The sequence below is a fragment of the Vicia villosa genome, linkage group LG4 (genome assembly GCF_029867415.1).
Source record: "Vicia villosa cultivar HV-30 ecotype Madison, WI linkage group LG4, Vvil1.0, whole genome shotgun sequence".
In the NCBI taxonomy this organism is placed as follows: Eukaryota; Viridiplantae; Streptophyta; class Magnoliopsida; order Fabales; family Fabaceae; genus Vicia; species Vicia villosa.
Window position 1 is genome coordinate 138,615,818 of NC_081183.1, and position 144,179 is coordinate 138,759,996.

At 33.8% G+C, this 144,179-nt stretch overlaps 8 protein-coding genes and 2 long non-coding RNA genes across 11 annotated transcripts; 5 read left to right on the top strand and 5 right to left on the bottom strand.

The window, feature by feature from the left end:
* Positions 1-23,406: 23,406 nt before the first annotated feature.
* LOC131595308 (polygalacturonase At1g48100-like) lies at positions 23,407-26,622 on the top strand. Its single transcript, XM_058867629.1, has 6 exons — positions 23,407-24,162; positions 24,386-24,553; positions 24,713-24,757; positions 24,838-25,045; positions 25,155-25,236; positions 25,886-26,622. The coding sequence occupies exons 1-6, from the start codon at positions 23,779-23,781 to the stop codon at positions 26,391-26,393; spliced, it is 1,395 nt and encodes a 464-aa protein (XP_058723612.1). The 5' UTR covers positions 23,407-23,778; the 3' UTR covers positions 26,394-26,622.
* A 977-nt stretch (positions 26,623-27,599) lies between these two features.
* LOC131597954 (uncharacterized) lies at positions 27,600-28,913 on the bottom strand. Its single transcript, XM_058870611.1, has 2 exons — positions 28,766-28,913; positions 27,600-28,534 (listed from the first exon to the last, which is right to left on the bottom strand). The coding sequence occupies exons 1-2, from the start codon at positions 28,911-28,913 to the stop codon at positions 27,600-27,602; spliced, it is 1,083 nt and encodes a 360-aa protein (XP_058726594.1).
* Positions 28,914-29,776: 863 nt separating this feature from the next.
* On the top strand, positions 29,777-33,368 carry LOC131595309 (uncharacterized). The gene is made up of 5 exons (XM_058867630.1): positions 29,777-29,876; positions 30,018-30,088; positions 30,194-30,238; positions 32,602-32,699; positions 32,930-33,368. The coding sequence occupies exons 2-5, from the start codon at positions 30,035-30,037 to the stop codon at positions 33,018-33,020; spliced, it is 288 nt and encodes a 95-aa protein (XP_058723613.1). The 5' UTR covers positions 29,777-29,876; positions 30,018-30,034; the 3' UTR covers positions 33,021-33,368.
* On the bottom strand, positions 33,366-39,140 carry LOC131595307 (probable boron transporter 2). The gene is made up of 11 exons (XM_058867628.1): positions 38,979-39,140; positions 38,769-38,851; positions 38,495-38,687; positions 38,193-38,331; positions 37,915-38,080; positions 37,476-37,816; positions 37,232-37,327; positions 34,763-34,900; positions 34,237-34,556; positions 33,878-34,149; positions 33,366-33,625 (listed from the first exon to the last, which is right to left on the bottom strand). The coding sequence occupies exons 1-11, from the start codon at positions 39,080-39,082 to the stop codon at positions 33,465-33,467; spliced, it is 2,013 nt and encodes a 670-aa protein (XP_058723611.1). The 5' UTR covers positions 39,083-39,140; the 3' UTR covers positions 33,366-33,464.
* A 27,653-nt stretch (positions 39,141-66,793) lies between these two features.
* Positions 66,794-67,279, top strand: LOC131599775 (uncharacterized). The gene is made up of 2 exons (XR_009282908.1): positions 66,794-67,054; positions 67,142-67,279. It is a non-coding gene; the product is annotated as an uncharacterized LOC131599775 (long non-coding RNA).
* A 3,487-nt stretch (positions 67,280-70,766) lies between these two features.
* On the bottom strand, positions 70,767-72,244 carry LOC131599776 (uncharacterized). The gene is made up of 3 exons (XR_009282909.1): positions 72,117-72,244; positions 71,191-71,320; positions 70,767-70,911 (listed from the first exon to the last, which is right to left on the bottom strand). It is a non-coding gene; the product is annotated as an uncharacterized LOC131599776 (long non-coding RNA).
* A 10,211-nt stretch (positions 72,245-82,455) lies between these two features.
* LOC131599777 (uncharacterized) lies at positions 82,456-84,680 on the bottom strand. The gene is made up of 6 exons (XM_058872039.1): positions 84,424-84,680; positions 83,901-84,282; positions 83,581-83,777; positions 83,350-83,491; positions 82,993-83,152; positions 82,456-82,873 (listed from the first exon to the last, which is right to left on the bottom strand). Exons 1-6 carry the CDS (start codon positions 84,495-84,497, stop codon positions 82,833-82,835), a joined length of 996 nt encoding a protein of 331 aa, XP_058728022.1. The 5' UTR covers positions 84,498-84,680; the 3' UTR covers positions 82,456-82,832.
* Positions 84,681-85,682: 1,002 nt separating this feature from the next.
* LOC131597955 (uncharacterized) lies at positions 85,683-86,048 on the bottom strand. Its single transcript, XM_058870612.1, has one exon. The coding sequence runs from the start codon at positions 86,046-86,048 to the stop codon at positions 85,683-85,685; it is 366 nt and encodes a 121-aa protein (XP_058726595.1).
* Positions 86,049-96,705: 10,657 nt separating this feature from the next.
* LOC131595310 (DEAD-box ATP-dependent RNA helicase 14-like) lies at positions 96,706-104,265 on the top strand. Of its 2 annotated transcripts, none has more exons than XM_058867632.1 (8): positions 96,706-96,959; positions 97,171-98,397; positions 99,208-99,429; positions 99,782-99,850; positions 100,387-100,656; positions 100,758-101,108; positions 102,289-102,566; positions 102,743-104,265. In XM_058867632.1, exons 2-8 carry the CDS (start codon positions 97,195-97,197, stop codon positions 103,788-103,790), a joined length of 3,441 nt encoding a protein of 1,146 aa, XP_058723615.1. In that variant the 5' UTR covers positions 96,706-96,959; positions 97,171-97,194; the 3' UTR covers positions 103,791-104,265. The 2 variants fall into 2 exon arrangements, with proteins under 2 accessions (XP_058723615.1, XP_058723614.1); XM_058867631.1 differs by having other exon boundaries at positions 96,706-96,955; positions 97,161-98,397.
* Positions 104,266-109,140: 4,875 nt separating this feature from the next.
* LOC131595311 (YTH domain-containing protein ECT4-like) lies at positions 109,141-114,053 on the top strand. The gene is made up of 7 exons (XM_058867633.1): positions 109,141-109,470; positions 109,572-109,713; positions 109,799-109,872; positions 109,957-110,403; positions 111,025-111,567; positions 111,679-111,891; positions 113,059-114,053. The coding sequence occupies exons 1-7, from the start codon at positions 109,423-109,425 to the stop codon at positions 113,617-113,619; spliced, it is 2,028 nt and encodes a 675-aa protein (XP_058723616.1). The 5' UTR covers positions 109,141-109,422; the 3' UTR covers positions 113,620-114,053.
* Positions 114,054-144,179: the final 30,126 nt, after the last annotated feature.

Below are 144,179 nucleotides of genomic sequence, written 5' to 3' on the forward strand. Positions count from 1 at the left end.
AGCGGTGAAAGAAGATAATCGTCAAAAGCGTTCAAGGACTTCGATTGTGCAAATGCAACCGGTGAAAGAAGAGAATAGTCAAAGGCGTTCAAGGACTCCAAGGGAACAAAAGAGTCCAATCTCAAGGGCTTCAAATGTGCAAATGCCACTGATAAAACAAGAGAAGAATCAATTGATTATCTTGGATTAATAGACTGACTATATCATATTTTTATTTTGAGATTTGCTACTAAATGCTTGTTTTTGAGACTTTTATGAGGTATTCTTCAGATAGTTTTTTTTACTTAAAAAAATTACTATATGCCTTCCGATTGCTTAGTGTGTTTGGAAACATACTACATGTTATATGCATGCAGCTTATCAATATATATAATATAGCTATGTTGGTTAGAATGGTCTATACTGCACAATAATCGTCGAAACCAATCCAAGAAGCCACTTCTTTCCAAACAATAAGAATGGTCTGTTATGTGTTATCATTTTGTAGGAAATGAGAAATTCTTCTCAAGATAGAGAACGATATTTAAATAACTAATTGATTATACCTTTTAATGCTACTATGGTCTGATTGTAGTAAATACTGTATATGAACTTTTAATTTATATATATGTATGTGATAGTTTATAACTTTGTTTACAATTAACCATTCTCTATATATGATTTTCAAATATATTATTGCTTAACGATATGTGATATGGATCAAAATATCATACTATGTTTCTATGTGAATGTTGTGTTTTAATTTAAACATCATATTATTATTAAGGGTTAAATACGTTTTTAGTCCCTATAAATATGTGACCCTGCATTTTTAGTCCCTATAAAATTTTCCTTCAATAAATGGTCCTTCTAAAATTTTTATGCATGCAATTTCAGTCCCTGCAATTTTCTAAAACTTTAAAAACTGTTTAATTACCCTTTAATTTTTAAATTTTTGAATAATTTTTTTATATATGTTTAGAATACTGTAAAATATTTATTTACCAAATTTTAGAATTTTTTAAAACGATAAAAATTAAATTTGAATTTTTCAAATTTTAAAAAATAATAATAAAAGTAATGAAAATCTCAACTTAGAAATTAAATTTTGAGTTTCTTTTTTTTTCCAAGAACTTTTTAAAACATTATGAACATGTCTGCAAGATAATCATTCTAAAATACACATTGGTTTGACAGTAGGGATTGAAACTAAGTGCATAATAATTTTATAAGGACCATTCATTGAAGGAAAATTTTATAGGGACTAAAAATGCAGGGTCGCATATTTATAGGGACTAAAAACGTATTTAACCCTATTAATAAATATGAAAAGAATGGGGCTGGTAGAGTGTCTATGTTAAAATACAATCTTAGGGGGAGTTTATTTGGGAGATTTTTAAATTGTTTCTGGGATCTAAGGTGGGAAAGAAAATGGGAATCTAAGGTGGGAATAAAAATTAGCTAGGTGTTCTGTTTTAAAAAAAATGGATGATTTAACTCAACGGAGGAATCACAAATGAAGAGACTTGAATAACTCTTGATCTTGAACGTTGACTCTGATCTCTGTTACAGCAGCTCGAGGTGGACTTGCATGGTTAGCACTCCAACTCTCAAGTTAGCTCAAGATTTGAGATGAGAATAATGAAATTGAAGATCTAAGGTTGTGTACCTTCTCATAACATGTGAAATGATTTTATATTTTTGGATAGAGTAAAGTTAACTTGAGATGGATTGGATCTTGGTCAATTGGTCTTTAGACCAGTCCAGAACAGTTTCCCCAAGACTTTGTCGGACACTGAAGGAGCCAAGGGAAGTCTTAAGTATCATTGATCGGCCTCCATATCGTAGTTCAAGGTGAGATAAAATTAAATTGCTTATGATTAGTTTTGAAGAAGTAACGTGGGAACATGTTCACTAAAAGTTGTTCTATCATTGAAACGTTTTGTCACTCATTTCTTATACGTGTGATGACGTGACCAGCTATGGTGCGACAAGTTTACATAGTGCTTCAGTGCACTTTAGTGGGCGTCTATCCATGAGTGGGAACCTAGCCATTGATCTTGCAGCTACCTTTGCATATACATATGCCTGAGTTGAATATTTTGGGAGTTTTCACAACCTTTTAGAATTCAAGCTTTCTGATACTTTTTCAGAGAAACATATTCTTTCATTTTTCTTTAGAATACCTCTAGAAGCAGTTTAGACTTTCGTTTAAAGCTTTCGTCTTTTTCCTTCTCGTTGTTCCATCAACCTCCTACCACCAAGTACCTTTTTAACTCGAGCTTTTCCTTCAACATTTCCTGCTTTTTAGTTAGGATGATTGATAGCACTTTCTATTTTAAGAGCGATTCTGAGGTTGAAACTTGTTTTACTTCTGCTATAGGGACATCCTTTGATTCTCATCTTCCTCCTTTTCATAATGACCATCGCTTAGAACCAAAACTTATCATCTTAGCTGATGGTTCAGATTCGAAAAGGATATATAGGAATTCTATGGAGGAGGAACCTTTTTCTTCTAGGTTATTAAATGCGCTTATATTATATGATGGCGGAAGAATAACTCACGTCGAGGTCTCTATGCCTCTCCTATCTTGTCAAAGGAGGAGGTACGAGCCTATTTGCAAACGAGGGAACATGCTAGATATTTCATTCAGGCTCTCCTTCAGACGGAAGGTTGTGAGCCCGGTGATGCAGAGGTGTTAGAAAACTTTAGTCTTCGACGTAGGGCAGTTGCGTCAGAATATGACTGGATAGATGCAAGAATAGTGAGCACTTCTCTAATCTTGAGTACTGAAGTCGTCCTCGGTGATGCTAACATTGTGGTTGGTCCTTCTCGTGCCAGGAGGAAATAGGGTATGTGGTTCTTTTGATGATTGCACGGTCTCGTTTATGAGTGTTTGTTTATAAAAACAGGACTTTAGCTGCCTTTTAATGAATTTGAAGTAGTTATCTTGAAAATTGTGAAGATTTCTCTTTTCCAGCTTCATTTGGGGTCATGGGCTAATGTGAGGGTGTTCTACATTTATGTGGAGTACAAATCCTAGGAGCCCTCTCTTAGCTTATTTTTCAACCTTTTCCATGTAAGTGCACATCAACTTCACTTGGTTGTCCCTTGGTTTGGCTCATTTATTATGGACAAGGACAAATTTTAGAGATGTTTTGTATTAATGAAGCCCCTCACCCCTACAACTCACTTTATTTTATGTTATATTCCTATTGAATCCCCTCGATACTATCAAGTTTCATATCCCAAGTGCTGGTCTAAGATCCACTTTAATCGGAATTTTGGCTCCTATTATATTTAATCGGTCTCTCTTTTCTTCATATGAGGTGACAATGAAGGAGGAAATGAAATCCTAGTTTCTAGGACTTGGTTACATGGAAGGGTTTGACCCTGATGAGGTGCCCCTACTGAAGTCAGAAAAATACGGGTTGATACTCATGTTATCTATAGTGCAGTTAATCTTGAGGAGAGGAGAAAAGTATTTGGTGAGAGCATGGTCTCAATGATTTTCTTACATGCGTGATTGCTTTTTGCATATAGCATGGACAAAGTGAGCAAGTTGGATATGTTCTTCCGCCTTGCAGATGCCCAAGTTATCTGAGCTGCAATGAATACTGGCTATTTAGAATCTTCCCCTCTCCTTTGGTGACTATTGCTCTGTTCTGACACCTTCTCCTACCCGTCCAAAGAAGTTTCGGCTTCTGTGCTCAAGGTGGATCGGTTTGTGGATGTTACAACTGTTTTGACGATGGAGGAACCAACTTCGCCTCTAGCTTTAACCAAGAGGGCTCGGGAGGAGGAACATTAGTTTCCTCGGACTGAGTGTCCTCCAAATACGGACCCGGTTTGCTGAGAGCAATTTTCTAGGGATATGACTCAATATTTAAAGATACCGTACATTTTCTCCTCCCGACTTCCACGCACTCCTTAGGAAGCTACTATTATTGTCTTAGCGTCGGATTTATCAATCGTCCAAATTCTTCTTGAGGGGGATAAGCTCTAAATGGCTTCTGAGCTTGCTCATAGCATATTCAAAGTTGCTTCTATTTTTTCTCTTGTTTCTGATGGACGGGGTGATGACTTGGCCCTGATAGTTCTTTCAAGGAAAGGGATACTTGGAAGAGGTAGCTCAAAGCTATGCAACTGAAGTGCACCAATCTTCAGAAGGAGTTTCTTGCATTGAAGGAGGAAGTTAACACTACTAACTCTTTGCAAAAGGCACTTAAATTTCATGGATTCCCTTCTGCCGTGACGACCCTCGTGACTGAACTTGAGGATTCTCACTAGAATGCAGAGAAGCGATGCAAGGATGCTTCTGATTCCACAAAAAAAAGGCTCGTTAGGTGTAAATGTACCTAAATGATGCATAGGATTTGAAAGCTCTTTAGGACAAGGTAGCTGATCTAAGGAGGGCGCTACATGATGCTATCCAATGGACTATGCAGGACGTACTTGAGGTCCGTGAGAGAGTGATGGCACACATGAGGAAGTTCTACCTTGATGCTGTAATTTTTGCTGAGGTGGTGGATCCTTTAAAGTCTGCTCCCGAGATTACTCAAGGAAATGGTCCCAGTGCCTTAAATTTAAATGCATCAGTTGGAGTTTCTTTTTTCTTTGTATTGTTTATTTAATTTAATGTTTCTTATGCTTTGTGCATTGGGTGTAGTGATATTTAATATATAATGGAATATTGTACCATAATGATTCAGTGTTGTTGGATTTAGAGCTTCGTGTCGGCCTTTGCTTTATCATTATCGTTGTTTACTAATTGCCGCAACTCTGAGGTTTTGCATTTTTTATTCAGCAAAGTCATTACTCACTCTAAAAGTTGAGGTCGCACATCCAGCGTTACTTAGCTACGGCGAGCAATATGTTTCCAGCGTGAAAACTTTAATTATTCGCTTCATGGAGGAATTAATACATTAGCTTTTAATGAGTTGGTAGATGTGCCTCTGGAATTTTACTGTTTTTTGTAATTTGGTGCATTGAATAACGTTAACTACCATTTTTTGCTACTATGCTTGTTCATTTTTTTAGCATTCATCATAGTAAGATGTTGGTTTGTATATTACATTTATTGATTTTCTTGTGTTTCAGGGGTGAGGCATGGGATCAGCGAGATCATTGTAATATGGCCATACTATGTACTATTTTCTACTTCACATAGGACCATTCCTCGACCAAGGGTGTGATCCACGTCCATGCCTCGAAGCTTAACTCGGATCGAGGTGGACATCTCTAGGTTCCACCACCTACACCACCTAGGGGTGTGCCAACTACGCAGAGATGTGTGTTTCATCATTGATTTTCGGTTCCAAATTATCTAGCAGAAAAAATAAATGCATAAAAAATAAATAAAGATATATATATATATATATATACATATTCAAATTAATCGTGAATCAAATTCCTCACAAATAAGAGATAAAATTACTAAGTAGATAAACCTTCAATGGCAACCCTGGATCAGTCAGGAGGTGTCTGGAGTCTCCTGGTGGGTGTCTTTCACTAAGGTTCTGGGCCAACTACATTTTGCGCATCTAAGCGTCTTCTTTATTGTCGAGCTCCAAGGTATCTTGTTCGATATTTGCTCTTGTGTGTAGCTGAGGGACCGATGTTTCTGTGATAAGGCTTGAGTCTAGTTGAATTGTTCAGTCCGTTGTTCCGATGAGTATCTCTGGGATCCCCTAGGTTAAGATTCTCTAAATTCTTTCATATTCCAGAGCGGGTACCTATCTCAAGTAGATATGGGGTTTCGTCTCTAGTGGGTCCAGGTTGAGGAGTTTTCGGTGCACCAAGTGAAAATCATGTGGTGCTCACACAATGCACCCACTGAATTGGGTGGGCTTCTGACGTTAACTATGAACTTGTGGTATTCAGGCGCCATTAAATATGAACTTGTGGCATCTTTTAATATCATCCCAGCAACGGAAGGAATTGCCAACAATAGGGAGGCCGGGTGATCGACTTGTGAGTTCTTAGGCGAACCTTCACAAAACTGCCTCTAAATCCCAGCATAACCTTAGATTTGGATTCGAGGCTCCATTTCTCGTCATTTTTATAAAGTTCTCAAGAACGTGGAAACATGGATTTTGAGGGATTGGAGCAAAGTTGGTGACAGATTGAATCGAATGCCATGAATCTCCGTCTTTATTCTTGAGCGTTCTTTGATCCTAAGATTTGAAAAAGGTTGTGACTAGTGAAACTGGAAGACGGATGTGGGTCAATTGAAGGTTACTTCAATAACCTAAGGAGATTATAAACTAGTAAATCGTCTAAATCTGATACTGTGATGATCCAAATCTATAATTTCTTTTCTTTTTAAAGGTGTTCGTGAGACAAATAGATTCTCATGGAAATCGTAGGAATCAGAAGTTGTTTTCCATAGACGACGCCACTGTTCCATTTGGGAACAAAAAATGGATGATCTAGGTCAACAAATGAACCGAAAATGAAGAGAGTTGGATAAATGTTTATCTTGAATGGTGGCTCTTATCTCTATTACGGCGGCGCAGAATGGATCTGCATGGTTAGCACTCTAACGCCTAAGTCAGTTCAAGATTCAAGATGAGAATAGTAAAATTGGAGATAAGAGATTGTGTATCATCACATAGCATGTGAACTATTTTAATATTTTGGGTCAAGTAGAGTGTGCTTGAGATGGATTAGGCTTTGGTCAATTGAGTCTTTGGCCGATCCAGAACACTATGTTTTCTACAAGAGAATAAATTATTATTCCTATAAAAGAACTATTTTGGGAAATATTTATTCCGACGTAGTCAGGAATTCTATTTGCTCCATATATATGTGGGAACATTTTATTTCATCAGTTGTTATGCTTAAATGTCGCATCCCTCCACTACTTAATGAATATTTTCAATTATTATTGTGAGAGGTTTAATTTTATTTTGATAAAATACATGATTTTTTTGCTATATGTGATACATTTGGCATATCAAAATAAAAATAATATTAATTATAGAATATTCTTAGGAGTTTAACATGATAACCAAGCATATTTTTTAGTAATGTCTGGGAATAAAATTCCAACTATTATATTCCTTGGAAAGGAATTTCAAATCTAGAAAACAAACAGACCCTTAGTGTGTTAGTTTTAATAAATAAATAATCACATGTCATGTGAACTCGATTTTATCTATGAAATGAGTTCTCATGTAATAGATAAACATATGCCTTGACAGAAAATATGGAGGTAAGTAAATGGGTTTAGCCTCTACAAACAAATATATGGTGAAGTTGCACCTTTCAATGTAAAAGTATTGAATGTTGCAATTTACCAAGATATTAATTTTGTAAGCTCATTTCCATTCAATGAATATTTGCTGAAGCATAGGTAAAATTCTTGTAAAAATGATTTCACATTAATGAGCATACATTTGTTCTACAAGTATTATTATTTTGAACAAGAGAATATTGTTGAATATTGTTGAGTTATGGAAATATGGTAAGCAGTTTCTTAATACCAATCATTGATAAGTCCTTTGTTTTACTTTTCTGAATGAACAATAACAAAGATCATTCAGTTAAGTCCATTGAATTTAGAAGAGTAAAGACTATGATTTTGACACTTTAAAAGGGAAATGATTTGGTGGAAGGGGTGCATGAGATCTGAGAATAGCGACAAGTCACTTTACCAACCCTTTTCTAGAGCATTTAGTTGATAGACCACTTTTGGATGGAACCTACTTACGATCCATCTCGTTTAAATATAGTGATACTATTTCTTCCCCCATTTTCTTCATACTGAGATCAATTTGGTAGATATTTAGGGTAATAGTAATAAAAGTTCACGCCTAGATGAGTTCAGTTTATCTCTTTAAAATTTTGGAACTTTCTTTTGAATGATGTTGGATATATGTTTGATCAATTCTTAGTCTAGCTTCATACCCTAGTCGATTTTCCTTTATTAAATGGATAATCTTGGTTGGTGAAGTAATCATGGTTAATTAGTTCGTGAGTCTATCTAAGAAAACCTTTAAAGGATGCCTAATTTTTAAGTTCAGTTTTGAAAAGGCAGATGATTTTGATAATTGCAACTTCTTGGATTCATGCTTAGTTGGTTTTATTTTAATGATATGTAATGTGATTGGATGCACTATTATGTATTCTTATAAAACCCTTATGTATTTGTAATGGTTTTCCCAACAAAGAGATTAATGCTTAAATGAGGCTTAAACAAAGGGACCATATAACAACCCTACTAGAAAAATAACATTTATTTTTGAAACAAAACTAACACTAAAAGCCAAAATATCGACACTAACAAATACATAATATCGGCTTAGCATCGCTAAAACTCTTAAAGCTAAATTGTAGTGTTTCCTTGGCTAAATTAGCCTCAACAAGAAAACCAATATTTTAGCGTTGAATAAAAGGCAATGGTACAAGGAAAAAATTGACGCTAATGTATTGTTAGCGTCGACCTAGTGTTGGAGTAGAGGCTGATGTCTCAAGCTTATAAGCTAACAATAGCATTCAGTCGACGCTAGACTGCGCCAACCTTCAGAAATGCTAGAGGTACCTAATACAAGATAGAAAAGTCGGAGCAATTGTTGCATATAGTCTCGGCTAATAGAGACACAAAAGTGTTAATGCGTTTTATGTTAGCTTCAGAATTTGTCGCCGCTAAAATTCCTGTCGCGTCGGTCTTCTGAGACGCTAGATTGCTAGGTATTTATGTAGTGTTAGTATTTAGAGTCGCTAGCTTGTTATGGGTGTTTATGAAGCGTCGATCTTGAGAGACAATAACATGTTATAGGTATTTCAGTAGCGTCAGATTAAGGCGACATTGGGAGTCTTATACTTATAAATGTATCGACGCCTCTGGCCGACACTAACTGTAATATGTTTTTAATAAGCTCTTTTATACGTATGTGAACCTATTTAGAAATCTACTTTTAAAAGACTCTTAATGTCACATTATTTGTCTCAGATGTGCCTGAGTTAGGAATAATAGATGATTTACTTTCCATCAAAGAGAACTCAAAAGTCTAAAGGGTATTATACTTACATCTTATGTTCAACCAGAGTGTATGAACAAAAGTTGTGACAAATAGCAATCACACATCAAAAATGAGGAGGACAAAATATGACTAGGACGAGGTTCAAAATATAACTTAAATAGTCAAATACAAATATATATATATATATATATATATATATATATATATATATATATATATATATATATATATATAACCTAAATAGAGTAAGTCATCAATATAACAATTCCAAAGATTTCTTTCACGTTCATACAAAAAAACAACCAAAGCAAAAATAAGTTAACATGCTACAAAAAGAAATCATTTGTCTTTTTGATTGTGAAGTCTGGCCAGTTTGTTAGTGACAACAATGTCTAATTGCATTACATGCTCAAAATGTCCTTCCTTTTTCTTGTAGACACATTGTGTGCAATTTCAGCATAATAGGTATTCAGGTAATTTAATGTAAACAAACAAAGTCAAAATGAGACAATTAAGAAGAAAAAAAGATATTGATAATCAAAATGAACCAAGATTAATTGGTAATTTGTTATGCATCATCAATATTTCTAAATCCTAGACATTATGGATAATAAACTTCTTAAAACCATTTAGCAAATAGTGAGAGTCTTCTTGTTTGAAGTGTAACCAATGTTGGACATCGATGTAACGCCTTTGAACTTTCTCCTAATATAGGAATCAACATCGTTAGGTTTGCACCAGCTTTGCTACACAAGACAATAGAAACAAGATCAAAATATAAAGACCATTGGAATCAATTTGCACATAGGAGTTATTTTGAATTACACTAGAACTAATGTTTTAACTTTACTACACATAACATTGAAGAATAAACACAATCTGGTTATAGTTACCCATACATTTTTTAGTAAAATGATATGGATAGCCATTGGTATAAGTTGTTGCATAAAGACATGACAATCATGATATTTTAAGCCAACTAATTTGACATATTTTATTGACACAAGTTTCTTCATCATGAAATACCTATTTCGTATAAATTTGAATAATTCCATCACAACTTGAATGATTGAATATTTCTTTCTTTGAATATTTTTATGTATTTCGGCATATTTTACAAGGACAAGAAAAAATATCATTATCTTCATAAAGGTTTATTTCGGCGAACTAAAAAAATTGAATCACTCCATTCTAAAACTCCTTACTTAATATATCGGCTTTCATCCAATTACGATCCATAATCATGTTTCTTTTGAAAATAAAACAAAACTGTACACAAACAACAACAATGAACATTCTATCTCAACGAAACAACAATAATACTAAATCTTTAATCTTAACACAACAACTATAAATACTACAAAAACAACAACATTATACCCTATGTCTCAACAACAACATTACTGGTACAATCATTGAGAAAATTTTACGTACCAAAAACGTGATGAGATAGTCAAATAAATGTTTTGGTTTGAGTTTCGAGTTTTCTTATTCGAGCTTTCTAATTCCTCCCATGTTTAATTTTTTTGACTTGGAAGATGGAGTTTTGTTTAGGTTTAATGGAGAAGATGAAGAATGGTATTTTGTTCGTTATGTGGAGAAAGGTGCTTTATTTGCTAGGACACAAAAAATTCATGATAAATGTAAAAGTGAATGAGAATTAAAATTCTGATGTTGGAATAAAATATAGTTTGGAGTTTATATCTCGGATGGCAGTAAACACCAAGGTTAAATGTGGGTTTTACTTTAATTAAATAAAATAATGGACAACATTTGCTCTCGATTGGCAACAAAATTGATGGAATGGATGATTTATATTATAATTAAAAAATTAAATAAAATAAGTGACATTTTGGTTCTAAATAAAACACGAAATTGTAGGAGCTGGAAATCGAAGCTTGAACCCGGAGCGACATTTCCTGTCGGTTGAACCAAAAAACTGAGGGAATATATTTAAATTCAAAAATAAAATTAAAAGGTCGTCCGCCAAGACTTGACTTCGGGTTTTAATAGGCCAATGTAAAATTTTTGTTATGAAATATATTATTTATAGTGGTGTGTATTCAAACCCTAGACTTTAACCTCTTATGTTCTAAAAATCTCAAACAATAAATTCAACTCCTTTGGTAAAACTAAACACCACCTAAACCACCTATAAAATTCTAAATCAAATGATTGTGGAAAAATCACATGTAACAAAGAGTTGGTCAAAAGACTTCGTATTACCCTGACACAGAGCACAAGTAGTTCTTCACGTATTTATAATAACCTGACCTAAATAAATTTACTTTATAATAGATTATATCCTGAAACAAAAGCTAAGAAAAAACAAATGTTTTAGTTAGAGGTATTCAAATCCAAACCAATCCAATTAAAAATCGCAAACCTCGATCGAAAAAACTGAAAACCGCAAAATACTGAATATTATAGGATGTGTTTGGATGTCATTTTATAAAAACGCTTGGTTCGAATTGGATTTCGGATGGATTTTTCAAAATCGAACCGAACCACCTGAATATGATATGTTGGTTTTTTTTGTAAGCAAGTTTTATTATTGATAGAAGAACTAAAGTTCTCAAACAAGATTACAAAAAGAAGAAGACCTCGAGAAAAAAATTACCCTCCAATTGAAGTCTAACTTAAGTAAAACAAAGAGTTTTTGCTAAACTCAAAAAAGTTACAATTGGGATGAGTAATTTTCCTTATAAAAGACCACCTCCAAATCAACGCATGTTGTATATGTTGTGTTAATTTAGTATTCGATGATACTTATTTTTTAATATTATGTATTAGTTTAGTTTAATTTTATTATTTCGTTTGTTTCAATCATAATCGACCATTCTCATTTTATAATATTAATTTTTTTAATATATTATATCAAATCTATTATTTAGCATCATTTTTATAATTTTAATAAAAAATATATAACTTGTAATTTGGATATCCATCAAAACAAACCGTGTGAAATTAGATCGGATTGGATTGATTTTAATCAATTATCTAAAATTGAAACGAACCACAGATAAATTTTATCTTTAGATAATAGAGTAATGATATTCTTACACTCATATTATACACCAATACTTACATCAAACACTGTTCACTGTATTTATACGGTGAACCATGTTTTTTAAAATAAAATAATTATTTTTATTTTTTATTTTTAAAATTACGGACGACACAGTTCATGTACGGACGTGCATTAACCAACTTCATTACTGCATTAACCAAGTTTTTACACTATATTAACCAAGTTTGATGACTGCTAAAAATTATTTTTAATACCTGGATGTTGCATTAACCAACTTCATTACTGCATTAACCAAGTTTTTACTCTGCATTAACCAAATTTGATTATTACAGTGAAGTACTGTTCATGGGTGTAAGAATAACATTACTCAAATTTGGTTAATGCAGTGTAAAAACTTGGTTATTGCAGTATTGAAGTTGGTTAATGCAACATCCAGGTATTAAAAATAATTTTTAGCAGTCACCAAATTTAGTTAATGCAGTGTAAAAACTTGGTTAATGCTGCAATAAAGTTGGTTAATGCAACATTCAGATATTAAAAATAATTTTTAACAGTCATCAAATTTGGTTAATGCAGTGTAACAACTTGGTTAGTGCAATAATGAAGTTGGTTAATGTACGTTCGTATATGAACAATGTCGTCCATAATTTTAAAAATAAATAATATTTTTTATAAATATTATTATTCTATTTTAAAAAATATTATTCACCGTATAAATACAGTAAACAGTGTTTAGTGTAAGTATTGGTGTATAATATAGGTGTAAGAATAACATTATTCTACTCTAGATAATGCGAGTTTTTACCTTGGTTCAAAATGAACAGACAAACAACTCTAGTTTTAGTAGGCATCCAACTATATATATGCTACAATAGTCTTACGGGACCTCTCTATGGATTTGATGTTTTTGCCTTTTCGTCAAAGTGATTAATGAATTTGTCTTTAAATCAAACAATATTTTTTCATCACTTAATTCATATTGTAACTAGTTTATTTGAAAACCAGAGTAGCTAAATATATCTTTTGAAATTAAAAATTAAAAATAAAATATGGAGAAAATTAAAAAAATAGTATAATATTAAATTAATAGTTGTGTATATAATTGAAGGAAGGGAATAAAATTGAACACAATTATCTCTATATATCTTAAATAATCCTAAAGTTGCGTTGATAGATATGAATTGACTTGAAAAATATTTAAAATAAAATATTAATTATAAAATTAAAAAAATTCTAAATTCTAAATTCAAACACTATCATAAAATATCATTACAACCTAATAAAAAATTTGCTTGTGAGAAATATTACGACGTGATCATATAAAACTATAAACTATTTGTGATAAATCAAAAAAAGCCTAACAATGTAAAAACAATTTTAGAAGCATTTATTTGTTAGAATCCAAAAAAAGAAACAACAAAATCCATAATTAACAATGTTATTATAGTATTAATCGTTCAAACTTTTTATTAGTGAATTCTATTCGCCCGTGACTCACAGAATAAAAACACCATCCCGTGAAATACTCTCATGAACACGTGTCTCCTCTTCTCCTTCTCATGAAAAATGACCACAAAAATAAAAAGAAAACTTTCTTACTTCTTGAAATTTCTGCAGAATCTGCTTAAAGCTGCATGTGAAAATATGGCATTGGAATTGAAACTGTGATAGTAATAATACCTAATCCCTTATCAATCATATAGGTCATAACAACACACACGTTACACGTAACATGACAATGAACCACTAACATGGCGAGTGAAGCGCGTGTGTGTAACTATGAGCCACGTGTTATAGGTTATTGTCACAAACACTGAACACAAAAAAAAGCACTCACGAATCTCTCTAGTCACAATTTTTACTCTGTTGAAATTGTGAATTGGTTTTGTTGTTTATCGAGCTTCTTTCTGTTTTCTCACCTGTGATTGTGAATGTACACATGTGACATGTTAAGACAAATATATGAGTGAGTGCATGGTCATGCTCATCAAATATTTTCACATTGTCACTATTCTATACTCCCTCCGTCTCATAATAAATGTCCTATTTGAGCAATGCGCGGTTTTTAAGAAAATGATTGGATGTGTTGGTTTTAGTAAAAAAGTTAATGTCATTTACTAGAATACCCCTATTAATAGTAGTTGAATAACGTGAAAGTTAATAAATAGGGGTATAATAGTGGAAAAATAATAATGATTGATGCATTGGAATTGTAAATGGACAATTAATTTGAGACAAGAAAAAAGTGCAAATGGGACACTTATTATGAGACGGAGGGAGTATAAGTCCCGTTTGTCATATACACATGTTTTGATAATGCAAGTCATTCTTTTAATTTAGACAATAATTGTCTAGACATAATTCACAAATGCTATCATGTTTGGTCAATTGCATTGGCTTGTTACAGAAATTTCTCGAGCTTAGAGAAATTGGTGAGGTCATAATTATTTTTAAATTGTACTAGATGATATAGTAAATACCACATGAAATCAAATACATAATGGTAAATTATTTGTTTTTTTTTTTTTTTACAAAATGGTAAATTATTTGTTGGGATCCAAGTGAATGTGTTCAGCTAATACTGATCGGCTACATAGAGTTGACAGTTTCTTGGAATCCAAGCCATCCTCTTTTTAATTTCCATACAAATAAGACTTTTTTGATGATAATATTCTTAAAATGAAAATAAAGTCCTGAAATATATATATATATATATATATATATATATATATATATATATATATATATATATATATATATATATATATATATATATATAATTAAAATCGTTCAGTTTTAATATATCGTATATGAATTAAATAATATATTTTAATTAATTAATAATAAAATAGTATTTTAATAGTAAATATTATTTAAAAAATAATATAAAAAATATTTATTAAAAAAATGTTGATATAAATAATATTAAAGTAATAAGAAAATGAATTTTAAAAAGAAAAAACAATAAAATAAGACTTTCTCCCATTAAGTTGATTATTACATTTTTGTCCATTGAGTTTGCATAAGTTTTTCGCCCATGGAATTGTTTAATGATCTTTTATAAATAGTAGAGTGAAAGTTTTTTTTTAATAGGCGACATAATTCAATAAACGAGTATTAGGGATACTCGAACTCGAATACAAAGGGACGCACCATAGAGACAATCAAGGGGAGAGTGGAAGGTATTATAATCATCATTCATTATATTCATTGCACATTATTTGTAATAGAAATGATATGTTTACACCCTAATTTGACATCTACAACGTATCTATATACAGTATGATATACTTTTTTAATTATTTTATTATTTTCTGTGCATCGAAAGTCAGACAATACTTAAGTTAACGTATACAACAACAGTGTATATAGGATACGGTGTCATCATTTAGTGTAAATATAGGGTTTTCTATTTGTAATCATGTCTTGTCGGATTGTTGTGTTTTATGATAAACATATGAGCATTTTCCTTTATCTACATTAGAATTTCCTAATACTATTTGTAGCCTTCAACACAAGTTTTTGACAGTTAGGTGATCGAACTAGAAAGGTAAGAAAATTATAATTTCGTTGTTCATACATAACATTGATAGATTATAGTCTGGAGTCTACCACTCATTAAACATTTTGATAAGTCATGCCAATATATATGGGATTCGACTTGTTTGACTACACTGTATAGGTTCATGTGCAAAGTCGTTTTAGTAGGAGTACATAGTATGATAGAATGCATATTTGATCAAATTGTATAGTCGTTGTATACTGTGGAGCAGGTCCTTGGTTCGAGGAGCGCAAGGGTGAACCTGCAATGTTAGCACTCCAACGCGGAAGTCAGTAAAAGAATGAAGAGTAAATGTGAGTAATAATTCAGAGAGTAACTCACATTTCACGTGAAATGTTTTATATATGAGGGACAATTATAGACGTCTCATGCTTCCAAACATGGAACGCGAGAGGTAGTACGATGATATCTAACAGTAAGCAGCAATCCATGGTGTGGGTCTAATGTAAATCTCTAAGTAAGGTTGCATTGTACCTTCAACACCTTAGTGAAATAATTTGGAATGATGACTAGGTCTCCCCATTTTTTACATGTATTGACACAAAACTGTATGTTTACTTCAAGTTTAGGGGTTTTCATGTATGATATTAATTTCTCCTATCAATCATGCAATACTTACACATCCATATGCATTAGGGTAAATTTAAATTTATTAATGCAGTGTATTACATGCATATTAATTTTTAACATATAAATTAAATGAATTTCATTTTCTTTTTACGCTAGATGAGATTGCTAAAGAATGGAGGTCATATCTTCATTATGTGTCATGTGACTTTGAAGATAACTTGATTTGGAGGGCAATAATATCTTTGATTTATTTCTTTATTACTCAAATGCATCGAATAGATAGGATCAAACTTCAATTTGGCTACAAACAACAAATGTCTGATCCACCTAGATGCCTACGAGAACATCATGAGATGACCATGATCAAGTCATGACAACACAGTTAAGCCAGGTTGAACAAAAAGTAGCAACATGAGTGGAAGAGAAGAGACCATTGGATATTGAAAGTCATATTATGATATGGTGAGGTAAAGCCAAACCTATAATACATGACTTGGTTTAACTCAATTTCATTTACTTACATCGTTCTCACACAATTTCTAAATGACTATGTCAACGTGGTTCTACTTCCATTCAGCAATATATCACACCCTTTCCTCAACAAGAGGCACAAGCATACCCAACTTAATTTCCATCCAAACTTAACTACCTCCAACAACCTATATCCAAACACATACTTCCAACCAAACGAAACTCAATAATATTATAACCAACAAAGTCTACAACCATCAACATACACCAATAACAAACACCCTTACCACTACACCCAAACTACACAACAACAAGATTTCTATATCATCTCGTGTCAACAAACTATTCCTTACATCCCAATCCATAAAACAAACTACGTATACCACACACTGCAACAACAAACCTCATTTCATCCACCTGTTCAATACACTTTGATCCCTCAACCAAACACCAATAACTTAAACTCCCGAACAATACAACTTAACTCTTAATTCTCCTAATACCCTACAATATCCACACGTAACAAATGATATATCCCTTCAATTGACCCACTTACCCAAGCATTGACACAACCAACAGAAACCCAATGCCAATAGAGAAAATAATTGACACAACCAACACAAACCCAAATATTACTACTTTTTTAATAGAGAAAATAATTTACAAATTTTTTAAAAGTATTTTTTATTAAAAAAGTATTATTTTATTGATTAAGTATTATAATTTAGTATCTAAAAATAGTATATTACCGATTGGGTGAAGGCCCCAAAGGAAATAGTGTCTCATTCGCCCATTTATTTAAGAAATATATTTTATTAAAAAAAAATATAACTTTTTGGGACTTTGTTTTAATTTTAGGAATATTGGCATAAAAATTTCAAGAAATATTGATTATAATGAGTTCCACACTTAAAATGATTTCCCTTGCTTATTGGTGAGAGGTGTTTAGATTTTAGTTTTCAATTTTATTACCATTTCTTCCCAATTGAATTTCATATTGTATAAATTGAGCCCCTTCATTGAACTCAATCATATTGAATAAATGAACATCGTTCTCCCTCAATGTTTCTAGTAATCCTTCTTGTTTAATTAGTTTAACATGGTATCATCTGCCATTAAGATCCTAATTTTTGTGCTTTTACTCTCTGATATTTACTTTGTTGAGTCACAATGTCGCGTCCTCAACCTACTGATCCAATCTTGGATCAATCTACATTGTATTTTATCCACCCTAGTAATTGACCTACTTCTATATCAGTTTTTCCATATTTAATTGATTTAAATGATAATTTTAATGTTTTTAATTCTAAGTATGAGATATTTTAATGGATCATTTACCTCAAATTAGCAACATATTTTTCATGGTCATTCAACATGAGAGAGTAAGCCAATTCCATAATTCTATTGATGAATTCCAATTTCTGATGAGTATTGTTGACTATTAACAATTTGTATCTAGATTCAACTCTACTCCTGCTAAGCATAATGCTCGTGTTTTTATACCTTTTGTGGTAAAAAAAATTCATATTGTGGATAATTGTTTCAAGAATCATGGTGTTCCTCCTTACTACAAAAAAATTTCCAACTTTTGTCAGCAATACTATTTTTGATGAGAGAAATACCATATCTACCTCTACTATTGTTGATGTGAAGATTGGTTCCTTACCCATGACTCGAGATCAATATGAAGTTTTGCAGGAGTGCTTTTTCAAATCACTTTGGTTTAACCTCTACTATTGATCATCCATCAGTAGGTAAACATATGTGGATATATCAAATGGTTTTATTCTTATAATATGAACATTTCTATCGATGTTAAATTGCCAAATGGTCAATTCCTGGTTATTAAACATTCCACTGTGAATTTTTCAACTAGATTTAGTGTGTAAAATGTTCTATTCATATTTAAATTTTCTTTGAAACTCTTATCAGTCTCAAAATTGTGTGAATTTTCTAATTTTAATATCAATTTATGTGGCTCGCAATGTTTTATTCAAGACAAAACTTCACTAAGAATGATTAGTTCTGCTGAAAGAATATTAGGCTAGTAAAACTAAACTAGATAAGGGCGTGTATAACTCTAATACATATGTCTCAGCCATTACAATTTTGCCTAATAAAGCTCTTTTTCACTTTAGAATAGATTACTTATCTTATAGTAGAATGTCAATATTACATTTAATATTTTCCTTTATTCCAATTGATAATAAAGATGTTTGTGATGTATGTCAATATGCTAGACAAAGAAAACTACCTTATACTATTATCACTTATTGGGTTTTACACTCTTATGATATCATACATTTTGACCTTTGGAATCCTCTTGCTATTAAATATCTACATGATCATTCATATTTCTTAATTGTTGTATATGATTGTAGTATGTATACTTGGATTGCACTTATGAAAAATAAATCAGAAGCTAGGAAACATGTTTTGAATTTTAAAAAACTTATTGAAACTCAACATGGATCCAAAATCAAAGTCATTAGCTGAGATAAAAGTCATGAATTTAATATTCCTGAATTTTATGTCATTAATGGAATGATACATCGAACAAGTTGTATGGAATATCAACAACAAAATGGTAGAGTAGAGAGGAAGCATCAACACCTTTCAAAGATAGATATGGCATTTCTTTTCCAATCAAAACTTCTTCAAGGTTTTGATCATATTCTATTTTACATGTTACATTCATAATAAATACATTTTTTACTCATGTTCTTCAAAATCAATCCCCTAACTTACTTTTGCATAGTTAAATACCTAACAAGCATACACTTTAATTTTTTGATTTCTTAGCTTATGCTTCCACATTTCATGTTCACATAACAAAATTTGTACCTAGAGGTATAAAGTTTTTTATTGGGTTGCAAGAATAGTATGAAGGAAGTTATTCTATATGATGTCAATAGTCAATAAGTTTTTGTATCTAGAAATATTACACTCATGAACATATATTTATCTATTAAACTAAAGAAACCATGCCCACTTGGGAATATCATACCAATCTTAACATCAATCCTCAACGACCATTACCGACAGTTGTACTGTAATCCATCATTTTAATTCAACCACATGTTCCTAATACCACACATAATGATAACCATCTTGTTTTAAAGAATGATGTCCAACATCCACCATGTGATCAAACCATGGACCAAAATTTATCTACTAATGACAATATAACAAAAAAATAAACCTACTAAAATAAGGCACGCGCCAAGTTATCTCCCTGATTATATGTGCAATTATTCATCAATTTCAATAGACAATTTATCTTATGGTACTTCCTATTTTCTTTATCCTATTTCTTATTTTGATTCTCTTTCTAATTGGTTCAAATATCATCGTGTCTTCACTACATCTATCACAGACAACATAGAGCCTAAGAATCATAAGGAATCATGTATAGTTTTTGAATTGGATGCACTTAAAAAAAGATCACTGGCTCACTGGCTCAAAGATATAGTTTTTGAATTGGATGCACTTAAAAAAAATGGAACCTCGACCATCGTAAATCTACCTCCTCATGTGAAACCTATTAGCAGAAAAAGCATTTACAAGGTTAAACATAAGGTTGATGGACTTATAAAGAGATATAAGGCTAGGTTGGTAGCCAAAGGATACTATCAAATGGAAGGATTGATGGATTTCTGTAAAATATTCTCACCTGTGGAAAAACTCACAAGGGTCAGAACCATGCTTGTAACTGTTGCAATTCATAATCGATTCTTGCACCAACAAGATGACAACGACGTCTTCTTGCATGGAAAGTTGCATGAAGATTTATATATGACCATCTTTAAAGGTGTTCCTTATGCCATGCCTAACCAAGTTTGCAAATTCGTGACGAATTAAAGCAAGCTAGGAGAAAATGGTGTGAGAAATTGAATTCATTACTTGCTCAACAAGGTTACACTAAATCCACCTAAGATTATACTTTATTCACTTTCAAAACCATTGAAACCGTTAAAAATATTCTCTTATATGTAGATGATATTATAGTAGTTGGAAGTTACTTGCATGAGTTTGATAGAATTAAAGCCATACTTGATACAAGTTTCAACATACAAAGTTTAGGATTGCTCAAGTACTTCCTAGGTTTATAATTGGGAAATTCAAAGGAGAAATTTCTCTATCCTGAAGAAAGTATTACTTGGATCTATTACAAGAATCTAGTCTTCTCTCCAAACCAGCTGCAACCCACATGATCCTTCTATCAAACTTCACGTTAATGGTGAAAAACCTTTTGATGACATTTGATCTTACAGGAGATTAATTGATAGATTATTATAATTGAACATAACTAGGCCATATATTACTTTTGATATACAACAACTAAGTCAATTTCTCCATAATTTTACCATAATTCATTATCAAGTTGTCTGTAGAGGTCTAGTAGAGGTCTCATGTTCCAAAGGAATTCAAAATAATCATTATCCATTCAAATACATATTAGATTGGTTGTATTGATTCTAGAAAATCAACTTATGACTATTGCTTATTTCTAGGTTCTTCCTTATTTTTTGGTGTGTGCAAAGAAATAACAAAAAATTTCTCGATCTTCATCTGAAGGTGAATATTGGGCTTTATCATAAGCTACACGTGAATACTTTGGTTGACGTTTCTAATGAAGGGTCCTTTGATCACGTGTTCCAAACCTCATGTCCTATATTGTGACTTTCAAGAAAATCTCAAAGTATAGACAAAGAGTCTATAAAGATGTATATAGAATGTCACCCCTCATCTTACAAGTCAATTTTATAGGGATGAGTTAGACTTAACTCTAATTATAATAGTGACAGCTAAAGCATAATGCGCATTTTGCTTCCAATCTAGTTTGTCATGAGAAAACGATACATCTATAAACATCTATAAACAGTCAACCATCCTTCACGTGACAAGGTTCAACTAGGCTTTCTACGCTTAGGGGTGGCAAAACGGGCCGTGACTCGCCGGGCCAACCCGCGCACCCGCCAAAAAATGGCGGTTGGGTTGGGATTTTGGGTCCGCCGCTCGCCAAAGCCCGCCCCGCCAAAACCTGCCGCCAGTCATAGCCCGTTCCGCCAAAGTCCGCCGCCCGCCAAAGCCCACAGTTCCTCCAAAACTCACTCTTTTTTAGTTAATTCTAGTAATTCCAATTCTTGATGGTTTATTTTACACATTCATTTGTAAATATATGTAATATTTTTTAAAGTAAAATTTGTTAAAAAATCACTTTTATAAAAAAAAAAATTTTAAAAAGTTAAAAATTTAATTAAAAGGTAAAAAAAAACCTATTAATCTATTAAAAAAATGAAAACAATATATAAATAAATATAGGCGGGCAAGCCCGCCGCCCGCCAACTCGCTATCTTGGCGGGGCGGACATGATTTTTATGCCCATTTCACTTGGTGGGCATGCCCGTCCCGCTTGTTTTTTGGTGGGCTTTAGACAGGGCGGGGCGGGACGGGCGGCTTGTTTTGCTACCCCTAACTACGCTACTTTCCATCTCATCACAAGAGCAAATCGTAAAGTTCTTGACATAGGTTATACTTACTCCTAAGTTCAATAACTTTGTTTCCAACTTTGACATGATAAATATTTACCATGCTCAGGTTAAGGAGGACTGTTAAGATTTAAAATCTAATCAATCCTTAGTTAAGTTTAGTTAATTAATGGTTAGATGAATAACTAAACTAATAATAGTTAGTTGTTAGTTATAACTACTTTTTCATTAATAACATAAAAACAGAGGACACCATAAACAATGAATACAATATGATTGCATAAAATTCTTATAACCAATATGTTATAGTAAAATTCCAATAACTACAACAAAGGCATATCAATTAATTTATGAAATTGTCATTTTCTTCAATAAATATATTTCCATACCATGTCGGTTCTAGTCTCTATGTGAAGAATGAAGATCACTTTCCACGTTCTATCTCTTCATTTTCTTTAGCCTTTGTTTTTTGGTTTGAAAATAATAGAGAATTTGATTCCACCCGTGAATGCCTTAATTCTCATGTCGGGTACCAATATAAAGCCCCCTTCAATACATTCAGGGCCACATTCAGCTAAACAACAACATAGAGTCACGATATCTTTTTCTTTTACATCAAAACCACATTCCCCCATTTCTACACTTCTCTATATGTATTGTCCTATCAAACCTTTCAAAAAGGGTTAATACTAATACAATACAAAACGTCTACATTTCAATCTCAATTATTTATTCAAATTCAAATATTTTTAATGTAAGTCACACTCTTTAATCCTCACATGTCACATACTTGAAAAATTGTTGTGATTCATTGTGTAAGTTCAATTGTTTTTTATGTTTTTTTCTTTCTATGGCATAGATAGATTTGTGATGCTTAAGATTCTTATGATGTGTAGCTTTCTTCTTTTTTTACTATCTGTTGGTACTTTGTTCTTTACAGTTCTGATTCTAACTTATATATAGCCATAAATTCACATGCAATATCTTGTATATTGGTTAGTATTTTGATTTTTTTTTTTTAGAGATGCATGTGTTTGTTTCACCTCTTTCAAGGTAATAACTCATAAATGAAAGATGTCTTGTGACTACTATATGACAAAATATGATGACAAAAAAACTCATTTTCAATTTTTAGAATTATTATTAGATATTGATATTACGAATATAGAGAAAGATTGACTTGTTGATAAAACGTTGGTTCATATATCGAGAGGTTGTGAGTTGTGTTTTTTGAATCTTGAGATTTATCCTAATTCTAATGAGTCTCATCTATCCTAATGATTCAGATTCTAGTGAGTCTCGTATTGACTTTAATTTTAACATACACATTGTCATGTTATTAAGAAAATTGACCTAAAAAAGTGTCTAAAAACTTTCAATATTTCTTTGAAACACCTAGACTTTTGATCAACCAGAAATCAACACGTGTCAAACATATGCTTGTGAACTTTTTCCTTAGCCATCATATAATTATTATTTTTCGGTATAAATATTACTAACATTTTGCTTCAGAAATCTCTTACTAGACCAATTTGCTTTCAACATTCTGAAAATCACATCAAAATTCAAATTAATCTCCTTCATTTATCTTTGCAATATTAAAACTCTGATTTTAACCATTTTGAATTTTATTTTCACAGATATATAAATCATCTCTATGATTTAACATTGGTACAAAATTCATCATGAGTCATGTTCATTGGTTTTTTATCCTATGGATAACATTGATTCTTTTCATCCATAATGTGGAAGGAAGATACCATCATCACAAGAAACCAAAGAAAATTTCCCCTGCTCCAAGTGACCCTTCACCTCCTTCTCCTAGTGTTCCCTCTGATCCATATCCATTACCAAATGACCCTGGAGAATCTCCTTCAGACTGTATTTTCGATGTACGGTCGTTCGGAGCGGTCGGAGACGGTGAAGCCGACGACACGGCTGCATTTAGAGCAGCATGGAAAGCAGCTTGTGCAGTTGAATCAGGAGTTCTTTTCGCTCCCGAAAACTACTGTTTTAAAATCACTTCTACTATCTTTACAGGTCCATGCAAACCCGGACTAGTTTTCCAAGTAAGAATTCTTCCTAAATTTCCTTAGAAGTATAGCTACAATTGTGGTTGTGAATGCTTAAGAATCCTTCACATTGCGGCCGCAATTGCGGTTACAGACTGTCTCTAGTTTCGTAATTGCAATTTCGACCTAATACGCCTTATTTTCGGTAGTTTTATCGCAATATAAAATTACTACGAATTTTTCAATACATAATTAACCAACAAGTTTAAAATATATACAGATTGATGGAACTTTGATGGCACCAGATGGACCAGAATGTTGGCCTGAGGCAGATAGTAAAAATCAATGGCTTGTATTTTATAGACTTGATCAAATGACTCTAAACGGAACCGGAATAATCGAAGGCAACGGAGAAAAATGGTGGAATCTTCCTTGCAAACCTCACCGGGTAATACTAAGTACTAACAAACATTGACGCAATTATTTTTGTATTTTCAAATTCAGACTTAAATCAACAGCTTACACTCATTTAACTCATCTGGACACGAGCTCCTTAAAGTTACATTTTATTAAGTAAATTATAGTAATAATTTTTTTGACATTTCAGGCTCCTAGTGGAAAAACTATTTCAGGACCATGTGATAGCCCTACAGTAAGTAAACTAATCAGAATTTATCCTCAAAAATTAATAACATTAGAAGTCTCATTGATTATGTCTCTTTTTGTGTATAGATGATAAGGTTTTTCATGAGCTCAAATTTGGTGTTAAGTGGGCTGAAAATACAAAACAGTCCTCAATTCCATGTGAAATTTGATGGTTGTGAAGGTGTATTAATTGATCAATTGTCCATTTCTGCACCAAAACTTAGTCCCAATACTGATGGAATTCACTTGGGAAACACAAAGGAAGTTGGAATTTATAATTCCATGATAAGCAATGGTAAAAAAAAATTAACATTGTTTAACTTTCGCAATATAGAAATTTTATTATATTGTTTTTATTTTTTTTATTTATTTATTAATTTAGAAAATGTTACATTTTTTAATAGGTGATGATTGCATTTCAATTGGTCCTGGTTGTTCAAATGTGAATGTAGATGGTGTAACTTGTGCTCCTACCCACGGAATTAGGTATGTCACATAGTTTCTGTTATTTTAGTTAAAATGGTTTTTAACTAACAATTAATTATGGTTAATAAAAAACAAATTTAGTTGATGGTTTTTTCATATATTATGTACCTATTTTTGTGTGGTCCAAGAACCATTTCAAAAGCCAAAAACAAATGAAAAGTGACTTTAACTTATAGCGTGAGTGTAATAACTCTTGTGTCTCATAAGATAACATTTTATATTCAAGAAAAATAAATAAATAATGAAAAAATTGTTTTTGAAATTTAAACCTTTCTAAGTTCAAATGATCACAGGATTTATTTTCTTCTTTTAGATTTTTTAATGTGACTTCATTACCTTTATGGTTAGAAGTTTCAAACTTCCGATCATAAATATGACACTAGTCAGATTAGTCAGAGCCGTCGCAAATTTTTAGAGGATCTGTGTAGGTTAATCGTAGTTTTAATCAAAACAAATCAAATAGATGTTCTATCAAATAAGATTTAATCATGATAATGTTTTTTGACACCCTATTTAATCACAATTTAAGTGTAAAGACGGTCCTGACAATAGTAATCCGGATCATTTCAACGGTATTGTATGATGTATTGTTGTAATGCGGCCGCTTGTAACAGACTAACAACCGTGTTCATTTTTGCGATTTCAACAGCATTGGAAGCCTTGGAGTACACAATTCGCACGCATGTGTTTCAAACCTAACCGTTCGAAATTCAATCATAAAAGAATCGGACAATGGACTAAGAATCAAAACATGGCAAGGAGGTACAGGATCAGTAACAGGTTTAACATTTGACAACATACAAATGGAGAATGTGAGAAACTGCATCAACATAGACCAATTCTACTGCTTATCGAAAGAGTGTATGAATCAAACATCGGCGATTTACGTAAACAACATATCCTACAGAAAAATAAAGGGAACTTATGATGTTAGAACACCTCCTATTCACTTTGCTTGTAGTGACACTGTTGCTTGCACAAACATAACTCTCTCTGAGATTGAACTTTTGCCTTATGAAGGTGAATTGGTTGATGACCCTTTTTGTTGGAATGCTTATGGAAGACAAGAGACCTTGACTATTCCTCCACTTGATTGTTTGAGGGAAGGTGAGCCTGAAACCGTTGTCGAGCGGTCTGATTATGAATGCAGTAGTTAAGATGTTATGGAGGATATATCATATCATAGATTCATATGTATCTATATATAGTACATGTATAGAGACATTTGGTTTATTGTGTTTGTGGTTTTGTATTGTGTATGTAACTTAGGATTTCTCACTGTTTGAGGTATGAGATATAGAATTTAAGTCTAGTTTTAGGGACTTATATTGTAATAGGCTTCAGAATCAGTTGATTATGAAATAGGAAATATGGTTTCAGGTTCAATGGTAGTGGATGAATTGAAATCAGTGTGTGTAGGTTGTGCAGAAGCAGAATGATAATCCTATGCTTAAAAATAAAACATATTGGTAGTTGATTTATGAAAAGTTACATGTTTAGAGAGAAAGGTTTCTTTACAATTCAAGTCAAATAAAACATATTGTAATCTTTTGTACCCATTTGAAAGCTTAAAAATATGTGTTTCCTAGATGGAAGAATTTGGGTTGAGGTTACCTCAGCTCTATAAAATCGACTTTTAACTTAGAGAATTGTCTCTACATATTGTTATATATTGTCTGATGTAAAACTTTTTAAACACTCTTTCAGATGCAATATTAGATGTGTGATATAAATTGCGGATGATTTGATAGTGAAAATTTGATCGTAGATGATCAAACGAATCTTAAACGAGGCTTTAATATCATCTTAAAATTTGGATTGAACATAACTCAACTTTTAAAATTGATTTATAAGGTGAGGATTGTCCCACTTATATATATATATATATATATATATATATATATATATATATATATATATATATATATATATATATATATATATATGTTCAGACCATATAAAAATGATTTTATTTACACGGCTCAAAAGATTTAAATTTATATTTATTTAAATAAGTTAATTATAGTATTGTAAATTACAATTTTGAAAAATATTGAAATGTTTTTCTACAAGGTGTAACGAGTTCTTAATTTTGGAGTTTTGCTTTTGCTTAAACATTTAAGCGTTGTCATTGTAGTTTATTTTGTTCTTCTTCTGCCTTGATAGTAGTTTATTTTGTTTGTCCGTCTTAATTGTGGAATCTTTTGAATCTTAAAACATTATTATAATTTATATGTCACTCCAACTTAACCGTATATATTTTTCTTTTTATTTATCATTAATTCGTATTGTTGTTAAAAAAATATTTACTTTTTTTTATAAGCAAAATGAATTAATAATGAGTACAAGGGGTACTCAACCCATTACACACTTGCAGTCGAAAAACAATCAAAGGGAGCATGAATCCAATTGTACCAAAGTGGACAATTGCTCTTCACTTTCCCCATAGACAGCCAAGACCAAGAAGCAAACTTAATGTAGTATAGAATATCATCTAAAACACAAGGAATTCCTCTAAAAATAGCATTATTCCTGGCTATCCACATAGACCATACAGAAGCCATCCAAAACATTGCTAGAATCTGCTTCTGCTTCTTCTTTTTTAAGCTTCTATGCTGAAATTTGCAGAATTTTTCAAAATGATCTCCACCCACCAAGCCATCCAAGTCATTCATTCCTAACCACAATGTTACATTCCTCCACACATTCCTTGACATAATGCAGAAAAACAACAGATGATCTCGATTTTCATCAGCAGAGTTACACACTATGCATACCTTGTCGGCTTCATTACGAATAATGTTTCTCTTTGCCAATTGATCTTTCGTGGCAAGCCTGTTAAGCATTGTGCGCCATCCAAAAATTTTGATTTTTGAAGGAATGTTGGACTGCCACATAACTTTCAGCACCGAAATAGATTGCACGTCCATAATATCTTCCTCGTCTCGGTTTCGAAGAGAATTGTAGCAGCTTTTTACAGAAAAAACACCATTATGATTTGGCCACCAAACAAAGGCATCCGCAGAATCAATCGATGGTGTGTGGTCTGTTAAAAGTTCTATCAAATCGAAAGCTTCCTCCATCGCCGTTGGACTGTCTAGAAGATCCTCAGAAGTAGAGTGGAAATCCCATTCCCAAGTCTGATCCGACCAGCTTCCCATGTCTTCAACCTTACCAAAAGGCAGCCTTGAAGCACCAAAAATCGAAGGAAAGATATCTTTTAAAGAGGAGCCTCCTATCCACCTATTGAACCAAAACAGTATAGAATCTCCTTTGCCAAGACTACAATTTACGTTACCTGCAAAACAATCAGAAAGGTTAGTTTTCACATTGCTAATACTTAGCAAATCTTTCCACCAAGTTGACGCTTTTCTATTCATCTTAGTTTCAAACCCCAGCATAACAGATTGGGTGACGTCTCCATATCTCGCGCACAGGATGTCTTTCCACATCGAACCTTCCTAAAAAATGATACGCCACTTCCATTTGCATAACAGAGCTTTGTTAAAAGTTCCAATGTGCTTTATACCCAGCCCCCCCTCCTCCTTCGGCCTGCATATATTATCCCAGCTCACCCAGTTAATACATTTCTTATCTTCTTTTCCACTCCACAGAAACCTGCTTTGTATACGAATGATCTCCTTTACGACTTTTACCGGAGCTTTATAGAAAGACATGGTGTAGATTGGAATGCTAGACAAAACAGAATTAATCAGTAAAGCTCTTCCTCCAGCTGAGAGAAAACGTGCGTTCCAAGTGGTCAGTTTCTGTTTTAGACTTTGGATAACCGGATTCCATGAATCGCATCTCCTCGGATTCGAACCAACCAATATACCCAAGAATTTGAAGGGTAAAACGTCCCTGCAACAACAAAGAAATTGAGACGCTCTAATCATAAAATCCTCCTCTAAGTTTACTCCATAGATTTTGCTCTTAAAAAAATTCACTTTCAATCCCGAAATAAGCTCGAAACCCCTGAAAATAGTCTTGATGCTTCTAATGTTATTCCATTTTCCGCTCCCCACAATGACCGTGTCATCCGCGAACTGCAGAATTTTGATTTCAGTGTTTGCATTTATTTTGTAACCTTCAAGAACTCCCACTTCAGCTGCTTTCCTCACTAAGCATGAAAGGATTTCCGCTACTAATGTAAACAGAAAAGGTGACAAGGGGTCGCCCTGTCTCAACCCTCTCTCTGCCCAAAAGTCTTGTGTCGGGCAGCCATTCACTAAAATAGATAAGGAACTTTTGAAAATGCAGGCTTCCATCCACGCGCACCATGAAGCTTGAAAACCGAATTTTAGGAACAAACTTCTCAAGAAATCCCAATTTACACAATCATATGCCTGTTGGAAATCAGCCTTGAAAATAAAACATTCATTCTTCTCCTTTTTAGCATGATCAATAATTTCGTTAACCGCTAGTTTCAATGTAGTTTTAAAAAATTAAAAGTGAAATTTGAGATATTTAAAAGATGAGAAACATATTTAATTATATTATTTATATATATATATTTTATTTAAACTTCATAATAATAAAAAAAAATTAGGAGCTGCATAACGCACGCCACTTTCTTGTCTTCTTTTCTGGTTCTAGTGGTCTCTCTGCGGCGGACTCAGAAAAATTGATATCACAATCAGGTGATTGCCCATGATCCCAACCCATAAATCCTATAATGGGGTTCATCTATCTTCTCTATTTGACCATTTTTCATTTTTGCCTAGGAAGTGTTCGATGAATTGTCTCTGTGAAGTTTCTTATTTTCAGTTTTTGTTTTGCAGGGTAAATAGTTTCAGAAATGCCGACTCTTCAAACTTCACTGCCTCCTGAACTCGCTAACAATGCCATTAGGGTAATATAAAACTTCTTTCTGATCAATTCAATGGAAGAATTTTACTTGATTTAAGTTTGAAAATATATATATTTTTTAAAATATTTTTGTATGTTTTGTTTTTAGCTTTACCGTGAATGTCTACGAAGAGCTAAATATATTGGTCACCGGGTAAGTGATTCTTTCTTCTGTCACTCAGTTAGCTTCATGGTGTTTGTTGCTGCCGCCATAGTTTAAACACAGATGAGATATTTGTTATCTCTGTCACCCACCAAAAATATACAATATATGTTAATAACTTTGCAATGAATAGATTTCTTGTTTTCCATAGTGAGTTTGTTTGCCAATGAGTTTTTGTTTACAATTGGTGTAAGTTCTAAAGACATGTAGTTGAAATCCAGATTATTATAATTAGATGTTGAGATTTAGCTAGCATGGTGGACTTACTCGGTTAGAATTTCCGCCTTCATTGCGGTCCACCCCTAGTCGCATAAATTGCGGCATTTGACTCGTCTTAATTGCAGCCTCCAACACCCTATGATGCATAGGCACGTGTATGGTACCCGTGCGGGTACTGATAGTTGTACGGGATATGGAATTTAAAAAATAAAATAAAAGTACGAGTACAATGATAAAAAATACTAAGAGTTTTCTATAAAATGTATGAGTAGAGAACTAAATTGTTAGGTTCACAACAAAACATCACTATAAAAGTTTAAAAAATAAAAAAGTAATGTTAAGATACAATAACGAAGAAATTAAAATACATAAATATACTATGTTGATATTTGAGAAAACCACTAATTTCAAAATTCAATAATGAGAAAATAGTACCACGAGTACTTTACGTGTACCCGGTACCGGTACTTTACCATTTTAGAAGTACCCATGCTTCAGAGTCAACACCTTCATTGTGTTGGGTTTGAAGGGGTGAATTTAGTCCCATATGCTTAAGGATATGGCTTGTGTTGTGTTTTGAGGAGCGTGAGGGTGTGTGTTAGAATTTACGCCTTCAATGCGGTCCACCCCTAATTGCCTAAATTGCGGCATTTGCCTCGCCTTCATTGCAGCCTCCAACACCTTCATTGTGTTGGGTTTGAAGGGGTGAATTTCGCTTAGAGATATGACTTTTTGTGTTTATAAGTGGGGCTAATCCCCATCTTTCAAATCAGTTTTGTAAGGTTGTGTTAGGCTCAATCACACATTCTAAGATACTTTGATCCTTTGGCTACACAACATCATTTACTTGCTGATTGTTTGGTTTAAAGAGGGGATGCAAGGGTAGGAATTTCAATGGAGGGGGAGGAGAGGGAAGTAAAAGGATAAAGCATTAACACTGTTTCCTACGTTATGTGCATGCTGTTCTCCTATCACAGTTCGTGACCACCATTCTAAAAGAAGTTAAGTTCATGGGTTTCACTGTCAAGCCATGACTTCTTGCTGGAGATATTGTCAATAAGTGGATTCATTAAGTTGTCGGTGGTGGGATCTGACTAACGTTTATTGAGGGGTCTCTATTTGGGGACATTGTTGGCGATGTCATTCATCAATTTGTGTACGAGGATCTAAGAGTATGGAAGATTGGAATGATTTCTTTCTAGCATTCTTATTTACGCCATTATTGATGTTGATTCTGTCTGTTTGGTGCGGCTACTGCTGGTGTTGATATCGGGGGAGTTGGTTATGAGATCGGTGGTTATAGTAACTAGCAATTCATTGAAAAGAAATGAGGGAGGCAATTGTTATACCACCATTTGTGACAATGATCCTTTGACACCCGTTTATTACCTCAAGGTTCTCATAGAATATGGATCTATTTTAAATTCTTCTCATTTTGTTCGGTAGGATTTTCATGTGGTTTTCAAATGAGACTGCCAATAGCAGCTAGCTTGTAGAAGGCTTCTGTGACTTGGAAGTTGGAAGAGTGGAATATGAACAACCCAAGCGCTGAAAAAGTTTTTGTTAAAAGTAGGAATGCACAAAGGACGTGAGTGAACGGAAAACACCATGCACCCTTCCTTGTCAGTGCCGCAGAAAAAACCTTTTGGAAGAACATGTGTTGTAGAACTTTTTGAATTAATATTAGGATACACATGTAAAACGGTGATATGAAAATAGTAGGAACAGAAGGAAGGAAACTCTGTCTAAGTTTAGTTAAACAATTGTCCCTTTCTATGCTTATTACACTCTTCATGTATGATCATGGTGCACATTTTAACTCATTTACTCTCCCTGGAGAGGGCGTCCGGAATTCGGGAACGGGGAGTTCTAGCTTCTCTTCTCTCCAAATTCTTAATCAATCATGTATGATCATGGTGCACAACTTAATTTATTTGGGGGGTGGGGTAAAATTTTGAGAGGGAGATTCTACCACGTGTCTTCTCCAATTTCTAAATCTATGACTTCCTTTAAAGTCATTTTCTTCCTTGTTCCACTCCAACAAAATATCTAGTTAAATAACTGTCCTTTTCTATGCTTGTTACACTCTTCATGTGTGATAAAACTAAGATCTGTGCGCTTTCTTTCTGTTTCAGCAAAATAACACACCGCTCCTTGTTGAAATGGTGAGACAACAGTTTAAGAAAAACATGCATGAGACAGATCCCGATAAGATTCAAAAGTTCAAGGATGAGTAAGTTTGTGTTCTAATATATATTGCATTTACATCGTGTATGTTTTCTAGATTCCTAGTCTGTTCCCATTTCTTCTTTGGTTCTCTTTTCCCTTCAATAGATGCAATACAAATGCATTTCCGATGTTTCCATGCAAAATAACAGGAAATTTGTATTTAGTTACTTATGATTCGGTTGGTTACTACAAGCAGAAAATGATATTTTTCTTTTCCTTTCCATTGTTTTGCAGTGCTGCAAGGGGACTTATAAATCACATACTGTACGAGTCAGAGAAAATTACAGGTCGTAAATTCAGCAAGAGTCCTCCTAAAGAAGCTTAATTCGTTTAATCCTAGATAATTCAGTTTGTTCATCAGTGCTGGGTTTGGCAGATCAATCATATAGAATTTACCTTCCTAGGTTCTTATGATGGTTATATTTAACTGTTGAAATAAACAAGATTTTCAAAATTGCTCAATTGTTTTCTCTATCTGCCACTCTATTTCAAATCAATTGCTCAAAGTTTGTTGAAACTATTTTATAGTTTCTGCCTAATGATTCAGTGTCTCATTTACTCAACATTTGGAAAATAATCGTTCCTAAACCATGCCTTATTATGGTTGGTTCTTTTGACGTTTGTACAAGTGTAGCGCTAGTAAACCTGGCAATAGCAGTGATCAATTTTATTGTTTTTGATTTGTCTTTTTGTTTACATTGAGAAGCTTAATATATTGAAGCATAAATGCGATTAAAGACGTCATGGTTGAGGTTGAGGGCTGTATACTTTATCTGGGAACTATAGACTTTGAAATAAGCTCTTTGGACGGTGTTACAATGGAACTCATCACATTTGGACTGCAAGTTCGTTTAACCTCTCCACGGCTTCTAGTGATAATCCCATCGAGAAGCCCTCCATCTGCAAAGGAACCCGTCCTGTTCAATTCTCCTTCCTGCACAAACCAACAAACAAGAATAACTTAAGATTTGGATTGGCCTCAAGCCGGCTTTGCTAGAAACAAGAGAAAAACAGGTTTAGTTCACATATCGTTCCTAAAATAGCTAGTTTGAGTTATTGATATCAGTGTCATTACTCTTTCATGCAATTTCATGACATGTTTATATATAGTTTGAACACCTTCCTCCATTTCTTTTCGGCCAAGAAACCCTTAATATGTAGACAAATAAGGTGATGTTTGACGACTTACAGCAGATAGGTCGAATGGTAATGCTGGAACTTCATATTCTGCAGCATCTAAATCTTGAAGGTGTGCCCCTTCGAAGAACTTGGGCAGTATGTACTGTCTTACAGGAACGAGAAGCATTATCATCAATGGGAACAGAACACCGGCAATTGGAATCCAAGTGATACCAAAACAAACAAGCAAATATACAGCCTGGAAGAATGTAAATGCTGCAATTATCTTGAAAGGTACAGTTTCCGCATAAGTTGCATGGCATTCCTCCATAGCCCTAAAAAACCGAAAGTTAGTGAGTTACTCAACAATTTTTTTGAAATAACGGAAAAATGGAGACACGAAATGTTGTGAAAGCGAATACTTGTGTCTTTTGCTCGACGCTGTGAAAATGAATAAAATTCGTTCCCAAAACTGGTTGCCAGGTAAGTTTTCAATGGCCATGAAAGCGAAATATCCCCACAGTACAGAAGTTGGAATCATTTTCAGGACAGGCATAGCTGCTACACATCCTCCTACCATTAAAGATTGAAGCAAGTTGCTTACTCGTTGTTCTTTAACCTCAATAGGCAATAATTCATCAATTTCTTTCTCAACGTCAAATGTTGACTCATCGACCGCACTATTTATACTTCTCATACTCGATGCCAGTTGAATAGTTGATTCTTTCAACTGTTTTAGTCCCTGTCAAAACAAACTCAGGCAAGGTTGGATGATATATTACATGACAAATTTATTTTTTGCGTCTTTCCTAGATTTGCGACTGTTAAAAACATAAAGCAGAACTTAGAAATCATGTTCCGAGAAACTGTTGTCAGCTACAACTAGGTTTATGTATTACTAGTGAAGGGGGGAGAAGAGGGGTGATAAAAAGACTACATCATACATACCATTGAGGAAGGTTCCTGGTGAGTTAGGGGAGTTTGCATCTGCCAATAAGCACTCTGCATACTTCCATATACTTGTCCTAAGTTTTCTTGCTTTCTCATACAACTTCGAGCTGTTGCAACAAGTTTGGTTTTAAGTAACTGCAAATCACCAAAAATATAAGAGTGGATCGTTTCACTATACAGGTAATCATTATATATTACATTTCCACTTTCTGTTTTGAAGTTCTAGGCTTACCAAAGTTTGAGGTAATGGAAATGCATTAGCAACATTTATCAGTCTAAGTTATAGAACAAGATGACAACAACGATCCCCAAGCTTTGTCCCATTAAGTAGGATTGGCTCCATAATATCCTTTCAAAACAATGTTTCAATTTGATAATTTCACTTTTTTTTTTAATAGTTTTTCTTATAGTTTTATTTATGTCTTTCTCTATTTTTAGTTGTTTGACTTCTTTCTATTTGATTTACTGTCTTTCTCTACATGTCCAAACAACTCTAAACGTATTTTTCATCATCTTTTCTACTATAGGTGATATCTCAACATATTCTCTAATATTTTTGTTTATAGTCTTATTTCGTATAGTCTTACCACACCTTCAATACACCCTTATCATCTCTGAAAAACTTATTTTATTCTCACGTAGTTCTTATCCGCCTAACAATGTGTTAGGTATACCATCTCAAATTTTACTATTGTCTAATAAAAAAATTTCTTTAACTTGAGCAATATTTTGTGTCACATAAAACCCTGAGGTCATCCTCTATTTCAACCACCCGGCATGAATTTGATAGTTTACACCTCTTTCTATTTCTCCAACTGCATTACTATTATTCATCATTTTCAATGTTTCTTTTACCTCATGTTTTTGAATCCGATGATAATAATTATAGTTTCAATCATCTTCTTGGATGTCTAGTCTATTAGAGTTTGGTGAGATCACATCCTTCATTAAACAAACGGTAGAAATACATCTGCCATATAACCTTCATATTCATTTCATGAACCAAAACTTTACTTTCTACATCTTTGACACATTTCACTTGATCCAAATCTTTTTGTATTTCTTTCTCTTTCCTTAACAAACTTATATATAAATTTTTCTCTCCTTTTGGTTCTCAATATTAGTATAATACGTCAAAATCTTGAGTTATTGTTTCACTCACCGTCTTCTTGGTCTCTTTCTTATCTTTCATATACGTTTCCCAAGTTTTGACACCTAGACCATTTTTTTAAAACATTCATTTTCTTACTTTAACTTTAATCTTAACAATTTTGTTCCATCACCAGAATTCTTTACCCTTGGACCGAAAAACTCTTGATTCTCGAAATGTCTCCTTACCTACTTTTTTAATCTCTAGCGACATCTTGTTTGACATATCATTTACGCTTCTTTGTGGCTTTCCGAAACCCCCTCCAAGATCTTGTGTTTAAACTCCTTTATTTTTCAACCTTCAAATACTACCACATGATTCATTGAGTTCTCATGTGATTTATTCTCTTCACTCTCCTCTTGAGTCTAATATCCATAACCAATACCTTATATTGAATAGTCAAACACTCTCTAGATATAACTTTGCATTTCAAGCAAATATTCCTATCTCACTTTTTAATGAAAAAATATTTATTTGAGAATATGTTACCCTACTCTTAGATATGATATGATGCTTATATCTTTTTCTAAGACATGCATTAGTTGTAATAAGATCAAAAGTCGATGAAAAATGTAGTAAAGATTTACCCTCCCCATTTATCTACTTGAGACTATAACCTCATACATGTTCTCAAAGTCTCTAACTATGCTCCAAACATGTCATGTCCATTAAGATTCCTTCCTAAAAAACCTTCTTACTTTGGCTATATCTGAAAATAAGTCTCTTAAATCCTCCTAAATTTTATTTTAAGGTGTTCTGTTAACCCAATTTAAAGTGCGTAATTATTAATAACATTAAAAGTGTTTAGTTTCACTATATATATTTCAGGACTATGGTCTGACTTCCTACTCTTTATCATCCAATTTTTATCTACAATAATTCACACCTCATTTTTTTATGTAACTTTTTCGGTGTATCAGAGTTTAAATTCTGAAGTGTGCAGTTCTTTCGCCTTTTCACTTGTCCACTTAGTTTAAATCCTACTCTCATGAACTGATTTTATCCACACCCGTTTACGAAAATGTAGGGACCTTTACTTATCTTATACTGCATCTAGGCGGCAATACAGCGATCATTGTTCATTTGATCCGGTACTTGAGTCATATACCACCTTGTCGGAAAATGACCTAGCATTCACATTATTATGCATTTGATTCATGTCATAGAAATTCAATAACAAAGATTTAGCTGGCTATAGACTGTCTAACACATCCCTATTCTTAACCTCATTTGAGATTGACTATGCATAGCAAAGCTTACCTTAAAAGGGTTTAAGCTATAAAACACATAAAGAAAAATTACTTTAATATGTATACCTGATGCTTCAATGTAGCTAAACTTTTGGTATGCATTGGAGATTGTGGAATAACCCCATTTGATGGGGGAATTCCAATTAGACCACATAATATAACCTGTCATTCAACATATCAAACATTAAAAAATTAGGGATCAAGTTCACTTCATGGACAGATCAAGAAACCATATTCTTACAACAATTGCATTAGTCAAAAGGCAAAGAACCAAAGGATCAAATAAGGCATAAAGGGATGGATCATGTACCATGAATCCCAAAAGAAGTAAATCATAATGGAATGAAGGAGGCTTTCTCAAATTGAACTCTTTCTGCTGAGAAAGCTGAGATGCTATACTATGGTCAAAATAGTAAAGCACAGCAATCATTGTTGCTGGAATAAATGCTCCAATAATATAGAAAACTGGCACATTCAGCATTTCCTTTATGACAGTCCAGTTCTTATATGCACCATGGGACCATGGATTCGGACTCAAGAGTCTCCTAGGGATTCCGGTTGGAATATTTGCAGCTGGTATGTAAGAAACAGCAGTCCATAACAGAACCATCATCGGGACACCGTAATCCGCTACAAGACCTCGTAAACATCCTGCAATAAGAAGAAAATAAATCTATAAACTATTGAAACATAAGTGAAAACTTGGTTCCAAGATGAGTTAAGAATCTAAAATTTCACAAAAGTCTTACCTGATCCATATCGCCAAGACCTTGCTTTACGGCTTCTCGATGCTGTAAGCAGAAACCCAAAGGACAGAATCAAAGCAAACATGCCGTATCCAAATCTCCAAGAAGATTGAAATTCCGTTGATGCACGGTTTGATCTCTCAGGTATATGAAACTCGTGAATTAGTCCCTGTCAAATGCAATCAGGGAACATCTATATCAGATATTATATCATGTCCGGTGTCTATGTCTGGTCCGTTCTTCATAGTAGAGGACAAAAGATGTAGAAAGACGTATCTTACTTTAATAGCCTCTTGCATGAAGAGCATTGCGATAAGAAGGCCAAAAAGTTCACCAGCGACTCGAGTGAACCTGTTGATGAAGGAGCAAGCCCCTAAGATAGCCAATAGAAACAATAAGAGGGCTGTCCACATGCATACCCTGCCAATGAAAAAGTCTTTCAGAAGAACCCGAGTTCAATAATTACTGACTACACTTAACTTATCTTCTAGCCAAAACTACGGATTACTAGAGCCTCATTCTCCGAGAATTCGAAAGTTAAGATGTAAAAGTAATTTATATATCTTAATTAAGAAAACGATACCATCCAGTCCAAGCTAGGAAGAGCTTCGAACCCAAATCCGGTCTATTTTTAGCAAACTTGAACAAGAATGTATACATGATTACTGTCGGTTCCGCTACGCCAAGAATTAACAAAGGCTGGCCTCCAATAATCGAGTGTATAATTCCACATATTGTAGTTGATGCTAATGTTTGCACAGAAGTGAGTATCCCATCTAGAAAATCGTTCGAACACAGAAAATCAAATTGAAGATATTCTAAAATGATTCCATGCATGGATGAAATTTATAACGTACCTGTATCTCTTTCCAATTGTTCTCCAAACGAAATAGCCGGAATCGCTGATGCAAAAAATATATATGTGGTAGGGGCTAGTATCCTAAGAAATAACAATTTGGAGTTAACATTATGATCGAAATAAGAAGTATGAAGTTATTAGAAACTTGTTAAAATTATAGTAATCTTCGATCTTCATCAAATAAGTGCTTTTGTAGTATAATATGTACCTGAAACCTGCAGTGAGACCACCAATCCAATCTTGCTTGTAACACATTAGTCTCTTTTGAAGATCATTTTTAATTCCGCGAAATGGAACAAATGTCTCTTCCATGATTTCTCAACCAGAAGTTATTGCCAAAAAAAACTACTACACTCTTATGGTAAAACAAGCAAGCAAATAGACACCATTATGGCTTATAAAACTACTTATTTTATGCAAATAAAGTTATAAACCTCTTCAATAGAATCTCAATGACATTGACAAAGAGTGTTAGTGTTACTTCATCTTGTGTAATGAAATTTAATACATGCTCACAAGGAATAGAAAAAATGTAGTACAAAGAAGGCTAGAAAAGAGGTCATGACAATGTTTTAATGGTTTTGATGAAACTAATTGTTGAATTTTAAGCCATATATATACTAGAAGAAAATGAGATGTGTACTCTCTAACCAGAATATATAGTACTTTACAATTATTTTTAAAATACGGTTACAAAAATATGTGACAATATGAATTGTTGTATTAGTGTATATTTGGTTTCATGTTTGGAGTCTCTAAAATTGATTCTGAATATATAGAATTGATTTTAACATATAGAATTGATTTAAACATGTTTAGTCATGGTTTTAAATTGCAATTGCAATCCCGGAGGTTGCGGTTGCAAGGAGTGCGATGTCAATGCCGCGTGAATTTTGATCAAGAGGAGTTCTAAATACAATGTTATAAAACAATCAATGTTTAGATTTTTTTTATTACCTCAAAAGTCAATTGAGTTTTGAGATTACGAAATTAAGAATTTTGATGAAAATACTTGAAGAAAGGAAGACAAAATTGTTCAAAGGAATTTCTAATGCGGTCGAATATGTGATTTTAAAATCACAATGAAATTGCGGCCTGATGTGGTTGCAGAGGCTCCTGCATCAACAATATTGAAGTCACATTTGTAGTTGCGAACTGCAAGTTAAAACCATGTGTTTGATTATTTTTTAGTAGAAAAGATTATTAGTTTCAAAACTGATTCTAATTGAAGTCATAATTTGTAACTTTTGAACATAAATTTGTACACTAAAATTTACCGTTCCATTCATTTTTTCAGCAATTTATCGCTACATAAACCACTTTCAAATCACTTTATATCAGGGTGTGATGTTTGGTCTTTTTTTTTTTGACACAATTTGTTTAAAAAAGAATCTCACTCAATTTGTAGATATTTCAATAGTAATGGTATGGTTTGACAGTACCATGTATATAATGAGCAACTTATACAATCATATCTAGAAAATAAATTATTGTAATTATTTGTGGTTAAGAACCCTAATGTTTTGGATCAATTTAATAAATCCACATGCTTCTAACACTGTTTATGCATCAAGTTCTTTTGATGCAAACAGGAACAATCACAATCACAATCACAACTTGAAAAATAAGTAGGAAAATGTCTTGAATATACCATCAAGTATAGAGGTTCACAATTAGAAAGATTTCATATCAAAAAGATTTCATAGATCATATATAGACATATTCTTAAAAATGGAGTATTTAACATTATAACCAGAATTGGAATATAAATTTGTCTTGAATTTCATATCTAGTTGCAAACATAGAACAAGATATTGTAGGGGGTAATGGATGACACATTGGGGGCAAAGTATACTATACTTTTAGTTTGGAGTCATTCATATCTAGTTGCACATCTCACACGAATAATTTACAAAACTAAGAGATAGATTCATCAAGACCAAGTGAATCTTATTGTCCAATCTTTAGCACATATCTTATTGTTCAATCTTTAATTTTTTGCTATCATAAAAATGCAAACAATCAAAATCAAAACAATAAGATATGTGATATGATGCAAAATTACATATCCTGATTAACAAACAATTTGCATCAAATATAAAATTACTAACTTGTAAGAATCTTTGACGAGGAGAATGAATAAATATATAGTAACAAATATAATATAACAATTAAAAGTGAATAAAATACACCAAATCTTTAACCTGAATTTTTTTTCAAAAGAGTAAAAATCACAGATTATTCTGACCGAGAAAATAATTTCACTATAATCAAATAAGTGTAGAAAAAATATCAAAATACTGCACAAATAAATCTAACACGAGCCAAATAACAAAGAAAAAAAAGTGGATTTTCTCACTTCTTTTCTCTCTATTGGTTATTTTATCCTTTCTTTTCGTTTTATGTTTTTATCCTCGAATTACCATCTTCACTTAAAATAAGTGATACACAGATGGAATAAATTATTTGAGAAATTCTCCATTTAGTAAGGGAGTTTAGTACTTAACATATCTCCCCTCCCCACATCTATGTGGAGGTAATCGCCAAACCAACGATATCACAAGTTTCAAACTTCCCTTTTGGTAGTGATTTAGTCATCATATTGAAACCATTTGAAGGTTGAGAAAAACATAGAAAATGAGGGTTTGAATTGGGTTTTCAAAAAAAAAAAATTAGAAAAAATATTCACTCAAACAAACAAGATAGACAAGCTAAGAAGAAAATTGATACTTTCGGTTTATACAAGTTCACCTTAAACAAGGCTAATCTTATCCACCCGCCAAGGTGATTTCGCCTTCAAAAAAGACTTAATCCACTAATCTTGAAAGATTACAAACAAACGTCTAAGAGTTTAGAAAGATTTATAATAGAAATGTTTACAATAGTGATTTTAGATAAGCAAATGAAACAAAGTTTAAGAACAAATTTTTACACAAATAATGAGCAACAACTCTTTGTGTTTGAGATTCTCTTAGAAACAAATATTTCTCAATGGAGTGTTTTGAATAGAATCTCTTAAATTTCTTTTTCTTGGTTTTTCTTTCACGTTGATTCTAAAATGCACAATAATTCAGCTAGAATTAGCCACTTCTTCAATGAAGTGATGCTTCTATATATAGCTCCAAAAAGTAGATTGTTGAGAAGGAAAAAACATCGCTTTCCATGCCAGCTGACATGACAGTTATACATAAAACGTGGGAGATAAAGAGCACCCAATTTCTTTGGTCATACATATGTCCACACAATAGTGGAGTGGGTATTGTACTATTGTACCATTAATCTTCTTGTGCAAGTTTACGATCTTTCCTTCTAAATGATATATTTCTGATCTGAAGTAGTGAGAGTATAGAAGAGATAAAGTAACATGAATGTTCCAAGAGTAACAGAGTCTTCAGAGTCAGAATCTTGTCTTCAGAGTTGAACGCAAAAGCTTATCTGAATAACCAATCTTGATTTCTGAGCTGGAAGCAAAAGCTTATCTGAATAACAAATCTTGATTTCTGAGCTGGAAGCAAAAGCTTATCTGAGCTGGAAATCTTGACTTTTGATCTGGAAGAGTAACTTATATTGAGAAACACTTGAAGATCCTTTTCTAGTGAACATTCAACATTCTTTAGAACTGCTGATGTTTCTTTAGAAACGGATGAGTTGTTCTTCTGCGATGTGCCAACGCTGATTCTGATCAATCAAAATATAATATGTGCACACTTAAGAAACTATTAGAGTGCAAAATTGTTACATATAAATTATATGCATTGTTATCATCAAAACTAGAGATTAAATGCAAAACTAAATCTTGTTATAAAAATCTCCCGATGATGACAAAATCATGTATTTTGATGAAACAATTTTACATGGTTAAATCATAAAAAGTATCAGAGTTAGATAGAGAAAACTTCCCCTGAGTCAGATAAGGAATATCATAGCATTTGTTAAACTTATCAAAGTTTAATTATAGCCTATAGTCTGCTTATCAAAACTTCCGAACTTGAAATAATTTCAGAGCGTGTTGTTTCTCATAACTCGATTTATCATAAATTTATTAACATCAGAAATTCTTTATCTGATCTTTGTCTAATCTTGATCTTGAAACTCATTCTAAAAACTCTATGCATATTTATAAATTTAGAAAAACATGTAATAAGCAATGAGATTTAGAGAATTAGATATAAATCAAAATCATCATTATGTTTCTCCCCCTTTTTTCTGAATAAAAAAAGAATCAACGAGACCGAAAGAAAATAACAAAACAAACAAAAACTTCATTGATAATTAGAAACGAGGTACAAGAGGATAAAAAATAAAACAAGGAAACACATAAAGCATAATTAAAAATAGAAAGAGTTAAAAACACACAAAAAAAAGTTTCCTAAAGTGTCTAAGGTTTAGATGCATGAAGGCTTTTCTAAACAAGTTGGGCATGCATGTTATGAATGTTTTTGTTGAGAGCATCTTGCTTGTCGAGTCTTGCTGTGACCAGCTTATGTTCTTTCTGCATTTCCTCAAGAGTTTTCAACAGAAGGGGAAATATGTTTTTATTGGAACCCCTGGAAGTTCCTTCAACTTCCGTTTCAGCAAGAGCCTTAGCAGCGTCCTCTGCTGCTTTCTCAGCTGCTTCTTTCGGAGCAGTTTCCTCTGTTGCTTTCTTAGTAGCTTCACGCTCAACGGCCTTCTTAGCTTTTTTAGCCTGAAACCTATCTTCACCTTCCTTAACCAAAGTATCTCTGATCTGGTGTGAAAGATTTTTTATCCTCATAAATTCAACGGACATCCACCTGTTGAACCTGTTCCAACTAATAGTCACTTTAGAAGAGTTATTGTAAGTGTTAGACTCCTCTTGAAGTTTCTTAACTCTTCTCACTACATTATCCTTGAACAAATAAATTACTTCATCAAGCTTCTGGTTGAGAGGTTGAGGTTCAGAGGTGTGATCATTAGATTCCATTTCGTCGTTAGAACCAGTTTCATCAGAAACGGTTTCATCAGAGTCAGAGGAATTAATCTGATTGTTTTGTAGAATGATGTTGTCAATCAAAAGGGGTGACCCAGAATTATAGGGTTCAGAAAAGTTAATGATATGTAGGATGGATTGAGAGGTTCTAGGTGGAGAAGTTGGAATCGTAAAAGAATTACGAACATCAGAAGTATGAATGTTAGAAGTGGGGGTTGGTTCCGAAATAATAGCTTCAAAAGTTGGTGGAGAAGAGATAATGATTTGTGGTATTTCTGAAGGCTTAGTAATTTCTAGTTGGGTGGTTTTAGCAGATGATTTGAAGGCGAAAGAAAGTAAGGATTCAGAAGGAGGTTGTGTGAAAGTTGGTGGATTAAAGATGATTGTGGGACTTACAGACATAGGTTTTGTTGTGGAATTTTTGTTTGAGAATTGAAAGTTTCTTTGAATTTTTCATGGGGGCTGTTAAAGTTGTTGAGAGGGGAATGAATATTGTAGTAACTGTGGTTGAATTTTGTGGAGGTGGTGTAGGAAGTGAAAAAGTAATAGATCTAATGTCAGAACCAGAAAGAGTAATATTGAGAGATTCAGAAGACTTACTAGTCAGAGCCGGATAAGAAGCCAGAGCAACATTCCTTAATGAGTTTGCAGAATCTCCTTGCTCCAAAATTTTGAGCTTCTTATGATGAGACTTCTTACTTTTCTGAGCGGAGTCACACTTTCTTTTGGCACCGGTTAGAGAAGGAGGTTTGTCAACAAGTGTATCATAAGATACTGTAAAAGTATCAACTCCTTTACGATTCTAGAACAAGTGAGGATATCCATCAACTTAATTCTTTGATTTCTCACACTTAGGAAATCTGTATGGATGCTAGGTTTGACAACAACTGATGATTTCTTAAGAATGCTCACGCCTCTGAGATTATTTCTGTTAAAGGGTTTTCTAATATCTGCCACAATATCTTCCAGAAGACTTAGTTTGGTCAGATGTTCTATAAGACCACTCTCAATCAACAACATCTCATATAAGTCTTCCTAGAGGAATGTAGTTCTTCTTGGACTTCTCAGTTTCACTACTTGTGGTCTCAATGATTGAGTCTCTCAGATAGTTGAAAAGAAGGGATGAAAGGTGAATATTTTTGCCCTTCATCAGATAATACAGGATGTATTTCTGAGCTGAGTTGACATAGTCCAATGAGCTGGAAGTTGGTCTGTGATGAATACACCCCAAAATTATTATGAACCAAACTCGAAGATTCTTATGAAGATCTATGATCTTAAAGGGTGGTTTTCCTTCATAAACATCTTGCTTGCTTCCAGAGTAGATAGAAGGGTTAATCACATTCAACAGAAATTTAGATTTAGTGTTTATTTGATAAATCCTTTTTCCTCTTGCTTCCTCCATACCAAGCAAGGTAGCAATCGATCTTTCAGTGATAACCACATTAACACCCCGAACATGAGATACTATGTGTCTCCCATCAGCTTCATCAAATCTCCATAATTCCTTGATCAGATTGGTGTAAATGGGACCATAGAGACGTTTGAAATACATTTCCCAGCCTTGCTTGTTTAGATCCTCTATTAAATCCAACCTATTTTTCTTAAGATTATTGAAATCTACTAGAAGTTCATTAAGTACTTCTGGTTTATCAGCAGGTGTTAACAGATGGATATGAGGAGGTTGATCAAGAATGTGTGGTTCATCTGGTTTTTGGAAAAAAGATAAAGATTTTTGTATGGTAGAATATGCTTGAGTTTGAGTATTTGCATTTGTTTGATGATATGATCCTTCTTGATGTTCCAAATTCTTTGAGAACTAATAAACTTGTTATTATTTAGCATCCATGGAGGAATAGTTGCAGAGAACGAGTTTAAGTATTTTAGGTTAAAAAAATAAAGTGTGGGAAGTGAATAATGTGGTGTGTGATGGTAAAAAGATTGATTTATAAATAGCCATAAAAAATTTTAATTATTGAACACGAAAGCGGACAAAATGGGAGAATAATGATGACTTTGACCTAATCTCAAGAAAATCCCATTGCTCGAGGTGTCACTCAAATTGCGCTTTAAAGACAAGTGTCCAAACAAATTACAGCCACACATTTAGAGGGGACACGAGTAAATGTTCTCAAGTTCAAGAATACAAAAAGGTTTCTTACTTGAGATATTTCTGACTAAGACATCTTCTAACTTGTAGAAGTATCTTTGTAAGAACAAAAATGAGATTCGAACTTTAACCTGACACGCCTATGTTTCTGATGACTTCACCTTTCTAATTTAGTTTGTTTCTAAATACCCACTTGGTTCCAATAACATGAGTCTCTTTATGCTTAGGTACCAGATCCCAAACATCATTTCTAGAGAACATATTTAGCTCTTCTTGCATTGCCAAAATCCATTCATTATCTTGAACATGCTTCTTCATAAGAAGTCGGTTCTATCAAAGAAACCAGCTCCAAATGTGTTTCTTCATATTGTTTGAAAGTGGGTATTGTTCTGATGGATTTAGCTTTATCTCCCATAGTAAAGTCTTCGGATATGGTTTGCCTATGCCTTTGCTTTTTCTGGACTAATGGACGTTCAGATGCTTCTGATGTAACATCCTTTTTAACATAATCTTTGTCTTCATAATCCTTAGCCTTTTCTCAAGAACCTGCAAGTGTTATTTCCATATCTATAAAATTTTCAAACAACTTTGACTTTTTTGAGTCAAGTTTATCATCGAATCTAACATGAATTGATTCTTCCACAATATGTGTTTCTGTATTGTATACTCTATAGTCCTTATAGCATTCTGAGTATCCCAACATAATACATTTTTGTGTTTTAAAATCAAACTTGTTCGGATACTCTTTAGTGTTTAGAATAAAACAAGTGCATCCAAAAGGATGAAAATAAGAAATATTAGGTTTTCTTCCCTTGCACAATTCATAAGGAGTCTTTTATAGAATAGGTCTTATACAGATTCTATCATGAATATAACATGTTGTATTCACAGCTTCTGCCCAGAAGTACTTAGCCACATTAGTTTCATTGATCATGGTTCTGACCATTTCTTGCAATGTCTTATTCTTCCTTTCTACAACTCCATTTTGATGTGGAGTTCTAGGACAGGATAAATTATGGGATATGCCATTAGAATCAAATAACTCCTCAAACTGTTTATTTACAAACTCACCACCATGATCACTTCTGACTCTAACAGTCTTAGAATCAAACTCATTTTGCACTTTAGAACAGAAACTAGTAAATGCATAATGTGACTCATCCTTGTGCCTTCGAAATTTTACTCATGTCTAACGACTATAGTCCTCAACGATGACAAGTCCATACTTCTTACCATTGACTGATGCATTTTTAACTGGACCAAACAAGTCAATATGTAGAAGCTCCATAGGTCTAGAGGTAGAAACAACATTTTTGGTTTCAAAAGAAGTTTTAGAAAAATTGCCTTTTTGACATTCTTCATAAAGAGCATCTGAAGTAAACTTTAGCTTAGGTAAGACTCTAACTAACTCAAGTTTGTTCAACTAGATATTCTTCTCGTGCTAACATGACCCAAGCGTTTATGCCACACCCACTACTCTTTATTTGCAGACATTAAGCATTTTATATCATGATTTTTAATATCAGAAAGCTTAATTTTATAAATGTTGATTTTCCTCTTTCTAGTGAAGAGAACTGTGCCATCTTTCTGACTGACAACCTTACATGTTTTCTGATTAAAAATAATATCATAGCCATTATCACTTAATTAAGTTGTGGATAATAAATTAAAAGCATTAATCCCTCAACATATAGTACATTATATATAGAAGGAAGAAACCTATTACCAACTTTTCCAAATCCTTTGATTCTTCCTTTCTGGTTTTCTCTGAAACCTACATATCCAACATCTCTAAGTTCCAAGTTTTGGAACATATGCTTTCTTCCCGTCATGTGATGCGAGCATCCAGAGTCCATGTATCATGATTGGTGTTTTGACTCTACTACACATGATATCTTTAATATACACTATTTTATCTTTAGGTACTCAGAATCTTTTGGTTCCTTTTAAATTAGTTTTCCCAGAGTTTCTGATAAACTTGGATTTTTGTGCAGCATTAAATTTTTGTGTCTTTGCTTGTGTGTAATGATAAGAGAAAGGAGATAAGGGTTGATTTTCTTGAAGTGATTTCAGATTATCAACATCAAAATCATAACCAATTCCTCTCTTTCCATTTTGACTAACACCAAAGATTATGGAAGCCATTTTGCTTCTATATATGTTGTTGTTCAAGAATTTCTGAAAAGCCTTGTCATATTTATATAAGACAGTTTCAAAAGATGAAGGAGTTTTAGAAAGAATTTCTTCAAGTTTCAAACATTTTTTTGTTGAGAAAAGTATTTTCCGTTTCTAAAATAAAAATATTTCCTTTTTGTTCAGAAACTTCTTTCTCTAACTTACCATATTCTTCAATTTCATACTCATGAACTTTTAGAAGGATCTTAAACTTTCATTGATGTTTCTGATACGTATTCAACGATTCAAACATACATTATTCCAATTCAGCACGAGAAAGTAAGAGAATACTTGTTCTGAGTCAGACTCAGTTTTTGTCGGGTATCCTTCTAACGTTGTAGACATGATTGCTACGTTGGCATGCTCCTCATAAGAATCAAATTCTGATACTTCAAAGTTAGAGTATCTCATGTTGCCACGAGACCTTTCTTCTTGCCACTAAAACTGTCTTTTTTGAAGTTTTCTTTTCTGGTGCTTTCTTTCTTGAGCTTTGGACATTCATATATGTAGTGTCCATGCTCTTTGCACTCGTAGCACGTAACTTTCTTACTTTCTCTTCCTTTAGCAGATGTTTTAAGACGGTCTCCTCTATTTCTGGATCCTCGGAAGTTGTTTTGTCTTTTCTTCCAGAATTACTTGAATCTTCTGGACAAAAGTGACAAATCATCTTCATCATCAGAAACTTCATCGTTAGAATCTTTCACTTCTTCAGCTTGGAACAAGTGTTTTCTTGTGAGTTGGAGAAATGGGCCTTAAGCCCAAATAATGTTTTTTAATGTTTGAAAATATTAATTTTCAAATAAAAAATTTGATTAAAATTATTAATTTATTCTGAAAATAAAATATTAATTAATAAATTAATTACAAAATAACAGGGATAATAAAAAAATCAATAAGTCTACCACATCATCACAAAAATAAATTAGGACCGGATTTCGTGAGTAAATCATAATATGCAGAGCAAAAGTGTAATTTAATTTAAAAATTATATTTTTTATTTATACTAAAATATATTTTTTTCTAAATTATATACTTTCTATAAATAAAGATTTACTATTACTTTTTCAATTACTAAAAGTAATACTAAAATATATTACTAAACTATATTATAATACTACATTATAATACTAAATTATATAATTTTTTATACTGTTTTTTGTTTTTCAATTTTTGAAATATAACATATTTATAATAAACTTATAACTAAAACATTTAACTATATTAAAATACTCTTTTTTTATACTATTTTAATATTTTTATATTATTTTTCATTTCATATTTATAATATAATACTTATTAAAATAATATTTTTTTTTCAATTTTCATAATATAATATATTTATTATTAAAATACTTTTCAAAATAGTGTTTTTTCATTTCATACCTATTATTTTCAATTTTACGATATATTATAACTTTTTGGAAAAAAAATACAAATATATATATATATATATATATATATATATATATATATATATATATATATATATATATATATATATATATATATATATATATATATATATATATATATAGCCAAACATCAACAAATATCAATACATCCAAATTTAAAGAAAAAAATAGAGAAGAAAAGTGTACCTTGGATGAACCAATTAAACAATTGCAAATCTTAGATATGAATCTCCTTGCAAAATTTTAAATCTTTAGATGTGAAAATGGTACCTAAAAATAAAAAAACTGAACAATAAAAAGTATGATTAAGAATTATATGTAAATTGAGAAATAGAAAACAAAGAGAAAAGAATTATATGTAAACTGAGAAATAGAAAATAAATAGAAAACGTAAAAAATTACCTTCAAATAGATGTAGGGATGAAAAAAATAAGGGTTAAATATACAAATACTCCCTGAAATATTATAGTTGCAATTTTCAGATTCTCTCAAATAAATCCCTATTGCCAGGTTACATCAAAGATTTTTTAGAGGTATTTTTTTAAATCCACGTCATATTTTATTTTTTAAATAATATATATTAAATAATAATTGTCATTTTTTTAAAGTTTTTTATTTTATTTTTTAAATAATATATATTAATTAATAATTGTCATTTTTTCAAGTTAAAAAATTATTCAAACTAAAAAATTATTATAAACTCTATTGGGCTTATGGACTCTAGGCCTGCTTTCAATTTAATAAGCTTATAAATTCAATGTGGGACTCTTTTGCATATAAACAACACAAAACCATGACTCTTTTGCATACATTTTCATTTAAAATCTTCTTGATAGTGCATAGATTTAAATATGCAGGGTCATCGTTGTTTTCATAGTTCTCCATGCATATGCAGCAAACCTGCACTCAAGCACGGAAAGTATGATTTTGCTTCTCTTCAATTTGAATTTGTGAGTTGGTAAAGCATCAATGCATTCAGAGGTTGCAACTCTGGTTTGTGCCATATCCTCGTTGACCCCAAGAGTGGAAATTATATTTTCCACTTCTCATTTAATGAAGTGTTGCTATTGAAGCTACGTGCATGCATGAAGTGTTGTTATTTTTTTCCACTTCCAGTGTTCCTGTTCTTTTCCACTGCCATATATAACTTAGTTAGAAGCTGCATAAAGAAATAAAAGAACTCAATCAAAATAGATCCCTCAAGTATATAAATAAGTTATATCAAAACAGTGAATGAACTCTAACATAGGTGAAGGAATGAATCTTCACTTCACATCATAAAACTTCACATATTCTTTTCACATTATCTTTTCAAAATAGTGAAAATAGTAGACATAATACAATTAAACTAGTCAGCATAATATTATTAGACATAATCTTTTCAAAGTAGTGAAAATAGTAGACATAATCTTTTATGCTGCAGACAAAAGAGTCGTAATTTTACTCTTAATTTGTTTTTACGTTCATTCTGTAAAAGTAACTTGATTGTAATACTCCCGACAAATACCCCTGGTTAAACAAGTTTTTTCTTATAGTGAAAGTTATTTACGCTTTCGTAGTATATTTCCTTAAATATAAGAGAGATAAATAATTAGTTTAGGTAATAACCCGGTATTCCTTTTATCATTCATCTAGATTGCAACCCGTGTGATGCGCGGTTATCGTTCATAAAATATTTTTATATTTGTTATTTTATTTTAAATTAAATTTTTTGTGAAATAAAAATTAAATATTTCAATTCTTAAAATATTTAATATATTATCATTCATATGAAATTTAAAATAATAATTGAAGTACATAATGAGTTATTTATTATAAAAAATGTTGTATGTAAAAAATTATTCTTAAAAATATGGAAAAATTAAATTGTGAAATTTCTAGCTAAAGCGAGAGGTAGTCGTGTTCATTTACGTCAAGTGGGAAAAGTGGGAGGATGATCTTCTCCTATACTTATGCAATTAGAATTTTGGTGAGATTATTTTACATAATCGAGATATATCACTATTGTTGTATAAGGTAACTTTCACTTTGGATTCTTTATGAATACATATTCTGTTATCTATTGCGACGACTTAATGTCTATTTTCTATGTTACATTTTCGTCGCTATATAATTTTTTTTTACAAGAGCAAACTTAACGGATTTCATTCAGCAAATAAGGTTTAATACAAGGAGGTACAATATTAAAGATATTACGCCTAGACCAAGAATTGGTCGCCATAGCTAACATATGGGCAACCGAATTCGCTCGGCGCTTAATGAACTTTACCTCAAAGTTCGGAAACAAAGCCAACAAATTCTGAATATTCTTAACAATAAAGCTAAATTCGGATCTACTTATATGTGTAGCATGAATAGACTGAACAACAAGTTGACAATGACTTTCAAAAATAACATGAGATAAACGGAGGGAGATGGCATTTTGGATTGCTTCCTTTAGGGTGGTTGCTTCCGCTTCAATGACAGAAAGAAAACTCACATCCCAAGACACACCTGCTGAAACAAATCTCTCCAGATGGTCCCTGAAACACCATCCTCTATTAGTTGTACCACATGCATTATTGAAACCCGCGTCCACATTACATTTCACCTAATTAGTCATAGGCGGAATCCACACTGTTGAAATATTATTAATCACGCCAGAATTATGGTAATCTCTAGCTAGAAACCAATCGTACCAATTGTGATACGCTTGTAAGACAATCCTTATAGCATCATCCTGAGTATCTTGCCAAACCACATTATTCTTACTTCTCCAAAGAACCTCCAACAAAACAGCAAATCTACCCGCATCCCTACGGTCCTCCCGGCTACAAACATAAAAAATAAGGGACTTAGTATCATGGAAAGTATATAACCGAGGTTCTAATATAGATGACAAACCTGCAGCCCACCAACTCTGAGAAGTAGAGACGCAACCGAAAAATACATGCCACTCGTCTTCATCTTCTAAATTGCACCAAGGGCGTAAAGACGGGCATTGGACATGATGTTGTTGAAGCTTAGAACGATTCGGGAGGCATCCCCTACAAATCCTCCATAACAGATGCTTAGCTCTTGGTGGCGCGGAAATATTCCAAAGATGCTTCCAACTACCCTCAATGCCACAAGATCGTGTACTACTTATAACTCTTTCCAAAGCCTATAACCCGATTTCACACTATACTCCCCATTCTTCTCCTCTTGCCACACCAACCTATATTCCACCACATCTTTCACTAATGGAACTCTAAGAATAGCTTCAACCCCTTCATTGTCAAAAATTTGCTTCACCTTACCTACATCTCGTTGCTAATCATCAGGAAGCAAGCGTCGCTATATAATTTAATTCTTAATTATTATATTTTTGAAATTTTTAAACAATGTAAATGACATATTAATGATAATAAAAAAAGGCATAAATATAATTAAACTAAATTCAATATCATGAGTCTTGACCACGTGAATGATCATCATATATTAATGGAGAAAATGTTTACAAATTACTATGCGACTTTTTGCTTTTTATCTCTCGTAATATCTTTCATATGCAATTATGAATTGTTGAAAAAAAACATTTTAAGGAGAGAGAAACATATGCGGATTTAATTTCTTCAATTTTTATGACATTTATTTAATAATAGAGGAGAGAGATAAAATAATGACACATAATCTCCACCATTTTTTTAAAAGTTAATGGTTCGGAATGTTCTCACATAAAAATGTTATTCTCATACGATACGATACGATACGATATATATATATATATATATATATATATATATATATATATATATATATATATATATATATATATATATATATATATATATACCCTAAATGATAACACATGAATATGAATAGAATAATAATAAATAACAAAAAATTGACTAATCAAAATAGTAATTAAAATTTATATCAATATAATAAGTGAGAGAATTGACATAATTAAATAATATGAGTTACCAAATATAAAAAGTTATAGTTCATAGTTCTCCAACACAAGGCATTCCAGAGCCTCGTGAACATCAATCAGGTGGTCAAAACTAAAAGAATAATGGGATTAATGATGATCAGGTTCTCCAAGTCAGAACTAATAATATGTTTGATGCACTCAATACAGATGAGAATGAAGATGTGGAAGAGACTCACAGTGACTCCAGCTCTCAGGGTTCTGAATTCGTAGATACAACTCAGTTTCAACCTAATGATAGGGTTATGAACAACATTGTAAATCAGAACCAACTACAAAATAACATGCAATTCCTAAAGGAACCTTGGGCTAATATGGATGAGGAAGAAGGCGTGGAACAAAAGCTTTTAGATGTTATAGATAAAGGCAAAGGTCCTTATGAATTCAATTTTGTCACTCCAAAAATAGGTAAGAAGAAAACTCCATATATAACCAAGTCTAAGGTTGGTTCTGCCAAGAAGGTGCAATGAAGTGGTTTTTTCTGGAATATTAGGTTTGTGGCCAATACCTCTTCTAGGCAGGCTTTAAAAAGATATATTCAAACTCTAAAGCCTGATATTGTTCTTCTACCTGAACCATGGATGCAATATGAAAATTTTCCAGCTTCTTGGTTGGATAGATTGGATTTGAAGTTGTTAGCATTCAATAATCGAAACAATCTTAATCCTAACTTGTGGTGCATCTGCAAGAAGGATATAAACCCATTAATCATTTATTGTGATAGTCAACATGTTGCTTTTACAATTAACTACATGAATCATACTTTTGGAATTACAACTGTATATGCATCAAACTCTCATGTTAATAGAAGGCACTTATGGAGTAGTTTGGTTTCTCTTATGGTTGGGAATACCCCTTGGTATTTTCATTAGAGACTTCAATGTCATCCTGGGGTGTCATGAACATAAAGGAAGTTTTTTGCCTGCCAAAGGTCCCATGGCAAAATTTCAACTATCGAGTGACTCTTATAATCTTTTCCATATTCCCACTGTTGGCCCATGGTACACATGAAATAATGGTAGACAAAGGAAGGCTCATATGGAAAATACTAGATAGGGCAGTGTGTTCTCAAAAGTGGCTGGATGTTTGTGGTAAGCTTGCAGTTACTAGCCCCATCATGAACAGATTTGATCATCATCCATTATTGATGGATTTTGACATAAATAAGGTACGAAGTAGAGCTTATTTTAAATTCCTTAAAATGTGGTTTCTGCATTCGTCTTGCATAGAATTAGTAGCTAATTCTTAGAAGAAGAGGTACTAGGATGTCCCATGTTCAGGCGTTGTTATGTAGAGTGTTGTCGTAATTATGTTACTTTCAATCACGGCCCTCGGACTGTTGTTGTATTCTAGAAAGCGCGCGTGTAATACGGTGGGAGAACTGACTTTTTTAAATGTTGCAGATAGCAATAGTCGCCACCGACTTTTATTTTATCCAATTGGAAAAGGAAAAAGAACAGGAAAGACCTTTGAAAGAGATTTTGAGTTCGGGGGGTAGGTTATACAAAAGGAAAGTGTAAGCACCCTTTGTATCCATGGTTATCCATTGGCTCTTAATTGCTTAGCTCACTTGTTTTTGTTTGAATTGCTTGAAGAGTGTATTGTGTGTATAGAAAAACAGTTTGTAAAAGAACTTGACTTTGTAATGATTCATCATTCGAACATATATAAAGTATTTGTCTTGAGAGATGTTTTTTTGAAAAGCGAGGTGTGAAAATCATTTGTTTTGATTTTTGAATTGAGCAAGGAGGTAGTTACCCTAAAGTTATAAGGTCTAACTTGTTCTTTAAGTCTTTACTTAAGTGATAGTACTATCCATACCATTTTAGGGTAGGTAGTCCTATACACTGGATGTGCGGGTTATCAAAGGATCATCGTGTGGTCATAGAAGGTAACATGTAAGGATACTTTAGCAATTCGAAGAGACTATCATCATTTAATCGAAGTGTCATCGAGGGACGAGATCATTTTAATCTTAGGCAACTCGAAGGGACTATGATCTTTAATCAGAGGGACTATGATGATTTAAATCAAAGGCAACATGTGCTAAGGTATCCTCATGTTCGAGGGACTAGACCATTATATCGAAAGGCAACAAGAAAGGTTACCCTAAAGGTGAGTGTGTGAACAAGAAAGGAGTGTGATGTTTTCAGTTATTTAATCTGGAATTAGTGAGCTAACAGTTCAGTTTTGGTCTTTCCATGCAATCCTATTAGCATACATCTAAGCAGTTTATAGGTGCGAAAAGTAAAAGCATAAAGATAGAGTCCTACGCTAATACAAGGCTTCGGGGATTAGGGATACATAACAAAAAATGGGGAATGCGGAAAGTAAAAAGTGCGAGAACTGAATGTCCTAAGCTATTACAATAAAACCTTGCAACCTATACATAATCTCTAGAATTTTAAAATGTAAATGAAATAGCTTAAACAAATAGGTAAACAAACATGCGACAATCATTGAGGAGAAAGCGGGGAGCATATCGAGGAGAGATTAGAGTTGAGGAAAAATTAGGGTGGAAGTTAGAAGTTAAAACCCTATTACTAATTAATTATTAAATTAATATTAATCCTAATTAATTAAGATAACTAGCTAAACCTAATATTTAATTAATTACCTAATCTAAATCCTAATTTATTAAATTAATTAAAAAGGTTAGGTGAGAAAAAACTAATTGGTTAAAACTTAAATTTCAATTATTTTTACGTGTTTTTTATTATTTTTAAATGAAAGAAATTAAATTAAAATCCTAATTCTAAATTAACTAACATTATTTAAGTGAAAAAATTAAGTAAAATTAAAGGTGAAAATTTATGGGTTAGTTAAATCCTAATCCTAGTTAGTTTATAGTTTTATATTTGGTTAGAAAAGATTTTGGATAACAAAAAAAAACAAAATAAAGACTATAAAGGAGAAGGTGGAAAAAAATGCAAAAAAAACATGGTGCTACCCCTGGGGATCGAGCCCAGGTCTTGATGATCATCCCTCGTGTCACTTTGCCAGTTGTGCAATGTTGTTTTTGCTGTTAATAGAATGGAAACAAATGATCAAATAAAAAGAAATACACTAAATGGGAAAAGTCAAGAAATAGTCAATGTGGGCCCAACATTGGAAAAAGGGAACAAATCATATGAGGAGAGAGGATCCCTTTTATTGACCCTCCAATAGGAACGCACAAATAGGCCACGCGTGCGGTCAACTTAGTCCTTGTTACTGTTCACTTTCTTCTTCGTTCAGCCCTGCGGAATTTTCTATGAATTTTCCTGCGGATTTTTCTGCCAGTTCGTCCTCCTCCATGGCAACGACTTGAAACCTACGAAATCAATTGAAAACAAGAAAACTACCAGCCCAAATCCACTAACTAAGATCTCTTGAATTAATTGGTAGCGTTATTTTGGTCTGAAACTCCTTGTAAATACGAAAACGATGAACACCTTCGTGTATGCCCTAACAATGGAAAATGATTGTACCTGCACCAATACTCAACAACAAACGTTCCAAACAACTCTAAACATGATCGCGAGCAAGTATACATGCATAGAATTGATTTAAAAGGCATGAATTAAAAGCATGAATTTCAAGAACATGTATAAACCGTGAGTGACTAGTGTGTTACTTTTCCACGTGCTCTGGGCTTGTATGATGGTATAGACTGAGTCCTGGAATCCTTAGGAGAATGATTGACTTCTTGGAACTAGTTGAAACTTGCTGGAAACTTCTTTTGACCGTGCCCTAGTTTGGAGAGAAGTTTGAAGCTTTGGAACCCTAGCCTCCTTTTCCAATTTTCGTCCCCTTATGGTCTGAATGAATCATGTTTATATAAAACAACAAATTAGGGTTGGAAACTTGTGGAGAAATCAAATCATTTGATGATGTGGAAATTGAAAAAGATTTTGAATGAAATCTTTTTTCATTTGGACCAATTCTATTTCAAGCACATTCTTCTTTTAATATTGGCCATTGGAAGAGATTTGATTTGATTAAACATTTGAAGAATGAATCATAAAATTTATTTTATTTAAATGTGATTTTATTTTATTTAATTTGAATATAAATGAATAAAATCAAATATAAATAAAATAAAATTATGAAATAAAATTTATATGACCAATGGGCCTCTCTTGAGCTTGGAATCACGTGGACAATTCAAATTTATGGGCCCAATTCTCAAAAGTATGAATTTCATCAATTAGAGTTTCACACTTTTCTTGAATTTTAGCCAACTTCTACCAATCATAACTCTCTCAATTTTTATCATATGGAGATGATTTAATACTTTTTGAAAAGCTTAAGATGTCCTATACAACCCACTTTGGAACATTTTTTGAATTTTAAGATTTTATCTTGATGATATGGCTCCTGACAAAAAAAAAGGCTTTTTGTTGACTTATAAAAGAACCTGTAATGTTTTGGCTCATATCTTTCAAATGAAGCATTTTTGGCCAAGTCTTTAGAGAGACAAAGTTAGAGAGAATTGAATTTCCTTTTAAATGGGCTTTGTTTGGACAATTTATGATGATCCATGTGAAAGTTATGGCTGGTCAAAGTTCAGTTGACTTTTTCAGTCAAAACCCTAATTTAGAAACTTTAACTTTTGATGACCTTGAACCTTTTCTTGATGAATCATGATCATCCCTTTATCAAATGATGAATGTGACCTCATATTCTTTATGTTGACCAAAAATCTTGACTTTTGATTGTATGTTGACCATAGTCGACTTTTAGGTCAACATAGTCGACTGTTGATCATTTGAGCCATTGACTGAGCAATTTTGTGATTCAAGACTTGAAACTTGGTATGAGGATACTTTGAATCTTATGAGACACTATGAAGTCCATTGGGGGCCTTAGAAGTTGCATTTACTTGAAAAGAACCAAAACCCTAAGCTGATATCCATTGTTCAAGAGGAGGGTGAGCAGGGGTGCTTCTTTATGTAGCTTTGAGCAATTGGAGGTCATATGAGTATGAAGAGACTGCTTGAGCCAAATTGATTTGAACTATGGAGGGCAATTTTTGGGGTATGACAGCGTGTGATATCATAACGGTCAGTTAAACCAACCGTTGTGATAGAACTAATGGTCCCAGGTTCGATTCTCAGCAACGATATTTTGAAACATAAATTATAATTCATCACAGTTACATTAGATAACTATTGTGATAATTACCCAAAGTTTATTATATACTACGTAGATTTCTTGTTTTTTCCATACACCTCATTAAAGAAATACAACCATTCAAATTGATGAAGAAGTATCTAATTTGAAAAATAAACTATTCTTGAAAACCAGCTTAAACAAACCACTGCTTTCTGAATTGCATGCCTCTCATCATTCATTTCCTGCTCTTTAACACATAAAATGTGGTTCAATGATATGATTCCTTCATTGCATTGATTCCTTCAATTCTAGATTAATTTGAACAACAATAATTTATTGGCTGGGTCTTCCTCATTGTCGTCGCTTATCATCCTAATTGTTATGAGAACTTATCATCATAACAATCACGATGATAAGCGACGGTAATAAGGTAGGCTCAGGCAATAATTAGATTTCATTCAAATTAATATATAAGAGGAGATATCGATTTATTAAAGAAATTTGGTCATTGAATCACATTCTAAATGCTAAAGAGCGTGAACTGAATGATGAGATGCAATAAATCTGAAAAACATTGATTTATATAAGTTGGTTTTAAATACAACTTAGTTTCCAGATTATAAGTTTCTATGTCAATTTAAATAAATGTATTTTCAGTGAAAGGTTAGTGAAACAAACAATCTACATAGAATATGATAAACTCAAACAACATCATACAGCAGAACCAGATATTATGAATTTGTGAGCAATGAAAAAGATATATTATAAATTTCCAGGACACGCCTTTTATTGAAACTAATCGTGGAACAAGAATCAATTCTGAAGTTCATCTAGTTTGTGAAGTATGAAAAAGAAATATAAGGAGGAAGAAGCTTACACAACAACTTCATACTTCTTATATTTATTCTCATTGTATTTCAAACTAGATGAAGTTTGTTGTCGCTGTTGTTTCTTCATTAACTAAAATTTGTTGTTCTTGTTCAGTCCTACAATAACCATGAAAAACATCTCGTTTTTTAAGCTATGAGAAATAAATACAAGGTGGATGAATGTTTCGTCATAGCTTCATGCTACTTGTTTCTTTTCATAGCTACACAAACAATATGTACCATAGCCAAAGTATGATCTTTGTTAAGGTAGTGAAGACGAATCTGAAAAAATTAGAATAATTAATCAACAAAAACAACATGCAACTAACGAGATAATGGAGAACTATCTAGTAATAAGATGTAAGAAGAAAAATATCTTAATGTATGAAACAGAAGATTCACGACTAACGGCGAAGAAGAAGAGAAAAAATGGATGCTAGGGTTCCACTGTGAAGGAAACGACGCTACTGTCAATAAGTGAGAGTTAATTCGTTTATATAAGGGTAAATTATTTCACAACAGTTATCTATCAACCGTATTGATAAGTATTTATTTATTATAAATATATCACAGCGGTGGGTCGTACCAACCGTAGTCATTTCCTTTTAAGTTTTTTATATAAAAATAAATAAAAAAGAAAATACGCGCCTTAACATTAAATGAATAATATATATGATGTTACTGAGGTTCGAACCCATGAAAGCTTGATGGTTTTACCACGGTTGGCTGCTCAATTGTTGTTATATACAATTAATTTTTAATTAAAAAACATAAATAATATGGTAGCGCCTTATTTTAGAGATGTCACTACGGTGTAGGAAGAACCGTGGTGACCACGGCGTTGTTGTTAACACATTTTGTAGTAGTGATATTTAGGTATTCCGATTTTTAAAGGCAGGTCTAGGAGGTTTCATTTTCAATATCTGGTTGATAAGATTAAGAGCAGATTGGCTTCTTGGAAAGCGATTTTATTATCGAATGCAGGCAGATCACAGCTCATTAGATCTATTATCCAGAGTATGATGGTATATTCCATCACCACTTGTTGTTCACCATCTTCGTTAATCAAAGAATTGGAAAATTGTTTTAGGAACTTCCAGTGGTCTGGAGACATCAACAAGAGGAAATTAGTCACGGTGGCATGGCACAGGATTTATAGGACGGTTCTTGAGGGAGGTTTAAACATCTGATCATTAACAACTTTAAACAAAGCTTCAAATCTGTAACTCTGTTGGGAGATGATGACTTCAAATGACTCTTAGTCTATAATTCTCAAAGCTTGGGTTTTACGAGGAAATAAATGTATTAATCATCAATTTTCCTCCAGATTATAGAGTAGAATCAAGACTGAATTTTAGGTTATCAAAGAGAATTCCACTATTTTGATTGGCAACGGTCATAAGACTAGCTTATGGTTTGATCTTTGGTGCGACTATTCTACTCTGAAAAATACTTTCCATATACTTGCAGCTTGACATTATTACTTAAAAGACACAGTTTCAAGTTTCATCCATAATCACAATTGGAATATTCCTCAATAGGTGATAGAATATTGCCCAAATATATTATTTATTGTGAGTCAAGTAGTGCTCCCAATTGAAAACAAAGAGGAGTGTTTGGTGTGGAAATTTTCCGAAATGGGAGATTTGTCCTTAAAACAAGCTTACTCATTCAAAAACAAGAATAACAATCAGCTTCATTGGCCCAGGTTTTTGTGGAGCAAAGTTATTTCTCATGCTATATCTTTTATATCCTGGAGAAGTATGCACAATAAGCTTCATACGGATGAAAATCTTAAACTGCGAGGTTGTGCCATGTCGTCAATATGCAGTCAATGCAGCCTCAAGGAAAAGTTTACTTTTCATCTATTTTTTAATGTTCCTCCACAATCAACATTTGGAAGTGGTAGTCTGAAGTTCTTAATTGCATAATTATTATCTCTCACCCAGCCGATGTGTGGAAGTTATGCGATCAGAACTGGAGTCCGTAATGCAGGATAGAGGTTCAGACACTCATTATCAGTATTATTCGTACCATTTGGAATTGTAGAAACCTGCTAAGATTTCAGGATACCTCAATAACTTGGAGAAACACAATTACCCACATTAAAGCTCGTGTTCAACTCGTCGGCACTTGGACAAATCATACATTTCGTAAGTCTTTAGATATATTTAGGATTTTGAAACTATTTGATGTTCTGGTCCACCCTCCTCGACCTCTTGTGACCAAAGAAATTTTTTGGGTACCTCCGCTTGAAAACTGGGTGAAGGTTAATACTGACTGAGCGGCCAATAATGTCACTTCAGCTTGCGGTGGTATCTTTCATAGCAGCACAAGTGATTTTATCGTCGACTTCTCTGAAAATTTATCATAATGCTTTTTTTGCTGAAATTTCTGGAGCTATGAGAGCTATTGAAGTGGCTCAACAACACCAATGGCAACATTTATGGTTAGAAACAGATTCTTTTCTTGTGTTAAAGGCTATCAACAACCAAGCATTTATTCCTTGGCCACTTAGGATTAGATGGCATAACTTCCAGGCTTATACTAGACAGATTCTTTTTTTGGTTACTCATGTGTATAGAGAGGCCAAGTCGTGTGCCGAATTGTTGGCAAATGAAGGACTATCGGTAGATGGTTACTAGTTCTTAATTACTATTCTGCAAAGACTTTTGTCTAGCGTGACTTCAAACAAGTTAGGTCGGCCTAACTTTAGAGTTACACTTTTTTTAGTGAGGGTTTGGTTTGGTCCCCCTCCTTCTTTTGAAATCCTTTTTCTTTAATGAAATTTAACTTTATATAAAAAAAAAAGTTATAGTTCAAATATTTATTTGATATATTAATATATTTATTTCGTCAATTACATTTCTAAATTATTATTTTTGTGATATATTATCTACTCTTATTTTTTTAAGCTTTTTCTATCTTTTACTATTTATTCTCCACAAATTTACTTTATTTTTTTATTTCAATTCATTAATATTTTATTCATTATTATTAACATAAAATATAAATTAAATGATAATAGATTAATATCACATATTTATATATGTGATGTGGTTATGCATAGAACAATAATTAAAAAATAATAATAATAACTAATTGAATTCTTCCTAGCTTCTTGGTAATGGTGATTCAATTATATTCTAGTTTGATAAGTGATGTGGAGAGCCTCTGCATCTCAATTTAGGGAGTTTCACTGTTTCTGATAGCTTGCGGGTTAGTTCCTTCATTATTGATGGGAGTTGGAATTTTTTGCGTGTTGTTGGTCTTATTCTGGATTCAATTCAAGTTAGAATCTGTTATTTTTCGCGTCCAGACAAAAGAGCTTGGAATATGTGCTAGCCAAAATAGATGTCATCTGTCGTAGTTTCTTGTGGACAGGGAAGCATGAGAAGAGCAGGAAAAGTCCAGTTTCTTGGCAGTCTGTTTGCACCCCTAAAAGTAATGGAGGTCTGAATATCATTAACCTCTCTATCTAGAATCAGGTTACCATGCTGAAATGCCTATGGAACATTGTTAGGAATGCTGAAAATCGATGGATTCTTTGGATCCATACTTACTATCTGAAGGGCACTCATACCCTGGATGTTACACCTAGCAGTTCCTGGTCTTGGATGTTTCAGGCAATCATGAAGCATAGAGATGACATTCCTAAGATTCAGCAATTGTGGACAAACATGTTAGATAGCCAGAAGCTTAGCATGAAGAAGGTCTATGATACATTGGTAGAAGACTTACCAAAAGTGTCTTGGAACAATTTGATGCATTCTAATCCTGCCAGGCCTCAAGCACAAATCACCACCTGGCTGTTGTACCATGGTAGACTACCCACAAAAGACAGACTTTGTAGATTTGGTATGATCCAGGATGATATGTGTAGCCTTTGTAGTCATGAGCTTGAGACACTGCACCACCTTTTTTTCCAATGCAGAGTCACTTATGGGATCTGGAGCAAAATTCTGAACTGGCTTGAGATCAACCACAGTCCACAAGATTGGAGGATCGAGCAAAACTAGATTACTACAAACACCAAAAAGAAAGGATGGAAAGCAAGAATGCTAAAACTTGCTTTTACTGAAACAGTGTATGGCATATGGAAATGTCGTAATGCTACTATTTTTGACACTCAAGATAGACACAATACTATTACTAGGATTATGGATAGCATTATATATAGAGGTTGGAAAGATAATACTCTTAGAGAGCATATTGCTAGGTTTATGATTTAATGCTCTAGCTTAGTCTTGATTGTCTACTGGATTGTTGGACCCTTTGAGGTCACTTGTACTTACTTGTTTTTCAATTAATAAAATTCCCTTTTAATTCAAAAAAAAGAGCTTGGAATCACTCCGAGTCGAGGGAACCTTGTCTTAAAGAAGCCTTTGATTTTAAGCGAAGTAAGGGTGTTCGTAAGCCTTAGTGGGGCTGGATTTGGACAAAATATATTCCTCCTTCTAAATCTTTTTTGGTTTGGCAGTTGGTTTTAAACAAAATCTCAACGAATGATTAGCTTAAACGGATGAACTTTGCTTTTCCTTCCATTTGCAGTTTGTGTTCTGTTGCTGAATAGAGCTCTTCCCACCTATTTTTTTATTATCCTTTTGCTTCTCAGCTTTGGAAATGGTTGATTAATTCCCTGAATATCAACATTCGTATTTTGTGTTGGGATGATATTTGAAACATTTGCAAGAGGTCTTGGTCGGATCAATGTAAGTTAATTTTTAATGTTGCGGTTATTCATGTATTAAATGTTATTTGGTATGCTCGCAATAGCTTCTGATTTAAAGATAAGACAATCTCTGCTTCTTCTTCTATTTCTAGTATTGTTTCGATTTGTGATCTGGCCGGAGACATTTCCAAAACTCCCTCCTTCATCATTATTCATGATTTTGAGATCTTTAAGTACTTTAAAGTTACTATTGAGCCCCCCTGTGCTCCCAAGATTTTAGAAGTTATTTGGAAGCCTTCTTCGTGGGATTGGACTAACCTCACTATGATGGTGCTTCTTTAGGTAATTCGGGCACCTCTGCTTGTGGAGGTATTGCTAGAGACTTTGATGGATGGTTTCTATGTGCTTTTGATAGTTTATTTGGTGTTTTTAATTCTCTCATTGTGGACCTCACCGGTGCGATGTTTGTCATTGAGTTCGCTCATGAGAAGGGTTGGCATAAAATTTGGTTAAAATCTTATTCTTTGGCAGTGGTTCATGCTTTTAAACCTCCCTTCAAGGTGCCTTGGCATATTTGCACTAGATGGATTAACTATATCAATATCACGGCGAATATGTCTTGTGTGGCTTCTCATATTTCCATATAAGAGAATAGTTGTGCGGACTCCCTGACTAACTTAGGGCTAACAGTTAATGATTACTATATTTTTAGTTCGATTCCTCTTTTTTTAGGACATATTTTGTAACAAATAGGTTAAGTTTATTTTATTTTTTTTTAGGTTAGGTTCTCTCTGAGAGAATTTTTGTATAGTTCCGCCTCCCGTGTTTGTATCACTTTTCTTTTGGCATAATACAATCTTATTCTAAAAATATATATTAAGCGAGTGAATAGTCATAATTAAATAATAGTTTAAAGATTTATGTGTCATATTTATATATTATTTCATCAATGACATATTATTATTATTATTATTATATTATATTTTCTTTAATTCTTTAGTCTTTCTCTATCTTTATTATTTGGACAACACTCAAATAAATATATATGGGTAATTGGTGTCACTACTAATTTTTTAAAAAAAGTAGTTTAAAAGTTTATAATATTTAATAATATATGAATTTTAGAGGTAGTAAAATTCTTTAAAGAATGTTAATTGTGATATAAATTATAAAAATTAATCAAAAATTTATTTGACCGTTCTTTTTTGTAGGAAAAATTTATTTGAGTTACATTTGAAAGAAATATAAAATTATATAAAATATTTTTAAAAATTGAAAGATAAATATAGAATTGTATAAAATATATAATTATATAAAATATTATTATTATTATTAATATTATATAAAATCTTATTAATATTATATTTTTAAAGAATATTGTGATCTAAATTATAAAAATTAAAGACAAATTTATTTGTCAGTTTTTTGTATACAAAATTTATTTGAGTTACATTTGAAAGAGATATAGAATTGCATAAAATATTTTATAAGAAATTGGAAGGTAAATATATAATTTTACATAATATAGAAATGTATAAAATATTATTATCATTTTAAATAATGGTAGTCAAATATAATGTTATTATTATTATTACTACAAATTTATAAAATAGAAAAGGAATTTAAAAGTTTATAACATTTAATGATACTATAAGTTATAAAGATAGTAAAAATCTTTTAAAAAAATGTAAATTGTGATATAAATTATAAATTTAACGACAAAATTATTTGAATTTTATTTTTAGGAAAAATATATTTGAGTTACATTTGAAAGAAATATAAAATATTGAATATTAAAATTATTTGGAAGCTTAATGTAGAATTGTATAAAATATAAAATGGTATAAAATATTTATTATTATTATTATTATTATTATTATTATTAATATTTTTATTTCTTTTAATAGTGGCATTTGAATATTAAATAATTAATATTATTACAAATTTTAAAATTTGAGTATTATTATACAATATGAAAAACATCTGTCTTAACTATTTATTATAAATCAAAACACTACATAATATTCATATTTTTAAAATTTAAATCACAAAATATTTTTTATTTTTATGAGTTTTTTATTTTAATAATTTGTTAAAAAAATTAAAATTATTTTTATGAGCTTTTAAATGTCTTTATTGGAAAAAAAATGTCAATACGTCTCTTTATATAAATTCACGGTATGATATGAAATATTTTAAAATTTATATAAAATTTAATTTTATAAATTTCATAATTAATTTTATAAGACTCTTATAATTCCAGAATAAATAAATAAAAAAATTTCTTGAGAAGAAAAATAGAATTAGGCTTGGTGAAAGTTATTATGAGAATCTCAGGTCAGCATGAAGCTAGGATTTTATATAGAATTTATATATATTAACATTAAAATTAAGATAAGATGAGGTTGTCCATGTAAGACCAACAAGTCTATGTATAAAAAAAGTGAAAGTTTTGAATATTTAATTGGTAAACTATTTTTATTTTGAAAGAATAAAGAAAAAGAAAAAAAAAATTCAATTCAAATTTGATATTAGGTAATTCAATATCTGTCTATTACTTTTGTTTTAACTATATATCATTTGATTTTTTTTAATAAAAAGTACATTTTTATATGAAGAATATAATAGTAATAATAGTATTATTAATTGGTATATTAATAGTAATAATAGTTTTATAATATATATTAAGTAAATTATTAAGATTTAGGTAAAGGTGTTTTTCTAGAATATTTTGGCTATAAATAAGATCATTCATAGAATGTAAGAAAATCACAAACAATAGAACCTAAACAAAAATTGATAGAGTTATGGCAGTAAGTACCGTAAAAGCTAGTCTTGTGGTGATGTTAATCACTATGTTAGTTGTAATACAAGTTGAATCCATCCCTCAATCTGAAGAATTTAAATCTACCAAGTTGGTACAGCCATTTTGTGAAATAAAATGTGACGCAGAATGTATCAAAAAGAATCTGGGTGCGGAGTTTGATAATTGTGTGAGAGAATGTAGAAAACATTGCTAACAAAGTCATCCTTAACTTAAGCCATGGTAAATAGGTTTTCCTTCTCTTCATCTTTTGTTTACACTTTCACTAAAAAATTAAATTATTTATTAATGTTTGTTTTTCCTTTTTAGGTGTGTGCATGTCGTGCATACATACATTGCTATGTGCTGGAGAGTTTCAGTGATAATAAATAAGTAATTCGTATGTATTGCGAAATTCAATGTAATAAAATGTATCACGAAACTTAAATAAAAATATATTAAGTATTATTTCCGGTTTTCTATTATTTATATCCATTTTTACAAGTATTTTTTTTATCTTTTGTATGTTTTCTATAGCAGATGATTCATATATTTTGTTGCATCAATAGTATTTAAATTAAAATCAAACCAATAAGAAATCAAATGTATCAATAGTAATACCATGATTTAATAATTAATTAGTTTTTGTGAGAATATTGCAATCAGGCTAGAGTACTTTAGAATTTAGAATTTGCAATAGGCAAGCACTATCACTAAAATAACACTTACTAGCCACATGATTTTTTTCTAGGGCTAAATCACGTCACAAACTATCATTTAGCGATGTGAGTAACAACACGGGAGATGTATCACACGTGAAAATCACGTCATAAATTTGTCATGTGATATTCACGTTGCAACACTTTGTCACGTGAAAATTCACGCCACAAAGTCTGATTCCAAAGATAGGCGCATATGAGTAGGGTGCAGTGTTGATAGATTTGCAATTGCAATGTGGTAAACACGCCAAAAAAAAGAATACATGTTAGATTTGCGTCGTGGTAAATACGCCACAAAAATATTCATTTTGCAAACTATTTTTTAATATAATTAATGATTAACAAAATATGAATATATATATATATATATATATATATATATATATATATATATATATATATATATATATATATATATATATATATATATATATATATATATATATATATATATATATATATATATATATATATATATATATATATATATATATATATATATATATATATATATATTCGTGCTCCCGCGCGAGTAAATTTTTTAAATTATTAATTTTCTTTATTAAACTAGTAAGATACTCAAATGTATAAAATATATATGTAAATTTATTTGTTATAGTATAAAATATATTTAGATATATATATATATATATATATGTAAATTTAAAATAAATAATAATTATATAAATTCAAATGTATTAAATAATTATAAAAAAAATACTCGTTGGTTGATAAATAAAAATGATTAAATATATTGTGAGAAAAATATTTAACTTACATTTAAATACAAAAGTATATATTTTTGAATAAAACTAAATTGTAAAAAGAAAAAACAATGCATAAACATTTAAAATAATTTTGAAAAAAGACAAGATATATAATTCATTAGGATTTTTTTTATACTAGTAGGAAATTCGTCCGCACGGATTCGGGTGTGGACCGCTGATATGTCATCAGTTTGTCAGGAGAATTTAAATAAATTAGAAAAATTAAAATATTATTGAAAAAAAATATACTGCAAGATAATTGTATAAACTTTTAAAAATAACTATTGTTAAGAAAAATGGTTAAACACATATTTTGTAAAAATCAATTGTGGAAAACAATATTTTTTTTATTGATAGAGTTATAATAATAAAAAGATTTATAGTTTAATAAATGAGACAAATAAATATCTAAAATTAAAATTATTGAAAATCAGTAGAAACATAAATGAAAGTAAAGTTTTAGGCTATGGTTTAGAATAAAAATAAATGAAAAGTCACTAGTACAACTAACTATTATTTTTTTTAATTGTACAAAAAATATAATAACTTGTTCATTCGCACGAATATTGGTATGATTACCTGTGCATTCACACGGTACTAGTGTGTTATCTAAGTGTGCGTTTGTATGAATTTTGGTATGATTACTCGTACGTTTACAGGTAGGGTGGAAATATGCTAAGCTAGGCTTTATAAGGCCTAAGTCTGACCTACGATAAACTTACAAGGCTTGAGTCTGGCCTATGGCCTACTATAGCCTCTCTTTTTCAGCCTTGTCTGGTCTTTTCAAAAGACTGGACTGACCTGAAAGCCTATTTAAAATCCTCTTTCTCATTAAGATTTTCAATTAATTTGTATTACTTAAGAAGCCTTATAGGTCGACCTATATATGAATATTTATGTTGGTCTATTTAACATTTTTTTCTAATATATGCATATATAGACAAACTTATTTAACATTTTTTCTAATATATATGCATATATAGGTCAGCCTATTTAGACTATTTTTAATATATATGAAAATATAGGTCGGCCCAAAGCCGTCTCAAGTATTTAGAGGCCCTGTGTAGATTATTCACACTTTAACCATAAAAAACTAATTGAGACCTTATATACTCGCGATTTAACCTACCAAATATTTTATGAGACCCTATTTAGCTATGGTTTAACCTTAGAAATTTTGAGGTATGTGCGGTAGCCCACTTTGCACGCCCTCAAAGACGGCACTGGATCGGTCTATAATACTTCATAGGCTTTTTTAATAGCTTAAGTCTGGCCTGTGTAATTAAATAGGCTTTTAAAAAGCCTAAGTCTGACATTTTTATCAAATAGGTCTGGTCTGGCCTTAAATAGGCTAGGCTATAGGCCCTTGTAGTCCGACCTTGTCTATTCTCATCCCTATTTACACGGTATTGATGTGTTACCCATGCATCCGCGAGGTATAGGTTTGGACCGCGTATTTGTCACCAATTTATCATAGAATTTCGAATAAATTATAAAACATCAAAATATTAATTGATAAAAGAAAAAAATTGAGATGGAAGATGAATATTTATGTTGTTTTCTTAATTATATTCATAAATCATAACTATAACTTAAATGTTATTTAATTATATTTTTAATCTAATGGTAATATATATTTAAAAACCAACATTTAAATATAAAACAACATGAAAAACATTAAAGTTATAAAAAACACACATTGGAAAACCAAGTGCTAGCTTTAACCATGATAAATCATACGCAGCTTATTAAAAATAACTTAAAACACAGCTTAGTAAAAACAACTTAAAGGAAACAAATTGTACACAACTTAAAGGAGACAACTTATTAAAAACAAATTGCTCGAATAACCAGAAAAAAATCAGAATTAAAAACAAATTTCACAGAAGAAAAGAAACATATGGTAGACGATATAGAAGAATCAGAAGTAGCTTTGATTCGTTCCACACATTAGAAATGTTCAGCTTTGCAGTAGCTGCAAGATAAAGGTGTTTGTTAGAATGAAAAACAGAAAACTAAGGTCACCACTTAATATTCTTACTGAGCTAAGACGACATCACGCTGTGGTATCCTGGCAGCAAGATCTGTTGCAAAATGAAATAAAAATAAACTTTAGGAAAGGTGGTGTTAAAGTAGTTTTACAAATAACAGTTAGGGAAACTTAAATCCAAAATATTCACTGGTTCTAATCCAAAATAAACACAGATATTTAGTGGCAAACTTAAATCTCTTATGGATAGATTCAATAAGAAATTCATTGGTTCTAATATCACTGGTTCTAATTTAGACAAGTGTTTATGTCATAAAACATCACTAACTCTAAATATATAATACTATATGTTGATTATAGACATTACAATCCACATACAAGTAAAACAAAAATTATAAGAGGTCAATAACCAATTTGAAGAGTTGTATGGTGTCAACTTACAATTATCAAAATATGATTTTGTTTCTCTGTTTGACCTATAGAAAAGTGCTAAGTGCTCAGTTCGTATATCCATGAAAGAGATCTTCTCTATGTTTTCCATTTCACTTTCCAACATCTTTGGCCTCCTTAACACTGCAAGTGCTGCGCAACTTTGTTCTCCATTTCCTGGTGTTTTGCCTCTTCCTGCAGATTGGTTTCATGTGTAATCCTTGAAAATTGTAGAAGTACCTCATGGATACAATTTTTATGGTGTAATCCTTGAAAATTGCAATGAAAACAAACAGAAAATGAAAAGGTATAAACTAATGTTATCTACAAGTAAACTATTTTGTATTAATATTTTGGTTCTATCAGAAAGGAATATGATAATACAAAGCAATGTATATTAACTTAAGCTCATGTTGTATTCTCTTAAGTATATGATTTAAAATGATATAGATATATTAATAAGTAACTTCCAACCGAGTTCGAAGCCGAGGAAATTTGCAGCTCCACACAATTCAAATCTGTGACAGAAAACTCCACCTCTTACCCACAAAATCCGAACCAAATTGAAACAGCTTCATAAACTTTCAAAACAATTCAACCAAACCTGCACAATAAAAGCCAATTAATTCTACAGCAATAACAACATAATCGAACCAGTTCATCTAACAAAATCAGACCTATAAAATCAGATAAAAGATCACTATAAAAATATAAATTGTATGTGTTTCTTCATCAGTACACCAAATTTGTGAAAATAAACTCACAATAACCAGAATCGAAACATCAACCAGCATGAACAACACAAACATTAATTAGCAAAGTTATAAAATCTCAACTTTAACATACTTTAGCAAAATACCAATAAGATCAGTATAAAAATCACAACTTAAATAACATTCATCAAAATCAGAAATAAGATCACTATAAAAAATAATACTTTATAAAAATAAGATCTTTAAGTCTCTTTATAAACATCACTACAATCTGTATGAAACTACAAAAAACAATAAATTTTAAAACTTGACCAAAATCGAAACTTAAAAGATGATAATATGTATGAAACTACTCTGTTACACCATATTTGGGAACATAGACTCACAATCCCCATTTTAGTAAAACCCATGACAATGAAAAAACGAAATGTCACAAAATGATGAAGAACCGAAGTATGAAGATGAAGAAAGCATAAGAACAAAATACAATGAAGGAGAGACAAGGGAGAAACGTTAAGATAGTTTAGCAAAATAACAAAAAACATTAGTCTAAAAATCACAACTTTAACAACATTCATCAAAATCAAAAATGTTACAAAATGATGAAGAACCGAAGTATGAAGATGAAGAAAGCATAAGAACAAAACATGATGAAGGAGAGACAATGGAGAAACGTTGTTGGCTTACCTGTGGAATGCAGAGAAGAGAGAAGGAAAAATCGGAGGCTTATGGAGAGAGAAGGAAGAAACCGAATGGATGTAAAAAAAGAGAATGAGAGGAAAATATTGAAATTGGGTTTGGCTTTGGCTTTGTCTACCGTGTAAAAGCCTAATTCAAGGTATCAACTATTACACAATGTTTAATTTGTTGTTATGAAATAACCAACAACAAAATTGAAAAAGGGTGCCACTTGGATTAATGGTGACATATGATTGGTCTATTTGAAGTTTGATTTAGCAAATTACTAAAATGGGTATAACTTAGTGCAAATGAAAATAAACAAAAGGGTAATTAAGGGAGTTAATAGGCATATTGTAATCTTAGTTAGGTAGTTGATACAATAGAACTGAAAAACCATAAAACCTCAAATATATCATTTGATTTCTATACAACCAAAAAAAAATCATTTGAACTGGAACTATTCAACTCAGAAGCAAAGTTAAAACAAAAAATATACATTGAAGGGTTAAAACTTGTTTGCCCTCTTCCATTCACTTGGGTTTAAACAAATCGAAAAAAATAACTGAAACATTGTAAGCTTCCATTTACTTAGGTTTTAACAGTTTCATAAACTGAGACAAAACCATAAGAAAAAACTTGAAACCCATGATAAGGAGAGACGATGAAGATGAGACATTGAAGCATATAAATCTTCGACAAGAACATGTTAATAAGCATCAAGAGTGACAAGAACATTGGTCAATAACTTAAACATCATACCTTGTGAAAACTGGGGTTGTGGAAGAGATTTAACCTGCAAAATGCAAGGGGAAAATGGGGAACAAAATGCCATGAAACATCTTCAACCATTGTTAGACCACAATATAACAACAACAACACATAAGTAACAACCACAGATTTCTCGGCACATAAAAGATATTTTAGAACAACAGTTTAAGGCAAACACAAAATCCATGAAAAAATGAGATTACCTTAAGGATGGATCTTGGATTTGAAACTGTAGAAAACGGAGAAGAAAGGAAGATCAAACAAGATGAAGAATGAGAATGAAAGATGTTTTTTTGAACAATAAGAGTAATAGTAGTCAGTAGTGTTATAACTTTTAATTCGCAACGGTTCCGTTTTTTAACATGAAAATTTTGTATCCATGAAATATTTACCTGCAGCATTACAAACTCATCACTCTGTAATTTGTTAGGGTTTTTTGGTTTAGAGAGAGAAGAGGGAAACCCAAAGAGAGATAGTGAGAGAGTGTTGAAAATGACAAAAGTGTGGAAAGTGGGTGGATAGAGGAGAATGAGAGGGAAGAGGGAATTTGAAAAAATGAATGCCACTTGTTCAAAGGGACTCTTTTCATTGGTTGGAATTAATTCAATTAGTAAATTACGATAAGGGGCAATTCTTAGTGTTAATTAAAATGCAAGAAAGGGTAATTTCGACGGTTTGGTGGCATCTTCTATTCTTAGTTAGGTAGTTGATTTCCTGGTGTTTTGCCTCTTCCTGCAGATTGGTTTCATGTGTAATCCTTGAAAATTGTAGAAGTACCTCATGGATACAATTTTTATGGTGTAATCCTTGAAAATTGCAATGAAAACAAACAGAAAATGAAAAGGTATAAACTAATGTTATCTACAAGTAAACTATTTTGTATTAATATTTTGGTTCTATCAGAAAGGAATATGATAATACAAAGCAATGTATATTAACTTAAGCTCATGTTGTATTCTCTTAAGTATATGATTTAAAATGATATAGATATATTAATAAGTAACTTCCAACCGAGTTCGAAGCCGAGGAAATTTGCAGCTCCACACAATTCAAATCTGTGACAGAAAACTCCACCTCTTACCCACAAAATCCGAACCAAATTGAAACAGCTTCATAAACTTTCAAAACAATTCAACCAAACCTGCACAATAAAAGCCAATTAATTCTACAGCAATAACAACATAATCGAACCAGTTCATCTAACAAAATCAGACCTATAAAATCAGATAAAAGATCACTATAAAAATATAAATTGTATGTGTTTCTTCATCAGTACACCAAATTTGTGAAAATAAACTCACAATAACCAGAATCGAAACATCAACCAGCATGAACAACACAAACATTAATTAGCAAAGTTATAAAATCTCAACTTTAACATACTTTAGCAAAATACCAATAAGATCAGTATAAAAATCACAACTTAAATAACATTCATCAAAATCAGAAATAAGATCACTATAAAAAATAATACTTTATAAAAATAAGATCTTTAAGTCTCTTTATAAACATCACTACAATCTGTATGAAACTACAAAAAACAATAAATTTTAAAACTTGACCAAAATCGAAACTTAAAAGATGATAATATGTATGAAACTACTCTGTTACACCATATTTGGGAACATAGACTCACAATCCCCATTTTAGTAAAACCCATGACAATGAAAAAACGAAATGTCACAAAATGATGAAGAACCGAAGTATGAAGATGAAGAAAGCATAAGAACAAAATACAATGAAGGAGAGACAAGGGAGAAACGTTAAGATAGTTTAGCAAAATAACAAAAAACATTAGTCTAAAAATCACAACTTTAACAACATTCATCAAAATCAAAAATGTAACAAAATGATGAAGAACCGAAGTATGAAGATGAAGAAAGCATAAGAACAAAACATGATGAAGGAGAGACAATGGAGAAACGTTGTTGGCTTACCTGTGGAATGCAGAGAAGAGAGAAGGAAAAATCGGAGGCTTATGGAGAGAGAAGGAAGAAACCGAATGGATGTAAAAAAAGAGAATGAGAGGAAAATATTGAAATTGGGTTTGGCTTTGGCTTTGTCTACCGTGTAAAAGCCTAATTCAAGGTATCAACTATTACACAATGTTTAATTTGTTGTTATGAAATAACCAACAACAAAATTGAAAAAGGGTGCCACTTGGATTAATGGTGACATATGATTGGTCTATTTGAAGTTTGATTTAGCAAATTACTAAAATGGGTATAACTTAGTGCAAATGAAAATAAACAAAAGGGTAATTAAGGGAGTTAATAGGCATATTGTAATCTTAGTTAGGTAGTTGATACAATAGAACTGAAAAACCATAAAACCTCAAATATATCATTTGATTTCTATACAACCAAAAAAAAATCATTTGAACTGGAACTATTCAACTCAGAAGCAAAGTTAAAACAAAAAATATACATTGAAGGGTTAAAACTTGTTTGCCCTCTTCCATTCACTTGGGTTTAAACAAATCGAAAAAAATAACTGAAACATTGTAAGCTTCCATTTACTTAGGTTTTAACAGTTTCATAAACTGAGACAAAACCATAAGAAAAAACTTGAAACCCATGATAAGGAGAGACGATGAAGATGAGACATTGAAGCATATAAATCTTCGACAAGAACATGTTAATAAGCATCAAGAGTGACAAGAACATTGGTCAATAACTTAAACATCATACTTTGTGAAAACTGGGGTTGTGGAAGAGATTTAACCTGCAAAATGCAAGGGGAAAATGGGGAACAAAATGCCATGAAACATCTTCAACCATTGTTAGACCACAATATAACAACAACAACACATAAGTAACAACCACAGATTTCTCGGCACATAAAAGATATTTTAGAACAACAGTTTAAGGCAAACACGAAATCCATGAAAAAATGAGATTACCTTAAGGATGGATCTTGGATTTGAAACTGTAGAAAACGGAGAAGAAAGGAAGATCAAACAAGATGAAGAATGAGAATGAAAGATGTTTTTTTGAACAATAAGAGTAATAGTAGTCAGTAGTGTTATAACTTTTAATTCGCAACGGTTCCGTTTTTTAACATGAAAATTTTGTATCCATGAAATATTTACCTGCAGCATTACAAACTCATCACTCTGTAATTTGTTAGGGTTTTTTGGTTTAGAGAGAGAAGAGGGAAACCCAGAGAGAGATAGTGAGAGAGTGTTGAAAATGACAAAAGTGTGGAAAGTGGGTGGATAGAGGAGAATGAGAGGGAAGAGGGAATTTGAAAAAATGAATGCCACTTGTTCAAAGGGACTCTTTTCATTGGTTGGAATTAATTCAATTAGTAAATTACGATAAGGGGCAATTCTTAGTGTTAATTAAAATGCAAGAAAGGGTAATTTCGACGGTTTGGTGGCATCTTCTATTCTTAGTTAGGTAGTTGATTTCCTGGTGTTTTGCCTCTTCCTGCAGATTGGTTTCATGTGTAATCCTTGAAAATTGTAGAAGTACCTCATGGATACAATTTTTATGGTGTAATCCTTGAAAATTGCAATGAAAACAAACAGAAAATGAAAAGGTATAAACTAATGTTATCTACAAGTAAACTATTTTGTATTAATATTTTGGTTCTATCAGAAAGGAATATGATAATACAAAGCAATGTATATTAACTTAAGCTCATGTTGTATTCTCTTAAGTATATGATTTAAAATGATATAGATATATTAATAAGTAACTTCCAACCGAGTTCGAAGCCGAGGAAATTTGCAGCTCCACACAATTCAAATCTGTGACAGAAAACTCCACCTCTTACCCACAAAATCCGAACCAAATTGAAACAGCTTCATAAACTTTCAAAACAATTCAACCAAACCTGCACAATAAAAGCCAATTAATTCTACAGCAATAACAACATAATCGAACCAGTTCATCTAACAAAATCAGACCTATAAAATCAGATAAAAGATCACTATAAAAATATAAATTGTATGTGTTTCTTCATCAGTACACCAAATTTGTGAAAATAAACTCACAATAACCAGAATCGAAACATCAACCAGCATGAACAACACAAACATTAATTAGCAAAGTTATAAAATCTCAACTTTAACATACTTTAGCAAAATACCAATAAGATCAGTATAAAAATCACAACTTAAATAACATTCATCAAAATCAGAAATAAGATCACTATAAAAAATAATACTTTATAAAAATAAGATCTTTAAGTCTCTTTATAAACATCACTACAATCTGTATGAAACTACAAAAAACAATAAATTTTAAAACTTGACCAAAATCGAAACTTAAAAGATGATAATATGTATGAAACTACTCTGTTACACCATATTTGGGAACATAGACTCACAATCCCCATTTTAGTAAAACCCATGACAATGAAAAAACGAAATGTCACAAAATGATGAAGAACCGAAGTATGAAGATGAAGAAAGCATAAGAACAAAATACAATGAAGGAGAGACAAGGGAGAAACGTTAAGATAGTTTAGCAAAATAACAAAAAACATTAGTCTAAAAATCACAACTTTAACAACATTCATCAAAATCAAAAATGTAACAAAATGATGAAGAACCGAAGTATGAAGATGAAGAAAGCATAAGAACAAAACATGATGAAGGAGAGACAATGGAGAAACGTTGTTGGCTTACCTGTGGAATGCAGAGAAGAGAGAAGGAAAAATCGGAGGCTTATGGAGAGAGAAGGAAGAAACCGAATGGATGTAAAAAAAGAGAATGAGAGGAAAATATTGAAATTGGGTTTGGCTTTGGCTTTGTCTACCGTGTAAAAGCCTAATTCAAGGTATCAACTATTACACAATGTTTAATTTGTTGTTATGAAATAACCAACAACAAAATTGAAAAAGGGTGCCACTTGGATTAATGGTGACATATGATTGGTCTATTTGAAGTTTGATTTAGCAAATTACTAAAATGGGTATAACTTAGTGCAAATGAAAATAAACAAAAGGGTAATTAAGGGAGTTAATAGGCATATTGTAATCTTAGTTAGGTAGTTGATACAATAGAACTGAAAAACCATAAAACCTCAAATATATCATTTGATTTCTATACAACCAAAAAAAAATCATTTGAACTGGAACTATTCAACTCAGAAGCAAAGTTAAAACAAAAAATATACATTGAAGGGTTAAAACTTGTTTGCCCTCTTCCATTCACTTGGGTTTAAACAAATCGAAAAAAATAACTGAAACATTGTAAGCTTCCATTTACTTAGGTTTTAACAGTTTCATAAACTGAGACAAAACCATAAGAAAAAACTTGAAACCCATGATAAGGAGAGACGATGAAGATGAGACATTGAAGCATATAAATCTTCGACAAGAACATGTTAATAAGCATCAAGAGTGACAAGAACATTGGTCAATAACTTAAACATCATACCTTGTGAAAACTGGGGTTGTGGAAGAGATTTAACCTGAAAAATGCAAGGGAAAAATGAGGAACAAAATGCCATGAAACATCTTCAACCATTGTTAGACCACAATATAACAACAACAACACATAAGTAACAACCACAGATTTCTCGGCACATAAAAGATATTTTAGAACAACAGTTTAAGGCAAACACGAAATCCATGAAAAAATGAGATTACCTTAAGGATGGATCTTGGATTTGAAACTGTAGAAAACGGAGAAGAAAGGAAGATCAAACAAGATGAAGAATGAGAATGAAAGATGTTTTTTTGAACAATAAGAGTAATAGTAGTCAGTAGTGTTATAACTTTTAATTCGCAACGGTTCCGTTTTTTAACATGAAAATTTTGTATCCATGAAATATTTACCTGCAGCATTACAAACTCATCACTCTGTAATTTGTTAGGGTTTTTTGGTTTAGAGAGAGAAGAGGGAAACCCAGAGAGAGATAGTGAGAGAGTGTTGAAAATGACAAAAGTGTGGAAAGTGGGTGGATAGAGGAGAATGAGAGGGAAGAGGGAATTTGAAAAAATGAATGCCACTTGTTCAAAGGGACTCTTTTCATTGGTTGGAATTAATTCAATTAGTAAATTACGATAAGGGGCAATTCTTAGTGTTAATTAAAATGCAAGAAAGGGTAATTTCGACGGTTTGGTGGCATCTTCTATTCTTAGTTAGGTAGTTGATTTCCTGGTGTTTTGCCTCTTCCTGCAGATTGGTTTCATGTGTAATCCTTGAAAATTGTAGAAGTACCTCATGGATACAATTTTTATGGTGTAATCCTTGAAAATTGCAATGAAAACAAACAGAAAATGAAAAGGTATAAACTAATGTTATCTACAAGTAAACTATTTTGTATTAATATTTTGGTTCTATCAGAAAGGAATATGATAATACAAAGCAATGTATATTAACTTAAGCTCATGTTGTATTCTCTTAAGTATATGATTTAAAATGATATAGATATATTAATAAGTAACTTCCAACCGAGTTCGAAGCCGAGGAAATTTGCAGCTCCACACAATTCAAATCTGTGACAGAAAACTCCACCTCTTACCCACAAAATCCGAACCAAATTGAAACAGCTTCATAAACTTTCAAAACAATTCAACCAAACCTGCACAATAAAAGCCAATTAATTCTACAGCAATAACAACATAATCGAACCAGTTCATCTAACAAAATCAGACCTATAAAATCAGATAAAAGATCACTATAAAAATATAAATTGTATGTGTTTCTTCATCAGTACACCAAATTTGTGAAAATAAACTCACAATAACCAGAATCGAAACATCAACCAGCATGAACAACACAAACATTAATTAGCAAAGTTATAAAATCTCAACTTTAACATACTTTAGCAAAATACCAATAAGATCAGTATAAAAATCACAACTTAAATAACATTCATCAAAATCAGAAATAAGATCACTATAAAAAATAATACTTTATAAAAATAAGATCTTTAAGTCTCTTTATAAACATCACTACAATCTGTATGAAACTACAAAAAACAATAAATTTTAAAACTTGACCAAAATCGAAACTTAAAAGATGATAATATGTATGAAACTACTCTGTTACACCATATTTGGGAACATAGACTCACAATCCCCATTTTAGTAAAACCCATGACAAGGAAAAAACGAAATGTCACAAAATGATGAAGAACCGAAGTATGAAGATGAAGAAAGCATAAGAACAAAATACAATGAAGGAGAGACAAGGGAGAAACGTTAAGATAGTTTAGCAAAATAACAAAAAACATTAGTCTAAAAATCACAACTTTAACAACATTCATCAAAATCAAAAATGTTACAAAATGATGAAGAACCGAAGTATGAAGATGAAGAAAGCATAAGAACAAAACATGATGAAGGAGAGACAATGGAGAAACGTTGTTGGCTTACCTGTGGAATGCAGAGAAGAGAGAAGGAAAAATCGGAGGCTTATGGAGAGAGAAGGAAGAAACCGAATGGATGTAAAAAAAGAGAATGAGAGGAAAATATTGAAATTGGGTTTGGCTTTGGCTTTGTCTACCGTGTAAAAGCCTAATTCAAGGTATCAACTATTACACAATGTTTAATTTGTTGTTATGAAATAACCAACAACAAAATTGAAAAAGGGTGCCACTTGGATTAATGGTGACATATGATTGGTCTATTTGAAGTTTGATTTAGCAAATTACTAAAATGGGTATAACTTAGTGCAAATGAAAATAAACAAAAGGGTAATTAAGGGAGTTAATAGGCATATTGTAATCTTAGTTAGGTAGTTGATACAATAGAACTGAAAAACCATAAAACCTCAAATATATCATTTGATTTCTATACAACCAAAAAAAAATCATTTGAACTGGAACTATTCAACTCAGAAGCAAAGTTAAAACAAAAAATATACATTGAAGGGTTAAAACTTGTTTGCCCTCTTCCATTCACTTGGGTTTAAACAAATCGAAAAAAATAACTGAAACATTGTAAGCTTCCATTTACTTAGGTTTTAACAGTTTCATAAACTGAGACAAAACCATAAGAAAAAACTTGAAACCCATGATAAGGAGAGACGATGAAGATGAGACATTGAAGCATATAAATCTTCGACAAGAACATGTTAATAAGCATCAAGAGTGACAAGAACATTGGTCAATAACTTAAACATCATACCTTGTGAAAACTGGGGTTGTGGAAGAGATTTAACCTGCAAAATGCAAGGGAAAAATGGGGAACAAAATGCCATGAAACATCTTCAACCATTGTTAGACCACAATATAACAACAACAACACATAAGTAACAACCACAGATTTCTCGGCACATAAAAGATATTTTAGAACAACAGTTTAAGGCAAACACGAAATCCATGAAAAAATGAGATTACCTTAAGGATGGATCTTGGATTTGAAACTGTAGAAAACGGAGAAGAAAGGAAGATCAAACAAGATGAAGAATGAGAATGAAAGATGTTTTTTTGAACAATAAGAGTAATAGTAGTCAGTAGTGTTATAACTTTTAATTCGCAACGGTTCCGTTTTTTAACATGAAAATTTTGTATCCATGAAATATTTACCTGCAGCATTACAAACTCATCACTCTGTAATTTGTTAGGGTTTTTTGGTTTAGAGAGAGAAGAGGGAAACCCAGAGAGAGATAGTGAGAGAGTGTTGAAAATGACAAAAGTGTGGAAAGTGGGTGGATAGAGGAGAATGAGAGGGAAGAGGGAATTTGAAAAAATGAATGCCACTTGTTCAAAGGGACTCTTTTCATTGGTTGGAATTAATTCAATTAGTAAATTACGATAAGGGGCAATTCTTAGTGTTAATTAAAATGCAAGAAAGGGTAATTTCGACGGTTTGGTGACATCTTCTATTCTTAGTTAGGTAGTTGATTATGTAATGAAAAAGCTAATGGAGAATACTTCATTTCCTTTTTTCCACATACAAGTACACGTATTTATAATGTCACTCTCCATTGAGATAATCACTTTCCAAGCGATATTATACAACAAACCAAATTAATCTTCTTCTTGTTATTTGAGATATAACAACAACAAAGAATGCCTTTAACTTGATCTAATGGGAAGGAACATGAGACTAACATGACCCAATTATAAAATAAATTAACAAAAAGTAGTAAAACCTTAAAATAGGAAAATAAAATCCAGACATTAAAAAAAAAAAAGTCTGATTACCAATCCAAAATATGCAGGTAAGACACTTAAAAATCTTGGTCCAAAAGCCTGCAAAATCCCCACCATCCATATTCCTTAAGTTGATGATGGATGATCTTGTAGAACTAGTTTCCCATAACCTTTGTGCAAACTAAAAGTTACACATCCAAAATAATCATGTTTTATGCCAGATATACACACTACCAAAAAGAGCATATTGAACAGGCAATTGAGAAACTTTCTAAAATAATCACAAGTTGATTGATTGACTAACATTTAAATGTCAACTTTCAGTTTTGAACTTTTGTTAGATTTCTCAACAAGTACTTGTAGAAAGTGACATAATAACAAGTCTATCATCTAACTCGGATCATTTCTCATGCAGCTTATCATGAACTTTTCTAGCTTTTGCATTCCTAAATGCACAACCAATTCACATTGTCTCATTCCTTAACAATTTAGTATCAATTCACCAAGGCCTCAAAATATATCACAATCAGGTTTTGACAGAACTATAATGCCAAGAGAATACATTGTAATCTTTACATTATTATCTGCTAAGTTGCATTAATATTTTAGATTCTTGATTTAAAGCAAAACCCCCTAGAAATAAAGAATAATCGATAAACTACAATTCTCCATATTACACTCAAAAAGAATAAAAAGATTCCCTCATTTTTGTTGTAAGAAACAATTGGCACTGCATGATGAAGTACGAGAAGGCCAGATCTATCGGGCTTTATCGTACTGCATCGTGCAATGCTTGAGGATGAAGGAATCTATCCATTAGCTGTCATAGAACACAGGTTAGGAATGCTAAAGTCGAGCTTGATTCTTTGTCTCCGCCATCTCAGTAAAAGTGTACTTATGCAAAAGAAGTCAGACTTGGTTGTACTGATAATCTCTCTATTAAAAAAGAAGTTAAAAGAGAGAACAAATAAGGCATAAGAAACATATTAGAATAATCTTTCTCAAAAATAAGAGAAAATTGATGCGTATATAAATAAGCAAAAGATGTGACTTACTTATGAGTTCATAAGTAACAATCATAGTTGTTCCATAAAGTGACATATTCAAAAATCTTGGTCCAAACCCTCGGTAAAATCCCCACCATCCATCTTCCTTAACTAGAGTTCTTGCGGTCTTCAGTACCGATGGTCTTCCAGAACCATAATTGTCCATAACCTATGTACAAATTTCAAGTAACACATCCAAAATAACCATATTCAAGTTCAAACCAAAAAGTAAAACATTTAACATGAAAGAAATACCAATTGATTGATCGAGTGAAAAATGAATATCAATCTGAAATACTCAAAAAATATGAACATTTTTTCTTCTTCTTTAACTGCACCAGTCCAAGAAACAAAAATTTCGAATACCTGAAGTCGTGTTTTAACGGTATCTATGGGAGTAGTGATAATAGACGAACAAGCACCAGCCACCATCCCAGCAGTAGCCTGAACTGTCACCATTTCCACATGTGAAGGCCTCTTTTCCATATCATCATTGTATCCTAGACTCCTAAAATAAATAAGCATATATAAGTTAAAACCATAAAAGGAAGGAAAGTACTATTAGAAATTCAATTATTTTGTAGATTATTCCAAAACCTCCAAATTATGTGCTGTGCTCCACCATATGAACCCCACCAAAGTGCAGATGCTGGAGATTGCGTTACAGCCGTTAATCCAAAACCTCTATACAAACCACGAAAACCCTCCGCATGCAGCACTCTTCGGATAACATCAAACGGTCCTCTACAACATGAAGTTCCAGGTAGACCTTGAACCATTAACCTCTGGCAGATCTGAGAAAACATCAAACAAAATTATTCACAATAATGTTCTGTTAAGTCAGTTCAGTTAGTAGTTGTGCACTGACATCAGATGCAGGGTGCAGATACCTGCAAACATCTAAAAATATTACTTACCACATCCAAAGGCACAAAATAAACACAAGACACCAAATTTGAAACCATGCCAGCAACTCCATTTGCAAGACCAATCCTAGATGCTTCTGGAATATCACTACCTTGAGTGTGTTTCAACACAATATCCTTTGATATCTCAAGAGATGTGAGGGCTAAAACCCTACCAGGCACTGATCCAATAGCAGAAGTACCAAAACCTCTAAAGATGCCAGGAATTCCATCACTCTTGATAATATGAGTGAACACTGACATTCCCTTCATGTTAGAGAGTCCTGAACTAGCTACTTGCATCCTTGTTTTCACCACTGCTGTTGGGTGAAGTAATGCTGATTGAGCTGTGAAGAGTATTGCACCTATGATATGAAACCTAGTCTTATCCAATCTAATTAAAAAAAATAGATATTGTTATTTGAACATCAGAGTCAATGTTTAAAAAACCTACTGCAAAAACGACTGCGACAAAAAGGTGATCAGAGAGTATAAGTTAAGACAAAAAATAAAAGTGATGGTTATTTTTGGTTACCTGTCCCAATTTATGTCTGTATCGGACAGTGCCAACTGTGGAGTGGTGGTGGCAACCTCGGTTTCCATGGCCATGATTATCTAAACGAGCTTTTCTTACTATATTTTGTGGTGTTGTTTTGCAGAGATGAATGAAACACTATTTGTTTCTTTCTGTTTCTGGAACTCTTGTTGTGTGTTGTTGAAGATTGATGACAGAGGAACATTTGAGTGAACAGAGGAATATTGCTAACCGCCTGAATAGAATGTTCAAGACCTTTCGTTGTTTTTTAGTTTTTATTTTTTGTTTAATTAAGTAAAGGCAAACATGACACTAATTTGGAGTTTTTATTTCATGTTATTTTTTATATTTATTTATAGATAAAAATATTGTATTAGATTAATTTTTTCTAGAGGGTATTGATATTTGATACTCAAATGAAGGTAAGAATATTTAAAAATTTATCAAAATAAAATAGAAAGGAGTTTTTAATTTATAAAATAATCTCTATAAAATAAACTAGTTAGGAATATAAATTTAAAAATTTAAAAATAATATAATGTGAATATATAGAATAAAAATAATAATGAGTTGGTTCATTTTATAATGACCAATTGTATATATTAGTGCGGACCTATGCGGAGGAGATTGCTTTGTTTGGAGTCTTAAAGATGAAGAGTTTTGAGAATTTCTTTTTTATCTTGTAAGGGTGAAAAACCCCTGAAAACTCCAAAATATTTTTCGGAGATGTATTCTTGAAAGCACCTTTTATGCGTTTGAAAGGTGTTTCGGAGATTTATCTCTGAAATCACTCCTGACATGGAATTAGATTAAAACGATAATAAAAACGTGAACGGAAAATGATAAGAAATATCAAACGATAATAAGCACAAAATGTTGTTCCGAAAATAGTAAAATATAATACATAATTGTTCTGGAATAAAAAAAAACATAGCCTACTGCGTGTGCCTAATTCGCACCCCCTAACCCCCCCTCTACCTCATGTATCTCACCACAGTCGCTGCCTCGCTAACCACCCTCTCCATGATGGTCACTGCCTCGGGTCCGCCCTTCTCAATTATCCTTAAGTCCAAAGCCTCCTGCTCAATCGCTTGTATCCGCTGACAGATCGGCAAGACATTAGTGGCATGGTCATCCTCAGTCTGCTGGTTCTCCAAAATCTTCTCATGAGTTGACCTAAGTGGACGTCCAGGAGCATCCAGTGTCATGATAGAGTGTGACACTATGTAGAACCATGTCACGTATCCCTCTACGCAATGTCAATTGCTGGATGCCTGCATCAACCGATACTCCTCTAGCACCATATGTTGCTCCCAATCCTCAAAGATGTCATCAAGATCCCGGCGGGCAATGGTGTCACGAACAACCTGAGTTTGAGATCTGAGTGTAGTCTGAACATAGCCAAATTGCTGCATGCATAACTCCGGCAGATACCCGACCATAGTGTCAGTCCCACATGCCAGCCACTCGGAGTACAAAGAGATGGAGTCAAATGGGATAATTTCCCTATGATCCTCGAATGGCGTCCATAAGATGTCATCATGAACAGTCCGATCAAGATACATCTGGAACGGCGGCACAACCTGATTCCCTATGTGGGGGAGATACATGGCATCCCTCGGCATCACCTCTGTATAGTCAAGATTAAGATTAAAATCATGAATGCGATGGAAGTGAGAAATGATCCATCATTGAAAAATGAATAAGAGTCGTGTAAGAAAAAAATATTAATAGTAAAATAAATTTAATAGTGGGAATGAAAGGTACTGTAAGCAGTGTGCAAGAGCTTGTAAGCTGCCTCATCCTCCAATTAGAGACTGAAGGTGGAGAAAAACACAAGAAATGGGAGATTGAATTATGTTCTTTATCAATTAAAATTCCCTTTCTCCAAATTCTTTTCTTTCTCTTAGTATTTCATCTTCTGGATATGCTTTTAATGTTGCGGAAGCATGCTTGGAATGGAGTTGCATAATCAATGAGATATTCATTTTAACTTCTTTATATCATCAGAACTTCTGACTTGTTTCAGTACAGTTCTAAAGACATTTTTACGTGAGCGTTCTGAGTTAAAGGAATTGTGCAGAAAGTAAAAGACACGTTCATTTTTATCCTGGTTCACCTTCTGAATAAGGCTACCTCCAATCCACCTTCCTCAGGTGATTTGCCTCTCAACAGAGGTCTTAATCCATTATAATCAAACTTGATTACATCTGCACGATCTGATCCACACATATAACATCAATTGACTCTTGGACTTCTGACCTTAACTTGGTCTCCAAGAGAATTTCCACAATGACCACCATCATTGTCTTCTCAAGCTTCTGACCTTTACTTGGTCGCTCAAGGCATCATCACCAAATTAAATTGGTTTCAATACAATGCTTCTTAATAAGCAAATATTCTAGTTATAATTACATGACAAGTAATCACTTTTAAGTGAATAATCGTTGAAGTCTTCTTGTCTGGATCTTCTGATGAGATCCATTGCTTGGTATGAGTAGGCAAAGTAGGAACGTTAGCTTCAGTTGTTGAGAGCTTATTCAAGTTGATCTTCATCTTTAATTCTTCTATAAAGGCAGATTGTGAACATAGTATCTATTCAGAGTTGCCTTTCATTTTGATCTTCTACTCTTCTCTTCAAGCAGATTAAGAACAACGGTTCTTATTCAAGGTTTCTTCTTGTTTTGATCTTCTATTCTTCTCTTCAAGCAGATTAAGAACAACAGTACTTATTCAAGGTTGCTTCTTGTTTTGATCTTCTATTCTTCTCTTCAAGCAGATTAAGAACAACAGTTCTTATTCAAGGTTGCTTCTTGTTTTGATCTTCTATTCTTCTCTTCAAGCAGATTAAGAATAACAGTTTTATAGTTTCTACAAAGATAGTGTTTCAGATAGCTTTTGTTTAAGCTTTTAATCATTTTCCAGTTTTGAGCACTACATCTTCTTGAACCTCTATATTTCCATGATGAATATTTATTCTATTTATACCCTTTTAGATTGTATCTGTTATCTTGATCTTTGGAGAGTACAATAAATGCTTGCGTGTTGCTTTCTTACTTTTGTTTTCTGCGACGAGCTACATGTGGGTTGCTTTCTTCAATCAGCCTTAGGAGTTTTTCCATTGAAGTGTAGTAGGTGTATGGCTAATGATTATGTTTTTAACGACTTTTTCCCTTGATTCTGAATGTTGTTGTCTTTTATTCGTTTGTAGACTGAAGTTATATCTTCTTTCAAGGTTCTCATGTGACTTTGTTGTTTGTTGCTTTTATCTGTCTTCTGTGTGCACCTTTAGAACTTATGATGATCTTCTGCTGAACACTCATGTATTATTTTCTGATACTGTTATTGTGAATGTTGTATACGGCTTTCAACATAATATCTGCACAATTCAATGAAGTCATTAGTAATAAAATTATTACCCATAAAATATATGCTTGTTATCATCGAAACCAGATTGTGAACATAGATTCTCAATCTTGTTCTAATAGAGACTTCATTAAGCTTTTGGTATAGGTATACCAAACAGCCAGCCCCTAGTTCAACTCCCTCACCATATCCAAACCCATGAAGTACCGGAGGTATGTTACATCCACGTAGTTAGGATTTTTGTCTATTAAAAAGGGTGTGTTAACTAAGTACATGAAGTAACACCTCAAAGCACCCTGACAGTGATACTGAACAAAGAAGTCGTCACCCTCAATCTCGGAATCAGCTGCCGCATCAGGTGGTCGTGATAAAGGTCCTTCAAGAATGAGAATTTAGCATGTGCCCCATTAGTTAAGGAACACTGCTCAACTGCCTTTTCTAGTTGAGCACCCAAATAGTCAACCATCCATTCAATAGCAACATCACGAGTGATGCAGGAGTGGTTAAGGAGCCTCCATCGGATAGGAAGGTGTAGCAGGTAGGCAAAGTCATCCAGAGTGATTGTCATCTCTCCAACTGAGTGGAAAGATGATGTCTCCTTGTGCCATATCTCCAATTGAGTGGAAAGATGATGTCTCTTTGTGCCATCTCTCTACAAATGCCCCTGCATTCCATGGCTAATGGTGTTGTAACTGGAACAACAAAGTTCGAAAAGTCCAAAGGCAATAACGGCCTACTTGAACCAATCCGCAGCAGGATGATACAGAGTGGATATTTTGCGAGTGTGGTTCACGGACTTTAGTATGGTTTGTTCCTGTAAAATAAAAATTAATATCAAGAGGGAGGTGTAATAAAAAGTGTAATAAAAAAGTAATAGTGTAATAAAAAATATACTTGTCCATCCCAAACATGTCGGGCGACATGATCAGAGTAATATATCAATAGGGGGTGTCAGAGGGTCCTCCTATGTAAGATGGGGAAACATGCATGGGTGCCAAAACACGAACCTCCTCGAATGCAGGAACGTGAACTGATCAGTGCATTTTGATGCACGTTCCCTTATATTTTTACTTAGGCATTTCTATCGTTTGGTTTGTTTATTTTTATATTTTACAATGTTTTTATATTTCAGTTTATTTTATCGTTATTTAATTTTCGTATTTTATTTTCAGCTTTGACAGCTTTCACGGAAATGATCATAACTGGAGTTCCAGGAATCCGATTGAGGCGTTCTAATAATCGCCGGAAAGCTAAGAAAGAGAACTACGACTTTCATGTTAGAGCCGAAGTCAGATTTGGAACCTATATTTTCCAGATATGCGTTGGAAGCTGCAGCACTAGTTTATTTTCAGTTTTGGGTCGTTAGTAGTGGGCTTGGATTTTGTAATTTGACCCAGTTGGGTTGTAAACCGTTTGGTCCTCTCTAGTACCTAGGTCTGGCCGTACAATTCATCATTATCACTATTCACGGAAAAAATTGAAGCTTGTACGATCCCATGGCGAACTAATCCCTATTGTTGATCTACTGTTCATGTTCCACCGAATCTTTGAGGTTTTATAATTTAATCCCAATTCTTTTCCCTTTCAATAATCTTATATATGCGTTGCATGCTTAATTCGATTCATACATAATATTATTGATTTAATTCGAGTAGTTTATGTTCCTTGATCTGTTTTGTGATTTAACGTTGCTTTATCGTTAACTTGCGTATGTCAAATCATGTTTGCTTAATTCATGAGTGTTGAATCCGTTTGCTTAATTAGGATAATAGGAATATAAACCGTATAGTATCAATTTCGCTTGTTTATTGTTGCTGTAATCGAATAGGGGATAGAATTCGCTTGGGGATTAGATTTATAATTACCAATGATAAGTGGGGAACCCGAGCAGCAGAACAGCTTATTTCCTTAATCGCTTTTGATAATCATTTTTTCTATAAATCGAACCTTAAACCAAACCCCCCATTAATTGGTACTGTTAGTTAATATAATACAAGAATCCTTGTGAGAACGATATTCGAGTTTTCGTTACCGCTAAACTACTGTTTTACAAAATACTCGTTTTTGATCTGTGCGCGACAGCGAATCAAATTGGCGCCTTTGCCGGGGATTCTTGTGCATGTTAACTAATTTTAGAGTCTTAGGTTAAGTGTTTGTGCGTTTAGGCCATAGGTTCCTCGCGGTTTCGGCCATAACGCCTTTTTTAGTCGAAAAAAACGGTTTTTTTTGGAAAATTGAGTCTGATCGATAATCTGTTTTTGCCTACTGGAAGCAGAAAAATTGTGCGATCAATACTCCCCTACTCTAGAAGAGTAAGGGAATTCGACTCCAAATCGCCAAATTCATCGTTTTTCTATTTTTAATGAATGTTTTACTGTTTTCATAGAGTCAAAAAATTCAAAAAAATTCCCAAAATTCTTATTTGTCTTAATTAGATTAAATTTAGTGTTTTTATATTATTATGAATTTATTTTAATCGTTTTTCTTCGTTCTATTTGTTTCTGCCTGTTTGGGACATAGTTGATATTTCTGTGTTTGTTGATAACATGGTTGAACAAAAAACCTTAAGGCAGTTGGCTGCCCCTGATGCGAACTTATGCATTGAGTATCCAGATGTTGATGTACCTTTTGAATTGAAATATGGTTTAATACATTTGTTGCCTAGGTTTAATGGTTTTGCAGGTGAGGATCCGCATAAGCATCCGAATGAGTTTGAGTTTATGTGTTGTGCACCTTCTGAACCTTCACTAGAGGATATTGTCAAAGAAATGGCTGCAAATAATCTTCAGTATCAACAACAAATAGATTCTACTCTTCAGACTTTGCAAGCACAAATTGGACAACTTGCCACTTTATTGAATACCATGCAGCAAGCTCAAGGATCAAACCAACAACCCTTGGAAGAGCATTCTGTTTTTCAAATAGAGTTGCTTTCTGAAACTGTTGATGATACTTGTAATGATTTGCTTGCATCTGATTTTCCATCGCTGTCTAATTTTGATGGTGTTTACTCATGTTCTGATTGTACTGACACTAACGTTTGTGTTGTATGTGCTGAGATTGATGCTGCCTTGCAGGGTAACATATTTACTACAGGTGAAGTTCTTATCGATGAAGCTGTTCATGCAGCTGATACTCTTGACATCCCGACAACCTCAAGCACTCCTTCCATTGAGCAACCACCTTCCCCCGAGCTGAAGCAACTTCCTGAAAATTTGAAATACGCTTATTTAGAGAGTAATGAAAAACTCCCGATTATAATTTCTTCTAACCTTGATTTTGATCAAGAAAATAAGCTATTGCAGGTTTTGAAGAAGCATAAGAAGGTGATTAGGTGGACTTTGACTGAAATTTCTCATATTAGCCCATCTATGATTTTGCATAGGGTCTCAAGTGAAGGGGAAGATGAAACAAAAGTAGTGGGGCAGCCCCTCAATCTTTTGATCTCTGATGTTGTGGAAAAGAAGATCACGTGCCCATTCAACACTTTTATTTATCGAAGATTCTTCTTTGATCCTGGAATAAAAGGCGAAGGCACTAATAAAAAATGCAAGTTCAATAGACATTACCCAAAGCTACTCTATGAGAGCCCCACTTTAGAAGAAGAGAATGTAGAAGATATCTCTTTAGGAAAGACTGCTTATGTGATCACTTATCCTCCTTGACTACTCGGGTGTGTTCTTTCCTTTCTCTCTCTTATTTTATATTAATGTTCTTTCATTGAGGACAATGTATGTCTTAAGTGTGGGGGAGAGAATCATTTATTTGTTTTGTTTTCTTTCAATTTTTTTTTTTTGTTTTTGTTTTGTTTTCAGTACTTAAAAAAATGCATCTTTTTGAAAGTTTTGGGTTATAGACTGATTTGAGTCGAGTTTGCGGAGACTTGGGAAAAATTCACAAGATCGGTATCATTTTAACACCATTAGTCTCCTGCATATAGAAATTGATTTGAATTTTTTATTATGTTTTAGCCTTAAATTCTCATTCTCTGACAGCTCTTGAGTAGTTTATTTCAGCAGTCGGCACCATCTCTCACACACTTTACGCAGGGAAGCCGATGAATATAAGTGAGTGTTCCAAAAAAAATATATAGAAAAAGAAAAAGGGAATGCGCCTTCTAAGTTCGGTGACCCTCACCCGGTCACTTAACCCAACGGCTATAGAACCTTCAAAAAATATTTGATAATAAGACTCGTTGTTAGTTGGTTCAGCGATTTCTGGTGCTGAACTTGGTAGGGCGGATTACGGTCCGATCCCCCGCAACTACAACCGAGTAAGCAAAGGGTTATGCCACGTAAGTACCAGAACCCCGTGCAAAAAGGATCAGAGTCACTAACCGGTCGCCTTGCTATGAGTGTGTGGAGAAAACGGGCTTAATGTGATTGCGCCTGAATGAAAAAGAGCAAAAAGAAAGATGAGTAAGTTAGACTTTGACATAATAACATGATTCAAATTGGTTTGTATATTCATGAGACAATATTAGTGTTCCTACGATATCCTTAGTGTGCAAGATTAGTACCTATTAATGCAATCTTAGCCAAAGGGGAGTTTGTAGCCTAGAATGAGTAACTGATGATGCTATTGTGTTTCTTTTTATTTTATTTTGCTCGGAGTGCAAAAGTTTAAGTGTGGGGGAATTTGATCAGTGCATTTTGATGCACGTTCCCTTATATTTTTACTTAGGCATTTCTATCGTTTGGTTTGTTTATTTTTGTATTTTACAATGTTTTTATATTTCAGTTTATTTTATAGTTATTTAATTTTCGTATTTTATTTTCAGCTTTGACATCTTTCACGGAAATGATCATAACTGGAGTTTCAGGAATCCGATTGAGGCGTTCTAATAATCGCCGGAAAGCTAAGAAAGAGAACTACGACTTTCATGTTGGAGCCGAAGTCAGATTCGGAACCTATATTTTCCAGATTTGCGTTGGAAGCTGCAGCACTAGTTTATTTTCAGTTTTGGGTCGTTAGTAGTGGGCTTGGATTTTGTAATTTGACCCAGTTGGGTTGTAAACCATTTGGTCCTCTCTAGTACCTAGGTTTGGCCGTACAATTCATCATTATCACTATTCACGAAAAAAATTGAAGCTTGTACGATCCCATGGCGAACTAATCCCTATTGTTGATCTACTGTTCATGTTCCACCGAATCTTTGAGGTTTTATAATTTAATCCCAATTCTTTTCCCTTTTAATAATCTTATATATGTGTTGCATGCTTAATTCGATTCATACATAATATTATTGATTTAATTCGAGTAGTTTATGTTCCTTGATCTGTTTTGTGATTTAACGTTGCTTTATCGTTAACTTGCGTATGTCAAATCATGTTTGCTTAATTCATGAGTGTTGAATCCGTTTGCTTAACTCGGATAATAGGAATATAAACCGTATAGTATCAATTTCGCTTGTTTATTGTTGCTGTAATCGAATAGGGGATAGAATTCGCTTGGGGATTAGATTTATAATTACCAATGATAAGTGGGGAACCCGAGCAGCAGAACAACTTATTTCCTTAATCGCTTTTGATAATCATTTTTTCTATAAATCGAACCTTAAACCAAACCCCCCATTAATTGGTACTGTTAGTTAATATAATACAAGAATCCTTGTGAGAACGATATTCGAGTTTTCGTTACCGCTAAACTACTGTTTTACAAAATACTCGTTTTTGATCTGTGCGCGACAGCGGATCATGAACCTCCTCTAAAATTGATTTTGTTGGTTTACGGGTTCGCAGTTTGGCAAATTTCATATCGGTTTGAGTTGATAATTTGTTTTTCCACCCTTCCAACTAAACATGACACTCTCCAAATTTTTATATAGACTAAATTTCCCTCTAATTTGTTCACCAACAAGGTGTTGAAAAATGTTCGCTCTCACAAGAAAATTCGGTTAGACCTATCTAAAATTTGGTATGCATTTTAGTTAAAACTTAAAAAAAACAAGTAAACCATGTTAATTTCCGGATTTTTAAAAAATCCAGTAGTTCATATCAGACAGGTCTATGTAAAAACGAAGTTATAATTTTTGATATTTTTCGAATATTTGAAAAATTAGTATAAATTATATTGTGTGTTTCAAAAAATCTATGATTTTACACCAAATATTTAAAAATTTGGTATAAAAATATGAATTTATACCGAATTTTTGAAAAATAGTAGACATGATAATGTAAAAAGAGAAAAGGACTCCTACAGTTAGAGCAATGTTAATGTCCTCACATACCATCTCGAAGGCCCTACTATAACCTCAACTGTTAGGGAACAACTAAAATGGCATGACATTGAGAATCCTTAAAACCTCCATAGTAAAACAGGAGAAGGGAAAAAACCTCATATCCTTGATAAAAGGAAGGTAGAAGTAAAAGTATGGAGAATGAGGATTAGATGAGACAGACGTGGTCGCCCTCTCTGAAGTCGAACAAGCCTCCACAATAACCCGATCTTCATCTTTTAAATAGGAAACCTTCACTTTTGACCGAAAATGGATGACATGTTCATCAAAATTATAACGTGGTCCAATATCTTTGATAACCTTGGACACGAAGAAAGGGTTATACGTTGTATCTTTGTTCTTGGGAAAACAGTAGGACAAAAAGAAATCACCATCATCGTCCTAATCATCAAATGGGGAAACTATAACCCTTAAAACATACGATCCTACACTAACCTAAGCTCTATTTTATAATGTTTTTACATAAACCCTACTCATTACAGAAAGCGAGAGAAAGGGAAATTCATACCTAAAAGAAGGTTATGAATGAGGAATCAGAAGAGAAAAGAAGCTAGTCAGTTCAGATGAGCTTGCAGAAGTAGGGAGCAAAATGGAGCAAATGAGATGGAATGCGAAAGCTTTTATAAGAGAGTTTGAACCAATAGGTATCCTTTAGAACTCTCATGATTTTGAAAAACCCAACTAGTTTTTGACACGTTTTAGTAACATTTTAGGTCTCGAAAAATAGGCCATCATTACTTACATTAAATGGAAGTAAGCGTGACCATCTAAATGATTGATTAACATTCCCAATTGATAGTTTTAGTTAATAAGGAGACATTTGGAATGGGGAGATGATTCATCCCTTAATTAAGGGTTTATGCAAAGAAAAATGTCGGATTAAGCTGAGGGACTCACCCCCGAGCTAATGGACTCGCCTCTCATTAGAAAGGGCCACCTTCAGTTGAGGGACTCACCTCTCATTAAAAAAAGGTCGCTTCAGCTGATGGATTCACCCTGAGCTGAGAAACTCGCCTCTCATTCAAAAAGACCGTCTTTAGCCGAGGAACTAGCCCAAGCTGAGAGACTCGTCTCTCATTAAAAAAGGTTGTCTTCTGCTGAGGGATTCACCCCGAGTTAAGAGACTCGCCTCTCATTCAAAAAGGCCATCTTTAGCCAAGGGACTCGCCCCGAGCTGAGGGACTTGTAACACCCAGACAGCTTTCGGGAATATCGACTGACCCCACAAACCAACACGGGTCTTTTCAGCATGCTTTGACCTCACTCACACGCTTTCCGGGAAACTTCCCAGAAGGTTACCCATCCAAGAATTGCTCAAAGTCAGGCACGCTTAATTGTGGAGTTCTTATGGAACGGGCTACCGAAAAGAAGATGCATCTTGTTGGTATAGGTAGTATCCATCAATCCTTTTAAGCTTTTTCTTCAACCATGCAGTCCCATACCTGCACCACCTCAGGATCCTTCTCATTCCGATGTGGCGACCACCCTTTTCCTCTCTGGCCTCAGGTGTTCCATGCGATGCAACCACCCCTTACCTTTTTCGGCCTCGGGTGTTACATGACTCACCTGTCATTCAAAAAGGTCGCCTTTAATTGAGGGACTCACCCTGAGCCGGGGGACGTACCTCACAAACGAAAGAAACCTTGAAAGCATTTCACTTTTTACCAAGTTCTCATATTTGAGGGACTGTGTAGTGTTATATTTGTGAGGGTCCCAAACAAGGACGACTCCAGAGTTCCCACCCAGAGTGATATCTCCTGGGCGACATCCTCACAAAACATGGGGGGCTCGCCTTGAAATAAATTACGTGTATAACACTGTTATCTCCCGTTAGAAAGAGTCAAATCCCGACTCCCTGAGAAATAAGTAGTCAACAATCTCCCTTAATCATAGGGAGCGATTGGTGTCCATAAGGTTTTTCTAAACTCTAGGCCCAAAAGACCTTTATAAATGCTTCTCCCCTAGCGGGAGAAGAGCGATCCTAATTCATACGTTTATATCTAAACACCTAACACATATACAAAGCCTTTCATGTCACGTGAGCAGGTCTTCTAAGCCACCATAAATACCACCGTACGTGGCTTCTTGCCACAGTGGGCAAGACCTAACCACCACTATTTATTATACATCTGCTAAAGCCTCTGAGTGCCCCTAACCTTACAAGAATAACATGCACACATGTATTTTTTGACCAATATTACTATAATCAATCTCAAATAAATTAAAGTTGGGGTTACAATAAACAATCATGGCTTATTGAGACACCAAGTCATAACAAATCTAATCATGCAAATAAAAATACAAGTTAAAATCAATACTTTGTGCCTTTAGCTACAATACCTAAAAATGACCTAATCTAATTAAAATAGACCTTATCACTTGGTAATTTACAAATGATAATACATTAAAAATAATTTAAGATTTATTACAATTAAATTAATTTTAACTATATTTTAATTTGGAAATGGAAAGGGAAGAAAGTATACATTAAGATCTTTGATAAGAGGAAAGAGCAATTACTCAAAATAAAAATATAATTTCTTTATATAATATTATTTTGAGAATTAGAATATTCTCAAAATAAAATGAACGGCAAGGGTTGAAAGTTGAAAAGAATCACCCTATAATACGACCATCCCCAGCGTCAAATAGCGAACCATCCTAAACACGCAACAATCACAACCATAGAAGATTCGATCCTAATTTCCCAATCCAACGGCCCAGTAATTGTCGACATAAAACACAAAACTCCACCTCTATTTTCTTCTCTTATACTTCAATTCTTCAACCCTAACCTAATTAACCAAAACAAACGCTGCCTCTGTTTTGATTCTCTTCTCAGGATTTTTTCTACTTCACTTTCGATCATGAACACTCGCCATTAACAACACAATACAATACAATTTTCTAGTTTCTCACTCACCCAAGGTATGTTCACTTTTTCTATTACGTTTCACTCTTTCTAGGGTTCGTTTGTTCATTCACGATTTTGTTGTTTTTTTGTTCAATTGTTTTAATATATATTGAATTTTTGTGGGGTAACGATGAAGATTCAATATTTTTGTGTATTGTGTAATTGAGTGTGGATGTGAGGTGGAGTGTTTGAATTTTGAACAAAGTTTTGTGATTGTAGATATATATAGATAGATAGATACCAAGTGTTTGAAATGGCAACAACAGAGACAGCTTCTGCTGCGCTTGGTCCTCGATATGCACCTGATGATCCCACTCTTCCGAAGCCGTGGTTGGGGTTGATTGATGGAGGTACTGGTACTCTGTACTATTGGAATCCTGAAACCAATGTTACTCAATATGATAAACCGGTAGCTTTGGCTCCACCTGTGCCTGCTGCTTCTACGCCTGGTTTGGCGCCTATACCGAGTGGGGCGGGGCAACAGATGATGCAGGTGCAGCCGTCGCAACAACAGCAGGGGAATCATTTTTCTCAACAGCATGGTCAACAGATTCCACAGCAACAGAGTCCTCATGTGGCGCAGGGTGCTCAACAGCAGCCTTCTCAAGCTGCTCAACCTGTGCAGCAGCAGCAGAACTTACAGCTTGCACAGCAGACGCAACAGCCTGGGTTACACCAAGCTAGACCACAGATGATGCAGTATCAAGGACAGCAATTTCAGCAAATGCATCATCAGATGCCTCCGCAGGGGATTCGTCCACAACAATTTGGGCAAGGTAATCCTCAGGAGCATGGTACGCATATTGTGCAACCGCAAGCGCCTCAATTCACTCCTCAGAACATGCATTATATGGGGTATCAACAAAACATGAATGCACCCAGGCAACCTAACTCACAGCAGATTCAGACAAACATGCCCCCGTCTGGGCAACCAACACCCCAGCATAACATACATAACCAGCCTTTTGAAAACCAACAAGATTTTAAACCAGCAATGCCAAAGGTGGAGGAAGCAGAGTTTAAAAATGGAAGCCAAGTTGGTTTCTCACCATCCCAGTATCAAAAAAGGAGTGCCTTGCCTGTTCAAAACAACCCGAATGTTCCTGCTGAAATAAGCTCTGGTCAAGTGTCTAATGCAAGTGTAAATTCTGGCCAACCACAACAATTCAGGGGTTTTTCAGGCAGCATGCAGCAGCCTACCCCGACAATGCAATCACAGCAGGGTGGTTCTGATTTATTTTATCAACACGCTCCTAACTTTCAAAATCAGATGAGTCCAGGAATGATGCATGGGCATCCATCTAATGCGCATCCTGCTGCCCAAAAGATGGGACACGAGGATAACGTACACGGTAGAGCTGGAAATGACTATTATTATAATTCTAACAAAGAGATGCCGCCTATGGGTCGTCAGCAGTCAGATATGGCCCAAATGCCAATTTCCAGAAATCAGCAGGTACTATTCTTTTCTTTTTTTCAATCTTTTGAAATCAAATCATTGCTTCAGTGTTCCATTTTTTGAAAATAACTCAGTGTCGACCCACTTGGCAGAGTTGGCTTCATGAATTAAACAACTGTATAATGTTACGTATTAGGTCTAAAGATAGACCATTTTTACCTATAATCCTCTAAATAATTTTTAACTTTTAATTAAACATCTTACATCTCCTTGGTTTGTTATTGTTAGACTTATGTTTTCAAGTTATTTTAATATATTTATTTAATATATCTTATAAGTTGGCATCAACGGTTTAAAATTATAAATAACGAGTTAATATAGGGAAACCTGCATCCTTCCCCCATCCTACAAAATGGTGCATTTGTCTGAAAACTGTTGGTGCACTTGTCTGAGAACTGTAGTTATCAGTGTACTTTTCTGAAAACTGTAGTTAATAGTGCACTTTCTGAAAACTGTAGTTCATCTGTCCATTATAATACAATAAAGCAAGAGTAATAATAGCTTTGGGAGGCTTTATGCTCTTTTATAACAAAAATCTCAATTTAATGTAACCAACGGTGCTCAAAGGAATTCCTAAAGCATTGCTCCTTTAGCTAGGCACATGTCGCTTGCGTGCCTTAAAAGTGAATTTCAATTTGATCACCTCAACACTATTTTGTGTTGATAATGCATGTGTCAAAGCTTCACCTGTTCTCCCGAATTTTTGTATTTAATAATTTGATTTTCATTGTGTTACTACTTATAATGTTTGTTTGATATTTAATGAAATACTTTACTCATTGATAATTTTGTAAAACATCTCTGCAGGATATGAGGATTGGCAATTCCCCTTTTCAAAATAAAGTTCCTAGTGGAAATGGAAGTGGTATTACTGGGAATGCTATGGGTAACATATTCACCTCTCCTATTGGAGGACCTCCTGCCCTTTCAAGTAACTCATTTACAAGGCCTCCGTATGGTGGATCTTCGGATGTTGCTGATCTCTCACCAGCTGAAATATACTGTCGGCAACATGAAGTTACAGCATCGGTCTGTACTATTCTTTCTGCATTTCTGTATACCTATTTTAATATCTTGATACAAGTAATGTATGAACCAAGCCTTTCCAGCTCACTAGGCACACTTGTTACTATGACTTGCTTATATATTAGAATTTTTTTTTTGATCATGCTTATATATTAGAATTAAGTTGCTCCAAATGAGAGAATGGAACCATCAAAGCTTATGGATTTAGATTTTGAAAATGTAATATGATATGTTCTTGATGATTTGTGCTTTTCAGTGGGGATCTTGATGCCAATGTTTTATTCTTCTAGCTAGACTGTTCACATCTTTATATATTTATTGAGTTGTTTCTCAATATTTACTTCTTATTGGGCAGGGTGACAACATTCCACCCCCTTTCATGACATTTGATTCTACCGGGTTCCCTCCAGAGATATTGCAAGAGGTAAGTTAATTCTGTCCTGTTATATGGTATTGGATGCTCTAGTGCTTCTAGGAAAGTAGTAGTGGTTTTCCACCTGCACTCATTTTCCGCACTGTTTTAACTTAAATTTTACTTTTAAACTCTTGTCGCAGGTGCGATATCTGCTCCAGAGCAGGAGCATATGTCGTACGCTGCACTGCTAATCTGCTATTGGCACAATTACACGTGCAACTACTATCTTGATTTTTGGAGCCTGCAAAAAAGGGTGGTTGCAGCCTTTCATGGGCATCTTCTATAATTGTGGATGGCCCTTCATTCAAATTTCAGCTAATGTGACCTGGGATTTGTTGCTTATTGGCTCCGCCTCTTTTTTTGCCTTTTTTTATTGCCTCAAGTTGCTTCAGTAAGCAACCACAACCTATAGGTCCTTTTGTTCAATGTTTGCTAAATTGTTTGTTAGTTAAACCAATAGATGCAATTGTGTCTTCTGAATCTAAAGGCGTTGTATGTGTGCACTGTAAAGTGGTCTGATTGCCTGCTATATGCTTTGATTTCAGGTATGTTCTGCAGGCTTCTCGAATCCAACGCCAATACAGGCTCAAACATGGCCTATTGCCCTACAGGGTAGAGACATAGTGGCGGTTGCCAAAACAGGCTCTGGGAAAACACTAGGCTACTTGATGCCGGCCTTCATTCTTCTTAGGCAGCGACGCAATAATTCTCTGAATGGCCCCACCGTCTTGGTTTTGGCTCCAACACGTGAACTTGCTACACAGATCCAAGAGGAGGTCTTCAAATTTGCACGGTCTTCAAGAGTATCTTGCACGGTTTGTTCTGAGCATTTCTATCATTATTTTTGTGTAGTTTTAGTCTTTTTTTATTGGCTTTGATCAGTTGGTGCTCCTCTTGTTCTTTTTTCCATTTGCAGTGCTTGTACGGTGGAGCACCTAAAGCTCTTCAGCTAAAAGAGTTAGATCGGGGGGCAGACATCGTTGTTGCCACACCTGGTAGGCTCAATGATATACTTGATATGAAAAAAATTGACTTTAGGCAAGTTTCACTCCTTGTGCTTGATGAGGCTGACCGAATGCTTGATATGGGTTTTGAGCCTCAAATCCGTAAGATTGTTAATGAGATTCCACCACGTAGACAGACTCTCATGTACACTGCAACCTGGCCTAAAGAAGTAAGAAAGATTGCTGGCGATCTTCTTGTTAATCCAGTTCAGGTTAACATTGGAAATGTAGATGAGCTTGCTGCAAACAAATCTATCACACAGGTATTCGATTAATGCCTGCTCATTTAAAAACTAAACTGATGTTTATTTATTTATTTATATTTTGCTTTTGTCAATACTTTGGTAGGAAAAAGTTGCCGTGATCAATTTGTATTCTATTCTGTGACGATTAATTGCTGTTTTCCCATGTATCATATATAGCAATAAACATATCATGTATGCATTTTGGCAACTGAGTTCTGTTTTGTATTTATGGCTATAAGAATTTTCAGGATCCATATATGAAAACCATATTTTCTGGCTTGAGTAGAATTAAATGCGGATTTACCTCTTTTATTTCTCCTGTGTTATCCATCCAAATGTAGGAATACCATTTAAAATGTTTCAAAGTACAATTAGACTTTTGTAGTGTTTGTTGAAGTTTCTTGAGTGACGCTTGTCTTCAAAAGTAATTGACCATGAGAGGTTTGGATTTTAATTGACAGTTGTGAAACACTGAAACTTATAGTTTGATTAATGCTCGTGTCTCCTACAGTCCTACTGCAATTTCTGTTTGTCATTCCACACTTGATTTAAATGCATTTTTCTTGAGCCTTTAAATACATTTAACCTTGATAAATACTTTATCTTCATTACCATACTGGGTGTGAATCCCTTCTTTTTTATACAGTTCTGTATTTCTTTTCATTTTCTCAAAATCAATTCATTGTAATAAAAGAGGAGGTAAACTGGAACAACATTAAGGTTGTTGCTTTTCATGACTTGGAGTTCATGGGTTCAAATCTATGAAATTAAAATTGCATTCATTATTTTCTAGAAGAGGAGGTAAACTCTTCTATAAACAAAGAAACATTTTTCCATTAATTGATAAAAGAAAAAAGTTCACTTCACATATTGAAATGGCATACTTGACAGGGAAATGTAAACTGGCAGAATGTTAAAACTGATAAGCATCCTGTTAATTGTATATGGCTGATCTTACCTTTTCCTAGGATATATAATAATATCATTATCTTTCCAACTTAGTTAAATTGTATCACTTATTTTCTTGTATTCTGACTTCTATTTACTGCCAATGGTATTTTAGTGAGTGTGTTGTTGGATATTCTCTTGGAATGAATTTACCAAATTCTGTTCGAAGTGCATAAAATATTTGTTGTTTTTGTTTCTTGATGACTTAATTCCTCCATTCCCTTGCTTAAAAGTGATTGTAAACTGGCAGTATGTTGAAGTTGTCCCACAAATGGATAAACAGAGGCGTCTAGAGCAGATCCTCAGATCCCAGGAACGAGGTTCTAAGATCATAATATTTTGTTCCACAAAAAAGTTATGTGATCAGCTTGCCCGTAATATTGGCAGAACTTTTGGGGCGGCTGCAATTCATGGAGACAAGTCTCAAGGTGAAAGAGACTGGGTTTTAGGTCAGTTTCGGAATGGGAAGTCTCCAATTTTGGTTGCCACTGATGTTGCTGCTCGTGGTCTTGATATTAAGGATATAAGGTTAGTTTCTTTGTGTTTAAGTTGCTTATTATGATTTTAAGGTATTTGAAGATTTTATATCATGTATATGTGCTAGATAATGACATTCCTATTAGTTTTGTCAACCTTAGCTTTGTTTGAAGTTATATGAAGCATTTTAGGTTTAGTTATTTTTTAAAACTTTTTTTACATTACAGGGTTGTGATCAACTTTGATTTCCCCAATGGTGTTGAAGACTATGTACACCGAATTGGAAGAACTGGGCGGGCAGGTGCTACTGGAGTGGCATATACCTTTTTCTCTGAGCAGGATTGGAAACATGCAGGTGATTTGATCAAAGTTTTGGAGGGTGCTAACCAACATGTGCTTCCAGAATTAAGGCAGATTGCTTCCCGCGGGCCACCAAGCTTTGGAAAGGATAGGGGCGGGATGACTCGGTTTGACTCTGGTGGTGGTGGGCGCTGGGAGCCTGGTGGTCGTGGTGGCATGAGGGATGCTGGTGGCTTTGTTCCTCGTGGTGGCATGAGGGACGGTGGTGGCTTTGGTGGAGGCTTTGGTGGTCGAGGTGGCACAAGGGACGGTGGTAGCTTTGGTAGTCGTGGTGGAATGAGGGATGGACCTGGTGGACAAGGTGAGAGAGGCGGTGATTTCTTTCCTGGTAGAGGCAATAGGGGTAGAGGATTTGGTCCTCCACGTGGGGGGCATGTTGGTTGGGGTAGGGGTGACCGTGGTGGTCCTAGTGATCGGTACAACATGGATGGTCGCGGACAAGGGCGTGGACGTGGACGATTTGACAACAGAAGAGATGTTCCAAGAAGTAGAGACAGAAGTTACAGTCGTAGCCCTGAAAGAGTTCGAACATGGGATATTAACAGAAGCAGCAGTAGAAGTAGAAGTAGGAGTAGGAGCTGGAGCAGGGGTCGCAGTAGAAGCCGCAGCTGGTCTCGAGGTCGCAGTCGCAGCTATAGCCGTAGTCCAAGGCGAAGTCATAGCCGTGACCGAAGCTATAGCCGCAGCCCCAGCCCCAAAAAGAATACTAGGCGTGTTAAGTCTAAATTTTCCGATAAGATTGATATTGTGCCACCTGAAGCAGGAGCTTCTGATCCTAATATGTTCCCTATATCTGCCAACACCCAAGAGAATTCTGTTTTGGGAACAGAACATCTGGAGCAGCTACCTGTTGTTGGAAGCACTGGCCCAGATAATCCAGAGGCTGTTAGTCATCAAGCAGCTTCTGATATTTGAACTTGAAGCAGCTGTTCTCGTCATAATTTTTGAAAAAGCACTTCGACTCATCTGTGGTGGGTGTATTAACCTCTCACTTTTTGTTTCCTATTGGATTTTACACTTTGATTACCTACCTGATAGCGAATGATTGATTCGAAGTTGCAGAGTGCAAGAAATTTGAGCAAACAGTCTAATATGATATATACTGCGCATTGCTTAATGTTAAGTGAAAGTTGTTTTTCCTTTTTTCCTTTTATTTTTTTATGGGTTGGGGGTAGTTAATTCCCATTAATTTGTGAATTGTTGAAGGGCATTATTATTTTGGTTGTTTTTTAGCTGTATGGAGGTGGGATAAAACAGATGTAATAGATTATACTATCATTTTTTGTAATAGACTAGAGCTCAAGTAACCAGACTTTGGTGGTGGTACTTATTAGTCTATCTTGTCACTATTTTGTTAGCATAGTGTATTTAATACTATTTTTATGTTTAATGACCAGTTTAATAAAAGTAAAATAGAGTGAAATTTAAAATGAAATGAAATACAATATTGATATTGTTTTGATAACAGATATTTTATAGCAAAAATGAAAAAGACTTGGTTTACCTTGACATTGTCATGTTAAGTTCATTTAAAGTCATGAGTTGTTTACATCTAACTCGATTCGAATCCGGGACCTTGAGATGAATATGGTCCCGGTTTCAAGTTTTAGAGTTGATTTGTTATTATTGTTTTCATCTTTATTTGGGAACAATCAAAAGAGGTACCTTGAGAAACACAGATTATTGGAGTGGATCGAAAGATTAATGGATACTATCTTTCTTTATGCATTAAGTGCGTTCAAGAATCTTTCTTTAACATTGAGGCCAAAGCAACCACTTGCTTTCTTATGCACCTTCGAATTGAGTTGGGCATTCATTCTCAACAATAAGTCCTTAAGTGGGGTCATTCTTTTAGTTACATTTCTAAAGTTTCCCAAGTGGTTTTTGATTTTTACATAGTGGCATTTTTAAAGTGTTGTAGTTTCTGCACGCTATGAAAGAATCCACTTATGATATGCATGAGAAGAGAAGGGAAAGGAAATAGGTACAAAGTATATAAAGCTTCAAAATGAACTCATTGAACGTGTAAAATATATTAGGTGTTTTCATTGAAGAAGTTATTCCCTTTGCTGCTTTATTGTCCATATACCTACTAGACTCGTCTATTGCATAGGCTAAAAGCCAACTCCAAATGGTCAAATGTAGAAATTCTTTAAATGAATGCCTATTTAAATTGATTTATTTGAGTTTATTAGGTGAGAGGCACGTCTTAGCCCTGACTCATTTTCTTTCGCACTGGCCATGGATGTGTGACAAAAATCAACTATGACAGTGTTGGCGAACTGAGTTCCATTGTCTAAAATAAATTTATTTTCGTCATCCATCCACGAGCCAGTGCAAAAGAAAACAAGGCGAGACTAAGACGTGTCTCTGACCTAATTGACGAAATAAGAGATGTGGTCCACATCCGAGAAATCTCCGCTGAGAATAGGGCGGCCTGAAGATACAACTCAAAAGTGGTTCGAAGGGAAATGCAAGAAGGCAACCTGATGTTAGGAAAAGTTGTCGTGCCCACCTAGAAGGGGAAACTACAGCCCAACTAGGAAATACCTTATCACATGTCTCACGGAACCTACAAGATTGAGGAGTTAGATGGACGAGTCGTTTCCAAAACTTAGAACTCGTTTAACTTAAGATATTACTATATTTAATTTTTTATTTAAAAGGTGAGTTGCCTCCTAGTGTATAAATGTCTTTGAAAAAAATCTTTATTGTTATTTGCAACATGTTTACTTGGTTCTACAATCGACTTAAATGTTAAACTTTCATAAGAAGTCCCTTACCTCCCTAAAAGGGCAATATAGCTGTTGAACATCCACACGAAGATCCTTGTCGCCTTAAAAAAGACAATGCAGATGCTAAATTTCTACTGGAAGATCCTTGCTATCCTTAAAGGGCAATAATAATGGTGAATTATAATGAAAAGATTCTTGCTGCCCCAAAGGAAATACATATACTGCCTCTACGAGACATCTCTAATGTAGACCATTCAACTCAAAGTCTTTTTAGAGAGACTCAAATTAAAGTCTCTCTTAAGGGACTAAACTTAAAGTCTCGTCTGAGGAACTTAATTTAAAGTCTCGCATAAGGGATTCAACTTAAAATCTTTCTTAAGAGACTCAACTTTAAGTCTCTTCTGATAGACTCAACTTAAAGTCTTGCCTGATTTTTTGCATTTAAGGCCCCTGTAAATAGTTTTAGTGAAGGAAAACAAGATTAAATAACTTCACCTTTTTCAAAGTCTCGTGCTTGAGGGATTGTGTTTCAGTATATTTGTGAAAGGCCCACAAGGGGATACGTGGGAGACTAGTGACGTAACACCTTTCCCACAATTCCTTATGGATCTCCTTTTACTATTTTGATTGCCCATTTACTAGATATGATGCCCTTTACTAAAAAAATGTTGACCACTTCATGGTCAGTTCTCCTGAAACGTGGGAACATGGGAAATTATGTGTCCTTAGTCCTAAAGTGCAGGAGAAGGAGTCAGGGAAGTTAATCACACACTCTTGAATGATATGAGATTAACCACCCCACTCATATAGGCGCTCGCTATTTTCTAGAGGTCTAAAATCCTAGCCCAAGAGCTACTGTAAATACATCAACCCTAAGACGGAGAGAGATCCATTTCATTATGAAAATACCATGTTCAAAGCTTCCCACCTATGTAGCACCCTAAACCCAATTTTTCTTCTTTATATTTAATGTAAATAACACTACAGAACATTAAAATATAACACAAAGATGTCACATCACACATATATACTTAAGTTTTTATTCATGAATAATAATAGAATTTCAAACAACACACTAGCATAATGATCTCAATTTCAACATAATATCAAGAAGTAAAAAATACTCCAAATAAAATTTCTAACCCCGATGTTACAATATCAAAGCCTTTAATCTAATTTAACTTAACTAGCAGACTTACAAGTTCACCAAAACATAATCCTAAGGAAAAACTATTGAATTGATCTTCTATACCATCTTCCATAATATGACGCAACAACTACTCCTTAGTCTCAACATGATAATACTCTGCACATGGGTTCTTACGGAGAAACATAAAAATAAAAGGGCTGAGAATGCATTCTACAAATTAATATGGTACAATATACTAAGAGTAGCATAAATGCGAGATATACAATTCTCATGACATCTTATACAATCACTGAACATTTCAGATTGTACTTATAACATCATACGATCCTTTACCATATACATTAAGATTAGTTGACATTTTTTCAATATACACATAACATTAATACATAATTCACAATAATACATATAACACCGTTTGACATTTTACAATAAGCATATAACCTCACCTCAAGCCACATTTCACATATATACATATTACATAGATTCACTTTTGTCATATATACATATATCATCGATTAACATTTCACGCCTTACATGTATCATCAATTCACATTTCACATATATACATATAACATATATATGGATGCTTATGAGATGCACTTGTCCTTTAGACCAAGGCATGTGGTACAATTATTGGACTTATAGCTTATTTTCCAGATTCCTAATAATTTAGGAGGATATATGAGCTATGTCTCATATTACAACATTTTACTAGACGTCCGTAGACATGCAATGCCTAGAAGTACATGCGGTCTACGAACACTCTATATCTCCCTTCGCTAAACTCTACTTCTAGGAGTATATGTGAGCTACAATTTTACTACACACTCTCTCGCTTAAGAGCACCTACATTGGTGGGTTCCACACAAATTTCAACATAATTGAGTCATAATTTTCTGAATATATACTGTGCAAGGAGATACAAATTTGTGCAGGAGGTGCTCTGGTGCTCTGCAGAGCACCATAGTATTATGGGGGCGGGGAGAAATTTTTGAATTAAAAAATAAAATTCAAAGAAAAATAATGTTAATATATTAAAGTAAAATATAATTTTTGAATATACTGTAAGATTAGTGGAGTCCATTTTAGAATTTTAGATGAGTAGTATGAATATTTAAGAAATGTAGTTGAGTGGTTTAAATAATTGGAAAATGTGAAATATTATATTATATTAAATAAGGTCTATTTTAATCACAAGTTGAGTGACATGAATATGGATGCTCTAATGTTCTCGTTCAAATAAGGGGGAGGAGAAGAGAGAGATTTTAATGGAGGGAAGAGAAGGGGAGAAGAGAGATTTTTTAATCAAATAAGTGATATTAATTAAAAATATGTTTGGCTTAGGAAGGGAGGAGAGGAGTTTTATTAATAAGGGTTAATAGTAATTTACCCCTGTAATATGAGCGTGTTTCGGTTTATCCCACCGTTGCCAAAGGCAGGTTTTGGCAACGATTTTTTTGAACAAACTGTTGCCAAAATGTAGAGAGGGGGAAAAGCAAAATTCGCTAACATTACAGGGTGAATTACTATTAACCCTATTAATAATTTACATTTTTATCCTTATGATCTTATATAAATAACATGATATTCAAATATGAAACTTCACTCATTTTTTTGGTAATAAAATTTCTAATATTGAGTGACTAAAAAAGTTATAATTTAACACATAACGTAAAAAAACTGAGTACACTTAATTCAGATTATAACTTTTAAATCGCGATGAATCATCTAATAAAACAAATACATAAAATAAATAATTTAAAAATAATTTGAAGGTATAGAACAATTATAATAAATTGATAAAAACTCGAAAAAAATCTCATAGAAAAGAAACAGTAACATGAATAAAAATAAATAATTTTAAAATATTAAGATTAAAATAAAAATATTCTAATAAATACAGTAATTTTTTAAGAGGTTAAAGGTAGTGCACTGACAGTGTAAAAAAGTTTTACACTGTCATCCAATAGAAACAAATTGTTTTGCCATGTCATATAAGTTTTTTTTAAATTACAGTCTGACTTGTCCTGATTCATGGTCGTGATTAGTTGACAGTGTAAAACTTTTTTATACTGTCAGTACATCACCCATTTTCTATTTTTTAAATATAAAAATTCATATTTTTTCTCCTCGCCAAATTTTCCCAATTTAAAAAAAAAAAAAGTTCCAAGAGAGTTTACTCCCTTCTCTTTCATTCCTTCCTAAAATTTAATCCAAACACGATTAATTAGAAATTTCCGCTTTATAACCTCCCACTAATCTCATTGGACAATGACGAATATACTCCTCAAAGCCAAAACAATGGCATAGGGATGTCCCAAGTGGCATTTCCGTTGTGCCCGAAGCACCACAAGGTCATTTAAGTAAATATACTCAAAACAAAAAGTGAGTAAATCTCACCAAAACGCTTCGTATCTTAAATAGTGCAACAATCTCCCCCCTCTCCACTCACCTCTGGTTTCTCAAAAGCTTCACCATTCCGGTTAATGTTAGGGTTTCATAATTCCCATTGCAAAATGATGCACAATCATATTTCTCTTCAATTTCCACTCCCCAATTCCAATTCTTCTCGCCACTCTTCCCAAAACATGAATTGATACAATATCTTCTTCTTTTGGGTAAGTCACTTCTCGTGGCTGTCTACAGTGGCAGCAGTTCTGATATGGAAATGTATAATGTTACTGAAGCTAGGGTCCCTGAAGCTTACTGGGTAATTTTTTGTAATTTCTTTTTGCTTTTTTTTATTGTTAAGATAATAATTGTGTGTATTGCCACTATAGTTGATAATGTGTGTTGTTTTATTTGGTTTAGAATGAAGGAGCTGATTTAAATTCGCGCTTTGCAAGCCCGAATTTCGAGCAGTCTGGTGCATTGATTAATGAAGGAGCCCCTGAGTTTGTCGACCAGAGCATGTATTACCCTGCTGCAACCAATTATGGGTATAATGGTACAGGTAAATTTAAAATGGATATGATAGTTCTTTTGTTTCGGTGGTGTTTAATGCATCGTGTTAATGATTTATTATTTGGTGGATTTAGGATTTGAACCACCCGGGGAATGGGAGGACCAGCAACGGATTTTTGGTGTAGATGGTCCCGAAGTTCAGTACACGGTGGGTTTGACTTCGACTTCGGTTTCTCTGTTCTATTTTGGGTTGGTAACCGATTTTGACGTGTTTTGTTTTTCTTTATCCTAGGGTGGACAGAATGAAAATTTTCCATATGTATATTATAGCTATGGATATGCACAGTCTCCGTATAATCCATATAATCCGTACATACCGGGTGCTGTGGTAGGAGTTGATGGTTCATTTGTTGGAGGGCAACCTTATTACAACCTCCCCGATTATCAGAATCCTGCTTCTTCACCTTCTTATGGTCCCCTTGTTCAACCCGACAAATTTTCTTATAATTCTGCAAACTCTTTGGTTGGAGCCAGCGCTTCTGTCAATAGACCTGATGGAAGAGGTTTGAAACACAAGTTCAATTCAGCTTATGGTAACTTTTCTAGGAACTCTTCACAACTTTTATCAAATCAGGCAAGTTCCTTGGCCAGGGTACCAGACGGGCCGAGAGCTAATGATGGGAGGAAGCATGTTTCTGGAAGTAGGTTTCTCAACAGAGCTTCATCAGCTGTTCTTCAGGTATAATAATTTTATTCTTTTTTGGATTTCCAATGAATTTAAGTTTGTCCTGACTACTTCAGTCTCTGGTTAAGTGAGGATAATGGCTAAACCAGTCTTCCATCTGTTTTAAAATGAGCGTTGTTTAAGGTTGTTGTACACATATTAAAAAATACAATAAAGTTGTCAAATGATTAATGATAACACTTTTATCAAATTAACCTTACTAGATTATGGCAATGTGAATTTAAAGGAGTGAGTCTCAAGGCAACATGGCTTTGTAATTTGGAAACTACTCCTGCTATGTTTACATGTTCACGGCAATCTAATAGTTATAATAATTACTAATGTTATCTCTTACGAAAGCAGTAGCAAGCATGCACCATTCCCATATTGATTTCACACTGCTCTAGGATAGTAAACACATTAAAATGGACTACAGTAGTAATAATTAGTACAGATTTTCTGACCTGCTTAAAGTTAATTAATGAGGGCAAAGTTGGAATGAAAAAGTCAATTGTTCATTGAAAGTTGAAAACAACACTCATTTTGAAACAATTTTTTTTGTTGCTAAAGTGACACTCATTTTGAAACAGAGGGAGTAAATGTAATAATGGTTGACCGTGATGTTCTATTTTGTAGGATAGAAGTTCTGATGCTTCAATGCAACATGTAGATGCTATTTCTAATGGGAATAATATTTCTCATCGTAATCAATTGAAAGTAGCTGCTTCAAGAAGTGAATTTTCTCATTTTGCATCAAATGCCAATGGACAGCCTACAGTTGCTAAACTTAGGCCGAAGGTTGACATATCAGAAGTATCAAATGATGGAAATGGTAGTGTTGATGTATTGGGTGAGCAAAATCGAGGCCCTAGGACTAGTAGATCAAAACTTCAACTATCTGTGAAAGCTTATACAACCAAGGTAGGAGGTGGTAACGAGCAAGGGAACATCATCATTTATACCGATCAATACAACAAGGAGGATTTCCCTCTTAACTATGATAATGCAAAGTTTTTTGTTATAAAATCATACAGTGAGGATGATGTGCACAAAAGCATTAAATACAATGTGTGGTCTTCTACACCTCATGGAAACAAGAAGTTGGGAAATGCTTATGAGGATGCAAAGAAACTATCAGCTGAAAAAGCGGGAGTCTGTCCAATCTTCCTATTTTTTTCTGTAAGTATGATGGCGTCTTTAAATGAGTATTTTTTGTTTTATCTTGCAAGCTAATCACTTTATGTTTTTCACACTGGCTTTAATATTCTTTCTTCTATTTTTATCATGCAGGTTAATGCTAGCGGTCAATTCTGTGGAGTTGCAGAGATGATTGGTTCAGTTGATTTTAATAAGGATATGGACTTCTGGCAACAAGATAAATGGAGTGGGAGCTTTCCTGTAAAGTGGCATATCATAAAAGATGTACCAAATGCAAATTTCAAACACATTATTCTAGAAAACAATGAAAACAAGCCCGTAACTAATAGCAGAGATACACAAGAGGTATACATTGTTTGTTGGAAATTGGAATATAAGAAAGTATCTTAAATGTTTTGATATTATGTTAGTGTTCTAGTTTATTTTGTAAGACTAGCTTTTAATCTAGAGTATTTTAAATTGTCTCCTAAGATTAGCTTCGATACTACGTAGTTATTGTGATTTGTTTTCCAATTTTTTATTTAGAGTCTTGTATTCCTGTAGTAGAGATTAATGTTTATTCTTTTAATCATGTTAGTATCAAGCAATGTTTTAAAAATTGGATCAGTGCGAGACCTCTGCGGCATGGTTCAATTGGTTCAGTCGTTGAATTAGATAACAACTAAATGAGTAAAAATATAACAGAAGTAACTTAATAAAATCAACAAATAAAATTAGATTGTAACAACTGTGGTTCAACCTAGATCAATTTAGTTCAATCTCAGTGCAGTACTATCGGGATCAAACCAACCAGTGAATTGGCTGGTTCCCGGTTCAAATGGCTGGTTTCAAAACATTGCTATCAAGCTACGCCATAATTATATATTTATTTTAATATTCTCCTTTTATCTACAACTCTTAATTAATAATTAATTATGTTTCTGAGTTGATTTATAAAGTTTATACTAGGCAATTTCAGCTCTCTCGACATTTTTAGTCTTTGTAGGTAAGGTTTTTACCCGAGTAGTTGCATTGAGTTTGTTTGCTAAAATGATTATTGCCATTTCTCAAGTGTCTTATTCTGTTATATCAATTGCTGAGTTCTCCAATGATTCAATTGATTGATTAAACCAATGAATATATGTTTGATTTCTTGGTGTTTGGTTTAAGGTTTTAGTGAACTTGATATGCTTGAAGAGAGTAATTATACAAACTTTGCTAGATGTTTGTTGGATTAATAGACCTACTTTTTGTGCTAATTATTTTGATTTTGGATTTAGTTGATATTAGGATATGGTGGTTGTTACGATGGTTGCAGCAGTGCAGTCTACATGATTACTGATATGAATTTATTACTTGAATGAAGTTAACTGTTGACTAGTTTACCTTTTGTTTTTAATGTTGGATTAAAAAAATTATTGGAATGGGGTTAATTTTGACTTTTGTTAATTTTGCTTAATATTGGTCATGTCTATTTTTCCTCCTGCTTCTTGAGTTGTAATATTGCGTATTGAATGTTCTTGCTCTTGGCAGATAATGTATCTTAAAGGATTGGAAATGCTGAAAATATTCAAAAGTCATACTTTGAAGACATCTTTGCTTGATGATTTCATGTATTATGAAAACCGTCAGAAGATCATGCAGGATGAGAAAGCTAAGCTCTTTCTCAAAAGTGTAGAAGGTCCATTATTCATACAACCATTGGAAGCTCCTCGAAAGTTGATTGTTGGCAAACCTCCCACCAAGAATGAGAAGAATTTAAAGATCAAGGATGATTCTGATAACTTAAACCAGTTGTCCATTTCAAGCTCTGAGCAGAACATCCGTAATTCTGACGTCCCCAATATCAAGTCTGTGAATGAGCAGGTGGAGAAAATTGCAGTTCATGAAGATATTTCTTCGATCTTAAAGATTGGTTCGGTCACTATTACCCCAAAGCAGGTTGAGACAAAACAATCTGGCATTGTTAACAGAGAACAAATTGATGTTCTTACTGTAGGCTCAATGCCCATTAAAGTTAATGGGTTCACTGGCTCTCCGGGTTTCTTGAAAGTAGGAAGTATACAACTTAACCCAAAAGCTTTACAACCGTAAAAAGGAGATGCCGCTTAGCGTTTGCTTTTTAGTTTGTCATTTGGTTTGGTCAAGTTGGATTAATGTTTCTTGATTGAGAAGTTGTTTCTCTTTGATCTATTTCTGCTTCTAATGCTTTAATACAAAGGCCCTTCCAATTTTCATGAAATTTCAAGCTGCGGTGTTGACTTCTAAAACTTCTCAAAGCTAGTCCTTCTTTTTGCATACATACTTGGGTCAGTTTTCTCTGAATTTCTTCCTATCTCTTGTGGGGAAACATGAAGAAAACTTCTCTCCACTTTCATTCCATGTTATTATATTCACAAGATCTATCTTTGCTGTGTTGTTAAGAATGTATGTGTTCCATTTTGATTATGATTTGGTTCTGAAAGTGTTGAAATGTTTACAAGTGAGTGAGAGTTTATTCTTTAACAATAGTAAATTCTTTTGGTTTATTTGCTGTTGTTCACTATTGTGGAATCAAGATACAACGTGAAGATACCATTTCAATCGGGGTTCTGACATCATACTTTACCTAGAAATACATAAAAGAGTTAAATATGTTTTTTAGGGTTTAGGGTTTAGGTCTTATTAAAAAAAAACATATTTTGATATCTATAAAATTTTTATGTATTTAGTTTTAGTTTCGGTTATTTTCTAAAATTTTGAAAATTGTTTAATTATCTTTTAACTTTTAAATTTTTGAATAATTTTTTTCATATGTGTTTAGAATACTAAAAAAATATTTATTTACCAAATTTTAGAATTTTTTAAAATGAGAAAATTAAATATTAATTTTTTAAAATTTAAAAGATAATGATAAAAGTAATGAAAATTTCAATTTAAAAATAATAGGCTTAATTGCAACTTTAGTCCCCCTATTTTGTTTTTTTTTTTATTTTGATCCCTCTATTTTAAAAATCACTATTTTAGTCCCCTTTTTTAAGTTTTCTGTGCAATTTTTGTCCCTTATTTTGTCTTTTTCTGCAAAATTAGTCCCTATTCTTGTATCTTTTTCAATAGAAAATTCAAAAGGGAGACCAAAATCGTGGTTTTAAAAATGAGGGGATTAAAATCGAGAAAAAGAATTAATGGTCAAGATGTGGAGTAAGTTATTATAACTTACTCTTTGAGTCAATATAACCCTTATATATATATATATATATATATATATATATATATATATATAGGCTTACCTATTTAGTCTTTTTTCTAATATACATGCAATTATATGCTGATCTATTTAGCCTATTTTTAATATACATGAAAATATAGGCCGACCTATTAGGCTTTATAGGCTTTTTTAATAGCCTAAGCCTGATCTATTTTATTAAATAGGCTTTTAAAAAAGCCTAAGCCTAACCTTTTTGTTAAATAAGTCTGGCCTTATATAGGCTAGACCATAGGCCTTTGTAGGCCGGTCTGGCCTAATCCCACCCATACTAGCCACCCCTATTCACACGTTATTCCAGTTTAATTAAACACATTACATCTCCAATAAGAATAACAAGGGAATACATCTTCAATTACACAAGTTAAGGTTTAAGATGAATCAAGAAAGGACAAGTTAGAGCAAGCTACGACAACCCATAATTGTGGCTATTACCCTTAGCGTAACCAACCTCCTCCCTATACTTTTAAAAAGAAAAATAAAAATATACTAAAATAAAAAACTTAAAGCATAACATTAAATTGCCTTGTTGAAATCAACAATCTCTAACAGCGGCGCCAGAATTTTGGTGACTTCTCGACAAGTGTATTGATAGTGTTAGAACAAGAAATGATCTGATCAATATTCTTAGTTTTGATGATAACATTATGTATGAATTTTGTATAAGACAATGTGGTACTCTAATCCTTTACGTTTTCCATTTCAGGAAAAGTATAAAGAGTATGCACAAAATCAGCGCTCAGAAGCACTGACCCAGAAGTTTTGGATGACTTCATCAGAACATACTCTGTCAGACATCAGAAGATGGTCTTGAAGAAATCAAAACATGATCTGGAAAGCATCAGAAGATGGCAGTCAGAAGCGAAGCTCTGAAGCTCTGATGGTATCACGCTCAAAAGCACTTCCATAGTCTGAGTGACTGAAGTTGCATCTGCACCAAAAGCTGAAGACTCTGATATTCAAACGTTATTCTACAAAGTCCGAGTCCAGAAGCAAGTACAAGATGAAAAGGCTATAACGTCAAATCTCTGACTGACAAAAGGAACGTTAGTAGCTACATAAGACAAAGTCAGTAAAAGCAGCTGAAGCATGGCTCGAGGTAGTCGACAAAAGTGTGAAACATTAAATGCAGCGTTGTACTATTCACGCAAAGCATTAAATGCTCCCAACGGTCACATTTCCTCAGCGCCTATATATAGAAGTTCTGATTCAGAAGCAGCAACTAACTCTCTTGCATTATACCAAAACGCTGTCAAACTGAAATCGTAAAAGCAAAGAAGAACTTCATCTTCAACCTCACAACTTTGTAATATCTTAGTGAGTGTTAAGAACTATAACTTAAGAGAAATATCACTTGGTGATTACAGCTTTTCAAGAAGCAATTTAAACTCTTGTAATATTTATTTTACATTGTTTGTAAAAGGATTTCCTAGAGTGATCAAGTTGTGATCAGTAGACTCTAGAAGACTTAGAGAGAGTTCTAAGTGGAGAACCATTGTAATCAAGATTGATTAGTGGATTAAATCCTCAGTTGAGGTAAATCACTCTAAGGGGGTGGACTGGAGTAGTTTGGTTAACAACGAACCAGGATAAAAATATCTGTGTGATTATTTTTTATCTACCAAGTTTTTAAGAAACCCTTATTCAATCCCGCATTTCTAAGTGTTTTTCTATCCTTCAATTGGCATCAGAGCGCCGGTTCTAGGTGCAAGCACTTAACCGTTTTAGATAAAAGATTCAGGAAGAAAACGCAAAATGGTTGAAACAACAACTACTTCAACTTCTATTGATCAAAATAACGATGGTAACAATGGAAGCAGTAACTTCAATGGTTACAATAGACCACCTGTCTTTGACGGTGAAAATTTTGAGTATTGGAAAGATAGACTCGAAAGTTACTTTCTTTGTTAAGATGGTGACTTATGGGATCTAGTGTTGGATGGTTACACACATCCTGTTTCTGCTCAAGGAGTCAAGCTCACAAGACAAGCCACGAGTCATGACCAATAGAAAATGTTCAAGAATCATCACAAGTCAAGAACTATTCTGCTGAATGCTATCTCTCATGCTGAGTATGAGAAGATAACAAACATAGAAACAACTCATGACATCTTTGAATCTCTAAAGATGACTCATGAGGGAAATGCTCAAGTAAAGGAGACAAAGGCTCTGGCTCTCATCCAGAAATATGAAGCTTTCAAGATGGAGGAAGATGAGAACATTGAAGCAATGTTTTCAAGATTCCCGACTCTGACGGCTGGACTGAGAGTGCTTGATAAAGGCTACACCAAAGTTGATCTTGTAAAAAAGATCATTAGAAGCTTACCTAGAAGATGGGGACCCATGGTGACTGCCTTCAAGATTTCTAAGAACCTGAATGAGGTGTCTCTTGAAGAGCTGATAAGTGCCTTGAGAAGTCACGAGATTGAGCTTGACGCAAATGAACCTCAGTAGAAAGGTAAGTCTATTTCTTTGAAATCAAATAATAAAAAATGCACTAACGCTTTTCAGGCTGAAGAAGAAAGATCCGATGAGTCAGAATCTGAAGAAGAATATGAACTGTCTCTCATTTCTAGAAGAGTGAATCAACTCTAGAAAAGCAAGAAGAGAAGATTCAAATGCTTCAAAAGACCTGAAAAGGGAGAATCTTCTGATCATAGAAGATTTGGCAAGAAGAAAGTTGTCTGCTATGAATGCAAGGAACCTGTACACTACAAGAATGAATGTCCAAAGCTTAAGAGGGAAAATCCCAAGAAAAGATTTGAAAAGAAGAAAGGCCTTATGGCTACCTGGGATGAATCAGATTCTTCTGATCAAGAGTCGGACTCTGAAGACGAGCAGGATAACTTAGCTTTGATGGCAACCATTGATGAAGAATCAGAATCTACATCAGACTCAGACTCTGAAGAGGTATTCTCTGAACTTTCTAGAGAAGAGCTTGTTTCTAGTCTCTTAGAACTTCTGGAAATCAAGAGTCAACTTAGTATCAAATACAAAAAGCTGAGAAAGCTCTTTGCATATGAAACTAAGAGACTTAAAATAGAAAACTCTGAATTGAAAGAAAAAGTTTTAAAATTAACTAAAGATGTTGAAACATCTTCAGATTCAGAAAAGTCTATTCCAAGCACTAACAATATTCTAAAAGAATATGACTTGAGCTTTCGAAAGTTCCTATCTAGAGGTACTGGTAGAAGTCAGCTAGCCTCTATGATATATGGTGTGAGTGGAAACAAGAGAATAGGCATAGGCTTTGAGGGAGAAGTCCCATATAAAGTAGAGCCTGTTGATGAAATGATCATAAAGTATAAACCTCTACATGAGCAGTTTAAATATGGTTATTCTCATGATATAAAGCAACATCCCACTCTAAGAGTTTCCACATTTCACACACAAAGAAAAATGCTGTTGCTTATTCTGGTAAACCTTATGTGAAATCTCAGTTCAAACAGAACGTGAGAAAAACTAACCCCAAAGGACCCAAAAGAATGTGGGTACCTAAGGGTAAAATTATTCCTGTTGCAAATCTCCTTAACAGCTCAAAAGGAAAACATGTCATGGTACTTGGACTCTGGATGCTCACGTCACATGACGGGAAAAAAGTCTATGTTCCAAGATCTGGTACTTAAATCTGCTGGAGAAGTAAAGTTTGGAGGGAATCAGAAGGGAAAAATCACTGGCTCAGGAACCATATGCATTGGTAGTTCTCCCTCTATAACTAATGTTCTTTTAGTAGATGGATTAGCTCATAACTTATTATCCATAAGTCAATTAAGTGACGATGGTTATGACATAATCTTTAATCAAATGTCTTATAAAGCTATTAGTCAGAAGGATGTCTCAATCCTATTTACAGGCAAGAGAAAGAACAACATTTATAAGATTGATCTTTCAGATCTTAAGAATCAAAAGGTTACTTGCCTCCTGTCTGTTAGTGAAGAGAACATATTAGTCAGAAGTGATCATGGTGGTGAATTTGAGAACAGATTATTTGAAATTTATTTCAAAGAAAATGGTATTGCCCATGATTTCTCTTGTCCTAGAACTCCACAGCAAAATGGAGTTGTAGAACGAAAGAATAAGACTCTACAAGAAATGGCCAGAACCATGATCAATGAGATCAATATGGCTAAACATTTCTGGGCAGAAGCAATTAGCACAGCGTGTTATATTCAGAATAGAATCTCTATTAGACCTATTATAAATAAGACTCCTTATGAATTGTGGAAGAACAGAAAGCCCAACATTTCATATTTCCATCCATTTGGATGTATATGCTATATTCTGAATACTAAAGATCATCTGAATAAGTTTGATTCTAAAGCTCAGAAGTGTTTCCTTCTTGGATATTCTGAATGCTCTAAAGGCTACAGAGTATACAATACTGAAACGCTGATAGTTGAGGAATCAATCAACATCAGATTTGATGATAAGCTTGGCAATGAAAAGCCAAAGCAGAATGAGAATTTTGCAGATATAGATCTTTCTGATCCAGATCAAGAGGAACCCAGAAGAAAGGATGATGCAGAAGATCAAGTTGCAGCTTTATTAGAGAAACTTAGAATATCAGAAGATCTTCTAGAATCAACTCTGCTCATCCAGAAGAAGTGATCATTAGAAAGAAAGATGATCCCATCAGAACAAGATCATTCCTTAAGAACAATGCAAAATGTCAATTTGGTTTAGTGTCTTTGATCGAGCCAACTTCTATTGATCAAGCTCTGGAAGATGCTGGCTGGATAATTGCCATGCAAGAAGAGTTGAATCAGTTTACAAGGAATGATGTTTGGGATCTGGTTCCAAGACCTAAAGGCTTTAACATTATTGGAACAAAATGGGTTTTTAGAAACAAACTCAATGAGAAAGGAGAAGTTGTAAGAAACAAAGCCAGACTGATTGCTCAGGGCTATAGTCAGCAGGAAGGCATTGACTATACAGAAACCTTTGCACCAGTGGCCAGGTTAGAATCTATTCGCTTATTAATTTCATTTGCCACTTAGAATAACATCACTCTGTATCAGATGGATGTTAAGAGTGCCTTTTTAAATGGTTATATAAATGAAGAAGTATATGTCCATCAACCTCCTAGTTTTGAAGACTCTAAGTCTCCAGAACATGTTTTTAAACTCAAGAAATCATTATACAGACTGAAGTAAGCTCCCAGAGCTTGGTATGAAAGATTAAGTTCTTTCCTTCTGGATAATGGTTTCACAAGAGGAAAAGTGGACACAACTCTCTCCTGTAAAACCTTTAAAAAGGATATTTTAATATGTCAAATTTATGTTAATGATATTATTTTTGGAACATCTAATGCTACACTTGGAAAGGAGTTTGCTAAGTCTATGCAAGCAGAGTTTGAGATGAGCATGATGGGAGAACTCAAGTACTTCCTAGGCATTCATATCAATCAAACTTCTGAAGGAACTTATGTTCATCAGACTAAGTATGTCAAAGAGCTTATGAAGAAGTTCAAATTATCTGAAAGCAAAGAAGCAAAGACTCCAATGCATCCAACGTGCATATTAGGTAAGGATGAGGTAAGAAAGAAGGTAGATCAGAAAATCTACATAGGTATGATAGGATCTCTTCTATATCTTACTGCTTCTAGACCTGATATTTCATTTAGTGTATGCTTATGTGCTAGATTCCAATCAGATCCTAGAGAATCTCACTTAACTGCTGTTAAGAGAATTCTGAGGTATCTGAAGGGTACTACTAATGTTGGTTTAGTCTACAGAAGATCTGAAGAATACAACTTAGTAGGATATTGTGATGCTGATTACGCTGGAGATAGAGTTGAAATGAAAAGTACTTCTGGAAGCTGTCAGTTTCTGGGAAGTCACCTGATCTCCTGGTATAGCAAGAAGCAAGCCACAATTTCCCTCTCTACAATAGAAGCAAAATATGTTGCTGCTGCTGGATGTAGTACACAGATGCTTTGGATGAAAAGTCAGCTAGAAGACTATCAGATATATGAGAGTAACATTCCTATATTCTGTGATAATACTTCTGCTATCTGTTTATCTAAGAATCCCATCTTACATTCTAAAGCTAAGCATATAGAGATTAAACATCACTTTATTAGGGACTATGTTCAGAAGGGTGTTCTTTCTTTAAACTTTGTTGATACAGACCATCAATGGGTTGATATCTTTACAAAACCCCTTGTTGAAGATAGGTTTAAGTTCATTCTGAAGAACATCAGTATGGATTTATGCCCATAATGAGGTTATGAGAAGATCTGAATATGGATTAGTTTGAAAATGTTTATGCAGTTATTGTCTTATCAGATGTTCTGGATTTATAAGATCATATGGATATTTTGAAACTGTTATTTCTAACATTTCACGTGTCCAAGTATGATACAAAATTTCCGTCAAAGCAAAACAGCTGTTACCAGCTATTCCAGATGATGACCACGTGTTCATTATGAAGGGACAAGCATGCGTGCAATTGATGAGACTCCGCTCTAGGTAACTGTGTAAATCTTTTCAAATTTCACGCTATCTCTCCTAACGTCATTCAGCATTAAATGTGATTGGTTCTTTTTCTGTAACCGTTTGCATTCAGAATCTCATTGCATTTTGTTTTCAAATCCGTGCCTATATAAACACATCTCATACTCATTTCATCTCTTTCCACTCATCTTCACTGTTCATCGTTATATGCATTTTCCCCTCCTCTTCTCTCTTTTCAAAAACCCTAAAGTGAAACCCAGAAATCTCAAGTGTCTCTCAATGGCTTCTTCATCAAATGCTCAACGCAAGGTTTTGTCTTCTAAACAACAAGAACAACAACAACAACATCAACAAATTGTCTTCACTCCAATGAAGACCTGTTTGATTCCTTATAAGGATTTGGAAGTTCTCTGCGAACTTATGGTTGATTTTGAAAATCTTCAAGCACACAATTTCAACATCAAAACAGATATGTTGGTTCAAGGATGGGCAAACTATTTTGAACGTCTAATTGGACCGGTTTATCATGATTTGGTTAAGGATTTTTGGAATCATGCTACCTTAACTCCTACTACTATCATGTCTTTTGTGTTAGGGCAAGAAATTGCAATAACTGAGAATCTGATAAGGAAGTTACTGAATCTCCAAGGTTTGGGTGGAGTAACTGGTGCCCTTCCTGGAAGAACTGATTGGGATACAGTTTATCCAGAAATATTTACTTCTGGTAAAGGTTCACCTCACACCATATATCTGAAGCCTTCTTACAAAGTTTGGGAAAAAATCATTCTGGGATCTCTCTATCACAGAAAACAACAGTTTCTGCAACCTATATAAGTCAAGATCAGCAGTTCACTCTGTACTTCATTGGAAAGGGTATGAGAGTTAACCTACCTTATATTCTGTTCCAACATCTGAGGACTCATGTGAAATAGTCAAGAGAAGCAGAACGTCTGAAATATCCAAAGATCAAGAAGAATACCATTCCTATGGGAAGATTGATATCAGACATTCTGACTGAGAGTGGTCTGATTGATACTCTGAGAGGAGTTGGCTCTATTCAAGATCTGACTATTGTTAGTGGGAGTACTTTGACTGTTCAGACTCTGAGAAGAATGCATCTGATTGAAAAAGTGACCACTACTCCAAAAGTGATTTCTGATATTCTGACAAGAAGAACTCCAATTGCTGATTTCCCTCTGATTTTCAAGGAAGAACTATCAAAATCTGCTCAACTCTATCTGGAGTCATGTGTTAGAGAATAGTCAGATGTTGATCTTGGTTGGATTCATGGAAGAACCCTCCCATCTTTGGATGATCTAATAAAAAAGGATAAGAAGAAGAAACAAAAGAAGAAGAGAAAGGCTGATGGCGAAGGTCTTGCTACAAAGAAAGCTAAGAAGCATAAGAAACCTTCAGGTATTGTTATCTCTGACTCTGTACCTATTAATAGTTCTGAATGAGTATCAACAGCTAAACCTGATTCTCTCAAAATCCCTAAAACTTCTGAACAACTTCAAAAGCTTATACAAGATATTGATAATGTAGACACCTCTAGTTTACATTCAGTCTCTGACCTTCCCTCCCAGAAAAATCCACAATCTTATAAAAATCCATCTTCCTCCACCAAATCCAAGTTGGATCATGTAGCTATAGGGTTATAGTATCTGAAGGATGCTCATGATTCCAAGTTGGATCATGTAGCTGCTGGAAAGCTCTGAAATGCTTTCTTTGAAGAAGTACAGGCTGAGTTTTTGGACCTCCAGAAGGATTGCCTTGCTCCTGGTCCTGCTGGACTTGCTTTGGAGTATGATGTAGGCAAGTATTATCATCCTATCACCAATTGGAAGCCTCTGGAAGAAAAGCCGTTTGTTGATGAATTGGAAGAAGAAAATCCTTTGGATATGGTTGTCTGGACTCCCTATCCTCTCTCAGTTCTAACAGGAGATTTTCAATTTCTGTTCAATTGGTTTAGAGAGAATCCTCTTGCAGAGTTTCTTGACTTGGTGTATCCAGTCATTGAATATCCTGCTGAAGAAGATCTGGTTGAAGTGCAACCTGTTCAAGAGCAACATGGTGAAGACATTCCTGTTGAGGAAAATCTGGTTGATGCTCAAATGATTGAAGCTGATGCTGCTCATCCTGTCCTAGAAGATAACTTTGTTGCTTCTTCTGCTGGTCCTTCTACTTTTGTTCTGATGAACACTCTGAAGGAACTTCAAAAGAACCAAGCTACATTGTTTAGTCGTCTGGACAAGCAAGATGACACAAATGCTGAATTCAGAACTTGGATGCAAAGATCTGAAGAATATTCAAAGAAGCAAGCTGAAGACACCACTGAGATTAAGAACCTTCTGGCAACTTTAGCCTCTACGCTTACCCAGTCGTAGTCTATCTTGTGTCTTAGTTGTTTTTCTTGTTTCTTGCATCTATTTTGAATTGCATCTGCTTTGTATTCTCCTTCTGATTAATCAATGAAATTTTTTCTTTCTTCACTCTGTGTGTCTTTCATCTGAATCTTTTATACTTTTTGATGTTATGACAAAAAGGGGGAGAAGCGTGCTAATTGAATTGATTTATAATATCAGTTGCTGGGCTTAAGTCTCAACATTCCTAATAATAATTGCAAGTTTTTATTGTCTCTGATATTTTTGTAGGAATGTGATACTCTAAACAAGCTCAATATGGGGAGAAACGCATCTGAAGAAATGCTCTTAAAGAATTGAAGCAAGCTTAGTGCTATGATACAAGAAGCTTCACAATCAGAAGCAAGCAGTGCCTTGTTACAACAAGCTAAAGCTCCGATACAAGAAGTCTCAAGCTTTGAAACAAGCAAGCCTTCTTGATGCTCTGATAAAGCCAAGTTGATCTCTAAAAGAAACTCAAAGCTCTGAAGATGTCCAATGGAAGCTCTGAAGTAAGGTTCTGAAGTTTAAAGTTCAACGTGAAAGTCTCATCTGAAATGGAAAATACTCAGGGAAGTCTTTTATTTATAAATTCTTCTAGTATTAATTTCAGGGGGAGATTGTTAATCTCAGAGGGAGACATATTCACACACTCTGATTAACATGCTTTAATGCTATATCTGTGTATTCTCCTCTTCATCTGATATCCTGGATACAAATTCATATCAATTATGTATGTTTTTGTCATCATCAAAAAGGGGGAGATTGTTAGAACAAGAAATGTTCTGATCAATATTCTTAGTTTTGATGATAACATTGAAGGATAGAAAAACACTTAGAAAGGGGGGGATTGAATAAGTGTGACTTAAAATCTTGAGCGATAAAAATTAAATGCACAATTATTTTTATCCTGGTTCACTGTTAACGAAGCTACTCCAGTCCACCCCCGCAGAGATGATTTACCTCAACTGAGGATTTAATCCACTAATCGCACGGATTACAATGGTTTTCCACTTAGCCGCAACTAAGTCTTCCAGAGTCTTCTGATCACAACCTGATCACTCCAGGAACAACTGCTTAGTTCACTCCTAAGACTTTTCTAGAGTCTACTGATCAACACGATCACTCTAGGCTTAGTTCACTCCTAAGACTTTCTGCTCAGCCAACTGCCAAGACTTCCTGCTCAGCTAACTGCTAAGACTTCCTAGAGTATACTGATCAACTGATCACTCTAGTTCCTTACAACTTAATGTAATTAATTCAAGAGTTTACAAATGCTTCTAAAAAGCGATAATCACAACTGTGATATTTCTCTTACAATTTAAGCTTAATCTCACTAAGATATTACAACAGCAATGTAGTGAGCTTTTGATGAAGATGAAGATTCTGAGTTTAGATTTGAACAGCGTTTCAGCAAGTTTGATATGAGTTGTTTTGGTGCAGAATCGTTTTTTTTGCTTCTCATCAGAACTTCATATTTATAGGCGTTGAGAAGATGACCGTTGAATGCATTTAATGCTTTGCGTGTTCCGTACAGCTTTGCATTTAATGTTATACGCTTTTGTCAACTACCTCGAGCCTTGTTCACGCTGTGTCTACTGACGTAGCCTTTAGTAGCTTTAACGTTCCTTTTGTCAGTCAGCGTAGTCTGCCACGTGTACTTCCTTCTGATCTGATGTTTATGAATACGACGTTTGAATATCATCAGAGTCAAACAGCTTGGTGCACAGCATCTTCTGATCTTCTGACCTTGAAGTGCTTCTGAGCGTGATACCATCTTCTGATCTTCAGTGCTTCTGATCTCATGTTCTTCTGATGCTTCCATAGACCCATGTTCTGATTCTGCTTCGACCATCTTCTGATGTCTTGCCAGACCATGTTCTGATGTTGCATGCTGAACCATTTGAGACACATCTTCTGAGCGCTGAATTATGCGTACTCTTTATATATATTTCCTGAAAAGGAAATTGCATTGGATTAGAGTACCATATTATCTTAAGCAAAATTCATATTATTGTTATCATCAAAACTAAGATAATTGATAAGAACAAATCTTGTTCTAACAATCTCCCCCTTTTTGATGATGACAAAAACATATATAAATGATATGAATTTGCGATCAGAAAGAGTAGACGGCAAAAGACAAATTACACAGCTATAGCATAAGCATATGAATATGTCTCCCCCTGAGATTAACAATCTCCCCCTGAGATAAATAATCTCCCCCTGAAATAAATACTCGAAGAACTTTAATAAAAGACTTCCCTGATTATTTCGGTAGAGACGATCATATGAGCTTCTGCCTTCAGAGAATCCATAGCTTCTGACTTCTGCTTCCATTGGACAGCTTCAGAACTTGAATTTCTTTGATCTTCAGAACATTCACAGCTTCTGACTTCTGCTTCCATTCAGGACAGCTTCAGAACTTGAATTTCTTTGATCTTCAGAACATTCACAGCTTCTGACTTCTGCTTCCATTCAGGACAGCTTCAGAACTTGAATTTCTGGATCTTTTAGAACATTCACATCTTCTGATTTCTGCTTCCCTCGGATAGCTTCAGAACTTTGAATGTCTACTAACATCACTTCATGCTAGATTTGTATCAGAACATTGTTGAATGTACCAGAGCATCATTTGAGCATCTCTACATCCTGAAATGTTACAGAACAAAAACTAAACGTCAAAAGTCAGCATGAACGAGTTAGAACATAAAATGTATATTCAAATACATGATATGTATCAGAGCCAAATGTATCAGAGCATTTTAGGCTAAAAACATGTATCAGAGCAAATAATGTATCAGAGCCATAACATTATGTGTATCAGGGCAAATAGAATTTTGTCAGAACAGGATAGACAATGATATTCAAATTCTATTATCAGTGCTACTGATTCATTCTTCTTTCTTGCTTCTGATCTCTGAAGCTTGACAGCACTCAGCTTGCTTCAGTTTCAATGGTTTTGCTTCTAGTGTTTGCTTTGAAGATTCACTTCACTTCTTTGTACCTGCAAAACACTTAAACCATATAGAACTTGCAGTTCTTGTTAGTGAATGTGTGGGAGCCTTTACCCAGCAACTGATAGATTTAATCAAATCATTTATCATTTATCTTTCTCCCCCTTTTTGTCATAACATCAAAAAGAATATATATAAAAAGATTCAGATGTATCAAACGACAAAAGAAAACATTTACTGGAATGTAAAACACAAGGAAACTTTTTCATTGATAATCAAAAAATATTACAAAAGGTTCCTATGTTTAACAAGATGAAAAACATTCCTAGCAAATACAAAACAAGCAGAAGCAGCAAGGAAAAGAAAACTACAAAGTAGAATTTCCAAAGAGGAAATGACTACAAAAATTAAAAAATACACAAATCGGTCAAGAAACTCAACATAGAAGTTGAGTATATCTTCCCACAACTCAAGAAAGTCTTCTGTCTTTGGATGAAAGTTGATAACAACATCAAAGAAGGATCTGACTTGAGCGGTATTAGAAGAGCCATCCCGAGATGCACAGAGATCTGTCGCCTTTGAGTCATGGAGCTTCAACAGGCTTGAGGTGAATGCTAGGTTTTGAGAGAAGAAAAGAAAAACGAGAGAGAGAGAGAGAGAGAAAAAAAATTTTAAGAGGAAAACAAAGAGATAGGAAACCGAAAACCATTTTGAAGAGTATTTAAAGGAAAATAAAATGAAACGAATGATGAAAAGCGTTTAATGTTACGTGACGTGAGGAGAGATAATAAAGACGAATGAAGTGACTAGCACAGTTACCTATGGTCGGCGTCCCTTCAACTGCACGCGCGCTTATCCATGAATAGTAACGACAGGTTTACCTTCCCGAGATAAAGCGTAACAGCTGTTTTGCTTTACAAGATGTTCTGAATCAACTTAGACAATGAAACGTTAGTAATAACCGAATCATAATTTCTAAACGAATTCAATCAGAACTTCTGATAAAAAAAATGTTCCACATTCATTTCAGAAGATACTCATACATGAGAAATTCTCATCTTCTCATTCTGGGCACAAATCCATACTGATGTTCTTCAGAATGAACTTAAACCTATCTTCAGCCAGGGGTTTTGTAAAGATATCAGCCCATTGATGGTCTGTATCAACAAAGTTTAAAGATATAACACCCTTCTGAACATAGTCCCTTATGAAATGATGTTTTATCTCAATATGTTTAGCTTTTGAATGAAGAATAGGATTCTTAGATAAACATATAGCAGAAGTATTATCACAGAATATAGGAATGTTACTCTCAAATATCTGATAATCTTCTAACTGACTCTTCATCCAGAGCATCTGTGTACTACAACCAGCAGCTGCGACATATTCTGCTTCTGTGGTTGATAGAGCAATGGTTGCTTGCTTCTTGCTGTACCAGGAGATTAAGTGACTTCCAAGAAATTGGCAACTTCCTGAAGTACTTTTTCTTTCAATTCTGTCTCCAGCATAATCAGCATCGCAGAATCCTACTAAGTTGTATTCTTTAGATTTTCTGTAAACTAAACCAACATTAGTAGTACCTTTCAGATACCTTAGAATCCTCTTAACAGCAGTTAAATGAGATTCTCTAGGATCCGATTGGAATCTAGCACACAAACAAACACTGAACAGAATGTCAGGTCTAGAAGCAGTCAGATATAGAAGAGATCCAATCATACCTCTGTATAGCTTCTGATCTACCTTCTTACTTACCTCATCCTTACCTAGGATGCATGTTGGATGCATAGGAGTTTTGGCTTCTTTGCAGTCTAGAAGATTGAACTTCTTCAGAAGTTCCTTCACATACTTGGTTTGGTGAACATACGTTCCTTCTGATGTTTGATTTATTTGTATTCCAAGGAAATACTTGAGTTCTCCCATCATGCTCATTTCAAACTCAGCCTGCATAGACTTAGCAAACTCCTTTCCAAGTGTAGCATTAGATGTTCCAAAAATAATATCATCTACATATATTTGACAAATTAAAATATCCTTTTCAAAGGTTTTACAAAAGAGAGTAGTGTCCACTTTTCCTCTAGTGAAACCATTATCTAGAAGGAAAGAACTTAAGCGTTCATACCAAGCTCTGGGAGCCTGTTTCAATCCATACAATGATTTCTTAAGTTTAAAAACATGATTAGGAGACATAGAGTCTTCAAAACCAGGAGGTTGATGGACATAAACTTCTTCATCTATATAACCATTTAAGAAGGCACTCTTAACATCCATCTGATAGAGAGTGATGTTATGTTGAGTAGCAAAAGAAATTAATAGACGAATAGACTCTAACCTGGCCACTGGTGCAAAGGTTTCTGTGTAGTCAATCCCTTCTTGCTGACTATAACCCTGAGCCACCAGTCTGGCTTTGTTCCTTATCACTTCACCTTTCTCACTAAGCTTGTTTCTGAAGACCCATTTTGTACCAATTATGTTGAATCCATCTGGTCTAGGAACAAGATCCCAAACATCATTCCTTGTAAACTGATTTAGTTCTTCTTGCATAGCAATTATCCAGTCTGGATCTTCTAGAGCATGATCAACAGAAGTTGGCTCGATCAAAGATACAAGACCTAATTGACAGTCTGCATTGTTCCTAAGGAATGCTCTTGTTCTGATTGGATCATCCTTCTTTCCAAGAATGACATCTTCTGAATGACCAGAGATGAGTCTGGATGATCTTCTGACAGATGGTTCTTCAGAAATACTTAGATCCTCCAGAGAAGCTGTTACTTGATCTTCAGATTCTTTGCTTCTGAGAAGCTCTGCTTCTGATGCGTTGCTTCTTGGCTCAACAACTTCTGATATGTCAATATCACAACCTGCAAAATTATCAACTTGCTTTGGTTTTTCAGAACCAAGCTTATCATCAAACCTGATATTGATTGATTCTTCTACAACCAATGTTTCAGTATTGTATACCCTGTAGCCTTTTGAGCGTTCAGAATATCCAAGAAGGAAACACTTTTGAGCTTTGGAATCAAACTTACCAAGATGATCTTTAGTGTTCAGAATAAAGCATACACATCCAAAAGGATGGAAATATGAAATGTTGGGCTTTCTATTCTTCCACAATTCATAGGGAGTCTTATTTAGAATAGGTCTGATAGAGATTCTATTCTGAATATAACATGCAGTGTTTATTGCTTCTGCCCAGAAATGCTTAGCCATATTGGTTTCATTGATCATGGTTCTGGCCATTTCTTGAAGAGTCCTATTCTTTCGTTCTACAACCCCATTTTGCTGTGGAGTTCTAGGACAAGAGAAATCATGGGCAATACCATTTTCTTTGAAGAATTCTTCAAAGGATTTGTTCTCAAATTCACCACCATGATCACTTCTGACCTTTATGATTTTACACTCTTTTTCAGATTGAATCTGAATGCAGAAATCAAAGAACACTGAATGAGTCTCATCCTTGTGCTTTAAGAATTTTACCCATGTCCAGCGGCTATAATCATCTACGATGACTAATCCATATTTCTTTCCTCTGACAGATGCTGTTTTGACTGGTCCAAACAGATCAATGTGCAAGAGTTCTAATGGCCTTGAGGTAGAGACAACATTCTTAGACTTGAATGCAGGTTTGGAGAACTTGCCCTTCTGACATGCTTCACAAAGAGCATCTGATTGGAATTTCAGATTAGGGAGTCCTCTGACAAGATTCAGTTTGTTAATTTGAGAGATCTTTCTCAAACTAGCATGACCTAATCTCCTGTGCCAGACCCACTGCTCTTCAGAAACAGACATAAGACAAGTCACCTTCTGACTCATAAGATCTTGCAGATCTGTCTTATAAATGTTGTTCTTCCTCTTGCCTGTAAATAGGATTGAGCCATCCTTCTGATTTACAGCCTTGCAAGACTCTTGATTAAAGATTATATCATAACCATTGTCACTTAATTGACTGATAGATAAAAGGTTATGTGTTAATCCTTCTACAAGAAGTACATTAGAGATGGAAGGAGAGTTACCAGATTTTATAGTTCCAGAGCCAATTATCTTGCCCTTCTGATCTCCTCCGAACTTGACTTCTCCTCCAGACTTAAGCACCAGGTCTTGGAACATAGACCTTCTTCCTGTCATGTGTCGCGAGCATCCAGAGTCCAGGTACCATGACATGTTGTGCTTTGTCCTTCTTGCAGCCAAGGATATCTGCAATAGGAATAATCTTATCCTTAGGTACCCACATCTTTTTGGGTCCTTTCTTGTTAGATTTCTTCAAGTTCTGATTGAACTTGGGTTTAACATTGTAAGCAATAGGAGGAACAGCATGATAATTCTTAATGTGAGTTTCATGATATTTCCTAGGTTGTGTCACATGCTTCTTAGTGTGTGTAATGTGAAAACTTTGTGCATGTGAGGTGTGCCTAATATCATGTGAGTGGCCATACTTGAACTGATCATACAATGGCTTGTATGTAATTTTCATTTCATCAACAGGTTCAAGTTTGTATGGGGTTTCACCCTCATAACCAATGCCAACTCTTTTGTTTCCAGACACAGCATATATCATAGAAGCTAGCTGACTTCTGCCAATACTTCTAGATAGGAACTTCCTGAAACTTAGATCATATTCTTTCAGAATATGGTTCAGACTGGGAGTGGATTTTTCTGAATCAGAAGGAGATCCAACATTATTGGATAATTTTAAAAGTTTTTCCTTTAATTCAGAATTCTCCAACTCAAGCTTCTTAGTTTCAAATTCAAATTGCTTTTTCAGCTTTTTGTATTTGAGACTGATCTGAGACTTGAGTTCCAGAAGTTCAGTTAGACCGGAAACTAACTCATCTCTAGTAAGTTCAGAAAATACCTCTTCAGAATCTGATTCTGATGTAGATTCTGATCCGTCATCTTCTGTCGCCATCAGCGCACAGTTGGCCTGCTCATCTTCTGAATCATCTTCTGACTCATCCCAGGTTGCCATAAGACCTTTCTTCTTATGAAACTTTTTCTTGGGACTTTCCTTCTGAAGATTTGGACATTCATTCTTGTAGTGTCCAGGCTCATTGCATTCATAGCACATGACCTTCTTCTTGTCAAATCTTCTTTCATCAGAAGATTCTCCACGTTCAAATTTCCTTGAACTTCTGAAGCCTCTGAACTTCCTTTGCTTGGTCTTCCAGAGTTGATTTAGCCTTCTGGAAATCATGGACAGTTCATCTTCTTCTTCAGATTCTGATTCTTCAGGATCTTCTTCTCTAGCCTGAAAAGCGTTAGTGCATTTCTTGATATTTGATTTTAATGCAATAGACTTACCTTTCTTTTGAGGCTCATTTGCGTCCAGCTCAATCTCATGGCTTCTCAAGGCACTGATAAGCTCTTCCAGAGAAACTTCATTCAGATTCTTCGCAATCTTGAATGCAGTCACCATCGGACCCCATCTTCTGGGTAAGCTTCTGATGATCTTCTTTACATGATCAGCCTTGGTGTATCCTTTGTCAAGAACTCTCAATCCAGCAGTCAGAGTTTGAAATCTCGAAAACATCTTTTCAATGTCTTCATCATCCTCCATCTTGAAGGCTTCATACTTCTGGATTAAGGCAAGAGCTTTTGTCTCCTTGACTTGAGCATTTCCTTCATGAGTCATTTTCAAGGACTCATATATGTCATAGGCCGTTTCCCTGTTAGATATCTTCTCATACTCAGCATGAGAGATAGCATTCAGCAAAACAGTTCTACATTTATGATGATTCCTGAAAAGCTTCTTTTGGTCATCATTCATTTCTTGCCTTGACAGCTTCACGCCTCTGGCATTTACTGGATGTTTGTAACCATCCATCAGAAGATCCCATAGATCACCATCTAGACCCAGAAAGTAACTCTCCAGTTTATCTTTCCAGTATTCAAAGTTTTCACCATCAAATACCGGCGGTCTAGTATAACCATTGTTACCGTTGTATTGCTCAGCAGAGCCAGATGTAGATGCAGGTGTAGGTATAGTCCTTTCACTTTCATCAACCATCTTTTAAATGAAGCGTTTTTCTCTTCCTGAATCTTTTCTAAACACGGTTAAGTGCTTGCACCTTAGAACCGGCGCTCTGATGCCAATTGAAGGATAGAAAAACACTTAGAAAGGGGGGGATTGAATAAGTGTGACTTAAAATCTTGAGCGATAAAAATTAAATGCACAATTATTTTTATCCTGGTTCACTGTTAACGAAGCTACTCCAGTCCACCCCCGCAGAGATGATTTACCTCAACTGAGGATTTAATCCACTAATCGCACGGATTACAATGGTTTTCCACTTAGCCGCAACTAAGTCTTCCAGAGTCTTCTGATCACAACCTGATCACTCCAGGAACAACTGCTTAGTTCACTCCTAAGACTTTTCTAGAGTCTACTGATCAACACGATCACTCTAGGCTTAGTTCACTCCTAAGACTTTCTGCTCAGCCAACTGCCAAGACTTCCTGCTCAGCTAACTGCTAAGACTTCCTAGAGTATACTGATCAACTGATCACTCTAGTTCCTTACAACTTAATGTAATTAATTCAAGAGTTTACAAATGCTTCTAAAAAGCGATAATCACAACTGTGATATTTCTCTTACAATTTAAGCTTAATCTCACTAAGATATTACAACAGCAATGTAGTGAGCTTTTGATGAAGATGAAGATTCTGAGTTTAGATTTGAACAGCGTTTCAGCAAGTTTGATATGAGTTGTTTTGGTGCAGAATCGTTTTTTTTGCTTCTCATCAGAACTTCATATTTATAGGCGTTGAGAAGATGACCGTTGAATGCATTTAATGCTTTGCGTGTTCCGTACAGCTTTGCATTTAATGTTATACGCTTTTGTCAACTACCTCGAGCCTTGTTCACGCTGTGTCTACTGACGTAGCCTTTAGTAGCTTTAACGTTCCTTTTGTCAGTCAGCGTAGTCTGCCACGTGTACTTCCTTCTGATCTGATGTTTATGAATACGACGTTTGAATATCATCAGAGTCAAACAGCTTGGTGCACAGCATCTTCTGATCTTCTGACCTTGAAGTGCTTCTGAGCGTGATACCATCTTCTGATCTTCAGTGCTTCTGATCTCATGTTCTTCTGATGCTTCCATAGACCCATGTTCTGATTCTGCTTCGACCATCTTCTGATGTCTTGCCAGACCATGTTCTGATGTTGCATGCTGAACCATTTGAGACACATCTTCTGAGCGCTGAATTATGCGTACTCTTTATATATATTTCCTGAAAAGGAAATTGCATTGGATTAGAGTACCATATTATCTTAAGCAAAATTCATATTATTGTTATCATCAAAACTAAGATAATTGATAAGAACAAATCTTGTTCTAACAAACATTATGTATGAATTTTATATAAGACAATGTGGTACTCTAATCCTTTATGTTTTCCATTTCAGAAAAAGTTTAAAGAGTATGCACAAAATCAGCGCTCAGAAGCACTGACCCAGAAGTTCTGGATGGCTTCATCAGAACATGCTCTGTCAGATATCAGAAGATGGTCTTGAAGAAATCAGAACATGATCTGGAAAGCATCAGAAGATGGCATTCAGAAGCGAAGCTCTGAAGCTCTGATGGTATCACGCTCAAAAGCACTTCCATAGTCTGAGTGACTGAAGTTGCATCTGCACTAAAAGCTGAAGACTCTGATATTCACACGTTATTCTACAAAGTTTGAGTCCAGAAGCAAGTACAAGATGAAAAGGCTATAACGTCAAATCTCTGACTGACAAAAGGAATATTAGAAGCTACAAAAGGCAAAGTCCGTAAAAGCAGCTGAAGCATGACTCGAGGTAGTTGACAAAAGTGTGAAACATTAAATGCGATGTTGTACTATTCACGCAAAGCATTAAATGCTCCCAACGGTCACATTTCCTCAACGCCTATATATAGAAGTTCTGATTCAGAAGCAGCAACTAACTCTCTTGCATTATACCAAAACGCTGTCAAACTGAAATCGTAAAAGCAAAGAAGAACTTCATCTTCAACCTCACAACTTTGTAATATCTTAGTGAGTGTTAAGAACTATAACTTAAGAGAAATATCACTTGGTGATTACAGCTTTTCAAGAAGCAATTTAAACTCTTGTAATATTTATTTTACATTGTTTGTAAAAGGATTTCCTAGAGTGATCAAGTTGTGATCAGTAGACTCTAGAAGACTTAGAGAGAGTTCTAAGTGGAGAACCATTGTAATCAAGATTGATTAGTGAATTAAATCCTCAGTTGAGGTAAATCACTATAAGGGGGTGGACTAGAGTAGTTTGGTTAACAACGAACCATGATAAAAATATCTGTGTGATTATTTTTTATCTACCAAGTTTTTAAGAAACCCTTATTCAATCCCCCCTTTCTAAGTGTTTTTCTATCCTTCAGATAGTGTCGAAGTAATAATAAAATGATTGTATTCATGAGGATTGTAATTTAACTAGAAAATAATGTGCAAAATTAAATAATTAAAAATGGGGATTTTCATGAGAAAAGCGGCTCTAAACGAGAAATTGAAAAGATGAAATGCAAGATGCAAAAGGCGATTAGATCTTTATTATCAAGTCCCCTTATTTTTACCTGTTGATGAAATGTGTATCTATTGAGTTTCAACTAAGTTGTTATCTCACTGTGAATTAAGAAAACCACAACACCAAATTTCTTGGTGTGTAGCTTAATAATTTATATGGTAATTACCATACAAGTACTCAACCTGTTTCTCATCTCATAATTATGAACTCAATTTGACAGGGTAATAACGCAATTAACACTCAAAACCATTTAACAATAAATTTGAAAATTTTAATTGATTCAATCAAAGTCATATTTAAACACACACTTTTGAGGTTTTTTTTACATGTTGTAACATGACTTATGTCAGGGTAGGACAATTTAGGATAATAGACTTAAACCTTTGGAGTTAGGTACCCAGTTTTCCCGATGTTATCAAATTCCTTCCATCACACTCTTTTATAATGCACTTGGTACTATAGAATTTCATTTTGTTGGTCCTATTTTTTACAATTTTTTCGAAGAAGCTATTTTTAACTTCTTATTTTTCTTTCTTTTGCTCTTTTTCTTTTTTTGACTAATTTCTCTATACCCCAGCCCCAAACTTATTAGTTCCAAGAGCAACCTCAAACTTATTCTTTTGCAACAAACTAGGAAACTAAAATTTATACCTAAATCGAAAGAGGGTGGATAGATTTAATCTTTCAAGTCAATTGGCTTTATAATATGGCTATGTCACCAAAAGAAATTTTTAAGCTCAAAGTGGTTAAACAACGAATATAATCATATTAAAACAAGTTGGCTAAAAAAGTCTCAAAGTTTTCACAAACAACTTCCTCAGTGTGTATTTATCAGGCCAATACACCCAACATCATAAAAAAAAATGCATATTCTAGAAAATGACTAATGCATGGATACACTCATAAGAAGGAAACTTAAATAGTGGAAATATTTGACTCAAACCTTACTAGGTGAGGTATCTATATATTGAGTACAAGTAGTCAATTTCACTTCTCTTCATCAACTTTCGATCTGTAAGGAAACTTCACTATTGATCTTTCATTCTTTTTCTCGGGACTCATTCTTTTCTTTTTCATCATGACACTGGTAATTTCACAAATTCAAAATTGAAAGGATAACAAAATCAATATAGTTCATTAATTTCAATCAAAGAAAAGTATAAGGGGAAGAACTTTTGAAGATCTATCTGGTACTTTTCTTTGGATCATAGTACAAAAGGGAAATAAAATAAAAATAGAAAAACTCCTATGTCACATGTTGTCGGAGTTGAAGTAGCTATTGAGAACCTGAACATCATCCTGAAATCGCTGATTCGGTCTCGCCTATAGAGTCCTCATTTAAGCTTTCCTATTCTTCAAGGCTTGGTCTTTCTCAATGAAGAAGTTCTTCATAGCTCCAGATGTGGGAAAACGCTCCCGCAAGTTCAGGACTAGCATGTTCTATGTTTGATTCTCATAGAATGTCTAGAAGCTTGGTATAAAGTTAGGCAGGTTAACATAAAAATTGGGTGAGATTTCATTCACCCAATATCCTTAAGCCTATGCAAGTGAACAGGTTCTTGCTGCTAATGTACGCCTCCTTCAGGTAGATTTATTTCAGGGGGTAGACGTCTGGATCTTCTTATTGTACTTTTTCTTGTGCCAGAGATTAAGGGATTCTTCTTATCATGCTTTTATTGTTTGGCATCATTGGGCGGATCATCACATCATCAGGTTGGGCTTGCATTCCAGCTAACCTGCATAATTCATTAATAACACACAAATGTCCATAAGTTCTTTGTGGAAGTCAACCTATTTACGGTGGAAATTGATAAACAAGCGTTAACCCTCCAAAATAGTTATTATTCTGGTTGCTCACAGGATCGACTAGATTGATCCAAGGACATAGTATAGGTTTCGAGATTTTGATGTTTGTGTTGTATACATTCTTTGATTGTTTGTGGTCAATTTGGGAATAAAAAAGGAAATGTTTTAGAAGGTATAAAGTAAAATGCGGAAATGATAAAGGTTTCAATTTGAAAGGCAAAGAAAAGTAAAAAGACTCTTAATGAAGATAAAGATAAACTGGTAAAAGACTTGTAATTTGATTAAAATGATGGTAATTCATACGTACAATTCTCAACACTGGTTTCTCGATACACTTTGATACTTTGAGTCTGATTGAGGTTTTGTACAGATTTGAACATACTAAAATCTAATGCTAAGATTCTAATTTATACTAATTCTACCCAAACGGCATTTTCCTAACAGAATGCCACGTTCTTTGATTGGATGCTCCTCGATCTCTAAGGCCTCCACGCGTCCTTTTTGGATAATTTGAATCTTCTTCCGTTCGAGGCGCCAAACTCAACCAACGTGAACGTCAAAGCTTATTCTCTAAAAAGCTCCAAAATATTCAAAGTCTTTATGTACTACACATGGCAGCATAGAAATGCTATGGTTTTTGGGAAAGATAGTCATAGAACTAAAATAGTGAAAGATATTATTGATACTATGGTGTATAGATTGTGGGAAAATAGGAGAGTTAGAAAACATCTAGCCTTTCTTATGGTTTAAGGCACTGTTTTTTTGGTTTTGTTAGTGAGTTTTATCTTGGGGCTGGATCGTTGGCGATCACTTTGTGTAAATAGTTTTTGAATTAATACATCCTTTTGATTAAAAAAAAATAGCATATATTTACGATTTGATATTTATAGATATTTTTATTACATATAGTTTTCATAACGTTGTACATATTTGGAAAGAGTATAAAAAATATACTTTTAAATAATATTAAATTATTTAACAGTGTCTTATAGAAAATTTAATTTTAATATTGCAACTTTTTCCAAAAAAATTATAATTTCCAAATAAAAATAAAAATTTCAAATTTCAAACACAAATAACAATATATGGATAAAAAAATACAAGCATTGTCTAAGAGATGATAAGTTAATCCATTGAAAAAGCTCACAAAGAAGAGAGTCACAACAACATTTTGCTCTCATTCTACTTGACTGGTTTTGATTAATATTATAACAATGGACTAAAAATTACTTTGGGTAGATAATATAATACAAAATCACTTATTTTAGATGTAAATAATGAAAGTTTTAGAAGTGAAATGAAAATAATTTAAGGGAATATTAAATTTACTTCTCTGGATTCCATAACATGTGCCATTTTAAGATTCTAAAATTAAGTTAAATGAAGTTTCAAAGTCAATCTCAAATATCATATTGATTATATAAGTAATTGTTCAATATCATCACAATAGAGATTAATGATTATCAACTCAACCATCAAAGTCCAACAAAAAGGTTTGTGCAAAATAGGTGTCATGTTGAAAATCACAGATCTTGGTTATTACACAATACCAAATAATTAAAAAAACAAGAATACAATATCGGTTTGTCTAATTTTTTGCTAAATTAAATTTCTAAATTGGCCCAGTCTTAATAACAATCATATTCATGCAACTAAATTTACGAGTCAACAATCGTAGAAACAAGACAGAAAATCAGAAATAAATACAAAAAATTGATTATTAAAAACAATTAAACTTTAAAAAGTATAATATATTTATTTAAATTGGACAAAATATCAATTTGACAAATACAATTTATTCCGTAGAGTCTTGCATAAGATACACATCAGATATTTATTAGTGTTGCGACACTCCATGCTCGAAGCAATTTATTCATGTACCACATGCCGAGAAACTTACATTGTAAAAATAAATATATTAATAAATATATTTCTATTGTTAAAAACGTGACTAAATAAAAGATAACAAGTAAGTTAAAAACAAACCACGACTTATTCTATTAATCATAGCAATATAATTTTTAGCACTTTGTCGCTTGATAATTTTTTACACAATTTTCAAAATCGTCACGTAGACAGTTTCCGAGACATAATGCGTCACACTTTATTTCACACCAAGGCTCTGATAAGCATTTTACTTGTATTACAACTAACAAAATCATCAACATCATCACGACAAAAACTTTCATCGGAGAACCTGCCATTTCTTTTTCATTATTTTTCTTTGCTCAAACTCAAATAAATATTTTAACTCTATGAAGTTTCAGCTCTTGTATAAGACTCACTGAGGATAAGTTTAGCATTAGATATTTATTTATAGCTAATATTTCTTAAGATATTTATGCATTCATAAATTATACTTTAGGAAATTTATTAAAAATATATGAAAATATTTATATTAAATACTCCCTTGGGTCCCCAATATAAGAAAATTTGTAATTTTAAGATAAAGTGATTAATCATTGTATCTAGTTCATATATATATATATATATATATATATATATATATATATATATATATATATATATATATATATATATATATATATATATATATATATCAATAATGATTCAATATAAATTCAACTTTAATGGTTTTGTAAAATTAATAAAAATAGCATCGCAAAAAAATAAAAATATTTAAATTAAACATTATTGATAACACCCAATACATAACTGACTAGTATATTATGTATGAAATGTTAAATATATTGAGTACACATACAAAAGCCAAAGATACAAGAAGATCCATATTAAAATACAACATGAAATTCTATTAAGAATTATAAAGCATGTGTCTTCAATGGATCTGCACAGCGGAAGATGAGATCTAACGAGGTCTTCGAGCCATCACCACTTCTAAGTCTTCAATCCAATCCTGCTACCAGTCAAACTCTACTAAACAGAACCTGAAAAAGATATGATGATTGGGGTGAGATTACTAAATCTCAGTGAGTCTCCCTATCTTACGGGTTCTCTCAGTTCTACAAGGAACATGCAATAAAACGGATTCACCGAGAATCCGGGTTACCTCACGGCTAGGTACAAGTACAAACAAGGGCAATATCACCATTGGTAGTCCCTTAACTAGCCAACGGGATAATAAAACAAACAGGATCACAACCAATAACAAACAAGTACAGTTCCACGACTTACGACTTATGGTGGCCCTTCCTGCTTACCCTAGGCAAGTTTTACGTGTGCATTGCTTATCCCAGATAAGACTTACACACCATTACTACATGACGAACCACGCTGCTTACCCCATGCAAGTCTTACTAGTGGCACTGCTCATCTCGGATGAGTCTTACTCGTCACGTAACACATATAATTCTGGAACCATACAACAGACAAGTAAATATGCAGACCCGTACCCATGTACGAGGAATCCAGGAGTAAGTTACAGCCCGCTCATTAGGCTACGCAATCTACACCATCGGTGAGTTACACCTGTACATCGCATCAAGAGACTTGCACAAGCACACCACAAGACTAATTAGATTCACTTCCTAAATGGATTCCATCCGAGATGAGTTACAGCCGCGACATTGCCTAAGTGGCATTCGACCCCATCATTGTCTATACGCCGATGTGTTAACGACTAGTGCAAATACACCATCTTGACAATACGAGCCCACCGGGCGAAATCCTAGTGACCTTGCCTACGTAGCATCACTAGAGGTGAATCAAAAGTAATGTTGCCTACGTAGCATTACTTCTCCACCATACCAAGCATGCTGAAGTGTACGCAAGTATGGAAGTGCCTCCTTCGGCCCTCACAAGCACATCGCAATGGTAGCTCAGTTGTGTAGAAGATACCGAGAATGCTAATGTGTAATGCAAGTGTGGAAGTTCCCATACGACCCTCACAAGCACATCCCAACGGTATTAAGTGTTCTATGTGATTTACCCCCTAATAGCCTAGGCCTACTCTGATTCAAGCATATGCAAACACAATCAGGCCATACAAGCAAGAGTCTACGAACACTCAAATGGAACAAACGAGAACAACAATAATCATGCCACAATATAATCCACACAATTGCATTTCTCAAGCATACATGCATACAATTTTGATAGTGATCTTATCATGGTCTTACATGAAGGAGTGAAAAACACTTAGAAAGGGGGGGGGGGGTTGAATAAGGGTTGTTTCTTTTTGGCAAATAAAAATAATGAACACAATTATTTTTATCCTGGTTCGTTTGAACTCAAACTACCTCCAGTCCACCATCACAGGTGATTTACCTCCACTGAGGATTTAATCTGTAACACCCGTATAATTTTAATATTAATTTAATTGGAATATTGAATTAATAATTAGAATTATAAAGATTTTGTGAAAATAATAGAAAATAATGGTTTTTGGCATTTGGGCCATGTGAGGAAATAGTAAAAGAAGGGGGGTGATCTTGTAATCCTTTTACTAATTTTATTATTATTTTCATAAAACAATTGGAATTGGGAAGAAAGAAGGAACGTGCAAGAACAGAGGGTTGAGAACACGAAGAACGTGAAGGAGAACTGTAGAGGGAGAGACCAAAGATCAAGAAATCTTGTCTAAGGTAAGGGGAGACTCTCCATTTAATCTTTATTATCGTATTATGGATGATAGTATGGATTAGGAGTATTGTTTGGATAATTGATTCTATATTCTGGATTTTCTGTTGTGTTTATCATTTAGATTGGATCTATAACTGTTAAATCCCTAATAACTGAGTAGATTTAGGGTATGATGAATGAAATCAATTATAGAATCATATACTGTGATTGTTGGGTGGATTATGTGATGTTAGAATGTGAATTTTTCTGGTTTCTGAGACCCAAATCGCAGACTGGGCAGATGAACTCGCGAGGAAGACGAATGGGTAAGTTGCAGGTTTTTGGAACTGCTGTCCATTCACGTATGGTACGCGTATGATACGCGTATGGGGGGTGTGGTACGCGTATGGTACGCTCCCCATGGTGTATCAGAATGTGCCCTTCTGCTGGTACGCGTATGATACGCGTATGGCATGGTGTTGGTACGCGTATGGGCTGTTGATACGCGTATGTGCCTGTTTTGTGTGGAATTTTGATTCTGTTCATACGCGTATGGGTGTATGCTGTGTGGTTTTTGGCCTCTGTTGGTACGCGTCTGGTACGCGTATGGCCAGCGTGACTTGCAGATTTTTGCTGTTTTGTGATTTTTGAAGGTTAATGGCGTGTAACTTTCGAACTGACGAATCTGTATGATTTATTGTTATATGATTTTATTTGAATGATGCAATTGTATATATATATATATATATGAACATACTTGTTAATGATGATGATGATGATGATGAATGATGATGTATGAGTATAGATGATGCTACTCATAGTGAGATGATGATGTTGGTATGTTATATATATGTGTTTGCATGCATTCATAATCATTGTTGAGGGGTCTATCCTAAAGATGAGAGGATTCAGTGAAGGGCAAGATTCCCATCGTGTGGAATCTGTGCTGGCAGGGCCGTATCTGGATGATGATAGATCGGTCGGTGGGCTTTCCCATTGATGATGTTGGTACCACATGCATAGTGTCAGTTTCATACATGTGCATGATTTGTTCTATAACATGATTATATATGTTATGTGATGACTTGTCTGTTTATCTGCGGATGTGTGATGATGACTTGTTTGAATATGAAACAATTGGGTGAATGATATAACTATGATATGTTGTTATTTATGATGCAATAACATTGGTTAAATGTGATGAGACTCATCCTTACTTGTTGTCATTTTCAGATTGAGGATAGCGGCGCGACTTGGTGAGGATTAGCTCATAAGTCGGTTTTTAGTTTTGTGTCGGTGTCATGCTCTGGTAGATGTAACACTGGGAACGCGTTGTTTTGGGGTTTTGGATTATAACTCTATTTTGTTTTGTTATTTGAAGTCTTATACATTAAATGATGAATGTTGAATTAATAATTAAATTCCGCTGTGTAAACATGACTTTGTTTAATGGGTTATAATTCCAGATGTTTTCAGTGAATGCATGACAGGTGCCGAACGTGTGTATTCTTTATTTATTTTATGAATTGTGACACCTCTTGTATGTTTACTCTGATTAATAATTGTTTAAATGCCGTGGGTTATTAGAGGGGTGTTACAATAGTGGTATCAGAGCATAGTCGGTCGTTGTGACCAGAGTCTTAGTGTCAGTGTCAGTCTTTCTGTGTATGCGACTAATACGATTTATTTGTCGATACTTTTGTTCTGACTGGATTGTTTGTGTTAAGCAGAACAATGGTTGGAAGAGGAAGAAACGATGATGCTATCGCTGAGGCTCTGGGCATGATTGCTGGTGTGCTTGGAGGAGGAACTGTAGGAGCAGGGATTGGTGCTGATAGGCAACTGGGGAATTTTCAGAGGAATAATCCTCCATTGTTCAAAGGCACGCATGACCCTGAAGGTGCTCAGAAATGGCTCAAGGAAATCGAGAGGATTTTCAGAGTCATTGATTGTGCTGAGAATCTTAAGGTGAGATATGGTACGCCCATGTTATCTGAGGAAGCCGATGACTGGTGGTTGGCAACCAGAGCTGAGCTGGATGCTGGTGGTATAGCTATTACTTGGGCTATATTTAAAAGGGAATTTCTGAGGAGGTATTTTCCTGAAGATGTCAGGGGCAGAAAGGAAGTTGAGTTTCTAGAGCTGGTGCAAGGTAACATGACAGTACTAGAGTATGCTGCCAAGTTTGTGGAACTGGCAAAGTACTATGTGCACTACAACAACGACGAAGCCAGTGAGTTCTCGAAATGTGTCAAATTTGAGAATGGTCTTCGTGATGAGATCAAGCAGGGTATCAGGTACCAGAGAATCCGGAGATTTGTTGACCTGGTAGATTGTAGTAGAATTTTTGAGGAAGATAACATCAAGCTGAGGTCATCTCACTCTCGCGAGTTGGTTGACAGAAAAGGGAAGAAACATATGGATAAAGGTAAGCCATATGGTAGAGGCAAACCTGCTGATTGGAAGAAACCCAGTGGGGGAGATTCCAGTGCTCGTATCAGAAGAAGTGTTACAAGTGTGACCAAGTGGGTCATATTTCTGCTGACTGCAAGAAGAGGGTTGTGACTTGTTACAACTGTGGTGAAGAGGGTCACATCAGTCCTAATTGTCCTAAGCCAAAGAAGAACCAATCGGGAGGAAAGGTTTTTGCTTTGACCGGGTCAGAGACTACTCCAGAAGACAGGTTGATTAAAGGTACGTGTTTCATTCATGGCACACCTTTAGTTGCA

Coding starts and splice junctions, on each gene's coding strand:
- LOC131597955 (XM_058870612.1), bottom strand. CDS start 86,048: ATGCCGAGGGATGCCATGTATCTCCCCCACATAGGGAATCAGGTTGTG.
- LOC131595310 (XM_058867632.1), top strand. CDS start 97,195: ATGGCAACAACAGAGACAGCTTCTGCTGCGCTTGGTCCTCGATATGCA. Junction 98,398..99,207: donor CAATTTCCAGAAATCAGCAG/GTACTATTCTTT, acceptor ACATCTCTGCAG/GATATGAGGATTGGCAATTC. Junction 102,567..102,742: donor CTTGATATTAAGGATATAAG/GTTAGTTTCTTT, acceptor TTTACATTACAG/GGTTGTGATCAACTTTGATT.
- LOC131599777 (XM_058872039.1), bottom strand. CDS start 84,497: ATGGCCATGGAAACCGAGGTTGCCACCACCACTCCACAGTTGGCACTG. Junction 84,283..84,423: donor ACAGACATAAATTGGGACAG/GTAACCAAAAAT, acceptor TTTTTTAATTAG/ATTGGATAAGACTAGGTTTC. Junction 83,778..83,900: donor ATTTTGTGCCTTTGGATGTG/GTAAGTAATATT, acceptor ATGTTTTCTCAG/ATCTGCCAGAGGTTAATGGT.
- LOC131595309 (XM_058867630.1), top strand. CDS start 30,035: ATGCCGACTCTTCAAACTTCACTGCCTCCTGAACTCGCTAACAATGCC. Junction 30,239..32,601: donor CTAAATATATTGGTCACCGG/GTAAGTGATTCT, acceptor TTTCTGTTTCAG/CAAAATAACACACCGCTCCT. Junction 32,700..32,929: donor ATTCAAAAGTTCAAGGATGA/GTAAGTTTGTGT, acceptor ATTGTTTTGCAG/TGCTGCAAGGGGACTTATAA.
- LOC131597954 (XM_058870611.1), bottom strand. CDS start 28,913: ATGTCTTTCTATAAAGCTCCGGTAAAAGTCGTAAAGGAGATCATTCGT. Junction 28,535..28,765: donor GAAGGAGGAGGGGGGGCTGG/GTATAAAGCACA, acceptor ATTGTTTTGCAG/GTAACGTAAATTGTAGTCTT.
- LOC131595307 (XM_058867628.1), bottom strand. CDS start 39,082: ATGGAAGAGACATTTGTTCCATTTCGCGGAATTAAAAATGATCTTCAA. Junction 34,901..37,231: donor TAGCTACATTGAAGCATCAG/GTATACATATTA, acceptor GGTGATTTGCAG/TTACTTAAAACCAAACTTGT. Junction 33,626..33,877: donor CGACCTATCTGCTGTAAGTC/GTCAAACATCAC, acceptor TTGTGCAGGAAG/GAGAATTGAACAGGACGGGT.
- LOC131595308 (XM_058867629.1), top strand. CDS start 23,779: ATGAGTCATGTTCATTGGTTTTTTATCCTATGGATAACATTGATTCTT. Junction 24,163..24,385: donor AACCCGGACTAGTTTTCCAA/GTAAGAATTCTT, acceptor AAATATATACAG/ATTGATGGAACTTTGATGGC. Junction 24,758..24,837: donor GACCATGTGATAGCCCTACA/GTAAGTAAACTA, acceptor TTTTGTGTATAG/ATGATAAGGTTTTTCATGAG.
- LOC131595311 (XM_058867633.1), top strand. CDS start 109,423: ATGGAAATGTATAATGTTACTGAAGCTAGGGTCCCTGAAGCTTACTGG. Junction 109,714..109,798: donor TTATGGGTATAATGGTACAG/GTAAATTTAAAA, acceptor TGGTGGATTTAG/GATTTGAACCACCCGGGGAA. Junction 111,892..113,058: donor ATAGCAGAGATACACAAGAG/GTATACATTGTT, acceptor TGCTCTTGGCAG/ATAATGTATCTTAAAGGATT.